The sequence below is a fragment of the Astatotilapia calliptera genome, chromosome 1 (genome assembly GCF_964374335.1).
Source record: "Astatotilapia calliptera chromosome 1, fAstCal68.1, whole genome shotgun sequence".
Taxonomy (NCBI): domain Eukaryota; kingdom Metazoa; phylum Chordata; class Actinopteri; order Cichliformes; family Cichlidae; genus Astatotilapia; species Astatotilapia calliptera.
In genome coordinates, this window is record NC_137422.1 from 37018079 (window position 1) to 37139974 (window position 121896).

The 121896-nt window shown below is 39.2% G+C and overlaps 7 protein-coding genes and 2 long non-coding RNA genes across 13 annotated transcripts; 3 read left to right on the forward strand and 6 right to left on the reverse strand.

Moving 5' to 3' along the window:
• Nucleotides 1-21183: 21183 nt before the first annotated feature.
• On the reverse strand, nt 21184-23700 carry phospho2 (phosphatase, orphan 2). Its single transcript, XM_026175580.2, has 4 exons — nt 23575-23700; nt 22987-23064; nt 22693-22787; nt 21184-22613 (listed from the first exon to the last, which is right to left on the reverse strand). The coding sequence occupies exons 2-4, from the start codon at nt 23055-23057 to the stop codon at nt 22048-22050; spliced, it is 732 nt and encodes a 243-aa protein (XP_026031365.1). The 5' UTR covers nt 23058-23064; nt 23575-23700; the 3' UTR covers nt 21184-22047.
• Nucleotides 23701-23934: 234 nt separating this feature from the next.
• syap1 (synapse associated protein 1) lies at nt 23935-29590 on the forward strand. The gene is made up of 9 exons (XM_026175567.2): nt 23935-24252; nt 24500-24618; nt 25735-25801; nt 26390-26463; nt 26600-26739; nt 26885-27036; nt 28561-28610; nt 28720-28873; nt 28977-29590. The coding sequence occupies exons 1-9, from the start codon at nt 24051-24053 to the stop codon at nt 29105-29107; spliced, it is 1089 nt and encodes a 362-aa protein (XP_026031352.1). The 5' UTR covers nt 23935-24050; the 3' UTR covers nt 29108-29590.
• An 8183-nt stretch (nt 29591-37773) lies between these two features.
• LOC145428341 (uncharacterized) lies at nt 37774-45404 on the reverse strand. Its single transcript, XR_013908635.1, has 2 exons — nt 44977-45404; nt 37774-44847 (listed from the first exon to the last, which is right to left on the reverse strand). It is a non-coding gene; the product is annotated as an uncharacterized LOC145428341 (long non-coding RNA).
• Nucleotides 45405-49640: 4236 nt separating this feature from the next.
• On the forward strand, nt 49641-71116 carry adgrg1 (adhesion G protein-coupled receptor G1). Of its 2 annotated transcripts, none has more exons than XM_026175606.2 (15): nt 49641-50019; nt 60295-60369; nt 61373-61644; nt 61968-62154; nt 62385-62427; nt 62631-62709; nt 63654-63776; nt 63969-64085; nt 64543-64585; nt 64696-64802; nt 64973-65088; nt 65170-65432; nt 65511-65610; nt 65839-66116; nt 69596-71116. In XM_026175606.2, the coding sequence occupies exons 2-15, from the start codon at nt 60324-60326 to the stop codon at nt 69721-69723; spliced, it is 1902 nt and encodes a 633-aa protein (XP_026031391.2). In that variant the 5' UTR covers nt 49641-50019; nt 60295-60323; the 3' UTR covers nt 69724-71116. The 2 variants fall into 2 exon arrangements, with proteins under 2 accessions (XP_026031391.2, XP_026031401.2); XM_026175616.2 differs by having other exon boundaries at nt 49885-50019; nt 60300-60369.
• A 1352-nt stretch (nt 71117-72468) lies between these two features.
• On the forward strand, nt 72469-80874 carry slc7a6 (solute carrier family 7 member 6). Of its 2 annotated transcripts, none has more exons than XM_026175639.2 (10): nt 72469-72603; nt 76220-76802; nt 76893-77018; nt 78169-78313; nt 78428-78551; nt 78645-78748; nt 78879-78975; nt 79249-79398; nt 79765-79948; nt 80044-80874. In XM_026175639.2, exons 2-10 carry the CDS (start codon nt 76313-76315, stop codon nt 80109-80111), a joined length of 1488 nt encoding a protein of 495 aa, XP_026031424.1. In that variant the 5' UTR covers nt 72469-72603; nt 76220-76312; the 3' UTR covers nt 80112-80874. The 2 variants fall into 2 exon arrangements, with proteins under 2 accessions (XP_026031424.1, XP_026031414.1); XM_026175629.2 differs by having other exon boundaries at nt 72520-72775.
• Nucleotides 80875-82659: 1785 nt separating this feature from the next.
• Nucleotides 82660-95450, reverse strand: LOC145428366 (adhesion G-protein coupled receptor G1-like). 2 transcript variants are annotated; one of them, XM_080300479.1, is made up of 12 exons: nt 94352-95450; nt 94162-94230; nt 93143-93414; nt 92635-92821; nt 92362-92404; nt 92080-92158; nt 90903-91025; nt 90594-90710; nt 90051-90093; nt 87440-87546; nt 84123-84239; nt 82660-83149 (listed from the first exon to the last, which is right to left on the reverse strand). In XM_080300479.1, the coding sequence occupies exons 2-12, from the start codon at nt 94199-94201 to the stop codon at nt 83141-83143; spliced, it is 1137 nt and encodes a 378-aa protein (XP_080156605.1). In that variant the 5' UTR covers nt 94202-94230; nt 94352-95450; the 3' UTR covers nt 82660-83140. The 2 variants fall into 2 exon arrangements, with proteins under 2 accessions (XP_080156605.1, XP_080156603.1); XM_080300477.1 differs by having other exon boundaries at nt 82660-84239.
• Nucleotides 95451-98260: 2810 nt separating this feature from the next.
• slc7a6os (solute carrier family 7 member 6 opposite strand) lies at nt 98261-106713 on the reverse strand. The gene is made up of 5 exons (XM_026175652.2): nt 106265-106713; nt 104606-104935; nt 102720-102926; nt 100349-100481; nt 98261-99119 (listed from the first exon to the last, which is right to left on the reverse strand). The coding sequence occupies exons 1-5, from the start codon at nt 106451-106453 to the stop codon at nt 98980-98982; spliced, it is 999 nt and encodes a 332-aa protein (XP_026031437.2). The 5' UTR covers nt 106454-106713; the 3' UTR covers nt 98261-98979.
• A 272-nt stretch (nt 106714-106985) lies between these two features.
• Nucleotides 106986-121626, reverse strand: LOC113026643 (adhesion G-protein coupled receptor G1-like). Of its 2 annotated transcripts, none has more exons than XM_026175673.2 (12): nt 120953-121626; nt 120589-120643; nt 119815-119902; nt 119546-119674; nt 118566-118715; nt 118421-118475; nt 118234-118325; nt 116149-116267; nt 110041-110315; nt 109349-109451; nt 108852-109180; nt 106986-108766 (listed from the first exon to the last, which is right to left on the reverse strand). In XM_026175673.2, the coding sequence occupies exons 1-12, from the start codon at nt 121008-121010 to the stop codon at nt 108654-108656; spliced, it is 1566 nt and encodes a 521-aa protein (XP_026031458.2). In that variant the 5' UTR covers nt 121011-121626; the 3' UTR covers nt 106986-108653. The 2 variants fall into 2 exon arrangements, with proteins under 2 accessions (XP_026031458.2, XP_026031450.2); XM_026175665.2 differs by having other exon boundaries at nt 120589-120646.
• Nucleotides 110992-114136, reverse strand: LOC145428379 (uncharacterized). The gene is made up of 4 exons (XR_013908668.1): nt 113920-114136; nt 112972-113043; nt 112295-112396; nt 110992-112121 (listed from the first exon to the last, which is right to left on the reverse strand). It is a non-coding gene; the product is annotated as an uncharacterized LOC145428379 (long non-coding RNA).
• Nucleotides 121627-121896: the final 270 nt, after the last annotated feature.

Below are 121896 nucleotides of genomic sequence, written 5' to 3' on the forward strand. Positions count from 1 at the left end.
GTATCCTCGTCCGCGCGCTTCACTTGGGGTTGACGCAACTCCGTGTTGATTGAACTAATTGTTATCAGCCTTTCTGAAACCGAATATTCCGAGTTGGACAGTTCGGGGTTACTCAACCCTGAGTATCGTTTTTCACTCTGAGTTTTCTAAACCGGCTTCCTGAAACAGGGCCCAGGTTACAAAATGAAATCAGTTTTAAGGGTCAGGACTGTCAGAAAGGCTAATCTCATAGTAAAAGGTAAATAGAGTGTTTCTGGGTAAAACCAGCAAAGATGGCCTTCTGCTATTACAACTCAAGCTCTCGCCTTATTCAACAAATACTATAGGGCAACAAGTTAGAAAGGTAGTCACTGGCTGAATAACTATTTTTTTATTAGTCCTTTATTTATCCAGGTAAAAAAGCTCATTGAGATAAAAATAAAAAAAATCTCATTTCCAAGAGAGACTCGGCATCATGGCAACAAAAGTCAAAATACACGTACCACATAAGTATACAACATTTAAAACAAATACAATATCCCGTACAAACATGTGAAAGATATACAATAACAGATCAAGATAAGAGTACATTAAAAACAATCACACTGAGTAGAAGAGTTATTCTCTCGTTCCTTTAAGACAGACTTAAACTCTCCCAAGGTAATCAATTCTGATAATTTCAGTTCCATCTGCAGATTATTCCAGGAAGCAGGGGCAGCGTATTTAAAAGCCTTTTTCCCCAATTCTGTTCTGATTTTTGGGACAATCAACTGTATGATATTGTAAGAACGAAGGCTGTATTGGTTGTGGTTTTTACACATATAAACACATAAATAAGATGGAACCAGCCCAAGGAGAGATTTATAGATAAAGAAAGTAGTAGTAATAACTAAAACCTTGCACTGAATTGTAAATTCTTCTCACAGCCAACAGAGAAAGGCTGACATTGGACAATTTGCTTCTGTGCTTTGTCCTTACTGGATGAAGGGCTTCAGCATTATGAACTATGTGCAGACAGACTAAAGCACCACAGCTGAACCAGCAGCAGAATGCTGAGTATCAAAGTGACAAAGCTTGAGTTTAACAGCATTTTTTAATTAGAACTATGACTGATCCTTGAAAATTTTTCACTGCTGAAATATATGTTCAAGGTTTTTGCTGTGAACTGGTCTTTTTCTTCTCTACTTTCTTTCACGGATGTAGCCATCATGCAGTCTATTGTGTAGCTAATGCACTCCAAAATGTACAAAGATGTGAGTCGTTGTTTTTTTCTGCATTAAAAGCATGAAAAAAAAAAACCAGACAGAAATTATTAAAAAATGGAAAAGAGGAAATGGAATTATTTTCTTTTTTCTTTCTTTTTTCACTGGAACTGAATCTCGACGCTTTAAAACTGGTTTGCCAATCTGTAGGTATACGAATTCAGCAAGCCACAAATGTACTCACAAACTTCACTTTGTAGAGCTCAATAATTCATAACTAGAACTTTGTTTTGAATTCTGTATTTCACCAGAATCTGATTGCAAGAAGCTTAAGCTGTTTCTTTGTTCCTGTTAGAAAATATGCTGCAGCCCTTTGATCCACCTGCTTACTGATCATCGACTGAAACAGAGGCATGTTGAGTTATAGAGTACAGATGTCACAAAAGTCTCAATTTGAAAGCATTTTTTAACATAAATCATGGCTGATCCTTGAACTGTTGCACAAGGTGCATACACTTCATACAGTAGAGTTACATATAATCCTTAAGTTTATTATAAGCACACAGTGACACAATAAAAGTATTTGAAAAATACTTGCAAAGAGGCGGGAATACTTTGACCGTTATGCCACACAGACTTTATTCCATAAGCTGACGTTTCAGCACAGGAGTGCCTTCTTCAAAGCTTATCCACATAATGCCCTGCTGCCTGTGTCACCATGATAAATCCAAATCTTTTAACAAACCTAAGACAAAATCTACCAGCAAGTCTAATTGTGTTCCTCTAACCTCTCAACCTTCACAGTTTACAGTTTTTTGCAGCCTGTTTTCAGACCTAAAAACATACTATATAGACTTACCATATAATAAGAAGCATATAGCATCACATAGGGTTGTAAGTTGTCTCAGTGCAAATACCTCTCCATGCACTATTTGTCAGTGTAGGTCAGTGTTAATAATTTAAATACATTATACACTTGTTTTCAGAATAAAGGCTTAGAAGGAAGAGGGGGACATTTTTTAAAAGCATTTGGTTAGCAGCAAACTAAAGAAAGAAAAGATTGTGTGCTCCAGAGAAGGACACCAGTTTTACCAGAGCATGTGCTTGGATGCAGAGGGTATAAAAAAAAGGTTGTGGGTTGTGGCTTCCTCTGATTCATTGCAGGGGGGCTTTTTGAGATCCATAGATGCCCTCTCCTGCCCTTCACCCCAGGGTAACTTACTTTTATTGGTAGTGGTGAGACAAAAGGTCAAAGAATTTGAAAAAAAAATGTATATATAGATCAGTGCCAGCCCACCAGGGCTTAAAACATCCATAACTGTCAGCTGGTTTTATGTGCCACCCCGCAGTTGCCTCCATTTTGTCCTGTTGTCTAGAATCACTCCCACTGGGCATCTGCTTTCATCATCTGAAGGTGTTCTCCACGTGAATGGATGCTCTTGGCTTTAGAGTGAAGCTGACACCAGACAACTTTGTCTATGATGTCTGAACAACCCAGGCCTCTCCTGAGGCATGTCTGTTGGGAGGATGACCTATAACTGTGGCGAGTCAGATGCCCGCCCTGTTCAAGTCTTTCTCATCCACAGCCTAAACACATTTTAGAGAGAAATACATCAGTTCTGTTTGTTTGCCATCAACTTTCTGGCAGAATGTGGTCTGGCTTTAAAATTTGATTTTTATGAAACAGCTTTTACTCAGTGGGAACTTTTCGCTGAATTTAAACAGTTTTCACCATGCAGACAATTTAACTGTTATCATTTAGTCCAAATAACTGCCAAGTTTGACAATTAAGTGTAAAAAATGTTTAAAGTATGGAGTCAGGATGTAAAAGAAATTTAAAATATTGCTATGGCTTTGCTTTCTGTTAAGATCTTGTAGAATTATGGATACCATATTTTTTTATATTCACGTATTTGTTATTAAGACAAGCAGGTCCTCTTAACTAACACATTCCCCTGTTCATTTTTCTAACAATAGTACTACTCCACAATTATTGGAGGTTAAAGGATAACTAACAGGGAAGAAACAATCTGGTCTTGTGGCCGTTCATCCTGTAGTAATAACATTTAATCGAATGATTGGTGGTGTTAGACACAAATTTTCATTGTTGTGTGTGTGTGTGTGTGTGTGTGTATGTGTGTGTTTCTCAATGTGAATTTCCCAAAAATATTTATTGTTCCTCATATGGAGGTCAGAGGGATGTTTGAGCCCTATATCATCTTGATTTTCACATCAGAGCTCCAGGTTTGGCTCATGTTAATAAAATGTGTCACCTCACCTCTGTCAGTGCGCCCCAGGGTGGCTGTGGCTACAATGTAGCTTGCCATCACCAGCGTGTGAATGTGTGTGTGAATGGGTGGATGACTGGATGTGTAAAGCGCTTTGGGGTCCTTAGGGACTAGAAAAGCGCTATACAAATACAAGCCATTTACTTAGTTGGGTTTATCTGTTACAAGTTCTTGTTTAAGAAGTCGGCAAGCAAAAAGATGGATGGATCGATAAATCGGTCGATAAGATCAGGCATTTAAAATTACTGGGTAACACGAGGACAAATATCATTGATTGGGTTATAACACAATGGCAGCCTTGTCTTTCAAATCTTTATCTTTCTGGTTGCCATGGTGATACCTCCCTTCTTTCTATGCAAAAATAAATGTGCAATTCAGACACTCAATATATTTCCTATAGAAATGAATTTCTTACACGTCTGCATTCACTAACACACATACAAAAAATGTCATACTTTGTGTTTATGAACACAAAAATGTAGATTCATAATTTTGTGACTCTTCCGTGAACTGCCACGAGACCAGGCCGGGGCAAACTACATGAAAGTGAGGTAAAGCAAGTTAGAGAGTGTATTGTATCAATACGTTATTAAACTGAAATAATAATTCAGACACAGTGGCATTCGTTTGGTATGAATAACAATACAATGTCTGCTGTTGATCATATTGTTCTATTAAGTATGACTGAATCACTATATTATGATGCATACATACATTTACTAGGGAATCATGGGGAAAATATTGTGACGCACTTGACTAAACATGAATTATGCAAATGTTAATTCTACACTTCTTAACATAGATGAAACCAAAGAGAAACATCCCCATAAAGATATGAATGTATGTCAAGTATGTCCAACTCAGTCTAAACTCAGTGAAATGAAACCCATGATATTCATGTGTGCCAGTAATCAGCATGTGCTGCAGCGACTTCTTTTTTTAACCAAGTCATTTACACATTACTAAAGTCTTCCCTGCCTGTGGCACTTATTAAACCTGCAATATCTGATTTTTTGCCACTCTTTACAGGCTATCATCCTAACAGTGATGTGACCTTTTCAGCTGATAATGGCGTGCTTACAAAGATTTCCTTATTTACACACCCAGGGTAACATTGCCTTTGTTTAGAGTGTCTGGACAAAGGTGAATTTCTTTGAGCTTTGTTTTTGGTTTCTAACAGTGCTGAGGGTTAGCATTTGCCTCTTTCTGAGCAGGTAGATTAAACCTGTCTCACAAATATTATTTGTTATACCTGCTGTACAACAAAAAGTTTGAAACGCGGTAAAAAAATCTTGAAGTAGTGAAATGAAAAGATGATTTTACAAATAGCTGGTAGAACACAATCCAGACTGGCCATGTCAGGGTTGGGTTTATCTATATTTTTTGCCGATTTTAAAGACAAAAAGATGCTAGATTGCATCCCCTGAAACACTGGCACCTTACTCCTTCTAACACTGAAGTGATCTTAAGATTCTTCCCCTTTTGAACTTAAGCCTTTCTCATTTCCGATACAACGTCTTCCCCTGGAAGGCAAACACATGGGCACATTTTGCAACACCCACAGGTCATCACACAGGATCTATGCCTTTTGCTTGACTTTCTAATACCTCCTGGCTTTATCAAAGTGCACAGATGGTGAGTCTTAGCATCTTTTGTGTGACCTTCTACATTCTAGCCTGATGTGTATTCCTGCCTACTGTGACAAAAAATGGAGATGGATGACTTTTTACTTGTTTGCTGCCTTCTCTGTCTTGTATTAGTTTGACTTGGATCTGAAATAGAACACAAGAGCTGCCAGTGCATTTGAGCTTGGTCTCACGAAAGAAGGTCATGGTTTCTTGTCCTGCTTCAAGGTAGGCCTCAAGCAGCTCTACATGCAGTTCCTTGACCCATACACTGACCTCTGCATGCAGCATGCAACAGAATTGTTCAAGAATGAGAATCTCCTCACTTTGTGTCTTCTGTGGTTCTGCTTGGCCACTTCTACTTGTGGTAGAGTTCCCCTTATGCCACAGATCTCCCAGGGGGCCTCGTCTGGTGTGATGTCAAGTTTTTGTGGGTTTCAATCTGAAGTATTTTATGCTTTCCAAACAGGACTGTGTGATATATCTCTTTTTTCACCACATAAAGGTATTTTGATTTTGCAATTACACTAATTTGATATCTTTGGATAATAAATAAACCAAATAATAATAAATAAATGAACTCAGTATTTCAGTATTGTAACAGTATACTGTTCAACCTTTAATTGAAACATTAATATGTAACTTTTTAAAGTCGCAGCAGTCTTCAGCAGTGAAGCAGTTCAGATTCAGGGTTTTGAGCTCATTGGCACGACAGCTGAGAAAGAGTTACCAACCTTGGTTTTATCAAAGCTTCTAAACCAAATGTTCACTCATATGGGATATGAAGGGAAATATATGTAAATGAAAATCCCTAATATATACACTCTTTTTTTTAACAAAAAAAGTTCTGCAAGAAAACTTTTGTAGCAACTAGAATGTTAACTAGAAATGGATCTTCAGATATGTTTCCCAGACTTGAGGTAGTATTTCAGACAAATGGTTATGGGGGTTATGTTCACACTTTGCTATCTTTTATGTAATTTATGTTGCAATTAATGGCAGCTTTCTGTGCCAATGCAATAAAAAAATGAAGTATATATAATGACAAAGAGTTGTTTATAGTGACGATCCCACAGAGACTTAACGCCTTGTTTTGCATCAACAAAAAATTTTGGACTTTAAGCTCATTCTTTGTATTTTCTGTTCCCCAATAGCTCTGAACACTACCCAGCCAGCAACAAACAGAAGAAAGGTAAATATATGGGTGCTTCAAGCTGCTTTAGAATTTCCCATCAAGGTTTTGTGAAATAGTCTTTGCTACCACTCAAACAGACCTTTTTTTAATTGTCAAACCCCAAACCACTGATGATAGAAGGTTATTTTCCATGACCAGTTATTACCTCACATTCAGTTTAAATCATTGGCAATGAATATGTTTGAAGAGGAATACTTTAGTTCTGATTCATCAGAGTATTTATTTTTCATATTATCAAACCTATTATTAAGCTGTATATTTTAGCCTTAGGGTTGATAACTTATGGTAACAATGTTGACACCAGTTTCTAGGATCAACACTTTTTAAAATAACACTCTATTTAAACTAATGCTTTTGTATTGCAAATATGGCAAGCGCACACAATAAAATACAAGTATTTATGTGTCAAGGTGAAGATGTGTTGAGTGACAGTGATTATGAGTTCAGAGATGAGAGAAGAGTAAATGACAGCCTGCAGAGAAGGAAATGAAGGGGGAAGGAGATTGCCAGTACCTTAAATTACTCAATAGTATCTGATAGGAGACAAGAAATGAGCAGTGGTTAATTCTAACCACAAAATAACAACAATGTGGTGTTTTATTGCACAACTGGCCCACATATCTCCAGTCTCTGCTCAGCTGCATAAAAAAACTAAGGCATCAGAAATATAATAGTTTCAGTTTTCACACATAGTTCCACAAACACATCCTTTAGAAGCAAATTGTTTTACTCACTGACAGGCAGTTCATCACACTGATGTCAGCGGATGAACAGCGGGGGTCAGGATGGGCAAAAAAACCTACCCTTACCACAGGCTGAATGCATCTCTGTGTTCATCTAGTACAGATGTTGTGAAGATGCATGAGACTAATGGCAGTGCTGGAGAGATAAAGCTGTTCTCTTCCCATCAGCTCTCTGCCACATCACCATTGTCTGGTTCCTCAGATGAGACTGGTGAGATGAGGTCCAATTATGATTTGTGATCTTTCAGCACCGCATATAAAAGTCACCTCTGACTGAGGATCCCAGCTTCATAAAGGAATTCATTTTAAGTAAAAGAGCCAGGTCATAAAGTGTGTTATGTCTCTACAGCTCTGGATTTTTTTTTTTAAGTACACAGTCTTCTCAGAGATTAGAAATGGGAGTTTTATAAAAGAGCAGTGCCTTGACTAGCAAGCTTTCTTTGCATGTACTACTTTTTTACTAGTATTTTCTCTTAACATCGTTTTGAAAGTCCTGAAGTCCATTGACAACACGTGAACCTGCCTCTGTGTTTAATCTTCTATTTCATTTGTTGAGTCCCTTTCAAAATTGGCCACTGTTCTGTTAACATTTTTTTCTGCTCAGTTTTTAAAACCTTATGGTGTACAGATTTGATCAGATTTGATTGGGGTTGTGACATTTTGGTAGCAAATATTTCGAATCATAGAGCAAGATGTTAATTACAAACTTCATTGTGGATAGAGCCATCTGAATCTCTTTGTCGGCTCCAGTTTTGTCCTAATTGATGAGCTTGGTCTGCCCTTCATTTACTCACAGGTGTGTAGGTGTTCCCCAATGACTGACCCGCAAAGACTGTCTTGTATCTATTTAACCACCCCTCACCCAAAGCTTCTCAAATATGTTGTCTTCATTACTTTAATGATACTTCTGCAGCTAGCCATGCAGTGGCAAATATGTCGACTAACTCTTCCTAGTATTTAGTTGTTTCTTTGTTTTAATATTTCATTTTTAGACTTCAGCTAGCTCGCTAGCTGGCTTAGTGCTAACTAATAACGTTACTCTTTGTTGTAACATCTGCATGACCAGCTGATCACTTTATTTGTGCTGGAAACATTTTCTAATTCTCAGTGGGGCCTCTGTAGTTGTTTGCATTTGAGAATCAAAGTTTAATTTGGAAATGGCGCAAATATGACACTGGCAAGCGATTACGGTAAAGTTACAATCTCGGAATAGGAATTTTGACAAACTCAAGAACGTGTGCCATTTTGCTGTGAGACCACTTGTGTACACATCAGATAAATTAAACCAATATCTCTCTTTTTCAGGATTTTTCTTCACTTTTTTGCACACACGTCTCATCCACCAATATTGTCTGCTGCAATATGTATAAAACCAAATTTGCTTTAAACAAAAAAAGACAAAAGAAAAAGAAATAATAGCATATAATGTTCTATTTTCTGACACCAGTTACCTACAGCAAGTGAAAATTTCATTATCAATTTACTACTTCATGGTTAAAAAAGGCTCATTTTTGCCTCAATCAGAAAGTGGTCAAAATATTCTGTGAAGCAACGACACCTCTCACAGAAACACTATGAAATAACACTTACTGTAATTCCCAATCAAAGACTTACAAGTAAAGCTTATATCTGTGAATACTAGACACCTCATTAGGCAAGCAATGTACAAGAGTCAAGTTCAGCTGCATCAGGTCCCACGCAATGGACCTAATAGTGGTTTAGCATCATTTCCATTTTGACTAATCAACTGAGTAAGGCATCTGCTCTTGCCAGTTTGAAAATGTGTGTGATGAACAGAGTGGACTGAATTACGCCCAGCTTGTAAGTTACAATTAATCTTGCAACATAATGCAGGCAACATCATGGAATATTCAGTCACACACTAACACACTAGCAGATTTAATGCTGTAGCCCTCAGGAAGAGAAACTGTTGTAAACAAAGACATTTTAGAAGAATGGAACCAAAATTTATCTGTAACATCTAATAAGGATTTATGGAACGTTGCAGCGTGATCGGGATCAAATAAATTAGCCAATGAATATAATGTAGAATCTGTAAAACAATTTTTTTATTAATTCAGGCTATATAGGTTATATATTCCCTGCTATGCATTGTGCGCAACTGTAATAGTGGTATATTAAAGTTGGATACTATTATTAACATGCGAGATATTCATGCAAATATAAGATTAATATTATAATGTTAACTTAGGAGAAGGAAAATATCATAAGGTGCCCGGGGAAAAAGCGATCCAACTTCTCAACAGCTGTAATATTCTTAGTTCAGAGTAAAATATCACATGAAGATTAAAGTGGTCTTATAAAAAAACATGATTTGCTAGTATATTGTCATCCCAGATTTATCAGGCCAGCCAACATGACAACAGCCCACCAGCAGCCTTTTCGCTGGCCAAGATGAGACATGATCGCTTCTGAAGTGTGAGAACATTTCAGCATCGGCTAATTAATTGTAATAAGGCTGGCTGGCACATACGTTGGCAATGACAACCCTTGGGTGAGAGGCGAGGCGAGGATTCCCTACTAAAGCCGGTGTGGAGTTTGAACTGTCAGGCCGCTGTGCACCAGAGACTTGGTCTGGCACTCACCTAGATACACATCTGCTCTGATAAATCGCCTGCATCACCCAGTGCATACATTTCATTATCGGCTTTAAGTGGGCGAAAACAACAAGAATCGGGGCTTTGAGCAGAACTTGGGTGAGAGGGTGGATGAAAGGGAGGAACAGGAGCAGAATATGCTGGGTGTTTAAAGAAATGCCCTCCTCATTTTCCTGTTAGTCACATTGACCTCTATCAACCTCTATTGACAGCTATGTGCAACTACAGAATCACACAGTTTAATTGTCTTCCATTGTTATGGGCTGATATTAGTGCTAAATTATTTGAAACTGTTACATTAATATGAAAGCATAAAATAACACGGGTTCCATCCCCATTGCAGTGTGCTATATTAACTACTGCTGAGGATTAACAGCCTTCCTCAAGGGTAACTTGACAAAATGTTCTGAGGGTTTGATAAATTCTGCATGGTTTCTGGCTTTCACAGGGTGGGAAAACTGTATTCTGCAAGTAACACAGTTTAAATGAGAAGGCTTTATCCTGCACCACACACCTGATAAGGGATGATCACTCACTCTGGCTACATCCAAAGGCAATTCACCACGACTTTCTTGTCCATCAGCTCTTTCATTGATTTTATGATTGTTCATGTCCTTGCTTGTCAAGAGCAAAGCTCCTCTGAGTTTGGTCTCAAAATGTAAGAAAATCTCAAAAGCGTGTGTAAGAGCCATTTTTATTCACAAACTCTACTGCTTTTCAAGTCTACTCAATATAGAACAACACTGCCATCACTTGGCAGCTTCTGCTCATTACTCTGACTTGAACCCACGCCGACAATGCTGCAGAGGGCACCAAACTTGCAAGAAAGAGCAGAGTTATGCAGTCCTGCATGGAAGTTGAAATTAAATGGGTCAAGGAGATTTAGATCTAGGCCATTATTGTCAAAGAGAACAATGGGCATGGATGTAGGAGTAATTGGTAGAAAAGGGTAAGCATTTGTCATGTTAGTTCAGACTGAGTTCTGCACATACTTAATAGGGTTTCACATGATTTACAAAGGCATATTTGCTTTATTACAGCCAATGCCAGACTTGCTGTCACTGAGTATAATTAATGTGTCACACTTTAGTTGCTTCCTCTTTCTATAGTTTAAAACACCGCAAACTTTAATAGTAAAAGATTTATTTATATAAATATCCAGCACTAGCAATTTCACATGCACTAATTCCATTTCAAAACAGATTATCAATTAATCAGACAATCTGGAACTCAATCTTTTTACAATTGCCATAACTATGAGTAATTCTGAATTAAAAAATTTTAGAAAAAATGAATAAATTGCAGTTTTTATTTCTTTCAAAAAGAAGAATGTGACAAAGTTAGAGGGTGTTGCACTTCTAGCTTAAAGCTCATATTAGCATGCTAACATACTAACTCTGCTAACATGCTATCACTGATATTGCCAAACTAAACAGATTGTTTACTGTGTTCACAATATTTATTTGGCACTATATTGATATATTATTTGTTTGTCTCCTTTTTTTTCTGTTGTTGTTGCTATACTATTTTAACAAGTTCAAAATAAAGATACATTCTAACTATTACCCAGTAAAAACTGACTGAAAGTCACAGGTGTGTAACCACAACTGGAGCTGTCCCCTCAGAAGTGATCCTGAGAGTAAATGACCCACCATGTAATCATGTAAGACGTTTGCAGTCACATGAGTCAAGTTGTGAGTCAAGGTGTGAGTTGTTAATGTCGCACGGGCCAAGGTGTGAATCCACTGTGAGACATTACCCTACCCCACCCCCATCATGTAAGTTACTATGAGCAGAGGATTGGAGAGTGGATTAACCACTCTCAACACCACCTCCCAGGGGACAAGCCCACTAAGGGTTAAACACTTTTAGTGCATCAGAACTGAAAAGCCTCTTGGATGAGAGGTGACATGCCTTCATAAACCAAAAAGAGGTCCAGTTCATTTCAAGTGCTTGAGTTTTCCAGGTCAGAAAACAAAGAAAGCAGCTTAAGAACAGACAATGAAATGCCTCAATGGAAGGAATCATGAGAGGTCATCATCGGGTAAACGAAGCACAATCCATCCAGTTTTTGGGACACTAAAAAAAACTGTACACTTCAAGCATGCTTCAAATCCTGATGCTCATCCATCACCTTAGAGCCTGAAGTCATTAATATAGTGTCATCAGCCCACAAAACCTTTTCTTAGCAGTGTTGTAGAGGCACAAAGCGCAGTGCTGCTTGTGTTTTTGGAGTTCATACTTAATCTCAGGTGTCCTTTCATGAAAACCTCCCCAGTTTAATGATGTCCCTTTACATTTTTTAACTTAAACCAGGTTCTACAGAGCAGGGTGTACCTTAGCGAGCCCCACCCAGCCACACACACAAAGAGAAAGAGAGACAGAGAACAAATAAAACTACAGATTGATTGGGATTCTCTGACTTATGCAGCGTTTCACAAATAATTAAATGTTCAATCATAATGAATTATTAAATATTAAATATGAGCCATATTCATTTAAGCAAATTAAATTACATAAAAAAGAAATACGTTTTCACTGGTGGTCTCAATCATTTTACTTTGCTGTAACCATGACCAATGTCCAACAGACACATGGTGCTTCCTAGATCTGTTCTTTTCCATCACTGATCATACAAAATAAATCCAGTGAAAAATAGGTTTACTCATCTATTAATATTTGTCATTTTTAAATTGAAATGTAAGTGCATGATTGATTAAACTTACATTTTTTTTGCAATTCAGTATGGTCTGATCCATCCACATAATGTACCATCATGAACTCAGATACAGCCATGCAAATTTACACTCCAGGCACATCTCTAACAATTTCTCATATTCTGTATCTGTGTATGAGGGTTATAGTTCTTTATGCGCTGCAGGTAGGTCCCTTTAGTGGAGGAAGAAACCCCTGTGACTTGCACACAGCCCAGCATGGTCACCGCCCTGCACTCTACCCCTCTCTCCTTCATGCTGACAAGTGGGATCCATTCTTCTGTGTCTGGGTTGAAGCACTCAGTGAGGGTGGTCTGGCCCCCTACCATGCGCAGCCTGCTGTTCAAAGACACCAGGCACATCCCATACTCTGCAGGGAGCAACAGCGTGACAATCATAGATTTATTTTAATAAAAAGGTTAAATTAAAAATAATGTGTCTTTTTGCACATACAGTCAAGAGCAGGCACTTAATACTAAACAAATCTCAGATAAGTTTGTCTTTTCTATTTGTTTTTTGTGACTAGATTTGCTAACACAGCTACGTGGATGTGGGTAATATTATGGTGGTTGAAATCCACTGTGAAACTTTACACCTTTTCTTAGATATAGTTGCCCTTGAAACCAAAAGATCCATCTGCTACATAATTTCAACACCTGACAAAATGTTAAAGAGAGAAAAGCAGAATAGAGATTTGATCTCTGACCTGCCTGCTAGCAGCCTGTGGGCTTCTTTCATCAGCAGGAGGGCGCGCATAGAGCTGAGAGAATGCTAGCATGTTGAAGCACTTGTCCACAACCAGGAGGGCCTCTCAGGCCCCTTTCACTGCTCAAAACTGCAGTAGGTCAGCAGCCCTTAGCAAGCTTTTCACGTTCAGCAAGGTTATGTTGACTCTGGAGGAGTAGACACGAGTCACCCAAGGCCAACACAAGCGCCGCGTCTGCCCCCAGCAGCTTGGATGAGAGAAGTAAATAACATCTTTACTTTCAAACTAAAATGTTTGTACACATTTGAGAACTTCTTATGAAAGTTAACCTCTAAATGCCAATCTCATGATTACATTTTTGTGAAGAGGACCTGCCCTTTACTTCCACACATTTATATTATTTGTGGGTTTCTTTTTTGTTGTTATTGTTGTTTTTACTGCATGATAGTTACTTTAACAGCTCCACTGTGTAGCAGTTTGCACATTCCTCTAACAACCAAACGATCCCTGCTTTGATCCTGGAAGGAGAGACTAATTTCTTTGTTGTTTTGTCAGGAGAGGAATCCTGAAAGGTGTAAAAGGTCTCCCAACTCTAAAACATGCAAGACGACCTACTTTGGTTGTATTGCTGTGAAAGAAAAATGGGAAAGCAGGTCCATTTGCATCCAGTTTCCTTTACTATGCATACCAAATGAGTTACAGATGCAAAAATCATATGTTGGAATGAAACTGACTGCTTCCGAACAATCTTTTGCCAAACTTTCCAAGGAAAATAGTCAAAATTCAGAAAACTTGTACCCAAGTTTGACAGCTTCAGTATTCAAGATGGCTGTTTCTAAGCATCTTCGTTTAATACAAAAATCCTCATCTAAACCCTCTTGCTACTGAAGAGTGAATTCAGAGAGTAAACAAAGCCTGCTTGTCTTGGACTGTAATACCAGGTTAGATCTTAGACAAGTGCAATTGAGTTGTTGGCCCTGATTCATACTCTAAATCTATGTTCCAACCGTGATGCATTTGTGCCAACCTACTGATGTGTGGGGGGCTTTCAGTCTTAGGAAGGAATATCTTTGCATCTCCACAGGATGTAACTGCCTCTCTGGATAGAAATGATAAATCAGTCCTTCATTTGCCACTGATTGAAGTCTGGGTGACAACAGCCCATTTGCATTTATTCATTTGGCAGACACTATAATCCGTACTGATGTACCGCTGAGGCACAATCCAAAGCACAGCAGATCAAGAACTGAGAAAAAAAAACCCTTCCAGGTGTGATGTAATACACAAGTGTGTTGTAATTTTCTTTTTTTCTTTCTTCTTCTTCCTTTTTTTTTTTTTTTTTTTTTTGGAGAAACAAGTGAAAAATCAAGCAAGAGAAATAGACAGAGGCAGTGCAAACTAGTCCAGTAACTCAGAGGCTGGGCTCCAAGCGAAATTTGACAACAGCAGCCTAAATTAAATTTGGTAAATCATTCCACCAAACCAATACAGCTCTACCATGAAGTTCTAAATACCCAAGCAGCAACCTCCAGGGCTGAAAAATGAAGCCAGTGAGCCAGTACCAAACACATTTCCTTTAATTGTAACCTGAGGTTGGCTCCAGAAGTGACTCAGTCCCCATAGAGGCCCATGTTAAGGTGTCCACCTCCAGCAATGAAATGATCATGTTTTTAAAATTACCAAGGCTTATGGCTTTGGCAGTGATGGGAATAATGGCGTTACAAGTAAAGGCGTCACTAACCTTGACCACAAACACAATACCGAGAGTGTCCGAGCCGGGGCTCGAACCGGCAACCTTCTGATCACAAGACAAACTCTCAACTCTTGAGCCACGATTGTCCTAAATAGCGATGATAATAATACTTATGTGATACTTGTGTTCTTTGGTGTATTAAGAGTTTTTTCATGTGCTATGTGCAGAGGTGTTTTTTTCTGTTCTCAAACTGATCTCCCTGTTGGAGCTCAGTCTGGTGGGAGTTATTTTTTTCTCTTTATCTTTCCTCATGTGGTGCATTTTCCATTGTTATACCTCTCTGACCTGTCTTCCCCATGTGATGTTTTGTGTAATGTATGTATGGTCGGAGGGTAAGATGGCGACGCCATTGCGTGCAATGGGTCGGCAGCCTTATGAAATTTCCCCTTGTGGGACTAATAAAGGTATATCAAATCAAATCAAATCCATAGCATTACATTTGAATTCAACAGTTCAATCTTTCAAATAACGGACAGATATTTGTGAAATCATGATACATTTGTGAATGTATTTTAACAATCTAAATATGCATATGTACAGACAGATACAGTTAATAATCATGAAAATTATGTTTTATTACATTACAGTGATTTAACATTAATTTACATTTGAAATGTGAAATCACAGTCTATCTACGTAACTTTAAAGATATTCTAGAAGAACAGAACAAAACTGTACAATGCACAGTAAAATACTTTTATATTAGGATTTTTTCCTACAGTACAGCCATACCCACGACCTTGTGGTTGTTAGTTCACATTCATTGGCCGATGCTTAGCGTCATGTTATTATGTGTCCCAACATCCAATGGCATGTCACATTGTTTTCATGGCCACACCCTCACCCCAGGTGCAGAGGCCTATTTCTGTTCAGGAATGTTGTGAATACTTTGAGATTTTTATTAATTGCAATTCCTACCTCTACATTTATTTTTTAAAATATATAATTAGCACAGCGTGGCCGTGCAGTGTTTTATATGTTTGGTTTTTTTGTTTTTATTCCTATTAATTATATTTTCACTTGTTATCTCTGAATCATTGAATCAGACCAAGATGACATGAAATTTTCAGCAAAATTATAATTGAAATACTCCTTTAATTATTGATTATTTTCATTCATTTTCGATCATTTTATATATTTTCCATAGTATTACATTTGAATTTAACAGATCATTCTCTCACATAACAGACAAATATTTGTGAAATTATGATACATTTCTGAATGTATTTTTACAATCTAAATATGCATATGTACAAAAAATATATATTTAAAAAACAAGTAAATTGTGTTTTACTATATTTACAGTGATGTTATGTTATTTTACCTTTGACATGTAAAATCACAGTCTACTTATGTAAATTTAATGATATTCTAGAAAGACAGTACAAAACTGTAAGATATACAGTAAGATACTTTGACATTACTATTTTTTGGAACAGTGTAGTAGCAGCCTTCTCATTTCTTTGTGTTTTGTGCTGTGTTTTACAGGCCCACAGAGGAGGACAGCTCCGAGGCAGATGAGGGACAGGTCCCAGGACGGTCCATCGGCAGTGGAGCTGGCCATCCTGGTGTCCCTGAAGATGCCACGCCAGTCTTCAACGGAGCATTTCCTCCTCAGTCTTGTTCCTGCTCTGGAGAGCAGCTGGGTCCTTTTTATTCCTGTCTCTCTGTAAATTCTTATATTTTATATATTTATGTTTAATGTTTTTCTGTTTGTAAATTTTAATATTATTTCAAATAAATTTTTATAATGACTAATGTCTCAGTTCTACTACACAGCAAATGTTGGCACACGACTTGACACATGTAGAATTTATTTCATATAATACTAACGACAAAATATACTAACACAGTGGGATGCAAAGGTTTGGGCAACCTTGTTAATAGCCATTATTTTCCCGTATAAATCGTTGGTTGTTACAATAAAAAAATGTCAGTTAAATATGTCATACAGGAGACACACACAGTGATATCTGAGAAGTGAAAAGAAGTTTACTGGATTTACAGAAAGTGTGCAATAATTGTTTAAACAAAATCAAGTAGGTGCATAAATTTGGGCACCACAAAAGCTAGGGGGCAAAACAATCACATGAGTGCTGCTTTTTGACAGAGGAAGAATAAAGTAGTCATGATAAGCCAATCACATGACCACTTCAAGATGACAAAGCAACAAGGTGATATATACCAGTTTTTAAATTATGTTGATAGTCATGATAAACAATATATACGTGGCGTTTTTTCCTCAATAGTTTTGTCACGTTTACTGTCTAAGGACAGCGCTAGTAAGCACTCTCTGCTTATGAGCAAAAAACAAAACAAAACAAAAAACAGCCCGTCTGTGTTGGTGGAAAAATGCACCATGTCGACCAATCAAAAATAATATGGCAACATGACATTTGGTTGCTTAGGAACACGGAGAAGTTTTAGGAGTGAAGTCCAGAGAGAGAGAAAGGAAGACAGCAATAGAGAGTGAGTTTCGTGAGATTTTTTGAGATTGTGAGATTTGTGACATTTAGCATGTTTGGAGTGTGTGTGGCATCTTATTGAATGCAGTGCGTGCCACAGGTAAATCGATTGCAGTGTCGCTAAACGGGGTGTAACGGTTTGCAGTGTTGTGTTATTTTTCGCACCATTTGTGTGGTAAGTCTCATGTGCATCAGCCGGATGTTTTGTAAGTCCTGTCTGGAAATAACTGGGAATTTGTATGTCTAATTAATGTAATAAATAAATTATCTATTTATTTCTTTGCCCCGTTTACTCATCCCTTGTCCTCGGTTACACAAACAAGGCAAAGTAAATAGTTTTTAAAGGTGAAATGTAGAGGAAACCTCAAAAATAGTGAAAAATGGTCAATTATACCCTGGACCCCAGAGGATTAAATATTTTGGGCTAGTGTTGGGCAAGAAAAAGGACCAAATGTTGTAGTCCTTGATAATGCATTGCTTTAAAAGGCGAGAATCTTGAGAGATGGCTGTTATGAGGAAGGGCAGCCCAGAAACTTTACTTTACCAGCAACACACATCATTGTGTGCCTCAACTTTCCGTCTTTTACCCAAGCTAATCTGCCATTTTGGGGGGGGGGGGATTAGAGAGCTGATTTAGATTATCATATTAAGATTTAGGGACACATCATCAGTAGTGTGTGTATACACGTGTGTATATACACACACGTGTGTGTGTGTGTGTGTGTGTGTGTGTGTGTGTGTGTGTGTGTGTGTGTGTGTGTGTGTGTGTACATGTATATACGTATACATACATATGTGTGTATATATGTATGTATATATTAGGGGTGCAACGATACACAAAATTCACGGTTCGGTTCGGTTCGATACTTTGGTGTCACGGTTCGATATTTTTTCGATACAAAAAAAATGTTCATGCCTTTTTAATTTGTCATTTATTAAAATTATAAATATATATTTTAACTCAAAAGTACAGTTTTTAAATTTAACCCTAACCCTTGTGCGTGTTTTTTATTTTGACAGCGAATGCGCACCTGCGGACCACTTATGTGCAGCCCTGGTTATTTAGCTCGTCATATTGCAGCCACAGAAATTCTTTTGTCCATGAAACCATAAAGCTGCACTTTCTTTTTGCCTTATAGTCTGATTTGTCATAACTTCTCCGTTTTGTGGTAAGCTTTTCTTTGGCTGTCACTTCTTCACCCTGACCTGTCTTATTTGGCTCAGCAGAACTGAAATGCTTTTACACACGCACTCACATAAGCTCAGCGATTCTCTGCGCGATCAACCTCTCACATGTTTAAGCTGCGGGAGATTTCACTTGTCATGTTTGCATAGTAAGCTAACGATTAATAAGACGATGTCAGAGGAATTGGTGCACAAATTATCATCACTCACAGATCAGTGCTGTCGCTCTCTATACACAGTTCGCGCGATTGCAAAGTGAAAGCAAAAAAACAAGCGCAAATTCAAACGCGATTTCAATATGTCACATATTGACAGTGGCTCACCGATGCCAATGACATAATTACCCAGCTACATTTCCGAAAGAATGCAAAAGCATTGACATATATTTTTCCTTCCTACAAAAGCCCGACGGGCAGGGCAGAGATAGATTTTGGTACCCCGACTGAAAAGATCGCTAGCCCCGGGACGTCGGGCTAGCGATATTGCGAGCCCTGTATCTGATTGAGGAATCACTCATCTTTGGAAAAGAGAGTTTATTACAGAGAAATGTCTCTTTCCAAAATAAAGCTATACTATCCGCTTCTTCTGGGCTATATTCTCAGCAGCATATTAAACAGCTGTCTAAATGACTCGGCTAAAGTTAGTAGCATGCTTGCTTGTTTTTTTTCTGCTTCCACTTGTCTTTGCACTAGGATGATGTCGGCGTAAATGTGCAGTCATATTCGTTGTGTTCCCACTAGTGCTTTCAGGTTAATCTCGTTGAAATGACCTTAACGCCACAACACGGCAAATCTCCGTTAACGAGCTACCGCCGATCGCCCGTGCATGGGGCTAGACGGCCAACACGTTAACGAGCTAACTGCGCTAATGCACTAGTTCCCACCCATGTAATTGAGCATTGCATGGCACATCCAACATACTGTTTTACTTTAGTCCATGACTCGCTTACCTTCAGGGTCATACGTCACATGAAAACCAAAATAATTCCAAACGCCAGATCTGATTGAGGGTGGGGGAGGTCCATGTTGTAAGGAGAGCTTAACGTCTGTCTCGCTAGCTTGCCCTGCACTCTTCCTTCTGACGATGCTGTCTGTGTTGAGCGCTCAGTGAATCTGCGTTCGACTACTCCGCCTAGGCTGCACTGTCGACCCTAGGCGGAGCAGTCGAACGCAGATTCACTGAGCGCTCAACACAGACAGCATCATCAGAAGTAAAGTTGATCAAATAAATTACAAATTTTGTATTGTTCGATACATATGCGTACCGAACCGAAAGCACTGTATCGAACGGTTCAATATCGATACGAATATCGTTGCACCCCTAGTATATATGTATATGTGTCGTTAAATTCAATTCATTTTATCCTTTCATCTAGAGAGTCTAGAAGCTAGCTTTTATATTTGTCACTGAGTCGTAAAATTACTTTAGATTTTAGGACAACAATTAATCTTAATTAGTCTCATAATTGCCTCATTCTCAATTCTCATTTAATATTTCTAACGAGAAGCTTGTTTTCATCCATTTATGAGTCTGTATAGTCAGTACCCCTCAAAAATCTATTGGACTACATTTAGTATTTTTAGTATAATTGTTCATTGTGAAACACGATTTAAAGCAATACCTCACAATATAATGAAATCTCACCTCACCATCACAGTATTACAAAACCATCTTAATTACTGCAGTGGAAAATATTTGCACTACATTAATTTGGAAATATATTGGAGATAATACTTTAAAGATATGGCCCCAATATTTTATCACTGCTGGTGAGATGTAAGACTTGCCTCTAGAAGGATTTGAGTAAAACCTGAGAAAAAATAATCAAAGAGGTAATTAATTTGATTTAATCACTGGAATTACACAATAACAACACAAAATATTATTTTATCAAACTGGCTTTTGACAGTGGCAACAGAAAGTCAATCAATGCATATATACATATATATGTCTCCATGAGCACGGCTGTTGAAATTGTACATAAAAACTGAATAGTCTATTCAGATAATGCATACTGGCCACAAGAAACCTGAGCAAAATCCTAAATGAGGCAGATATCAGCTGAGGTAAGTTCATGTAAAAATGTTACATTCAAAATGTTGACAAAACCACCTTATTTAAAGTATGTATTAGTTACATTATAATGTGCCTTTTACAGACGTATTTTTAGTCAGTTTACACTAAGACAGACAACTTCATGCCATTTGGCAGTTTCAAGTTCCTGGTATGGTGCATGCTGTAACACTGTCTGGAGCATTTAAATATAACACACCATAATGCCATCAGTAACATCAGTGCTTTTCTTTTCAGAAATCAAAATGTCTTACACAGAATATAGCAGGGAAGAACTGGTATAGTGTTTTTCTCAGATTCATAAAGAAAAATTACTCAAGTTAGTAGGAGTGCTTTAAGCTTTCGGTCATAATGTGAAGAGACAACTAACATTTGTAAACTACAAACCAAATTTAATTAAATGCGATATCCAGAACCCATTGTTTGTTCATTGGTTTGGAAATATTAACATATATCCAGTCAGCCAGTTTCCCAAACACAGTCTGGTGCTCACAAAATGAATAAAATTTTAAAAAGAAAGAAAAGAACATCAGTGAAGGTCTTCACTGAGTAAAGAGTTTAATCACCAGGCTTAATTCAAGGTTGGGAAATTGAGCAAGTGTGTGTTGAGACCCACAAAACAAAGAACGAATTAAAGTTTTTATCTTTTGGCCTATTATTAGAACATGTTTATTAGCAGCCTGTCACAAAAACACAATGATGTCCCCACTTCTGTAGTAAAAAACACCAAAGATGACACAGTTTGACAGGCATGAATTTGCATTATAGTACCAGTGAGCTGATTTCCAAAGTGTTTTAGAAGAAATCCACATCAGTCAGTGTGTAAAACAGGAGGCTCTTTCGTGGTTTGGGGAAAATAAAAAATAAAATAAATTAATACCTTAAAAATTTTGAAAAGTAAAGGTCGTATCAAATATTAATAAAATGCCTTTAACATGAACCTTTCTAGAAACCCTAGTCCAGAAACATTTCAATGGAGACATCTTTTAATTTTTCTTGTAGTCTGGGACTAAAATTAATCCATGTCTCAAATCTGCTCAGAAATTTCCCTGACTTCTACTTTATCAGATCAAGTTAACTTGCTGGTTCATCTCTGCTTCTTGGATCAGCCCCAACAACAGATCTTGAATACTATACTAAATATAATCTTAACTGAATTCTTACGTAGTATTTAACATACACTGCACATGTAAAAGCTGCCGTTGTGACACACTGCCTATGTATTGTTAGTGGTTTCAGGCGCCTCTATTTTCGATCACCACGGAAAATTAGAAAAATTGTAAAGATCATGATGATAAAAGATAAAGGTAAATTTCCCTGCAGACAAATTACCCTTTTTAAAAGACTGGTTTACATGTGCAAATGCTGTCGTTTTAAATAAGTTAAAAATTTCATAAACTATTCTAAAATTTTGAATTATAATATGAAAAAAAAAGAATACAGGCGGCACAATGGATCCTGCAGTGCAGGCTCAATATTTGTAATATTTCATGTGCCACGGCTACGACTGCATGCTTGCTTTCAGCTCCCGGAGAATGTCAGTGCCACTGCTCCAGGCAATGTTTTTAGCTCTTACAGAAAAGTTGCCCTCCTGACCTTCCAGTTTGGCTAGCAGCTTCTCCAGAGTGTATCCCTTTCTTGGCATCACAACATCACGGCCTCTCAGACAGGAAGTAGGGCAGAGATCATTCCCCCCATCCCCCGCATAAAAGATTTGCTCATACTCCACGCCGGCATCAGATTGCAGAGAAAGGTAAAGCTCCAGGACTTTTTTCTTGCAGAGGTTGACAGGGCATTGACCACAGGCGTGAGAATGATAGCACTGCACCTCAATGTGGCCCAACTCATTGAGCTTAGCTGGGTTGGTAAAAACCTTGTCAACAGCCGCCTGGAGTCCTGCAGCATGGAGAATCCATTCTATAAACAAGGTGTTGGAATCAGAGATGACTATGCAGTCAATGGCACTTTTATTCTCTGCTATAAATGTCAGCAACTCAGTCATTCCAGCTGTGAAGGGGATGGTCTCCATCACACTGCGAACCCTGTCTGGGCTCACCTTCTGCTCACCTGCGGGCATAGATTAGAAAATGTTGAAGGCAGATTTCAGGAAGTAGTAAAACAAAAACAAACAGCATGACAGACTCACCTATGTAGTTCAGCACCCTGCCCATGTACTCAGTCCAGTAGCCTTTTCTGTACGAATTCTCCACAGAGCCAGGAAGTGTCTTATCAGGAAGGCACCTGACACAAGGAATATATAAATAAGAGAAATCAGGATAACTCAGCTATAGTGTTTCTCTAATGGTGTATTAAGGTCCTAGTATAAAACAGTAATTACAGAGTAGTAGCAGGAGCAGTGCAACAGAAAATCTTTGTCAAGATAATACATACAGATGACAAGAAACATGGAAAGAGCTGAAGTAAGACTTTCTTGACCTACCTGACCACCCAAGTGTCACTGTTGGCATCGACCACGGTGTGGTCAAAATCAAACACCATCAGAATCTTCATTTGGCACCTTAAAAGCAAAATAGCACACAAAACTAACTAATAAATTAAGCAAGATAATAGTTATTTTTAAGCTCCACCCTTCTATTATTTCGTTTGGTAACGGATACTGCTCTCAACCGGTCTATTTACGTCTTATCAGCTCAAAACACAAGTAACTGAGCCCACACTTCCGCTTCTAAAAAATTACCCTTCCCATTAAAGCCGATCCTTACTTGACATGTCAAATAACATTTATTTAACAATATTTATTATTCCTTTCTCCATCAAAACTACGTTAAAACTAACGAACTTTTAAATGCCTTATTTTTTAAAGGAAGTGTGGTGTAAACTCGTCCCCTTACAAGTAAACAGCCCACGGGTAGAGCTAGTCAGTCAGTCACAGCGGTTCCTAACGTGCTGAAGACACGTGACTGGGATTACATAGCTTTCTGTAATAAACTGTAGTAAACTATACCCAAGATAAATACACATAAAACACATAATAATAATGTAAAATTTTGAGCAACTGCAAAATTACCGGTACGAGTCCTCCGTCAGGAATTCACCGATCTTCCTTATCTTCCTTCTCCTTATCTTGCTTTGCCGCAAAAAGTGGAACAAATCTCAGCTCATTACCGCCACCTGCAGCTTCTTTTGGATGTTGCGTTAAAACGTAGTAGTTCCTCTACTGCCAACAATGAGCACGTACTTTATAAGACATACCATTTTTCTACTTTAGGAAAGGTGTAGATCTTTCAACGTGCAACACTTTTGTGATAGTTTTTACTGATAAATACCGTTTTTTTTATTCATATATTCCACCATAGCACTAACAACAACCCATCAAACCAGACTTCCCATATTTGGCCTCCGGGTGGCAGTATCGCACAAGTGCACACACGAGAACGCAGAAGAAGAAAACGTCAGTTTATTTCCTGGTTGTATAGTCAGGAGAGTCCGTGCAGATTGTTTTTCCGTATCTTTAATTTAATCGATCGGTGTTTTTCCACCAACATGTTAAAAGGTTTAGGGACGTGGTTGGGTCTGGAGGGCCCGACCGTTACGGAGACGTCGGTTGACAAGGAAAAGCTGAATGTGGGGCAGGAAGAGAAGGTGGTAGAAGCACAAACCGAGGTAAACAAACAGCAGCCAGCTGACCAGGATGGAACACCAGAGGCGGAGCAGGAAAACTCGGAACAGTCCACAGGACTCGGCGGTGAGGAACAGCTCATATCTGGATGATTAACTCTTAATTAACTCTAAGCTACGTGCTCAAAGTTACTCAGCGTGACGTTAGTCTTTCTCTCTGTGTTGAACCCTGAAGGCTTTCCTGTTCATCTTTTTTGTATGTTCTTCACTCCCAGCAAGAGCAAATATGACTGCAGGAGAATCTGTTCTCTCATATATGTATCTTTTATTGCAGTGGCAATGGTTTTATTAACAGACTCTTTCTCCATTTGAAGGTTACATCTTCAGTTTTGCTTCCAGTGCCACCAAGAAAATCTCTGATTCAATGGTGGAGACTGCCCAGACCATCAAGAAGACAGTGGAAGAAGGAAAAATTGATGGCATCATAGACAAGGCATGTTGCTCTCAGATTCTTTTTGACTGGTTTTTCAGATTTTAAAAACGGCGTGGGGTTCATCTGTGCATTTGTGGGTTTGTAGGTCAGTTTTCTGTATTTGCTTTCCCCGAACTGGCACACAAAGCTGGTTATCAGTTCGCTAATTTAACCCAGGGTTTCTCCTAGAACTCTGAAACCTAAGATTACTGTCTGGCAGTCTAATAAGAAGATGAGCATAACCTTCTCCCAGCAGTTTTATTTTTGATATTCTCAGCTGCAAACTTTAAAGGTTTGAGAGTAAAGGTTTGTTTGTTTTTTTTATTCAAATATTGGCTTAGTCTACATAAGTTTCATATGAGTTCAGCAAGTACACTGTCGGTGTCCTATTTTAGGATCAGATATTAATACTTATAGTTTGTTTATTAAAACCAAAAGAATAAAGTTGTGTCTAGAAATCTATAGTATTTATTTCTGATTCTTATTAGGAAAACAAAGACAGTAGACGCTATAGAAGAAAACTTTAGACTCCTGTTTATGCACAGAAGTTTGAGGGATCTTCCAGGAATAGTGATGCTATTTTCTGGAGAATTGATTAATTAGTAGGCAGTGAGTTCATATCTGCTGATCTCTATTCTGGATCTTAACTTGCTCCAGATAGCGATTTACCCCGAGTAAGAAGTGAACCACCTTCAAAGTACAGAAAACCCAGGGGTTAAGCCTGAGCTTACCTGGATAAGCAGTATTGTATTATTATTAAGTAGCATTGGCCTCTGGACTTAAAGGTTTGATTATACACATAAGCGCACTGTGCTGTATATAGTCTACACACCCTCTTCTTATTTTTGGCAGTTTGATCAATAAAAAATATCAGGGGCAAATAAAGCTTCCATAGATTAAACATTACTTAAAAAAAATTTCAAAGTATTTTTAAGTCTAAAAGTGTTAAAGTTTAAAATTTGTATCAAAGTTTCCAGATTTTTTCATATGCAAGTAAAATCCTGGATTTTATCATAACTTTTTCAGGACTTCCTGCTTTGTTAACACTTTCCATTTATGCATCAGCTTTTCCAATCTATTTATTTGTGTGTGTGTGTGTGTGTGTGTGTGTGTGTGTGTGTGTGTGTGTGTGTGTAGACATTTTTAGGGGACTTCCAAAAAGAGCAAGAGAAATTTGTCCAGGAGAAGAAGGCCAAGAAATCAGGTAAACCAGACTTTAAAGCATGAACGTTATTTACTGATGACCTCAAATGATTCGTACAGTCACCACATACGCTGATTACACACCTTTGGGATTACAGTGACAAATCTGCAGCAGCTGTGTGGTGCTATCATGTCAATATGGATCAAAATCGCTGCATGATATTTCCAGAATTTTATTGAATCTGAGCAATGAAGAATTAAACTGGTGCTACAAGGTGAATGAAGTGTAGTCATAATGTTTTCCAAAGTCAATTATTGAACCACTATGAAAATAAATATATCAATCAAAAGTTCAAATATTAATTTCTGAAAGCAAGACTTACACTTTGAAATTGACACACTTTGTTTAAAATTGGAGTCTTGTGAGACCTGACTGGGATAAACTGTGTAATCTTTATTTTTACATTGCGCCTGAGGGGCAGCAGAAATGATATTATCACGATTTTATCAGCATACGTCACTTACTGGCCAAGCAGCTTCTATTTACAGAGAGCCAGGTTTGTACATGTGTGCATCTCAGAGATAAGGATTGGAACTGATGGTACATGACTGAATGTGTGTGTGCACACATGCTCTGATGTTTGTGTAGAAGCAGCAGTGCCACCCTGGGTCGGCTACAATGAAGAGGAGACAATCCAGCAACAGATTCTCGCTCTGTCCGCTGTAAGCAAAGACATCATGCACAGTATATAGTACAAATGTATGAATGGGTAGCTATTTTTGTGGCTACTGTTTTACTTATTTAAATTTATAAATTATGCTTTGAGTAGAAACTGAGCTGTTTGGTTGCTGATTCTAGGACAAGAGGAACTTCCTCCGCGACCCTCCCGCTGGTGTTCAGTTCCACTTTGACATGGAGCAGATGTATCCTTTAGCTGCAGTCATGCTGGAAGAAGATGAGCTCCTCAATCGCATGCGCTTTGACCTGGTTCCTAAACAGTCAGTGCTCCTCAAACATTTGTGTGTGTGTGTGTGTGTGTGTGTGTGCGCGCGCACAAATGTACCTGTTTTTGCCTCCATTTATAGCAGAGTCAACCTAAAACTGATATTTAAAAATGGATGGTGACATGTTTGTGTTTGACAGTGTGAAGGAGGAGATGTTTTGGCGGAACTATTTCTACCGGGTGTCTCTGATCAAGCAGTCGGCTCAGCTCACAGCCCTGGCAGCCCAGCAGCAGCGGAACGATAGTGTGGACAAAGGGGCCAGTGTTTCACCTGAAGACATCGTCCTAACAGGTCTGAATTTTTAGCTCTGCTAGAGAGGTAGAGATCACCAAGAAAACTTTGTGGTATCACAGCTGCAGGAAGGCAGGCGGATTTACAACCCCAATTCCACAGTGGAAAAATTAAAATGTAGTGATTTGAAAATCTCTTTTCAAAATCTTTGATCATGGCTTTATAAAGGTGGTTTATACAGTCAAAGACCTTCACAGTCCTGCAACTTGGGCTGTGTTATTTTACAGTTTTCAGGCATCTAAACACCATGTAAGAAAGAAAGGGGCACAGCTCTCTCTTAAAGTTGGAAAGATATCAGTTTAAAATGTAAAAGCAGATACTGTGAAAGGAGCTAAAAGCTATATTTATTTTGTTCTCTAGGAAAAGTTGGCAGATGGTCTGAGAATTCAAGAGTACTTGTACAATAAAGATTACTCAGTCAGATCTTTTGTGGTCTAGAGCCACAGAGAGCTTTATATCCAAACAGCAGTACTTTAAATTGTTCTCTGACACACTGGAATCGATGGCAGAAATTGCTGCCATGTGTTCTTTTCTTGGGCTTTATTGATACTCTGGCAACAGCATTCAGAATAAAAGGAAGGTGTCTATTTGATGTGAAATAATAATGAAGGAAATGGAAAAACCCAATCATCTTAATGCATCGCTGAAATCTCTTTTCCTCCCTTATTTAAATGGGCACATACAGTGTTTGTTAAGACTGATGTGGAATTTATTGTCCTTGTCTGTTTGAGTAGCTCATTGGCTATAGAGAGAGAGAAATTGTAATCCAGCAAACACAAAGGCTTTCAGTAGCGCTGAGAGCAGTTGTCCAAAAAGCCAAGAACAAGTTACCCAACAGTGATGGTTTATGTAGATAGAATGCTGATTGGTTGATAAGCTAAAGGAACCAGGAAAAGGATGATCACCAGGAAGAGGCATGTTATGTAATGAAGGCTTCCTCTCTAAGCTAAAGGATCAAAACCGGTGGAAACATAAAGAGCAGCCCACATTACCAGTTGTTCCATATATTTTTAACACTACCCCCAAGTCACAGTACTTTGCTACAATGTATAAAATGGAGCTAAATACTGTTTTAGTACGGTTTGGGAAGCACCTGTGGACTGTTTGGGAAGCACTTGTGGACTGTTTGGGAAGCTCTGTGGACTGTTTGGGAAGCACCTGTGGACTGTTTGGGAAGCACTTGTGGACTTCCAACACAATATCTGAATGTCTGATTCAATTGTTTAATTAGGGAAAGAAATCTGTCTTTTTTAATTATTCAATATAAACATGTAAAACGTCATTTCTTTTTTATTTTCTGCTTGGTTGAACTGGTAAACAAATTAGATATTTTATTTAAGGACTGAAAGGTAAAGAAGTCATATCATATAGTATTATAGAGTTACCTAAATGGATCATGCGGCATCCATGGTAAAAGCTAATAAGGTTTGTGCTCATATTTTGATAAATGACCTCAGACACCATCCAAAGGTCAGAGGTTAAAGAGTAAGTCCATTGTAATATCAATGTGTTATTTCTTTGTAGACAATGTCAGACCAAAAACGCCGCCAGTTTCCATCAGTGACATACAGAAGGTAAAAGCACTGCACACGTTGAACTTTTCCAACCACCTTTTGAGAAGTTAAGAAAAAAAAAAAAACAAGAGTCGCTCTCCTCTTTCTCTGCTGCCTGTTTTCCTCATAGCCAACACATGAAGAAGATGAGGAGATTTCAACAAGTCCCGGAGTGTCCGAGTTTGTTAGTGATGCTTTTGACTCAACGGCCATAAACCAGGAGGACCTAAGGAAAGAGATGGAGCAGCTGGTGCTGGACAAGAAGGACAGTCCTTCTCCTGATGGTTGGCTTTGGAAGAGTTCCTATCCTTTTTTTTAAGCTCAAAGTATTTCTTGTTCTGTAAGAGAATGGCTTTGCTCATAATATTTCCTCCCTTTCATATCCAGACGAATCAGCAGATTGGGAAAAGGAGCTGCAGCAAGAACTTCAGGAGTATGAGGTGGTGACTGAATCGGGCAACAAAGACGACCAGTGGGATCAAGAGATCGAGAAGATGCTCCAGTCTGATGACAGCTAGTGTGTTTGATGCGTTTATAGTCACTTGTCTGGGCTGAAATTAATGAATCGTGACCATTGATGCACAAGGGGAGGAACTTTACACGACTCTCATTTCTATCTCGTATCTGATGAAGTGTCGTAGATCCAATTATAGCAAGAATGTGTCACCTCTGCTGGAGGCAGCAGTCATTTTCTGGCATATTAGTGAGTTCATTGTTCCCTCCTAAATGAGTTTCCTCTATTTGGTTCTCCTAATCAGCTGTGTTTTTGATGAGAAATATCACTAGATGATACTCCAGTACAAGTACTATGAATTTTATAATGGAGAAAAATGGTCTTTATTATGTTTTGTTTGTTTGTTTTTTAATCTTAGTTTTTCACTGCTGGTTCCTGGTGGCTTGGACAGTCGTATATACGTCTTGCTATAATCTTAGTACAGAGTACTAGTCAAAGTCAAATGTAAAGTAACATGTATGTAAATAAAGAAGACTGTAACACTAAACTGCCAGGTGCATTTCTCTCTAATTATATCTGTCTGTGTGTTTTGCTGCTACTGCTGTGTCATTCTGTTTTATATGTCAGCCTTTAATAAAAATGCATCTGTTATGGAAAATTATGCCTCATGTTCAAGGTGGACACAAAGTCAAGGAAAACTGATAACCGCAGCTGATAACCTGAAAACCTTCCTTTGGAAACTTCTAAACTATGTTACAAATCTTTTAAATCAGCTCTGACCTACTACATATAACGTTATTCTACCTTAAAATATTTATGTGTAATGACTTGACTATGTTTTTTTACTTTTATGTTTTGTGACTGTCTGCACAGTCGCAGGTATGTTTGGTGACTTTCAGTGAGGATTTAGTGCCCCCTCACCCAGATCGAACACTGGTGACACTTTTCAGTGACAGGTAATGGATTCATTTGTATATACATTCCTACTGCTTTTCACACAAGTGGTCACGCTTTATAATCCAGTTCCAAAATCACTGGTACAGTCTTTAGAATATAAATGAAAGAAAACAGCAATTTGCAAATCACTATAAATATTTAATCCTGTGTTGAAAAAACAAAGCAGTCCTGCATATTAAACAGTTTTGAAATACCATATACTCAGCACTTTCTGTCTACACCCAGCTGAAGAGTATCCAGAGCAGATAACACAGTTCAGCCTCAGGGTGGAGCCAGAGCTACAACAATGGTGTTAGCAACCACATATCAGTTTATCTCATGCTCATTAACTGAAAGTAAAGTCTAGATATTCTATTGAGACTAATCTCAGGTTGCTGGATTACGAAAAAGGAAAGAAAATAATCAATACATCAAAGTCTAAGGCTTTATCAGTTAACTGCATGATTATTAGAGTCATTCCTGCCTCAACAGTAATTTATATTCAGTGCTTAAAAAAATACAGTTTTCTTTAAATGTTTGTTTAAAGAAAGTTATGAAACATTAAAAATAATTTTGTTAAACTGGGGGGAGGAACACGAGTATTTCAGCAGAAAAAAACAGGCATTCATAATAGCCATCAGTCTAAAACAGCAAGAGATGTATAAAAAACAAACACACAGACAAATGAAGACAAAGACCGCAGACAGGAAAGATGTGCAACCGACACAGTCATGTAACCTTTGTTGTAAACATCAAACTCACATGATCGGTGTGCTTTACACGTCCTATTATCATTTTCAGCTTTCAGCCTAACTTTTGAAATGTTTCGAAATATTTCATACAGTCATGCCACTTAGAAGTCTATAACATAGAGGTTTTGGGGGAGTTTTTAAATGATGAGGAATAAAATCCACTAAATCCATTCTGACAAAAATGTGAAAAGTTTTATTTTCCACTGTCAGTGACGGTAGAAGTCAGTGATCTTTTTTTTGTTTTGTTTTGTTTTGTTTTGTTTGCAGTACAGTCTTAAAAACTCAAGAGAACCCTCCAGTAAACTAAATGAACATTCAAGTACATCATTAGTATTGGAGGCCAGCCTCTGCTTTCATACAGTGTCTGACTTTTTAATCCTATAGTACACTTGATGCTGTATTTGTTGTCACTGATGCCTGTTCTTTTCTATGCTATATTTGTGTAGAATGCAGAGAGTTTCCAAAACAGAAACATGCCACCAAATATTAATTATTGCAGATGAATAGATTTTTTTTCAGTCTCTTGTGAGATCCTAACGAATAATAATTTCATTTGTGTACTAAATGTCGTGTGAGAAACATGGCAATCCAATTCAAATTTCTCATCTAACTTTTCAGTACCAGGTCAAGTGCTTTTCAAATGTTCTTTTCTTCCACTTCAATATAATTTCAGAGGTCCACAGTGTTGACCTTGCAATTATGCCACATTCTTACATTCTTCCCACGAGAATAAAATGGAAGTTCTGAAGCCCTTTGAATTCCCAGAAATGCCCATACCTGTACCCCCTCAAAACTGAGTTAAAGTACTTGCAATATAATGTGTTGTTTCTATGTACAAACAATGCTTGTCCTAGCCAAATGTGAAGTGGAATTCGGAGTAAGGTGAGAAAAGAAAGTCCTTCAAAAGAGTGATTCAGTCAGCGTGGAATGATGTCCTGGATGTTTGGTAGTAGAAAGTCTGTAATCATGAAATGAAACAAACACATATCTCTGCTTGTGCCAACCAGACAGCAAACCTGCCCCAGCACGCTCCTTACAGTCTATATGAGACTGGAAGGAACAGATGCCACACTGTCTGTAGTGTTAATGCTACTCCTACCACTTTAAGGATGCTGAAATGAATTGCAAAATGAATGCTCATTGGGACTAGCAATCAATACAAGAATCAATAAACCCTGTATGTGAGCTGTGCCTTGTGTTTGAGGTGCTTCCAGGCAGTTTTATGGGTAGGCTCATTCTCAGTGCTGCTGTGTGATGTCTTCTCTCTTTGTTCTGTCTCTCATTCTAATTCACATACATGTCACTCACATCACATCATCACAGCTAGACTCCACCAGCTGGCCTCAAGTCAGCTGCACAACCATCACCATGGTGATAAAGCCCAGCAGATGAGGACCCATGTGTGTGGTTTACTGCTTGTGTGCGACGCTGCTTTAATAGTGTTTTAATAATGCATAGGGGCAGACTTGTCTGTGCGTATGTGTGTTGTTGTGTGTCTAGCCCCCATAGCCTGCAGATCTTCTGTCTGACTTCAAGATAAAGAGGATGAAGAAGAAACAGAAATGAAGAAAAACCCCATTGAACTCTCTGAACTGCACTTCACACTTCATGTGCAGCACACAATATGCTGTTATTACATTTTACTGCTGGTGTTCAGACATCCTAGGTGAGGACTGCAGAAGAAAGAAACATACAGAGGAGGTACTGTACTCCCAATCGTCTGCTAAAGGGTGGAGGCTGCTATCAAACAAAGACAACAAAGAAAGTTTGTTTGTTTTTTGTTTGTTTGTTTGTTTGTTTTGAAAGTATACCACCACTGAATTCATGTTAGCATAGAAATATTTCCTAAGCATATTTTTCTTTAAAAAACCTCACAAATGAATTCCTCAGTTTGAATGTTCCAAGTGAATAAGTTAATTTTTATTTTTCATTTATTTAAGTGGTAAGGTGATTGTTTTGCTATACATAATACACACTCTACTACACAATACTAATTATCGTGGTGCATGTTGTCTATTGTGTCTCTTCTCACACTTCCTTAATCCGTCAACCTCCCCCACCTTGTCTCTAAGCATAATGCATTTCAGCATTGACTTCACCTTCACAGAATAAAATAAGATGCTTTCATTTATTGATTTGTTTGGTGGTGTTACAAAGACAGTGACCATATTTATTTTGTAATAGGCTGGGGGAGATTAAATCAGTAATCAAACATGACTGTTTTAGTTGATAAGGTTGAACTCCTGTTGTTATATGTGGGTCCACATGCAGTTCTGTCTTATCTAGAAGAATCAGTAAGAGGGAGATGGATAACTTTATAAGAAGCATCTTTATTGTTCACATTTCATCTCTACCACCATGTAAATTTCCTCCCTCTGAGCCCTTGTCCATGAACTAATCAATCAGGAGCTAGAGGCTTTTAGAATGAGGTAAAGGTGAGAAAACCAGGGACAGACACTTAACACAAATGTCAACCTTTATACATATATGGTCTGAATATCCTTTACCATTATCTGCTTTCATAATTGGACTTGAAGCATCTTGTGCAGCTTCTAATCTAAAATCCCTAACACCCAATTTTCATGTGCTAAATGTGCACATATGTCAAAGATAAGTCTTCACTCAGAGACATGGGGCCCCAGCAAGGAACGTGGTAAACTGTAAGTTATCTTTCTAGACACAAGGTTTCCTTTCAGTCATCAGACACACTTGTCTGGTGGTTGGACTGCAGCTGTGGCTGGTTTCACATATGGTGCTACTTATTACAGTTTTTATTTTGCGCAATTCTGAAATTAGAGTTGAAGTTGTTAGAACGATGAGCAAACATTTTCACATTTTGTTGATTGTGCAAACAATTTGTGACTTGTCACTTTGTGACAAGTTATTATGCGCTAAGTAGCTTTATTCTCCAAGAGTTATCATCACAGTATTCAATCGGATATGCAGAGAACATTTTTAAGATATGATTTTTGTTAAACATACTTCCATACCTTGCAAGACAAACATCTAGATCGAGCATGGAAAAGCGTGCAAACAACAGATGTGACAAACAGCATATTTTCACTTCTTGCATTGTAAGAGGAAGGATTGATGAGAATCTGTTGATCTGGCGCTATGTGTGGTGATTGTCAGCAATATTTTGCTATTGTCAAGAAAAATGTGTAAAATAAGACTTTTAGGAGCTAAAAAATGGTGAACACATGCTTACTGACAAATCTAAAGATTTTGACTTTTCTGATTTCCGTAATGTCACCTGAAGTAGATGTTTTATTACATGTGACTTGTTCCGATTGCCCCCTGAGTGAGTTAGTGTGTCTTGCAGGTTAACAATAGAGTTTTGTATGAGCTCCTTTGAGTTTCCAGAAATGTGCCCAATGGAGTGAAGTTATACTGTAATATTTCTATTTTATTTTTATTTTTTTTCTCAATATGCTGTGCACACTGGCTTCCTAAGGAAGTTATGCTTACATTATTGTGCACTAGTTGAGAACCATTGGTCCAGCATACAGTTGAGGATAATACTTTTAGTATTGTTGAAACTGCTATCAATGCAAATGATTGCTTGGAAAAACCTTAGGTTGCTATTACATGATTTCACCTGATGTCGCATCAATTGGGGAAGGACCTGCTGCTGCTTCATTCTCTCTGGTTGTTTCTAAAAGGAAGTAAGTGGTTTAAAGTTGTGCTCAGTCATTTTGATAGATATAGTTTCATATCTGACAAGTTTGTTATTGTTTGTTTTATTCCAGGCTAGCATTCCAGCCAGCGGTACCCTGTGTAGTCTGTTCCACTTTTCCTACAACCAGAAAGCCTGTATGCAGTGCTGATTTCCATTTCCCCCAGAAGTTGGATGTCTGATCTGGGAGTCATTTGCAAGTTGTCCACTTTCCACTCAGTGACTCGATTCTAGCAGTGAAGTGAGAAAAGCAAGAAAAAATAGAATTTGTTTTGTGCTTTAGCAAGGTAGCGCATCATTAGAAAGACAGCACAGTGCTTGATTTTGTGGTCAAAACCCCCCTGTAGCACATTCATGGATCATGTCTATAACTTATTTAGCAAGTCACAATAACACGAAATACACAAAGGTTGCAGTAGAGATTACAAGTTTTAAAGTTCTACTGCTGTTTATGGATCTGCTGCATTTGATCTCTGAATTTCTGAGTCCCAGTTTCCCTCAAGTTGGACTTTCAGCTCCACAAACCCCAACTTCACAGTCCAAAATGGTAGTCGTGCACATGAACATTACCAAAACTGTAAAAACTTGTACAATGCACTACCACTGTTGCACAGTTGTGACCAGGCGTCTTTTCTGAACTTGCGAGTGACATCACTCCCACCGCCAACATCTGCCTTCAGAGTCAATTGGGACAAAGCAGAGAATTCAAGTGCCTTAGCCCCATCCAATTAGCTAATTATGTGTCAGGAACTAACAACTTTAAGTTAAACTATCTTTGTTGTATACCCATTTGAATAATTGTTTTAAAATGGTGTGAAATGTACCGAGGTCAGATGAACTTGTGGCAAGTAGAGCTGATTCAGGACCCTGTTGTTTCTGCTGCAAAAGCTAGCTTCTCTTTTATGACAGAGCTATGAAGTAATTATTGAGAACCCCAGAAAGCTTTGACCATTGTTTCTTAATTTAACAAGAAAGGGGCCCCCGTGAGAAACACCTACCAAGAGATCACAAGCTAACATAGTCTGAGCAAGACTGAAAGTGAGAATTACATTTCAGAACACTTCAGATTTAGGTCAAGATGGTCGAACCAGTGAAACGTCACACAAGATGTGAAACAAGAAAAAACTTGTCAAGGCCTCACATATAGCTAAATGTGTTACAGTTGTTAGAGCCTTACATTTCTGTGTGCACAGTGCAACAGAATGCCTTAGCAAGTGTCTCATTCCAAAGTGGTGTATGTGTTTCCCCTACCACTACTGAGTATTTGCACAGTTACTTTTTATTGTGTTGGCAACATGTTTGTTCCAAAATAATACTTGAGCTTGAAGAGGATTTTCTTTTGGATCTCATTCTTTGGTAGCTGCTGGTGGGAAACCATAATTGCAGTACGATTGACTGAAACACAGTTTTTTGCTTGTCTGTTTTTCCTGTGAAGCTGACATTTGCACAACGTGACATCACCGCGTGCATTGTAAAAGTAATTGTCTTGCAGTTCAGCCTAGATTCTGACTGCATTTGGAGCGTTCCACAGGGGATACTATTCAGTGTATATCCAATACACTCAGGAGGCAGAATACGCAGGACATTATTTGATGTTGGCAAACATGATCAAATATTTTCTCTTCTGCTGCACCTTAGCCGTTTAGCACAAAGCCTTTAATAGGTCATGTATTAAGGAAGGACTTCAGCCACTCGAGTAGTCTGTTATGGTTTTGCATGGTGATGGAAGATAAGATAGCTAAGTTGCGCAGATGCGTAATGGTCTTACACTGCTGCCTTTCATCAGCATTTTCTTCCTCTTCTCAATTGTCTGTCTGGCACCCATTCACCACTCTCACCTCTACTTTCAAAACTGCACTGCACTTCTTCTAGATGACAAAGGTCTCTCACTTTTAGTTCTGTTCCTGTTTGTCCTTTGTGTTTGTCTTTGGGTGTGTGCATGATTCCAAGCACACCTGCCACCGCACACACAGTGAGCCCTTTATTACCTTAACCCACGCAATGCAGCTGACAAACTCAGCTCCAGACAAGAACACACACATGCACGTATTACCAACCAATCATGTAGACAGTTAAACTGAAAATAGGAGCCAGGTGCTCGACCAAGCCATTTCCTTCTCTCTTTCTCTCTTCTTATTCTTCTATATTTGTCTTTTCAGAGGAATACAAAAGCTTAAATTTGATATTTTAAGAGGTTTGCAGTGGAAAATAGGTTTTAAATTGTTGTGTGAGTACAAGAAATGGTATCAGATATCAGTGCTGGGGGTTTAAACATTAACCTGCAGCTCAAGATATTTCCTGGATTTCTCAGTTTTGTGCAATGCAAATCAGAGTCAAGTTCATTCAAACCTAATTTTATTAACAAGGAAACAGCATTGAGAAGGAAATGCTGCTTTAACCACAACTTCTTTTTTTGTTTTGGATATTACAGTAACTTGCAAAAATATTCGCCCCACTTGAACTTTTCCACATTTTGTCACATTACAGCCACAAACATGAATCAATTTTATTGGAATTCCACGTGAAAGACCAACACAAAAGTGGTGTACACGTGAGAAGTGGAACGAAAATCATACATGATTCCAAACATTTTTTACAAATAAATAACTGAAAAGTGGGGTGTGAGTAATTATTCAGCCCCCTGAGTCAATACTTTGTAGTGATGGGATTTCCGGCTCTTTCGGCTCCAAACCGGCTCTTCAGGTTGTTTTGTTGCTTTAATTAATTTATTATTAACAATAATATAAAATTATGCACAAAAGGAATTACTAATGTAAAAAAAAAAGTGGTTTTATTTATATATGTTTATATATAAATATATGCAGTGGCCCCTAGAGACAAAACACGTACAAACTCCAAAACACATTTCTAGCATGAACTGAACTTCCAAAACAGAGCTACCTAGATCACTTAAATTAGACAATTGAAAGCATGAAAGCATATGTGTATTGTTTGTGTATTTATACACAAGCATTCATATATAGTCAAATAATAAAAAAACAGTTTTTACCAGAAACCAAATCCGGTCGTTGGTACTGGCTGGCTTGTGTAGCCACTAGGTAACAAAAGTTCAACACTGCCCCTAGCATCCTGGAGCACTTCTGTTGCCTTTTGTACGTGTTTTGAGTTTTTATGTGCTTCGGAGTTTATACGTATTTTGGAGTTTATACGTGTTTTGGAGTTTGTACGTGTTTTTTTATGTGTTTTGGAGTTTGTACTGAAGGATACAAAAAAAACAACAACAGCAATAGAATAATATTAAACACAAAGTGAACCCGTCTTCCTTCATTAAATAGGTTCTTTTAGATGTTAAGGAGGAATTGACTTAACCAGGCTGGCGGAGAATGAAGACAACCGGACACCTGCTGCAGATGGGGAATCAGTGAACTTTTATTGAGACAGAGACAAACTCTCAACGCAGCTCACATCAAGAGATTCCAAATATTTGCTGTGAGGATGGGTATATATTCTCTAAAACTTACAGGAGGGGGTTGTGAGGAAAGTGCTGCATTAGCAGAAAAACAACTCCATAAAAGGAAATCGGCCTTGGGTGTTCTAGTCTCTTCGCTTGCAGATATCTTTCACCTGCAGGATGAGGCGATCGCTTCTTATCGCTCTCAAGGCCAAAGTCGTGAGCACATTTTTATTACACAGTTGCACAGTAACTTTAAAGCTGAACAATATTTAAAGCTGAATAATGTTTAAAGCTGAACAATATTTAAAGCTGAATAATGTTTAAAGCTGAACAATATTTTCTTCAAATCCCCCTTTTGACCCATCTTAAATGGGTCAACACACAAAAATAAGTAACAATCAAAGGAACACAGAGACGTGTCGAAGCCTGGCTCGAAAAACTCCTCGGGTCTTTTCATTTGTCTTTATCTGTCATTGCAGATGAGGAGAAAAGAGTCCAGGCACCACCCTGCCCACGGGTCGGCTGCAAGCAGTCTCGGTTCCCGATGAAAGCAGTAACAGCTGTCCTGCACACACGGATACAACGAGTTAGTGCAACCAGGGTAGAGACACAAAATTAACAGTCCCTGTAACTCAGCAACCAAAAAGCATAAGTAATGATAAAAATGTGGAGAGTACAGAGTATACTATAATAATGAGAGATATAAACGTGAAAATGTGAAAGAATAAATCAACCGTAAAATAAACTCAGAACGGTAACTGCTAAGGACATTCAAAAGTGAATATGGTAAAACTGGAGAGGAAGTGGTGGGCAAGACCCTAGGGGCTACATTTGTCAGATTGGGACTGTCAGAAGGGGGCGAAGCTTTTGAACTTGAAGGTGTCATAAGTGTCGGGGGCCCTTCACAGATCAGGATTATGCCAATGGGAATGAGACCCAGGGCCAGGAAGCAAACAAATACGCAACATCTTTGCCTGCCTGTCATTTCAGGGGGAAAGGGCCAAGACATGTTTACTTAGCTTGGATGTCGTCTAATAGAGGATGATGGGGCACAGAAAGGTGGTCCAGTTCCCCCCACCTCGCCAAGGGCGTGTTCTAGGAGTTAAAGAGCAACAACCTGCAATCTGTACCAAAAAATCTTCATAGTCCCACCGGAAAATCATAAGAGTAATAAACGATTCAGCTCAACAGACAAGTATCATGTTCAGGTTTCTCCAATCATTAAATCACTATTATTGCCACAATTTGCTTTATTCACCCTTTGGGCAATGAGAGAGAGAGCCCCTAATGGCCAGTTAGTGGGCTCTAGGTCAAACTGTCCCCAAATTTGTTATCTGTTATTATTACTTGTTGTCATGTCACTTGTCTGTTTTCTACTGCACCCCTCTCACCAAAGCAAAGCAAACATTAGCAGCACATTGACCGTAGTCAGACATCCTCATTCCATAGGTGCTATAAAACATTTCCTGTAAAAGAATCACAGTTTTCAAGACAGGGTGTGTCTCCCCCAACACTCTCACCAGAATACAGTGTAATAGCATCCCCAACTCCTAACCCATAAACACCGTTTCTTCACACATCCGCCCAGAAATCCTGTAATAGAAAAACATTAAAACTGTAACCCTGTATGGAAGAAAATGTAAATGGTAACGCTGCGCAGTTACCTCTGTAAGCAACACAAGACACAAAAATGGCATTTACAGGTTCACTCATCCTCGAATATTTTGTCATCCTTCTACTCCTGTAAAAGAAACCCACATAAATTCATCCACCCTTTTATCCTATCTAGGTGGAGGTGGTTAACCTTGAGTCATGGTCAAGTCTTGTCATCTCTTACCAGTCAGTCCGTCTGTTTTTATTCCCAGTCTTTCATCCATTCATCCGTTCTTTGCTGATAGTGAAACCTGTCGTCGCATCTAGTTTCCACACTCAGCAAAATGACGTCATCTCAAAAAGAAACAAGAACTTGAGTTTGGATTACCTCGCCGAATCCTTTTTTAAACAGGGACTCTCGTTTCTAATTGTCCCCACAAGTGTTTCCTCCAGAACCCATTTCAATGCGGAGAAACTCACTTACAACAATTTTCTCGCCGACGTGTAATGCTTGTAATTTCCGATGTGCAGATCTGCTTAAAGAAAAGATTCACCAACAAAAATCAGTAAATATAAAACAAAATAAAATGAAAAATAACAAAAACAAAATGCAGACGCCCGGGTCTTAGGACTTGTCACTGAATATTCTTCCCATCAATAAAAATACCAACCTAAACCTACACAGAGTCAAATCAACACCACCTCAACCTTTTCATATTCATAAACCTATATGTTTTGCGTTCGTGAAACAAAATTGAACCATTAAGTAAGTTGAGCTCTTGAAATGTTTTAATTCTCTTAATTCTGCCAGTTTATTTCAACACTTATTCAATGACTTTTATTCAACTGCTACTTGGTCACTCGACTTTTACCTGTTCAAATTGCCTAGGGTTCAACAAAGTCTAGATCCCCGTTTTCATGAAACTTGAACGGTGTACGATGATTTACTTACAGTAATTTAGAATCATCACTCAACCTAGCTCTACTACTGGCACTGCGTGACTTTTCTCACACTGGAAACCAGAATTTAGTACAGAACTTTAATGCCTCAGGCAATCGCGTTCAAGAGCTGCCCCCCCTTCTCTTCTTCTTTGTCCGTGTGTTCCTCCTTTATTAAATCTCCATCACAATGACGTGGCGCTCTGAAATAAAACTCACACTGTTAATTCCTCGTTTTCACTCTGCACCACTGCTCAGAGTGTTTTCTTTTCTTTTTAGTGTAGAGTAAACAATTAAGTCGAGGCCTTAAGCCCCAGATATCTCGCACGGGCATCATTTTCATAACCAAACCGCTCCGGACACTGCTCCCCAGACCACACAAATGCCCTCCGGGCTTATTATTATAGCAAATTCTGTATTTGACTTTGTTGTGTGCAGCATTGAGCCTTTGTCAGTAAAGCATTCTTCATTGCAGCAGCTGGAGCATTGTGTGTCACTTCTTAGTAAATTAAATCAACATTTTGATTTTAGTGCATGGGTATGTATCAGTTTTTACTCCCTCAACAAGTGCATAAGTGTTCATGTGTGTGTTTCCCTTCATTCTAAGTAGGCGCATGCAGAAGTGTGTGTTCGTGTGTTGGTATATGTTTGTGTTCATCACCTTTCTGTTCTGTAGTTTAGGTAAACCAGCGGCCTGACGCATGGCCTAGGGTCCTCCCCTCCTCTTTGGGTCTGTTTATGTTGTCCTTACTTTGCTCCACGGCCTTCTGCAGCTCTGCTGTTCGGCTCTTCTCAGAGGTCAGCATCCTTCTGCTCACCGTCCCTTTTCCTCCGGGCTTAATGCGCGTCTCGTCACAGCTCTGTCAGCTGACGCAGCCTGGGAATTTCCCCCGTGTAGTGAAACGGGCTTTAGGTTTAGTGCTCTCCGTCTCTGCTGCATGAGATCACTCTTTTGCAGCACTGTTGACATCCTCAAGTTGTTGTTGTGAGTCCAGCTGCTGTGGCCTTCAGGGGTCAAAGGGTCAAAGATGGTCGCGGAGAGGGCAACGATGGTAGAGGGGAGGGTAGGAGTCCAGGTCAGCTTCGGCTCTCAGAAAAAACAAAAACAAAACAAAACAGGCGAACAGGAAAATGATGTTGTGTTGGCTGTGCTGTGTTGGCTGTGTTATCCCGAGAGGGGAGAAACAACGAGATCTCGTCTCCCCCCTTTTTTGTTTTTGTTTTTTTTTTTTTTTTTTTTTTCACCATATAATCAACTCCTAACCCCTCAAGTTGACAGGACAACACAGGTACGTGTTAAAATTCTTAAGATCCTGTTTAGAAACCTAAAAAGGAATTTCCTATCATTCAGTAGTCATTTGTCTTAAACAATCAACAAAAACATGTCCCAAGTCGACCCTTTTAACCACTAAATTTGTCGTGTCCTCACTTAATCCTCAGACCAGTGTCTTTGTCTTTTAACGTTACGTTGTTGTCCTGCAACCCAAAGCGTTTAATTGTCAGTAATGTATAAACTATATCATTTAAAAACAGGTGTATGTTAAGTGTCGCTACTTTAACCTTGCATGTACGTGCACATGTATGTAAGCTGTTTCTTCATTGCATGTATGGGTGCGTCTGTATATGGGTTACTTTAACTTTTTCTCAAACGAGGCATGTCTCTAACACGCACATGTGTCTGTTCCTCACCCTTCTCATATCTTTCTCTGGTTGTGTGTGGTTTTATTTGTTTCAGTGATTTACCAGGAACATCTTTTCCTTTTCTCCATGTCTTCCGCCAGAGGTTAACACCGGTGAGATTCAGGGACACAGCACCCAGAGCAGTTCAGCAAGAAAAACCCGCCTCAAACTACATTCTCTCTTTTTTGTTTTACCGGGAGGGGTGAGGACAACTCTGGTGTCCAGCCGTGAATTTTAGCCAAAGCTTGGCCTGTCTTCTGCTGCCGTACTCAGGCTTCCAGGCTAAGAAAAAACACCTGTATGAAGACACTAAACATACATTTAGTATTTGTATAAACATAACTGCCTAAATCATTGAACTCTTGAGGAGGGTGTATTTCAGAATCAGAATCAAAATCAAAAACTTTATTGTCATTGTCATGAGACCGACGACATTAAGAATGGTCCCTGATCATTGCATCATCCCTAGTAATATCAAATATAAAAAAACAATAAAATTCAATCAATAAAATAGATAGAATACTTAAAATACTAAGTATTCCCACCGTCATGCTTCAGACCGTGCATAGATTAACACAAGAGTGGCATGGTGGACATTTTTGTAGTATTCAGATGTGTTATTGCAGTTGGATAACAGCTGTGTTTGAGTCTATTAGTCCTTGCTCTGATTGCCCTGTACCGTCTGCCTTAGGGCAACAGTTCGAACAGGGAGTGGCCAGGATGTGAGGTGTCTTTTATGATGTTTTGGGCCTTTTTTAAAACAGTGGGCGTTGTTTGACTCTTTACTAACTTTAAAACCCCACCATAACAATTTCTCACTGACAAACTTCTATGCATCCATTTAAACATGCGAAGCCAGCACAAAATCACACACATACCCCTACAGCAAAGCTTTAACATAACCACAATGCAACTCCTCCCTTAAACGGGAGAAATCACCCTGAATCAACCAACTCTATATAAACCGTCAAACAAAGATAAACCACAAACATTTCTACACTTCTGTGTCTTCCACGCAGCACAATAGGCAGAAAAACACCGATTACTCACAGTCTACAACAAAAGAAAAACCTGCTCTTTTCACAACTTTCACAGCTAAAGTCAAAACTCTTACCCAGTGCCTCTGAAATAATAAAAAAAAATCACCAAATACTCGATTACTCTTTTCACTCGCTCCCTCTCACTCCCTTCTTCCTCATACAGCATACACGCTCGCTCCCGCGGACCCGCTCGGCCCCGCGGGCTCACTCGGCCCCCACCTTTTTTCTCTCACAGAGACAGAGAGAGACCCTTTTCCTTTTTTTTTTTTTTTTTTTTACTTCGGTCTATCTGCACAGAGTTTACCTCATCTCTTTCCTTCTATGGGCATGCACACTTCCTGTCTCACACACACAGCCCCTCTCTCAGAGAGAGCAGAAAAGAGTTTTTCCTTTTTTCAACACTCAGGAGAAATTCAACAGACAGTTTATACCACTATTTTACACTTTATTTACACACACCGGTAATTTATGTTCTATTTACACACGGGCCCGCATAGACATATGCCAGAAGAGGTTACCCCTAACTTTTTGACTAATTTAAAAGCATCTTTCAGCTGTTTTCCTCAATGACTCTTTCTGCTTTTTTGCTTCTTTAGGCTGGTGTGTGGAGTTGATGACTGTCTCAACACATGTTAATTGTTCTCCCAATGTGCTAAGAATAACACCGGGACCCCAACCATCATCATTAGTTTCTCGATCTAATTCTCCATCCATTTTACTGTCAATGGAGGAGTGTTCTTTTATTGATTTTAAAGGAGAATTTGGGCCAGCTGGGTTTCTGCCTCTGTTAGGCACTAATCAGCTGGGGCGCTGCTTTAAAGGTGAGTCAGCACTGAAATATCCCTTCAGGTGTTACCAAGCTTCTACCAAACCGGAGTCTGGCGGGTAACCTTGCCTAGAGCTTCCTGATAGGGGTGCTAGTTGGTTGTCACCTTGTTCACACGTCTCATTCACACTTCATACATTACCTGCAGTCACTCATTACCCTCCTTATGTATGTAATAAATGTGTAAAAAAAAAAAATTCTATGTGTGGTGTATTATTTTAACCAAAAGAGGAACCTAGTTCCTTTAATTGTGTAATCTGTGAACAACGGAGAACCAAACTGTCCTGCCCAGTGTTCCACAGCAAGCATTCAGCGTGTATTTATGTGTGTCCAATATCAAACAGAACATCAAAACATTTAAAACACTAAAATCATCGGGGTTTTAAGAAGAGATCCGTTTTCTCCTATTGATCAAAGGGACCCCTCCTATGGACTCCAACCAGTACTTCTCTTTTTTAAGTTTTAGAGGATCTTTTCTAATAAAGTCCTCTGGGCCTTCCTAACCCTTCTGTAGTTTAGAGAATATTACTAAAAAATATTCTCAAGGCCTTTAACCTTTTAATTTGTTTAGAAAGGCGTTACTAATAAACCCTTTCAAGGTCCCAGACCTGCTGAGGTATGTATCCGACACCGGAGAGCAAACCCGTCGGCTGCAACCGTGGTCAGACCTCAGTTCACTCTTATCTTTATTCACTTATTCACTTATTTCTTATTCACTTATCTCTTATTCACTTGTCTGATTCTCAACAAGCCTTAAGTAAGCCAGACAATTTTGGTTATGAATTACTAGGAGTTTGGACACTAAGTATTTTATAATGTTCAATATAGCAGAAATAAAAGGTCTGCTTACCTTGTTTTTTGTGTGTACACAGCTTTTGTCCAAACTCCGTTCACTCAGACCACGGCCGATTTCCTCCCACCCGTTCCAGTTTGGCCTGGAGCGGATCCTGTTCGTGACGCCAATTGAAGGATACAAAAAAAACAACAACAGCAATAGAATAATATTAAACACAAAGTGAACCCGTCTTCCTTCATTAAATAGGTTCTTTTAGATGTTAAGGAGGAATTGACTTAACCAGGCTGGCGGAGAATGAAGACAACCGGACACCTGCTGCAGATGGGGAATCAGTGAACTTTTATTGAGACAGAGACAAACTCTCAACGCAGCTCACATCAAGAGATTCCAAATATTTGCTGTGAGGATGGGTATATATTCTCTAAAACTTACAGGAGGGGGTTGTGAGGAAAGTGCTGCATTAGCAGAAAAACAACTCCATAAAAGGAAATCGGCCTTGGGTGTTCTAGTCTCTTCGCTTGCAGATATCTTTCACCTGCAGGATGAGGCGATCGCTTCTTATCGCTCTCAAGGCCAAAGTCGTGAGCACATTTTTATTACACAGTTGCACAGTAACTTTAAAGCTGAACAATATTTAAAGCTGAATAATGTTTAAAGCTGAACAATATTTAAAGCTGAATAATGTTTAAAGCTGAACAATATTTTCTTCAGTACGTGTTTTTTTATGTGTTTTGGAGTTTGTACGTGCTTCAGGGTTTGTACGTGATTTGAAGTTTGTATGTGCTTTGTCTGTAGGGGCCACCGTAAATATACTTTTATTTATTCACTCCACATAAAATGTAATAAATAAATCATATAATACAAAAGTCAACTATTCACATTTCAATTTTTAACTATTTAAATTTTCAGCTTTTTCCTTTTACAAATTTAAAGTGAAACAACACAAAACACTGCAAACCACAACACAATTAAATATAAATTATAATATGAAAACAAAAAGAACATGCATATTGTCTGTCATATGGACCTGCGTGAATAAACTTTCTCAATCCTTTATCATCTGCAACTGAAAATAGTTGTGGATGATTACTATACCTTTCTAATGTGACGTTGTTATCCCTGGCTCTTTCTCTGTCTCTCCCTCCTGCTCTGTTCCTGTGCTACTGAGTGTAACTACCGCCCCTCCCCCCTCTGCCCAGCGTAAAGCACAAGGCTCGCGTGCTGAATGAAGCGGAAAAAAAACAAACAAACAAAAAAACCAGCTCGTGATAAGGAGCCGGCTCGCGTCGTTCACGTCGAAGAGCCGGCTCTAGAGCCATTTCGTTCGCGACCGACCCATCACTAATACTTTGTAGAACCACCTTTTGCTGCAATTCCAGCTGCCAGTCTTTTAGGGTCTGTCTCCACCAGCTTTGCACATCTAGAGACTGAAATCTTTGCCCATTCTTCTTTGCAAAACAGCTCCAGCTCAGTCAGATTAGATGGACAGTGTCTGTGAACAGCAGTTTTCAGATCTTGTCACAGATTCTCGATTGGATTTAGATCTGGACTTTGACTGGGCAATTCTAACACATGGATATGTTTTGTTTGAAACCATCCCATTGTTGCCCTGGCTTTATGTTTAGGGTCGTTGTCCTGCTGGAAGGTGAACCTCCGCCCCAGTCTCAAGTCTTTTGCAGACTCCAAGAGGTTTTCTTCCAAGATTGCCCTGTATTTGGCTCCATCCATCTTCCCATCAACTCTGACCAGCTTCCTGTCCCTGCTGAAGAGAAGCACCCCCAGAGCATGATGCTGCCACCACCATATTTGACAGTGTGGATGGTGCGTTCAGAGTGATGTGCAGTGTTAGTTTTCCACCACACAGTGTTTTGCATTTTGGCCAAAAAGTTCCATTTTGGTCTCATCTGACCAGAGCACCTTCTTCCACATGTTTGCTGTGTCCCCCACATGGCTTGTGGGGGACACAACACCCTGTATGTGAGGAGCAGGATTTTGAATTCAATTCTGGATTTAACAGGAAGCCAATGAAGGGAAGCCAATACAGGAGAAATATGCTCTCTCTTTCTAGTCCCTGTCAGGACTCTTGCTGCAGCATTTTGGATTAGCTGAAGGCTTTTCAGGGAGTTTTTTGCACATCCTGATAATAACGAATTGCAGTAGTCCAGCCTGGAAGTAATAAAAGCATGAACTAGTTTTTCAGCGTCACTCTTAGACAGGATATTTGTAACTTCAGAGATGTTGCGCAAATGGAAGAAAGCAGTCTTACATATTTGTTTAATGTGCGTTGAAGGACATGTCCTGGTCAAAAATGACTCCAAGGTTCCTCGCAGCATTACTGGAGGCCAAGGTAATGCCATCCAGAGTAAAAATCTGGTTAGATACCATATTTCTAAGCTTTTCAGGGCCGAGTACAATAACCTCAGTTTTATCTGAATTAAGCAGAAAGTTGGCGGCCATCCAGGTCTTTATGTCTTTAAGACATTCCTGCAGTTTAACTAATTGGTGTGTTATCTGGCTTCATGGACAGATAGAGCTGGGTGTCATCTGCATAGCAGTGAAAATGTATGCTATGTCTTCTAATAATATTGCCTAGGGCAAGCATGTATAATGTAAACAGAATTGGTCCTAGCACTGAACCCTGTGGAACACCATAATTGACCTTAGTATGTGAAGAGGACTCTCCATTTACATGCACAAATTGGAGTCTATTAGATAGATATGATACAAACCACTGCAGTGCAGTACCTGTAATACCTACAGCATGTTCTAATCGCTCTAATAGGATATTATGGTCAACAGTATCGAACGATGCACTGAGGTCTAGTATAGTTGTCCTATGGACAGATTCCCCCACCTGAGCTGTAGATCTCTGCAGCTCGTCCAGAGTCACCATGGGCCTCTTGGCTGCATTTCTGATCAGCGCTCTCCTTGTTCGGCCTGTGAGTTTAGGTGGACGGCCTTGTCTTGGTAGGTTTACAGTTGTGCCATACTCCTTCCATTTCTGAATGATGGCTTGAACAGTACTCCATGGGATGTTCAAGGCTTGGGAAATCTTTTTGTAGCCTAAGCCTGCTTTAAATTTCTCGATAACTTTATCCCTGACCTGTCTGGTGTGTTCTTTGGACTTCATGGTGTTGTTGCTCCCAATATTCTCTTAGACAACCTCTGAGGCCGTCACAGAGCAGCTGTATTTGTACTGACATTAGATTACACACAGGAGCGCTGTATGTAGTCATTAGCACTCATCAGGCAATGTCTATGGGCAACTGACTGCACTCAGACCAAAGGGGGCTGAATAATTACTCACACCCAACTTTGCAGTTATTTATTTGTAAAAAATGTTTGGAATCATGTATGATTTTCATTCCACTTCTCACGTGTACACCACTTTGTGTTGGTCTTTCGCGTGGAATTCCAATAAAATTGATTCATGTTTGTGGCTGTAATGTGACAAAATGTGGGAAAGTTCAAAGGGGCCGAATACTTTTGCAAGCCACTGCATATAATACTTCCACACAAGACAGTGCACGAAAAAAGATTTTGAACATATACAAGCATACACTTTGTGCATGTGTGCACCTTGAAAAAAGGTTATGTCTATATTTTGTGCAGCTTTGGGGTTTCTTGAAAGTTGCCAGTAGTAAGACACTCAAGCCTTTGTTGCTTGATATCTTGCAACATAAAATTTGTCGCGATTAGGAAGAATTGCCTGCTGAGTCATAAACTCAGCTCAAATATGTAGAGTAATACTTCTCCTAGTCTCATACAGCTGAAGATTATTTTATAAACTAGTTGATAGAATGTAATCTATCTTGGACACCACAAGGAAGGAACAGTGTTACAGCTGTTCGTAATGTTACACTTTTGTTTTTTGTAATTAAGGACACCGAGGGCCTTGGTTGTCTGTTGTTCATGCTAAATATCACATTATAACAAAATTTTAGTCTTTTGCACTTCACCTGTGGGGTTTTCTCATTGATTTCTTTGCATCTCTGTTCAAAGCATCTCCAAGGTGAAGCTGTGGTTTGTGGTGATATTTGAAGTCTAAAAGCATGCCAGCTGCTTGTGGCATTGACGTTGTACAGTCATAACTGCCTTCCTGATATCAGTATCACAAAAAATAAGTCACTTTTATGGCATGTTGATCTATTGATAAGGTGGAGACAGGCCTGCCTTTTCAAGTGTTCAGGCACTTAAGAAGTAGCCTACTTAAGTGGCATTTAAGCACGCATAGAATAACTGATTTGCGCTCAGAACAAACCTTCCCACAGTGAACAAAATAAATCGATATGAATAAAATTATAAATTTTAGGAGGTTTATAAGATGTGATAACAAAGCATAATGTAATAAATGTCTATATGCCAATAACAATCGCATTAAGTGGGTAGTTATTCAATAAAGCTATGCAGTGCTGAGGTTTGTCCCCTTGAGAATGTTCTTAGAAGTAGAATGAGTAATTGGATTCTCGCCTGTCCTCTTCAGTTCAGCCCTCTCTTTCTCTCTCGCTCTCTTCTGCTCCCCCCCTCCCCCCAAGATCCAGGGATAGTCACTCTGTCTGGCTTTCCGTTGAACACCTTGCTGCTGTGACAGCAGTCAAGTGAAACTCGGAATTTTAAAGAGAGGGAGAGAGAGATACGGACAAAATTGCGTGGCTTCAAAATAAAAGCACCAATGACCAAAGTGTGAAATTGAAACTTAGTCAAGTTCAGTTTCCTAAAAAATATAGGTAACTAAATTACTCTATGGCTAAATTTAGTTCTTGTTTTTTTTAAAGATGCATATGCTTTTAACAAACACATAGAATCTGTCTGAGATTACAAGATGAGTTTTTTGCATTATTTAATTATTATTTATTTATTTATTTTGCTTAGGTTTTATTTTGAAAGTCTAAAGGAAAAGTTCCCTTATTATAGTAAACTCGACAGCTGCCGGCGCGGACACCTAGTTATCTGTGGACAGGCTTCGCGGTGGTCGGCTTCAATTATCGTTTTACTGGGACACTTTTTTTAATCGCTCACTTTCCTTTAAAAAACAAAACAAAAAACGTTTTCACGGTTTCGAACTGCTGCTGCCGCAATTACCGGGAAAAAAAATAGCAGCAACGGTCCAGGATGAACTTTTCCTTATCCCGGTTAACATTTTCGCTTCTTTGATTGGAGAATCCCGGGCGTGTGGAACTACACTTTTCCATTTTTAGTGGGTTCACTGCGAGTGGAACAGTGGGCGAAAGTGTTAGGTGAAGACTTTGAACATCATAAAGCGTGGTGGTGATTTTCACGAGGAGACCTGAAACCTCGAATACTGACGGGGGAAATATTCAAGGTAAGCCTACGCGCTCACGGAAGAATAATGCTGCATATGTTGGTTGGCTTTAGAAACCTAGGCTAAAGTTAAACACACACACATATGTATATATCACATTATCTCTCGCTCTCTCTATATATATATGTGTATGTGTGCGTGTGTATAGAGAGACAGAGAGATATGTATATATCACATTATAGATAGCTAGATAGACGTGTGTGTATCTATTTATGTATGCGTTTGAGTATCTCTGATATACATTTGCACCTCAATTAATTTATGAAAACATTTTGTGAATAAAATATAAACTAAAATAATCTTACTAAATAATCTTTGTGCTATAAAGTGATAATTAATTTACAAAAACATTAAAAAGGAGAGAGATACTAAGGCTCATTTGTTACATGCCCTGTAAGATAATAATGGTGGTTCAGTGTTAGTATTTATTATAAATGGCTTGGTTAACAGTGGTCGACCCATTTTTAATGTGTTATTTTGCCTTGTTTATTTCACATTAATTTCTTTTTTCATTGCTTATGTGCGTGCTTGAGCTAGGAATACATCAGTGCGCTGTTTACAGTAAAAAGGTTGTGACATTGGTTACCATTTTCTTCACCTCTCTCAGCCTGTATCTGTACAAAGAGGTGATGTCTGGGTTCATGCTGCTGCCTGAAGGCAGCCATCAAAGGTAGTGATAACAGCTCGAACTTGCTCTCCTTACAGCTGTAGCGTGCGGTTTCCTGTCAGTGATGAGATGCACAATCAAAAGACTTCACTCATGTAGAAAAAAAAAACTCCTGAACAACAGAAGATGGGCAATGGCCCAAATTAAATTAGATAAAGCAGCACATGCAGATATGAGAACTACTGGAAACTGAAAGTGATAAAGTAACAAATGAGAAGGGTATTTTTTTTTAACCATTCATCTTGAGAAATGCAAATGCTGCTGTGGTTGTGTGACTCATTGCAGAAAGCGCTTCTCCTTTGTGCTGACTTCTTTTTTTTTAATAATGAGGAAAAGAAAGCCGTTGATGGCGAACCAAAGCCCTTGGCGATCACCTAAGGCCACACTGGGGGTGATTTAGACTTAATAATATGCAGTCTTTTGTCCGTGCCAGAGTTCGTATGTGTGTTGTTTTATTGATTTATTCATATCCCCGAAGGAAATGTGTGCAGCATTCCACCTGCTCCTCCAATTTCCTCGCAGAGTATGTCGAGATACAGATAAAGGAGCCATGTAATCACATGCACAGACATGCACCCTGCATCACTGTGGTGCTATGGGAAGGTATGCAAGGTCCAATGCAAATGTACCCTCAGGAACATTCCCCACGACCCATATTCCACCTAACCTTGAAAAATATCTCCGCATTCCTGCTTTGACTCAGCTTTCCTGGGGTTTAGTTGAGTGTCTGCTGCATGTGGTGAGATGAGAAAAAACAAACAACTTATTACAAATAGAATCTCACTTTGAGACTCATTCAGTAGCCGCTCAGCGTTAGTGCTGTAAATCAACATGACAGCAGCAGCACTGCTGGGCCCGTTGCTTCATGTAATGTGCTTCAGAAAAACAAAAACGTCTTATCTTTTAGGAAACGGTTGCACAAAAGTGTAGCCCAGTGAAGTCTCCTCCTAGCAGCACCATTTAAGCCAGTGTTAGAAAAGGCTTGAAATGCTTATTAAGGACCCCTTTTTTGTCCCTTAATTGATCCTGTCATTTTTCTTGATGAAAAATCATATAGAGCCATAAAATAAGTAAATCCAAACACATACGTACGTTTCAATGCAATCAGCGAATATTCTAATTTAAAAGTAAGTGACAGCTTTGTAAGTGTAAGCTGTCAGTATGGGTGTGCACAGTTCTTTTAACCACTGGCTGAACCAGCCTCTGAATCAGCCAGTGGTCTTTGACCCTTATTCATGCTCGCTGTCACTTCAGCTCTAAAGCCTGACAACAAAGAGCAGCTTTTGTTCCCTGGCTTACTCTTCTTCCATGCACATTCTTTGCTGCTTCACTCTGCTGCTTGTAGACGAGTGGGGTGAATTTAGATTGAAAACTGCCACAGGAAACAAACTCAGGCTACTTTAAAGGCACATTCATAATAAATATGTTAATATGTCTATAATTTAAAATGCTCCAGCTTGTTCCAAGACTGAGGGTAAAAGAAATGGTGAAACTGGATGGGTCGTTTTTTTTTTCCACATATTCAACTCAGGTGACTAGTCAGCAGAATAGAAGGACAGACATGAAAAGCAGTGACAGAAAATGTTACCCTGAGGTACTTTAAATCTTTGAGAATGACAGGAAATGGTATTTTCAAGGTACTTTTACTGAAACCAGGTCACGTATATCAAAGGGTTTAATAGGAGGTGCTTATCATTTGTAGAAAACATTCTCATTAACTCATGAAAGATTAAACTAAGAATAGACTAAAAATGTAAATGTTGCCCCTTTTCACAAGTGAATTGTATAAGGTGATACCTAAGTCTTGTGAGATGTGTATATGAAATAAACATTTACTTTTGAAGAGAAATGCTAATGTGAGCATCCTAGCATGCCCTCAGTGGCAACGCTGAAATGCTGATCCTAGCAGTTTCATCTACTGTCGTCAGAGCTTCATCTTTTCGTGTTTGGTTGAAAATCAACCCAACTGACAAGTAAATTATAATTCACTAGAAGATAAGTCTGTCACACGCATTTACATTAAGATACTTTTGGTATACTTCGTTGCTCAGTTATGGCTATATCTAGCAAATGTGTGTGCTGCATAGATGCTAGAAGTCGTGGCGTGGGCTGTGTCCCAAAATAACACAACACACTTAACATCTAGCCCACATTGCACAGGTCTTTGTCTGAGGCGATGCAACGCGTTTCAGTTCATCTGCTAGAGGTGTGAATTACCAAAGACCCAAAGGGGCAATATTATCATAATACCCAACTCAATGATACAATTTATTGTGATTCTGATACTTTTGCTAAATATTGCAATAAGTTATTGTGATATATTGTGTTTTATCATATATTTTCTGTTGCAAATGATGTCTTCAGTCATTTTTTTCTACAGCAAAGTGTGATTGTTAACCAGCCAGACTGACCAACACAGTTTATTCAAACTTGTAATTAAAGTTGCATGCACCTGACAAACTGAACTTTTTCTATTGCAATCTAGTCCAGTTTACTGACTAACTAAAATACTTTCTATTTACTTACCAATTCAATGCAAACATGTAGACTATTGTACCATTAAATAAGTCTTGAACCTAGAGAGTGATCACCATTTCTGAGATGTGAGGTGTATGAATCCACTACCTGTGATGTCCACATGTGTCAGGTTAATGCAACCCTTTCTGCTGTACCTTTCCTCAACTTTGCACTTCCCTTCTCTGTAGAACCTAGGTGTGGCTGTATACATGAAAAAGCATTGAGATGGTGTCAAATATCTGGATCCCATTGTCTTCATCAAGACCAGGTGATCGATATGTTATCTTCTTAGCTCACTCTGAATTGGGAGGTAGCTCTAGTGTTTACTTTGGCATCCATGGCTGATTATTTTCAGACTTTTTACTATCATACAGTACTCTTTACAAATCCATCTACTTTGTCTTGCCCTTGTAAGAAAAAAATAAGTCCATGTGTCTGATTTAGATGTAGATGGCACTTTTTTGGTTTTCGTTCTTTTGCTTTATATCACCCACACCAAAAAGTACCAGTAGTCAGTACTTCGTTTTCACATATGCCAGAACCAAAACAAGATTATGCCTGCCTAGAAAGGTAACTACACATTGCTGTCAACGCAGCCCATACAGTTGGAAGCGCTGGCCACAATGTTGATCACTACCTTAGACTACCTTATATTGTAGTACAAGCGTAAACCAGGTTGGTTATGTAGGTCAAAGTACAACCGCAGCAGATTTATTGGTACTCTAGCACAGTGTATTTGTGGTAGTAAACTGCTACCAAACATACACCGCAACTGTAAGTATAACAACTATAACCCTGCTTGATAACCAAGCGGTAGTCTCTATTGTAAAGGCATACATAAAACAAATTTAAACTACTGGATTTTTGAAACAGATTTGTCTCTTTATTATTATTACAATTACCTATCCTCAAGCTAGGGCTGCTCAATTAATCAAGCTAGGGCTGCTCAATTAATCGAATTTTAATCACGATTACGATCTGGGCTTTCAACGATCATTAAAAATGACTGAGCCGATTATTAGCCCCTCCCTCGTGCTTTACTCTCACGCTGCTCCGTGTGGCAAATCAAGCGCACCTCTCTGCATTTCCAACATGTGTCACAACAATTAAGAAGACCCAAGGGAAGCTCGGAAAGCTATGCAGAAGTTATTTGGGGAGGAGAGTGACTGCCGTTGGTTGAAAAGAGAGGTAAAAGAAAAAAAACTTCAGTGGTGTGGAAACATTATGGGTTCTACTTGCTAGCGCAATAATTTGTTTTGCATATGAAACCAGAGGAGTTGTACTTACATCTTATGCCATCAGCTTGTCCTCGGTCACGGTTCCCTTCCACATAAAGCTTTGCAAAAATTGCATAAAAAGCGCTTGCAGGAACAAAAAAATAATATTCCAGAAACACGCTTTTCCGATCCGATCAGCTGTTCGTAACACTTCCCACATTGAACAAGACGTCAACGCGAACTATCGCATGTCCGCCATTTCCTGTCCGAAACCGACTTCATTTTCACGGAAAATGTAGTTTTTTACTTGTAGGCCTTAAAAGCCTATACTGGTGTTTTTATAAGTCATGTTTGACTTTTCTGAATAGTTTCTGTGATGCTTAGAACTCGAATTGCACTGCTGGAAATAGTTTATTTTGATGCACATGCTGCTTTCTTTGCAAATTTGCATCATAGGATTGTTTTTTGTTTTTCCTGCAGTATATAAAAATTGATGTATCTCCAAAATAAAACTATGAAGACACTCAAAATAAATTTACTGTGGTGGGAAACTATGTTTTGCAACTTTTTTGTATTTAAAGTTTTGAGGGATAAGCCTCTTAAATTTCCCCAAGTAGAAATATATGTAAAAAAAAAAAAAAAAAAAAGGTTTTCAATTGTTTTGTAGTTTATTGCACTTTTTTGTAATTAATGTAATTACTATGGACTTAATGCATACATATTATTAAAATATGGGCTATAACAGTTGTATAGCAACTTGAAATGCTCCCAAAAATGGCACTACAGCATGTAAAAAAAAATAATATAAGCTCTGGTGGACTTGGTTCTATGGCAGGTCTTAAAGGGTTAAATAAATATCGTCAAATAATCGAGATCTCAATTTCAGTGAAAATAATCGTGATTATCATTTTTGCCATAATCGAGCAGCCCTACCTCAAGCTTCACAGCCACTTCATTACTAACACCTTGGTAGTTCAAGGTTGGGCCCTCGGGCCTTCAGATTGCCTAAAATTTGCGTGTTAAAGATTCAAAAACATTAGAGAAACAATCTTCAGAGATTTTTGTCCATATTGACACAATAGCATAACGCATTTGTTGCAGACTTCTCATGTCCACTTCTCAGTGTAGTTTATGTTTGATGAATGAGAATGAAGAACGGCAAAGACAGTCGGCCTTGATGAGCAGAAACGTTTCAAACTTTTGTGGCAAAATATATTAGGTTTGGATAATTCACTAGCAAATATAAAAGTGTTACATATCCATGTACCTTGGAACACAGATTGCGTACTCCGTCTGGTATCATTTTCTGCCATCTGTGTCACACATTGTTTTGACTTTTGTGCCATAGTGTGAGAACTTGTAAAGATGATTCATATAGGCAGGTGAGTCAGACCCACATATGTCATTACTGGAAAACAGAATCAAGCAGACGGGGGAATCACAAGTGTTGTCTCGTTAACACAGTTGTGGGTAGTTTGAATGGATGCATGTGTTCACATAAATGCTGAGGCAAAGGCTCTTATCATATCATCTTATAAATGTGTAGGAGTGACAAATGGAGTGAATTTAGTTTCTGGATGTGTGGAGTCTTTGTGCTGAAAGGTGAGAAATTCTAAGACTGCTACGGTATGCGAGCACTGCGTCTCACTAACACACTTCCACGTATGCCAGGCTTTGGTCATTGCATCTCTTTCACACCCACATTCACACAAGCATAGGAAGTGAAAGAAAAGGGGAAATTCTTGTGCTGAATTGATCCCTGGCCAGTGTACATGAACAATAGAGAGTGAGTGCAGAATTAGAGATAGTTTACACGACAAGCTGAAATATTGTGTAAGAGAGAGTGGATATATTTGTTTAAATTATTTGTGTCACTGCAAACTTTGCAAAGACTCGAACCCAATTATATAATTGCACATAAAAGATTTGATAATAGGCATCATTGTCACCTTAACTAAGCTTACAGTGTGTGTTCACTCTTGTAGCTCTGGGTGTGGTGACAGTGGCCATTTATTTTTAACCTCTGATCTCTTCGTAGATATGATGAGAAAACTGTAATGAGCAGTTCGTGGGTGATGCTGCTACAAATCATACACTAATGCTGTGTGTGAATTCATCACCACTGCGATGCACCTGATATTTCACCCCAACTCTAAATTTAAAGTTTGGGGATTGTGTTAAGTACGTATTGGGACCATGGACTCTATTATGAAGATGCAAACAATAAGACATAACAAATTAAGACAAACATTTTAAAGCCTCAAGATTGGCCTTCTTACCTATTTATTTATTTATTTATATAAATAGGAACTCTCTTTGATGATATGGGTAGTTTCTAAAATGTACTTTCATGAGAAACGGAACAGCTGACAAAGTAACCACACCCATGTTTATTCACAACTTCATTATTTCAGCTTATATGTATATATGTAGGAGGAGATCAGCTGACATTTTGAGCCAAACTAAATTAGGGTTTTGTGGAAGGATCATTTTGGGAATTTTAGCTCGAAAAAGTCCAAATTGGTGTGTAGGTGTAAAGGTCATATGTAGGACTTTGATGACACTATTGTCGTGTTTTTATAACCTTAGAATGATCCTTTTGTATCTACAGAGGGAGGGACTCCTGTTCCTCCGAGTCCACCAGGAGAGACAGAGGTGTGTGTTTAGGTTAAGGTACCACAACAGCTCATTTCTGTCCTAGCATGGTACCATGGTACAAGGGCCACCAAACAAGCTCATCACTTACTGCTTTTGAAGATTCATCCAAGCTTTGGTCTCTTGAGCTTTCGTTTCCGTTGTAATAACATACATGAAACAGACCGATGGAATTGATGTTTTTCCTTAACAGATGTCTCTCTCATGAGACACACTGATAACAGCAATTATCCCATGCTCAAGCTTACTTCTTCTTAAGCCACTTCATTAAGCACACCTTGGTGTTACAAGGTTGGATCCTTTTTGCCTTCAGAACTGTTGTAACATATTCAACAAAAAAACATTCCTCAGATGTGTTGGAGCATATTGACATGATGATATTACACAGTTGTTGCAGACTTATCAGTTGCAAATGCGTGATGTGAATCTCCCATTTTGCATGTGCTCTGTTGGATTAAGATCTAGTGAATGAAGAGGCCATTTGAATTTGTGAAACGGTGCATCATCATCCTGAAATCAGTCATTAGATGATGGCTGTTCTGTGATTGTAAAGGGATGGACAACCATAGCAACAATACTCAGGGAGTCAGTGGCATTTTGGAAGTTATGTACAAAGACTCCACTCTGACCTGCTGACCTGTTGATACAGGACAGAATGCTTTTATTAACACCAAATTCTCACCCATCAAACTATTGCAACAGTTTATCGTCTACCTTTGGTGAACATATGTGGATTGTTATTTGAGTAATTGTTGCCTTCTTATCAGTTCAAAGCAAGCTCCTCCTCTGAACAACAAGATATTTTTACACAGAGAACTGCCGCTCAGTGGATATTTTCTCTTTTTCTGACCATTCAAGGTTAACCGTAGAGATAGTTGGGTGGAAAAAATACAGTAAATTGACACCACCAATCACATCGTTTTCAATATCTCATAAATCACTTTTTTCCTGACATAGAGGCTGAAATTATGATACAGAGCTCCACAATGAATCATGTTATTATATCATATTGTATCATGCTATTCTAGTAAAAGTTGTAATTCAGATAAATAAGTTTTCTAAAGATCCTAAAGCCTTGATAAATGAAAAGACAGTAACATATTTTAAACTACAATATCTGTTTAACTGAGGCAGAGAAATATTACTGCACTCCTTCCTGGCAGGTCACTATATTACACATTAGTTTCTCAAGCATGCACCGCTTGAAGTTACACCTTAGCAACTTTTTTGCTTTTGTCACTTTTAAATTATCAGAGAACGAAATGCCAAAACCACACTTTGACACGGAAAATACAAAGGTTTCATTTTCACACGTCTTTGTGTTAGATAACTGAACTGAAAAGTAAACTGTGGGATATTTTGATATTGTCTTCTTGGCTTCATTTCAAGAAGATATCTTATGTCAAACCACAGTTCTGCATCACAAGAAGTGTCGCAGCTGAGAGAACTGGCTGGTGTGACGTGGCATCTTCACAGGAAAGCTAATGTTCAGCTGTCGCTCTCAAACTAAATGCTTGAGTAACAAGTGGTGAGGCTTGTGTGTTGACTGGGATGACCATAGTGAAGACATGTGACACAGATAACGATAGAACAGACTAACGCTCTAAAATTTAGAGCATTCTCATGTCGGTATATATAAGAAAATGCAGTTAATTCAATATGACTTTATTTACATGACAGATTATTATCTCAAGGCAATTTGTACTGTAAGCTAAAAACCCTACTGTTTTTATAGAGAGAATCCTAACAACAGACATCCTCTATGAGTAAGTATATGGCAATGGTGGGGGTGAAGAACTCTCTTTTGACACGAGGAGACCTCAAGCAGAACCAGGCCTTGGGAGGGGCAGCCAATTGCATTGACCAATTTGGGTGTCAAGAGAAGGAAAAGGGAGGAAAGAGGAAGATATAGAGGCAAAAAAACAACAAAGAACTGAGCATGTTAACATCACCGACTTATCAAACTCTAAAACTGAAGCCAGGCCAATAGAGCATCAGTGAAAGTGCCGCATAATGCAAAAAAGTAAGGTAGCATTTTGTGTGTTCATCAAATAAACCTCCTGTTTGTGTGTGTTTGTTTGCTTATTTGTATGTCTCTGTGCATTAATGGGTGGGTTGTGCAAGGCTTATATCTTTCTCAAGTATCGAGTGTGGGTGTTATAAATAGCAAGCTGTCCTCTCAGGATATGCAGTGTGATATTTCCCTGTCTTTCTATTGTTCTTTTTTCTGTCTGTCTGCCTGCTTTGTCTGTGGTTCAACAGGTTCCTGTCTGCTTTTTTGATTATTTTCCAGACATTCTCACTGTCACGCATACCATGCAGTAAACCCACGCGACGTGGTCACAGATCTAGTATTTGTTAGGTTTTAACTTCCACGCTATGAGCTTGTCTGGATGTGGTGATGTAAAGCAATGACACCAGACTAGGATGAGTTTCCGTCTTTGGTTGAAATTGAAAATGACAAAAATGCATTTGTGGTTATTTGAGACATGTCCGTCTGTTGACAGTCATGTGATTCTCTAATATGATGCAAAGTGGATTTTTTTCAAAGAAAATTCCCAGTTGTATATTTTTCTGCTTTAGACACTAACTGGTGGTGGACATGGAAACTGTCAGTATAAGCTTGCTTGACTATTCAGCACTTGACCTTGGAGGAAAAGCAGCTCACTGTAGGGTTATGGAAAGACTGAATTGCTGATGCATGTGTATGTGTTCTCATTCCCGTTACAAGGGGAAGACTGTTTCCATTGATAAGAGCTTAGAAAGGTCGCTGTGTTTATTTTGAGGCTGAACTCATTTGTGTTCACTGATATATAAGGACAGATAACAAACCAGGCGTCCAAATGAGAATGGTATCACTAAGAAAATGTCATTACATTAAACTGGGAACTTTTTGTTTCGTTTTTTTATGACTTCATGTAAAAAGAATGTAATTGATATGCTTTTTTTATTTGTTCTAACATTTTCTATATGTGGTTAAAATTGGCTGCAAATTAACACTGTGCTCTTTCATTTAACCATGCACACACTCACACACACACACACACACACACACACACACACACACACACACACACACACACACACACACACACACACACACACACAGTTTTAGCCACTGATTTTAATGGTGCTAAATTGCTGTTCTCCTTGCATAAGAATTTACGCAGTTATAAATTTGTTCCCCTTTTAAAACTTTCACTTTTTGTATTTCTGCAGAACAGGTTTTAGCAACCGAGCTGCAGCCGATGGATAATCTGAAGTTTGCGCTCTTCTTAATCATCCTCACCACTGGTAAGATCTTAGAGATACTTTATCTTGTTCATCATAAAGCAAACTGCATTCATGTTGTGCCACTTCCTACATTATACGTTATGTTGCCCTTTTTATAGATATTCTAGAAGAGACATTAAATGAACATGACAGAATTCTCAAAAATATATTAGATTATCAGTTTTTCATAGCATTTCCTTTATAGTATTTTTCTCTGTGTGACCTCTGTTTGTGAGCATTAGACAACTAGAGTGCCTCAGATAGTAAGGAAATACTTTGCTGACACAGGAGAGTTAAAGCTTCCACTACCATAAGAACTCTTCGGTCAGTATCATAAAGCAAGGCAGGACACATGGGCTCCAATAGGAATCAATGCAACGCCGAGCTCATGAACTGATCATAAGTTTAAAATTTGTAAATTGTAACTGTGACCTATTACCCAAGTGCTGGCAGACACACATTCATTTACATGTCAGTTTTCTGCCCTGAACCTAAAGTCTAGCCAAAGTAGTGACATTTTAGCAAACAATGCAGGTAGATGGCAGGATTGTGTTACTGAATGCGGAGGTGTAGTATTCATTGCTTTCAGTCATGTAACCAAAGCAAAGCCCTGGAGGAGGAAAATAATATAGCGACAACATGCTAGGAAACACTCAGTACTATAGAACTGCAATACAACCCACTAAGTTTCCCAGTAGCTTCAAACCACAAATATTTAAATCACCTCAGTGAAGAGAAGTGAAAAATATTATTTGAGCACTTGTAGTCCACATTGCAAAGTCCCTGCAAGAGGTCTACTTTAGAAATGCTTAACTTCTCTCTCTTGAATAATCCCTGCCCTTAAACTACCACCAGGATGAAAGCACATACAGTAGAGTGCAGCAAGAGGGTTGTTTTTATCATCTGGACTGGTCACTAATACCATTGTGAAGTAGACGAAATTTTTCATTTTCAAAACAAGTGGGAGAACCAATTAGCTAAATGTGTTAATTATGTTTTAATACTGTGTGCTGTATTTTAACAGTTTCCAGTAACAATGACAATGACCTGGACTGGAACTTTTGCGGCACATGGCACCATGGCAACAACCCCCTGAGCCTGAACCTCAACATCTCTACTGGCTGTAAAGGAATCTCCATTTCAGCCAGTGAGAGCTTTCTGTCCATCAACGGGCAGATCACAGCCCAGTGTAGGAGATCTGAAGTGATTACCTTCAAGCACCTTGGACTTGAGTCAGGGGAGGACATCAAGTTCTGTCTGGACTGGGAGCCACTGCTGGACCAGTTAATGCTGACAGTAAGTGATAACAATTTTTAAATTTAAGTGTGGGTTCTAAATGCTATTTTTTTTTTTGTTTCATCATTTGACACCCATTATTTTACTCAATAACATTAAAGTTCAGGAGAACTCAACTAAAAATGAGCGTGAGGTAGTTAAATGAAAGATGTGGAAAAAGCACATGTGTATAATAATATACCACCACCACATTCTAAAAGCCATATAACAAAATGTAAAATTTATATGATGTTCTGTACACTGCATACACTACACTAGCTAAATTCAAGATTATTATGATAATTTCTGTTTTTTGTTTTTGTTTTTCCTGTTGTGATGTTCAGGTAGGAGAGAAGAAGCTTATTCTGTGCTCACCTGCAAGCCTGCAGGATTCCTGCTGCACTGACCTGAGTGATGGCCCAAACACACAAGGAGCAGACTACGGCATCCTCAATACCGAGATTAATCATGATTTCATCACCGACAAAACACGGATGGCGTACAACTTTCAAGCACATTCCACCAACTACAGTAAGGAAGATTACACATATTGTGTCAGCATATTCTTGATAGAAAATCTGTGAATGAAATATATTTAGCAAAAAATAAAATTGATGTTCTGTACTGTTTTATTTGTTCCAATAACTCAGTTTGTCTGTAATGTTGTTCATATTTAGCTTTGCTGAACCAGCATTTCAGATTTCTGTTATCAAGTGCAGCATGTTAGAATCAGAACTTTCTCTTCTTTTCTGTTTTTGCAGCAGAATTATGTGAACAGGCGAAACGGGAATCCGGCCCCAACAAGTAATTTCCTCTCTTTTCCTCAAATGCACCAGTTTATTGCAGGGATATCATGGCAGGATGTTGTAGACTTGATCCTTCCTGAAGTACACAAACTTTGATTACAAACGAGGAGTGAAGACATTAGCTGTCTGATGTAATATTGCTCCATTCAAATGAAACATGACAAACTTATAATCATGGCTGTGCCTGATGTTTGTGTCCAGGTGTGCTGAGCCTCCATACGCTCACAAATCTGATGTGGAGATGAAGGAAGATTTCAAAGGCCACAGCGTCACATCACCTGTAAGACAAACACACAAAAGTTAAAGAGACTTGTCTTCAGATTAACCTTTTTTCTTTTTCAAACCAACCAGTGTGAGAAGGCTTTGATGATTTATTTTTAGAGAGTGGATGCTCTTTGTGATAGTGTGTCAGCTGTTGTATTGCAGTGTTACTGTTCTGAACTACCTCATCTTACAATCTCATTTAATTATAGCTACATTATAAAAAAGATAAAATGATCAAAATGTTATTTGTAATAAACTATACTGAAACAAAATGAAATTGAAAAATAATTGAAATTTAATAAAAACTAATGATAGCTCAAGAAGATGATCATTGTGTCAGGGATGAACTAAAAACAACATTTGCAGTTCATTGTAATTAATTTATGTCGCCCACTGTGGCACACGGATATGTTTTTATAGGTAAAAAACAACACTTGAACAACACACAAAAATGTCCCGCTCTGCAGAGTAATATCACCTCTTAAATCCAATTATTAGGTTTCTGTAGGTTTCACCTGAATCACACATCTGCAGAAGTGAGGTTTCACTTTCAGTCATACGACTGGGATGAAGATTCATATTTTTAGAGTTTGCACTGCTGACATTAGCAAAAAACCTTCTTTGCATCTGAGACTGTGTGCTTCCATTTTTAATCCAGACTTACTTTATAGCACATTTTTGAATAACCTAGAGTATTCATGCAAGTAGAGGGGAGAAGTGATGTAGTACAGAAAATAGGGTGGGAGGTTAGTCACATAAAAGTGACTGATGGCAGCATTCTACTGACGATTACAGGATGGTGTTGAAAGCTGACTTTTTTTTCCCTCTAAACGACCCTAAAATAGAGTCATTTAGTAACCCAACAATCTCAAAGCAGAGCCACAAGCAGAGCTGCAGAGTGAAGCAGGTTTTGCTTACATTGTAAAAACTCACAGTTCTTATATGTGCTGTCTTTTCCAGGCCATTGCTGGTAGACCTGTCAAGTCCAATATCACTGTCCACCTCCCTGCTGCCTTAAAACAAGCTGTGAAAAATGTTAGCAATGTAGCCTGCACTTTCTTCAAGAACATCTCCCTGTTACAGGTAAGGCTGTTTGCCTTCAGTCGATACAGGCACATATGACAGGATTTCAGGTGACCTTATTTAGCTGTCAGCCTGCAATTTTTTCCAGTGTTCACATTTGCGATTCTATCTGGAATACTTTTGTTGCTTTGTGTGCAAATATTTATGCTGCATTGTGTAAGATGAAGGTCAAGTTGTGTGTGTTTGTTTCAGGAGGCTCACAAAACTGCCAAGCCTATCAATGATGTGGTGGAAATCATGGTGGAGAACGAGATCATCAGAAATCTGCCTGAACCCATTAGGATAGATTTTTACCATGAAGCCGTATCTGTAAGTTTGTGTGTTTCTGTGGCGTTTAGCCTGTATCAGTACGCTCCCCACCCACTTTATATTACTTAAAGCTACTTCCTTAAACTGACACTTACTGTACCAAATAGTAACTGCTGAAATTGACTGCAATGTGCTGCAGTACAGATGTCAATACACACACAGGCTGTCAAATGTGGCTCAGGTGTGGATGCTGTTAAAAGACAAACAAGATGGTTTTTACTTCCGTGACGTCTGCATATCTACCTCCACGGTGCAGCAAACACACAGAAACCACTTATAGGTCTCTTTTCTAACCTTATGTCTGGCAGAAACAGACTGTTGTTTATGCAATTTATGAGGCTGTCTATTGCATCTGTGCAATGCACACAACAACACATAAAAGCACCTGTGACGTGGATATTCTTTGACATTGTGGTGACATTGCAGCTCATGTCTCTCCCCTCCTTCTTTATTTCAGAAAAGAAAAACAAGGGCATGTGTTTCATGGGACACCAGAAAAGGTTGGAACCATTTAGAGATGAATATTATGTGCTACTTTACATATTTATCTGTATTTTCGTTTATCATAATTTTCAGCAATGCGGATTGATTTGATATTTCCCTGTTGCAGATTCTCTGCAGGTGAACTGGTCGAAGGATGGATGTAAGACAGAACAGAGTGGGGAAAACCACACTGTGTGTCAGTGTAACCATCTGACGTACTTCACTGTGCTGGTGGTGAGACATGCGGATACACTGCTTTTCATACAACAAATAAACAACAGACAGAAACCAATAGTGATGAGATTAGTAATGATTTTTAAAAGATACACAGAAATCAACAGTCTTCATTGTACCAGTGTGTCTTGTGAAGGCCATGTTGCTCACTGCACTGTTTCCTATGGCAGGACCTGAATCGTCAACCAGTGCCCCACCTGCTGGAGCTTACTGTCATTACATATCTGGGATGTGCCGTATCTCTGATCAGCTGTGTTGCTCTTATAATATATCTCTGCAGGAAAAGGTACAGATGTTATTAATGTAATATACAATATAGATATTTTTTTTATTATTTTATTATTTTAACTTTCCACTGACTTTCAAGGAGGCGATCAAAGGAGCAGTCCTTGCCCATCCATGTGGGCTTAGCTGTGTCCCTCGCCTTCCTCAGCCTGATTTTTTTCTTCAATGGAGTCCTGGCTAACGTGGGAGGGGAAAGTGTGTGCACTTGGGTAGGAGCAGTACTTCACTACGCCCTCCTCTGCTCCTTCGCCTGGATGGGCATCGAAGTGTTGCACACTTTCTGGTTGGTCTACATGGTCTTCACCCCCCGTCTGAAGCCCTACATTTGGAACCTAGTTGGTTTTGGTGAGTTTCATTTCTGAAATGTATCTCATGACACATAAAGGTAAAGCACATGTAAGACTCTTGATTATTCTTTTCCAGCTCTTCCTGCTGTTCCCGTTGTCATCCTGGCTCCAATAGGTGATATTTATGGGCTCATAGAGGTGCCACCAAGCGAAGACCCTGAGAATCCATATAAGATGTAAGCCTTTCCTTATCTGATCTAAAATTATTTGGAAAGTGAATAAATACAAGCACATGCTTGTATTTAAAATCATGCTTTCAAGGCAACAGCAAAACATTTCAAGGGATTATGGGAATCTTTAATAAAATGCTGAGCATATTTTGAACATCATTTGGCCTTTATATTTGCATTTTTATTCTGGATTTTTTTTTTTTTCTTTGTCTTCTGACTGTTTGATTTTTCCAGGTGTTGGATGGATATAAATGAGAATAAAGGCTGGCTAGCTTTCTGTTTGACCAACATGATGACTCTGGCCCTCCTGGTGTCATCTGGCCTTGTGATGCTGTTCCTGGTCTACAGGCAGATCCGCACCAGGGATGAATGGAAACAGAACCGAGTGGCGTTTCTCAGCATCTGGGGCCTCAGCTGCTTATATGGGACCACTTGGGGTCTGGCCTTCCTTAAGTTTGAGCCCATTTCTACCTTTATTCTCTTCATCACCTGTATCCTCAACTCATTTCAAGGTCAGTGCTTTTGCTGTACAGTGATTCCAGATTACACTTCAGGTTTAAAATGAGATGTTATACTTAAGGACAAGTACCATAAGGATATTTTGCAGACCATCACGTGATAGATGAGCAGTTCGACAGTCATGATGACTGAGAGATGCTCTCACTCTCATACATTCTCCTACAGCTGTGCGAACACTGAACTGCTCCTGATAATACAGCTCACATGGACTCTTTGCTTTTCAGACAAAAACCAACATGGCCACTCACTTGTAAATATCCAGCAAAAGAAAAAAGGAAAAAAAAATTAAACTGAGGCATGAAATGCCATGCATCTTCATCTTTCAAAATCCTTCGGGAGTTTCCAGAGGCATTATATTATGCTGGATACCCCTAATTTGCATATAGAACCCTACACCTCAACTTTATGCAAATAAGGAATGTGTACCTCAACACCACATAGCCTGTAACACAATGCAACTTTACCTCAGTGTGTTATGTAGATGTTTTTGTAGCACAGTAGATGGAAACAATGGAAATGACAGACTCCTTGGACACATGCCATTGGCTTTGCAAACATGATGAGCTCATGTTTATGAACTACTTTGCATTTGTTCTTATTTATGAATACATTCCAGAAAGCTGTCAAAAGAGGATGATGATGCTTCTCAACATTAAATTACATCATTGTCATCTAATAAATACACAGATCCAAAGAAAAAGTGACTTGGAATAACCTCCACGTGCTTTTATAGCTTTTAACTATTTATAGTCGGTTGTTAGATGGGAGTATATTCATTGTTGGCTCATACACTGTGACTGTACATGTGGAGCCAGTGGCCTATTGTATCAGTGTGGGAATGAGACAATGGCCATGATTAATCAAGGCCTTCAGTTGCTGTTGCCTATCAGAGACAAAGCTGTTTCCTCTCACATGCAGCATGCTTGTTTTTGATTCAGCACCAAATATGTGATTTATTAACCCCATTATTGCTGCATAGTGGTATCAGAATGTGTTCTATGCCAGCCATATAACATGCAGTGGCTAAATGCTACGTCTGTAAATGACCCTACCTACAGGTGTATTATTTTCTTAAACATAGAAACAATTTAGAGCCCAATCTAGCTGTTTGCTGACATGACATTATCTGCATTTATAATGGCTGTACGTTTGTATAGAATAGGATTCTCTGCAACTTCCTTGTTGCTAGCACACAAGCTTGGAATGGTACGAACACAAAGACCATCTGATCCAAGCAAAGGCAGGCAGCATAGAAATGACTAAACTATGTCTCGTAACAGTAAAACAAGATTAAAGATTATTTTTAAACTGAATCGTTATGATATCATTGTAAGAACTACCACATAAATGATACCACAGATTATTTATTGTATTATATTTTTGTCAGCAGAAGTTGTTGTAAATAATATGGTTTATTTTTTACAAAACAGAATATAATTTTTCATTTTCTGTTCATCATTTTTAGAGTCATTGTTCAGCTACATCCAGGCAGCTGATAAAAACACAAGTGTATTGGTTCACCTCTGTACACTGTAAAATAATTTATTTTCAAAAATCCTTTAAATAAAAAAATATTAAAATTATGCAATATCTTTGAGTTAAAAAAATATTTTAAGGCTTTTGAATGATTTTAGAAACACGTGAAGTGAGCTGTTCTGCTGAGGAATGATAAGATAAGATAAGATAAGATAAGATAAGATAAGATAAGATAACCTTTATTAGTCCCACACGTGGGAAATTTGTTTTGTCACAGCAGGAAGTGGACAGTGCAAAAGTTATGACGCAAAAATTAGAATACAATAAGAATAAATACAGTACACAGCTGTACAGAATAGAATAAAATAATATACTATATACAGTAGAATAAAATAGAATAAAAATATACAATAAGATAAAAATAGAATACGAATGCTATATACAACTGAGTAAAAATACAACGATGCCAGAAAAGATTATTGCACTTAGTATTATTGCACATGTGTGGATGTGTGTGTTTGTTCAGTTAAAGTCTTTGTTGTGGAGTCTGACAGCAGTGGGGAGGAAAGACCTGCGAAATCTCTCCGTCCCACACCGTGGGTGCCGCAGTCTCCCACTGAAGGAGCTGCTCAGTGCTCTCAGAGTCTCCTGCATGGGGTGGGAGACGTTGTCCAACAGGGATGACAGCTTAGCCGCCATTCTCCTGTCACTCACCACCTCCACTGGGTCCAGAGGGCATCCTAGAACAGAGCTGGCCCTTCGGATCACCCTGTTCAGTCTCTTCCTGTCCCCAGCAGAGATGCTGCCGCCCCAGCAGACCACACCATAAAAGATAGCAGAAGCCACCACAGAGTCATAGAAGGTCTTCAGGAGTGGGCCCTCCACCCCAAACGACCTGAGTCTCCGCAGCAGGTACAGCCTGCTCTGCCCTTTCCTGTAGAGGGCGTCTGAGTTATGAGTCCAGTCCAGTCTGTTGTTCAGATGAACACCAAGGTACCTGTAGCTGTCCACAGCCTCAATGTCCATACCCTGGATGTTCAGTGGTTGCAGTGGAGAATGCTTGTGCCTGCGGAAGTCTACCACCAGCTCCTTGGTTTTACTGGCGTTGATCTGGAGGTAGTTCAGCTGGCACCAGTCCACAAAGTCTTGAGTCAGTCCTCTGTACTCCTTGTCGTCCCCATCAGTGATGAGGCCGACTATTGCAGAGTCATCAGAGAACTTCTGCAGGAAGCACTGGGTGGAATTGTGGGAGAAGTCTGCAGTGTAGATGGTGAAGAGGAACGGAGCCAGAACCGTTCCCTGTGGGGCCCCCGTACTGCAGACGACCCTGTCCGACACACAGCCCTGAGTCCTCACATACTGTGGTCGGTCGGTGAGGTAGTCCAGGATCCAGGTAGTGAGGTGATGGTCCACTCCAGAGTTCTCCAGCTTGTCCTTCAGAACCGAGGGAAGAATAGTGTTGAAGGCACTGGAGAAATCAAAGAACATGATTCTCACAGTGCTTCCAGCGGTCTCCAGGTGAGCGAGGGAACGATGTAGGAGGTGAATGACGGCATCATCCGCTCCAATGCCAGGCTGGTAGGCAAACTGAAGTGGGTCCAGTGATGAGCTTGTTAGGCGCCGAAGCTGAGCCAGGACCAACCGCTCCAGGGTCTTCATCAGGTGGGATGTCAGAGCCACCGGCCTGTAGCTGTTGAGGTCCTTGGGGCGTGAAGTCTTTGGCACTGGTACAACACAGGAGGTTTTCCAGAGCTGTGGTGGCATTTACTGCAAATAACAGATATTAAAGGCTCATTTTTTATGTAGTATATCTGAGAACGTTTTGCCACTGACTTATTCTTACTGCAAATCATGCTCGTTTCCTGCTAGCATATTTACTGCAAATTTTCTGTCCCTATCACACTCACGTCAAAGATTTTTTAAAACAATCAGATACTGTGGCAACTGAGTAAAAACAATCCATTTTGAATCTTGGTTTCTCGTCTGTCGCTCACAGGTTTCTTCCTGATGCTGCGATTCTGCATGCTGGACTGGATGCAGAAGCAGGCTGGTGGCTCTGGTCTTGGCAGCAGCAGCACCGGATCTACCAGGCAGCACATGCTCCAGGCCCAGGAGAAGAGTTAAATGAACAAAGATGCAGAAGCCGGACTTTGAATGTAAAAATAATGCCAGTATACCACCAGTGATGGAGGAGCTGGAGGTTGACCAGGACGTTTCTCCTGGAGGAGTGTTCTGATGAAATGTGTCTGTCAGGGGTGGTAACTGCAGGAGAATATGAGCTACAGCTAAAAAAAAAAGGTACAGCAGGTTCTCCATATATCCTACGTTTCTTAACTCTGTAACTCGGTAGTAACGAGCACAAGTTAGCTGTACGGGCAAACACAAATATGACCTGCTGTGTAACTGTAAAAGTGAAGATGGGTCAGTATTCCTTCCCAAACATAATCCAGCTGCTGTAACTTCTCAAACTTTGAGTGTACAAACCTTTTTTATTCACTCTAAATTATTTATTCTTGAGCTTGTGTTCTATTTAGTAATCATTACAACAGGAGAAAAAAGAAACATTTTACAAAATATATTTGCTGTTTATTTATAGCTCTATATGTCACACATTCTGAGTTATAATTAATTTTGGTGGCGATTAGCTAAATATTATATATCAATAATTCACTCAAGTTGCATTACAAAAAGGCATTTAATCACTTGATTCTTTTAATTTAGGCCCGTGGCAAAGAAATGACAGTATCACTCAGGAACTCCTTAATCAGGCCTAAAGCCTGCGTTTGCAGAAAAGCTAGACTGGCTCTAGTTGTACAGGAGGGGGATGTCAAAGTTCAAACTAACGTATGTGAAATTAGAAATTGTAAGTTGGAAATAATTATGAATTATTCCCAACACGGAAATTGCGAGCAGGAATAGATGCAGGTTACTGTTCTATTGTATATAAAAAAAAGAAAGCTATATAATACTATTGACGATGTTTTGAACTTTAGATAAGCTTTTTATTTTATATTTTGTATCATGTATGCTTTTTTATAGCTGCTTCCTAAGTTGTTTAAAGTAGCACTTTAGATTTTCGGTCATTTAAACATGTACTTGTTGAGCCTCAGTGAGTTTTCTTTTGAACTGTTTTAATGTGCAGATGGTAAATTCCATATTGCATTTGTCCACACTGTAAATTAATAAGTGAATATTTTATAAATGAATCCAGACTGACTGTTTTTCTTTTTTTCAAACCTGATTATCAGACCTTTGTCTTTAAAATGGGCCAAAATGCATTTATTTGGTTGGATGCGTTCCAGTATTAAATAGAAATGTAAAATTGTCATGTATTTCATTGGCGTTATGTTTCAGTCATGTCCAGCAGAACTCACATATGTAAGCTTTTAGATACTGTGATGTTTGCACTTTTTTCTAAATTTTAAAACTAAAATATATGTCACTCAATTTAATGTGTATATTTTGGTTTTCTGGATATATATTGACTTTTAATTAAAAAAAATCTTTTGGTTAAAAATGTCGAACTGCTGTGTGTTTGTGTAGATGCATGCCACACTGCACAACAAGAACATTTGCAGCTTGCTGTTTTCCTGTTCCCTCCCTCTTATCTGCTTCCTCCCCTGGGTTTTGTTTTTTCTTAATTGTTGCTTTCTTGCTGCTTGTTTTCCATCTCTATTGTGATACAGTGCGTACGTATTTGGTGGAAGAAGCCAGCCTGATACTTCGAAGAAAAAATTCATGGCTTTTCTTAATGCCTCAAAAGACTTTCATTAATAAATTTCATGATAGTGTTTTACATTTTTTTGCACCATAGCAATAAAATACATCCTTGCTCCTAGCATATGGATGTCACATTATTCTGTCTTTTCAGACATGGTGTCTTTCAGAGGACAGGTCTTTGTTCCAAAGATTCAATGGAAACATTATTTCATCATCCTTAACATGTAATATATTCATAATAAACTAAATAAAACAGAACACTTCACACTGACTTTCCCTATTGAAAGGAATAATAATACATTATATTAAATATGCAGGCCCTAGCCTGGCGACCCCTATTGGATACAGACACCCTGGTCAGGAGGGAAGTAGTGTTACCACTATGCCATCCAGCTGCTATATATACACATTGTGCCAAAATCAAGTCTTAAAATCATTGTTCAAATTCATAATTGGTCAATTTTAGTGTTTAAAGGATAAAACGATTATTGAAATTGCATGTATAATTCCTTGAAGCTTAAAAGATCACATTTTGAGTTTAATCAAAGAATTTGAAACTAGCACATGGTGAAAATATGCAAACTCCCCAGGACCCTCGTGATGTGAGGCATCAGAGCTCAAAAGGTTACCGGTACTGTTGCATTAATAAATAACTTATGACTGGTTGTTTTTGGATGCCAGCAGTTACTTGCTCTGTGGTGAGCCTTTCATGGTTTTTGCTGTTTAGGAAACAAGACCCATCACTTAAAGTTATTTTGTAATACACTACTTTGTTTTTTATGCATTGCACAAAAGGTCTACAGCTATGAATGTGTCCTGGATTTTTGCGGGTGTGCTGACATGGATACATTTGTTTCATCACCTGACATCTCACTAACAGAATATTGGCACATTCTGTTCAAGTACCCCTCTGCTTCTAACAGGAATGCTCTAATTACACATGTGCTTTTTACACACTCACATCAAGTGCCAAGGGGCCAATATAACTGAGAGAAGTGATTAGGAACATGACAGCAACAACTTGATGATACTATTATTTGTAGCATCCTGTGATGACTTTTTGTCATCTTTTTTGCCTCAGTGTAAACACAATTAGTCCCTCTTTGGTATCGGAACAATGATATGTCGATCATGGGTATGCGCAGTTGTATACGAAGAGCCAAAAATACTGCAAGATCACGTGACGACGTCTCCTCCTGAGCAGCAGCCGGTTGTTTACTGGGTGATGAGGACGCACTGCTGGCCAGCTGTCAAAATCATTAGACAGGAGGAAAACCAGCACAGGTACCACTGGGAAGCACGGCTCTGAACCCGTCGTCACTTAGCGGGCATAGTTTATGTTAAATGTGTTCGTGTTCGGAAGTTTTAGCACTATCTGAATTTAGACAGAGAAACGGGAGAAAGGGGGAGTCCGTTTGCTACAAGCTAGCCGCAAAGAGGCGAGACGGTACAGGAGGTAAGAAGCTCCGCATTCAAAATGAAAGCCAAAATTACAATTAGCCAATTAAATTCGTGAGAAATTAAAGCTGTGTCGCTTGATAAAAGATGGGGAATTTCTGCTGTTAGGGAAAAACAAAACAAAGAAAAAAGCAACTTCATGGTTTTTCTCAAAGAAACTATATATCATTATTCACCGCGCACGCATTTTCGTTTTTGAATTGAGGTAAATGCTTAGTAACGAAAAACCTGATGAACGTGGATTTGACTGATAAAATTGACAACAAAATGTAGCAAGGTTGCCTTGAAAAATAAAGAGAGAATGTGCGAGAAAATAGAGAAAGCCCTTTTCTACCAGAGATGCACTAGATGGTTGTAACTTTATTTTGAAAGTCTTAAGCGGAAGTAAGGTTATTGTTTTAGGAAGAAAACACCGGCTGCTGCTGTTTTGCGTTGACAGATGTTTTATTTTGACTTTGAGGTAGGCAGGGGACTGGCAAGAGAGCTATTAGATCATATCTGTATATAGGTTAATTCTCTAGCCTTAAAAACAACATTTTACAGATTTAATTTAAGAAGAAAAAAAATTCACATCATTATTTATTAGATTTCCAACAAATGTATTTCACAAAGGAGGGAATAACGTGTCATTGAACGTGCTGCTTTTGCTCAGCACAACAGTACCGCGTTTTAGAAACCAAAAAACCAAAATTAAAGATTGTTACGGTGGTCCACTCTAATAATTATATAAAACAATAGACATATTGTGACTACAGCAAACAAAAAAACAAACAAACCCTAAAAGCCCTGCTTGCTTTTGTTACTAGGGACTGTCTGTTATCGTGTTTACCTGCCTGTAGCTCCTCCTGCACTGCTGAACACACATCTTGAATGGAATGCAAGGACAGATAAAACCTTTTTTTGTTGTAATTGCAGAACATGCTGGCATGCTTACATACTTGTTGAGACCAGTAGAATACATGATGTGTACAGATAGATTTCAGTATGATTCATTTCACCTACTAATTCCTGATCATTTTTCTTCTATAAAAACTACCCTCCTTGCCATCACGTCTTTGTTGCGCAATGTACAACTGTAAGGCAAAATATAAGAAAGCTTGGAAGCAATTTTGAAATAGTTCTCATGGGAATATTTCTTGATTCTTTTACAAAACAGATCTTCAAAAGCAGGATTCGGCTAACTATTGGTTATGGTTTTTTGGGTCTGTTAATCAAAAGAATATGAAGTGAATGAGGATGCAACTACTTGGTTCATGAACACAATTTTCCTCTGAAATGCAGCGATTTTCCTGAACAATAAACATTTTTGTTACCAACCTTATTTTTTAGCCACCGTTTCCAATGTGGAAAACAAAACAATATGTTTATTTTGTTTTTATGTTATACATTGTCTTTGCCTTACATAATTCATCTGTATTTGTTTTTTTTGTTTTTTTATTGTTTTCTCATGTTTTTAACTAATTGTGAAGCCCTTTGGTCAACTCTGTTGCTTTTAAATGTGCTATAGAAATAAATTAGATGTGATTTGATTTGAATGCTACCGATTTTAAACCAGCTTTGGGGTTGCAGTTACTGAAGCTTGATGTACAGTACTGATTATCTAATGGATAAAAATAACATGGATATGGATTCAGTTCAGTCAAACAATCTAACAGTTGGATATATTGTGCTTGGAAAAATCTTCTGTATATACAGTAGTCAAGTGTTTCTTAACATTGGACAGTTGACCTACTACGCAGTGTACTTTGTTGTTATTTTTATATTTTAGCCTTCTTTTGAAACCACAGGGAGAAAGTCAGTTGAAATCCAGAATATCACCATTGCATGAAAAGATCTCCAAGGGATGCCTGTTTAGTTTTAACTCTCTTTGAATGCTGAATCCTTCTTGTGTTGTGTAATCTTCAGGATCGTTAGCAGAGTTGCATGATACCTGTTGCATTTCGCACATATGGAGATTCACACCACCGTCACCCTTTGCTTTAATGAGGCACAGGCAGCTTAACGCAGCCATGAAGGCAGCTCTATCTCCTCTGTTGTTGAGTGATGAGTCAACAGCTGTGACCTTGTTTGACTCATTGATTGTTAAATTATCATGAGGTAAACAGGTGGTGTGCTGGCCAGGTTGTGCGTGAGGAACAGATGCCTAATGATTGAAGTGAAGCATGTACCTCGCATGCACACAGGCACAAGCAGCTGCCCATTAATGATGATTAATGCAGAATATAATAAGAGTTAATAAGCAGCTCATCATATCAAGTTGTGGTCATGTAATTGAGCTGTAAATTGCACATTCCACACTGACAATACAGAAAGCCACTGATATTCTAAACTGCTTCTCCCATATTCAGACTACTTTTGCAGCCTTATAATTTCTAATTTGGTTTTTATTTTTAAATAATTATTTCCCTTTTAACAGAAGTTAAAGGCTGAACAACCTACAGCATCCTCCATGCACAATGAAAAAGGTCCATGTCATAGCCTTATAAATTATGTTTCTCCACTTGACTATCTCTGGCAATAAGTGATACCCTGAAAATCAATCACTGGACATTTCTCTGACTGCTGAGAATTTATTTTGGGTATGGACATTGAGGCTGTGGACAGCTACAGGTACCTTGGTGTTCATCTGAACAACAGACTGGACTGGACTCATAACTCAGACGCCCTCTACAGGAAAGGGCAGAGCAGGCTGTACCTGCTGCGGAGACTCAGGTCGTTTGGAGTGGAGGGCCCACTCCTGAAGAAATTCTATGACTCTGTTGTGGCTTCTGCTATCTTTTATGGTGTGGTCTGCTGGGGCGGCAGCATCTCTGCTGGGGACAGGAAGAGACTGAACAGGGTGATCCGAAGGGCCAGCTCTGTTCTAGGATGCCCTCTGGACCCAGTGGAGGTGGTGAGTGACAGGAGAATGGCGGCTAAGCTGTCATCCCTGTTGGACAACGTCTCCCACCCCATGCAGCAGACTGTGACAGCACTGAGCAGCTCCTTCAGTGGGAGACTGCGGCACCCACGGTGTGGGACGGAGAGATTTCGCAGGTCTTTCCTCCCCACTGCTGTCAGACTCCATAATAAAGACTTTAACTGATCAAGCACACACATCCATACATATGCAATAATACTAAGTGCAATAATCTTTTCTGGCATCGTTGTATTTTTACTCAGTTGTATATAGCATTCGTATTCTATTTTTATCTTATTGTATATTTTTATTCTATTTTATTCTACTGTATATAGTATATTATTTTATTCTATTCTGTACAGCTGTGTACTGTATTTATTCTTATTGTATTCTAATTTTTGCGTCATAACTTTTGCACTGTCCACTTCCTGCTGTGACAAAACAAATTTCCCACGTGTGGGACTAATAAAGGTTATCTTATCTTATCTTATTTACTCTCTACTTTACCAATAAGAATTTTCTTCTTCTGGTTCTGTTGGACAGGTTGTTTCAGAGGTTCTCAGAAATTGACAAGGGACTGTAGCACACACAGCCGGTCTTCAGTTCTTGCTGGTTTTGCCCTGTTGCAGCGGCACCATGGCCAACCGTGAAGAGTCCAAGAAGATGAATGGCAATTCTGGTGACTCTTCTACCTTTTTGGAAACACCCAAAGTGAGCATGCAGCTTAAAAAAGAGATCTCATTGCTTAATGGAGTCAGTCTGATCGTAGGAAACATGATAGGCTCTGGGATCTTCGTGTCCCCGAAGGGTGTCCTCATTTACAGTGCCTCTTACGGACTCTCACTAGTCATCTGGGCGATTGGAGGTCTGTTCTCAGTAATTGGGGCCCTTTGTTATGCTGAGCTGGGCACCACAATCACCAAATCAGGAGCCTCTTATGCATACATACTGGAGTCATTTGGTGGTTTTATTGCATTTATTCGTTTGTGGACATCTCTGCTGATTATTGAGCCCACGAGCCAGGCAGTCATAGCCATCACATTTGCAAACTACCTGGTGCAGCCGCTCTTTCCAACATGTGAGCCACCGTATGCGGCATCCAGGCTCATTGCTGCAGCATGTGTTTGTAAGTACTTTAGTTCTGTTTATATCCAACTTCTGTCTGCTCATATCTATCTAGCCTTTTCTGCAGTAGTAAGTGTTCCTCTCTTTCCAGGCCTGCTGACATTCATCAACTCTGCGTATGTAAAGTGGGGCACCCGTGTTCAGGACTTTTTCACCTACGCTAAGGTGGCAGCCCTGATCGTCATTATAGTCACTGGCATCGTCAAGCTATGCCAAGGTGAGTGGTGATGACAGTACTCACCTTTTCATGTAGTTTGGAAATTATGATTAAATAACATCCACAGACAGATGATCCCTTGGCTTTAGTGCTTGTTGGAGGTTTTCTAGGTGTCAGGAAAATTAATTTTGTTTTGGACGCATAATTCATGGAATGTCTATTTGTCAGTTAGGAACTTTTAAATCAGGACTTCAGTCCTGAATTATCAGTGCAGCTGAAGAAAGTTAACAGTGTAGCTGTAAACCCATTCTTGAAATAGTACAGAACTTTCATAAAAATGAATGTATCCTCCAGGTTTTAAAGCAAACCCAATGCAAAAGCAGTCTTGGAACTCATTGGATAGTTCTCTAGTTTACCTGGTCAGGCCAACAACTATTTATGGAGTCTTCAAGTAAAGTCAAGATGTCTTCCTCTTCTCTGTGGTGGTCATCGCCTGCAAATGCACACTATTAAAAAAACAAGTTAAAAAAAAAATCTAAATCATCAGATGGCAGCCACCAGTCTCAAGTCCTTCTTTTGATCAGTACAAAGACTGATTAACTTCATCCACACAAAGTCTACTGTAATGTGTTTGGTGAACAAACCCAAACTATAAACAGAAACGAGAATCCTTCCAGTTCCAAAGAAAAAGTCAATTAATGATAAGGTCTGTATAATCATATTGATATGCATTAATCCTGATTAATGGATTGCTTTAGATTGTTATTATTTCTGAAGGTCAGCAGTGCCTTCAGAAATAATAACACTTCTGCTTAGGAGTAAAGCAGAGATCTTTGCATGAAAGTTTATGACAAATTGACTCTGGATATTGCTTCAGTAAACATTTTCCTAAGGACTTTATGGTCTTAATCGCAAGTTCAATGTCGTAATGAATATGGTATAAAATTTTGAAAATTACAGGTTCATTTAGAATAAAGTGAGTGATAAAGCAGGGGCTACCTCAAGTCAGCTACTAATTATCATACGAATGTGTCCTCAGAATCCTTTTATAACTGCTTGGTGCTACAAACCAAACTGAAATCTCGGGAACCATCAACATACTTCTCGCCAGAACACCTAATGCTGTGTATCTGTGGCATCTTATCACTGTTAATTTGAATGCAATGAGATTTCACAGACTGTTGCTTTGATTGTCATGTTTCCATTTTAGGCTACACAGGCAACTTCGAATCATCCTTTCAGGGATCATCTACCGACCCCGGTGACATTGCATTGGCGCTGTACTCTGCCCTGTTCTCTTACTCTGGCTGGGACACTCTCAACTTTGTAACTGAGGAGATCAAAAGTCCTGAAAAGTACATTTTCTTTTCAGTGTTTTTTTTTTTTTTTTAATAATATTATTATTATTTTCCTCAGTAGAAAAGATGTGACAAAAATACTCAGCCTGATCAAATACCCCGTTTTTCCAGGAACCTGCCCATGGCGATTGCCATCTCTATGCCGATTGTCACCATTATTTACATCCTCACTAATGTTGCCTATTATGCTGTTCTGGATGTCAGTGCTATACTGGCCAGTGATGCAGTTGCAGTGGTGAGTAAACAAACTGAAAAGTAGCTAATGAAATGGAAAACTATGCTTGTGTTTGAGTTTAAGTTGTTGAACCAGTTTCTGTTTACTGCTTAGACGTTTGCTGATCACACGCTTGGTGTAATGAGCTGGACCATTCCCATTGCTGTGGCTTTGTCCTGCTATGGAGGCCTCAATGCATCTATTATAGCTGCATCCAGGTAGAACAAACAAATATGCAATGATTTAAGAAGTGCAATAAATATACTGTGGTGATTTCTTTTTTTTAACCATTTATTTTTACGGGTAGATTTATCTTTAAATGGCAGAAATGGTATCCTTTGTGTCCAGGTTGTTCTTTGTGGGATCTCGTGAGGGTCACCTTCCAGATGCTCTGTCCATGATCCATATACAGAGATTCACTCCGATTCCTGCTCTGATCTTCAATGTATGTAAATAGAAATGCAGATTATAGTGGTGGAAGAAACTCCTACTTAATAACAGCTCACTGGGAATCCTGTGATTACTACTCCTTGATTGCATTATTGAAACTCAAGGGTGTCAGTTTCATTTCTTGTGTTGGGAAATAAAAGGATATAATACAAACTGCTATCATAGGCCGTAAACCATAAGGGGCCCTTGGCACACTTGTTCTATTGTACTTGCTCAAACTATGACACAAACTCAGATTCTGGTGTCATTTTCCCCGTCTGCTGTCCAGTGTGTCATGTCACTGATCTACCTGACAGTGGAAGACGTCTTCCAGCTTATCAATTACTACAGCTTTAGCTACTGGTTCTTCATGGGGCTGTCCATCGCTGGCCAGATCTACCTCCGCATGAAGGAGCCAGACAGACCCAGACCTCTTAAGGTATCTCAGGTTTTCCATGTTCAGTTTGAATATAATGCATGTAATGTTAGAATGTGGGTGACTCATTTTAATTATATGTAATTATAGTATTAAAAGTAATGAAACAGATTTAATTTGGTTTTATTTAATGCTTTAGAAAAAAAAAACAGCTTCTACACACACTTTTCTGCTTTGCCAACATTAGGCTGACTGTTTCACTAATAAGTAAAGTTACAGTAACTGGATGGATGTTATGCTGAGGTATGAAGAATGTCACAGTGTAGGTTTACTCATATAAAATCCAAAATAATAATGATGAAGCAAATATTTTCATACTATGTTTTTATTTAGGAGGATCTGTTTTTGAACTCGTGACTCTCTCTGCAGCTCTCATTATTATACCCGGTGGTGTTCTGCCTCTGTACCATTTTCCTGGTGGCAGTTCCTCTCTACAGCGACACCATCAACTCCCTGATCGGCATTGCCATTGCCCTGTCTGGTGTTCCAGTCTACTTCCTGGGTGTCTACCTGCCAGAGTCCAAACGACCACCTGTCATCACTAAGCTGCTGCGTGAGTGCACTACATGGGAAGCAAGAAGGATTTGTCATTTTCACTTAACTTCACCTGAGTCAACTAACCAACATGGTGTTGTCTGTTTTCTGCAGGTTCTCTGACTGACTTCACCCAGTACACCTGCTTCTGTGTGCTGACTGAGATGGACAAAAGTCAATAGACTGTTACACTTTAAAACCCAGGAGTTTGTGCATCCTCACAGCCAACAGATGTGGCCTTCAGCTGTATAAAACAAACAAAGATTTTTGTTCTGGGAAAACATTTCAAGGTGCAGTAGAGAGGTGGTTATGCAGTTTATTTATTATTAATCCTTATTAAGTTTAGCAGGTAATTTTATATACTATATGCCTTTTAAACAGTATATGCCTTTGAGACTTCACTGGTGCTATGAACATGACTGCAGGGACCAGAGCATAATGCAGGTTAATATTCTCTCCTGGGTTCTAACTAAAAGGTGTGAGTGTGTTTAACATTGATCTAAACTATTGGTCTTATTTATTTTCTAATGAAGAAGGGGAGAAAATACTACTGCTGCTATTTGAGGACAGTGACTCATCCCTGTAATGTCATTGCCTTTATTTACTCTTGGCCTCATTGCTTGCAGTTTCTTGCTGTTTTTTTTTTTTCAACCAACATAACATGTTTTCCATGTGTTGAATTCAGTGACTCTTGAGTGTTTCAAGCTGACCAGCTGAGGTGGGTTTAGTGTAATTCACCCTGTTTCACAGTATGAGATGCTGTAAGCCTTTTTTTTTTTTTTTTTTTAAACCCACTGTTGTTATTTTTGAAACACATAACTAATATGCACTATTTCTTTTTGTTCTTAATCATGTCCACACAGACACTTTGTTCATTCCACATCTTTAGTCCAGTTGTGGAACTTCTGCACATCCTGTCTCCTAAAGTAAACTATGCTCCAGACATCTTGTATCTCAGAATCTTCATTTCATCTCAAAAGAGAACCTTTTAGTTTCAGATTTGTGCCTTGGTCAGATTTGGAGCTTTAGTTTTAGTCCAGTCTGCTAGCTGTTGTTGTATGCACGTAGCTGCTTTATGGCTTTTGAAAATTGTCTGTAAAATTCCATAATTATTATTTTAAATGATCTGTCCTGTCAAAACCTGACTGCAAATGAGAAAAGTTGCAGAAAAAACAGCTAGTCTAGCTGGCTTACAGATATAAACCTGGGACATTCTGAGTAAACATCACAGAGCGATCACTGTTATTGATTTGCTGCACAGCAATGGCCATCATCTTAAGCAAGATGTAGCGAATTGTGGAATTATATGTAGAAATATGTGTGACTTGGCAAGGTAGATGTTTTATAATAGAGGTTGCTTTGTTTTTTTTTACAGGGCGATATGGATAAAAGAAGCTCAATTGATCAGTCTAATTCTGAGTACATCAAATACTGCTGTTTAGTCAAAGCGGTTCCTGTCTCAGAGCTATGATCCTGAGACTGGTTTTATCCCAGGAATATAAAGGGTGTGTCTGTGTATGTGACATCTTTTGCCTGGCTTGAAAAACACCGGGAACATTTCATAAGCAAAGCATTCAGTCTGTTCAGGGTCTTCCATTTTGAAATTAGACTAAATGTTCAGCAGACGTCCTGCTGTTTCATCTGCTCTGTGCAGCTTGAAGTTAGTTTCATTAAGATTGATTAGCATTTTTAGTTAAATTTTCAGTGGGCCTGATCAGCTCCAGCAGCTGCACAGGAGTCCAATCCTGTTGTGCCCTGTTTAGTCTCATAGCTATTTTTGACTCACTGCATTTTAACATTAAACCACATGTTTTCGACTAGCAAATGTAACTAACTAAAAGCAAAAATGAGAAATTGAGTGAAGCAGGACAAAAATTACAGGATGAGCATTAGATATACATTCTTTAGTATTTTAAACCATCTGTTTTTACTTGATTTCTAATCCAGATGTTTATAATTGCACTACAGTATAGTGGCTGTTCATTTGGAGACTTTTCTAAGCAATCAAAATGACTGTCAGGAATTTTCGAACAAGTTATCATAATATATAGTTATTAATCATTATTTTGAATCAACAACATTATATTTATGGCGCAGAACAAAAGCACAAATGGTCATGTTTATTTTCAAAGCTTCCAGGTGTTATCAGGATACTTTTACATGAATTTATGAACTGTCATAAAATGTTATGCATGCTACATGTAGTCTGCTACACGTAGCATTCATAAGATGGGATTTCTTTCTTGGCTTATATTCCGTCTAGTCTCAGCTACACAACATACAGAGTAAAAGGTTATTTTTGGAAAGGGAAGTAGAAAGCTTTCTTAGCAACTGGGGTAATTGATCTAAATTATATTTGTCTCCACTGTCATTGTCATCATCATCATTGATGTCATGTTCACCATGGTAGTCGAGCTATTGGAACATTTGCCTCAGGTGGTGCTGCATGAGCTGTACAATTCTGATCTAATGAACTATGGGTATTGTATTGATTCTGTTCTACTACTGAGCTCATCTTACTGCTGCTTTCCTCCCTTTGGTGAGAACTACAGTGATGTTGTATTGGTGGGTATATTGTTGGCAAACAACTACGTGGTCCAAACCAGCTTCGCTCATGGCCTTGTTTCATACACTTTGCTGCTTACATTTTTATTCAAGTTTATTTATTTTTTAATACATGTTTCTGTGACACAGTGAAAAGCAGTCATGAGCAATTCATTCATTTATTCATTCAAGACTTTTAATGGCAAATAAATACATTTTTTGGCATTAGTGACACTTAAACCAAAACCTTTGACCACAGCTGTTTCACCTGTGTGCAACAAAACCTACCTCAGCTGTTCCAGCTTGTATAAAATTGCAGATCACTTAGATTTGGTATGCTGAAAACGCTGAAGTGACAAGCTGGATTGTGAGACTTTATAAAGATGACACAGTGTACAAGAACATCTACTGGATATGAGATCCAAACTGAAACACAGGTGCAACAGTTGGTATGAGATAAAGAAAGAGTCATACTGCTGTACATATAAATAAACTGTTTGCCTCTAAAATGCTGCATAATACACAGTTAACCATGAAGTTTTCTTCATAGTTAACTGTGGGAGTAGTTGGATTATGATTTGAAGCTGAAGTCTTTCCTGTGGCCAGGTACCTGTTCCTCAGGTAGGGTGAAGGGTGCTGCATGATGTCAACAAACAGCACTTCTTGCTTACCAAACCTGAAAGATTTTAACAAAAAACAGCCAAAATGACAAATGGCAGCATAATCTATGATGAGATGAAACAAAAAAAAACAAAACAAAAAAAGCACTTTTCTTTCACTTTTTGCAGATTGCAGCTGTACTTGAGATCAAATACATTTTATTTATATAGCAGTAAAACACAACAACGGTCATCTCAAAGCACTTTATAGTGTGAGGTTAAGACACCTCGACAATCAGTTGTGCAAACATAGCCAGACCATGCAAAGGTATTTTAATCTGAAAATAAATTTGGTTCACATGTCCAGAAATTGTTAAAAAAAAAAACATAACAAAACAAAGAAACATTTCCAGTTTTTAAATGACAAGAATGTGGTGAGAAAACAGTAATACGATTCTGTTATTAACATCAAGGGTGATACGGCTCACATATTTTGGTACATGAGCTGCATCTCTATTTTCAGCAAGTTAACCACAAGATCACAGTAATGCCACCAAGTTTTTGTATGAACTTGTTCTATTGTTGCTTGCACTTACAATAATTCAGTAATCCTATATTAATATTAATATGTATACTATACTTAAATACCCCAAATGTTCTTCAAATAAGATAAGACAAAAACACTATTTATTCCAAAACTTAAGAAAATACCTTGTTACAGCAGCCAGTTTAAGAGAAAGTACAAAAAACTGAAATCCTCAAATCTATGTATTGTATGTACTGTGTATTTAATTGGATGACAGTGTTGAAATATAACATCTAGAAGCAGAACTATATAATGCAAGAAATGCAGTTATAGTATAAGAATACAAAATACAATGCAAACTCCTTGTGTTTGAAGATACTGGCATGTGTCTAATGGAATAGTCATTGCTAGATATTTGCATGGGAGTACTGAAAAGATAAACAGATTACCTAAGTGTAAATTAAAAAAAATAAAAATAAAAAAAAAATCTAAAAACTGTTTCCATAGACTGTATGCACACATACCTTTTTTCTGCCAAGATAAATTATAAGAGCAAAACTGCTGATCATAGATACAGCACAGCCTACATATCGAATAGCAGTGAGTTCCAGGGGCTGGCACACTGATCGAGGCTTCAGGTCCTACAAGTGGACAGTGCAATGAGCAGAAAAAGGTCTTCATACACAAAAAAAAAAAAAAAAAAAGCAACACAACCCCCCCCCCCCCGTAAGGCTACGGTGTAACCTTGGTTCTCTTAGTCAGAGACTCTCTCCACACCGTTACATATTCCATATGTACAGGGTAACTCTGTAAGACACCCCGCGAGGAGACAGTGCAACTGAACCGCTGAGAGTGAAAGTGCTGGGAGTCAGTGACCACGCACCAACAGGCACACCACCCTGGTCAGGGCTTCGCAGACGCATAGCCTGAGCCAAGGGGTGGAGGCAGCAGTCTGCAGACCCCAGACTGGCCTGAATCAGTCATGCAGGACCGCAAGTGATTGGCCGATTAAGGTCAGCCCGGGAACCGCAAAGCAGACCGCCAGGGAGCGCAGCACACCGAGCTGCCAAGTAGCTGCCCCAGCACTGTCACTACAGCTTCAAGAGTGAACTCGCAAACGAGACACTCGAGGTCAGACACAAAGTCCCAGCTCACTGGGTGTCCCCGTGCTGGCCATGTAAGCCCGTGACACACAGGCAAAGCACCAGACAGGGAACCAGCATAGCAGGCTAGGGAGCTCTCACTCACTGGCTGAAGTTACACTAGGCTGGAGAACTGTCACTCGCCCCAGCGAGGTCAGACTGGCATGAAAGCCAGCAAACACGGGCAATACGCCTGGGGAACACAACCTACCAAGCCACTCGTGCACAGCAGCTGGCTATCGCCGTGACCGAAATCCGCGATGACGCTCCAGTCGGGAAGTCGTAGCCACCGGCTGGAGTTGCCAAGTCACAACAGATCCCCGCCTGGCACTAGGCAGTGACACAGTGCCAGGGGAAAAGAGCCTTTCGCAGCATCTCAGCCACTCAGTGGATGGCCGAGGTAGGACGAGGCCCAGGGCCTGTCCCAGGAGCTGAGCAGCCAACCTGCATCATCCACGACAGGGGAGGGGCTGGTGGCTCAGGCCATTGAGGGCCCAAGTGAGGAGCGACCCAAGGTTCGCCACCAGGGCATAGCAGCCACTCTGAGCCATCCGTAGACAGGGGGCCAGCAAGAGTGGGCCTGACGAGACACTGGTGGACAGTCAAGGGTCAAGTGTCAGCTCACTCAGGGGAACACAGCCCGCAGCAGCAGTACAGCTGCAAAGATGAAGGGCCAAGGCAGGGATGCGACCTGAAGGGTCCATCCACACAGCCACGGCGCCGCCCAGCTGTCCACAGACGGAGGTGCGGTCTAGCCCACTGAAGGCCAAGCGGGGACTTAACCCAAAGGTCTGCCCCAGGGCTGAGCGGTCGCTAGCACTGTGTGCAGACAGGGGAGCAGCAAGAGTGAACTTCAAACAAGACACTCGTGCACAGCGCTGCAGGCTGGAGAACACTCACTTGCCGGCTGAAGAATCAAACACAGCAAGGTCCAGCTCGCGTGTAAACCGGCAAATGCAGGGAATACTCCAGGGGAACACAGCCAGGAGTTGCAGCAGCTGACATGCCAGAGAAAATCCGTCTAAAATAGGCTGGAGAATGCTCACTCGCTGCAGCGAGGTCCAACTGGCGCGTAAGTCGGCAACTGCGGGCAACACGCCAGGGGAAGACAGCCTGGAGCTACAGTGAAGCCAGGGAAGTGACTCACCATGGGTGTCAGCTCACTGAGTGGGCCCTGCTGGCCACGTAGACTCGCAACAGTTGGGCAATCTCCCAGACAGAGAGCCAGCGCCGCAGGCCGGAGAACTGTCAACTGGTGGCCGAGCCAACTGGCGCATAAACTGGTGAAGCGCGGGCAATATGCCAGGGGAACACAGCCTTCAGCAGTCCTGGCCACGAGGCCCAACTCAAAAGATGTCAGGAGGGAGGAGGGTGGCTGGAGTACAGCTGAGCCTAAGCTCCGAGGTCCTACCCGCCTCAACTGAACACGGCTGTCTCCACACGCCTGTATAGGCCCCTCAGCACAGCGAGGTGGCTGCAGGGTAGACAGGCAGTCCCATGAGGCAACTCTGGTCGTCTGACTGGAGCCAAGCGTCATAAGCATCAACCTCCTGACAATCAACCTCCACCAGCCCAGGCCTCACAGAGGCGGGGCCATGGGAGGGAACACTGTGGGAGGGCCCCGGAATCAGGCAACCCAGACATGGGTTCACCCGTCCGGGACACACTCCAGTGGCAGCCAGATGGGAAGGAAGCTTCTTCAACATCCACCTCACGATAATCAACCTCCACCGGCTCAGGCCTCACAGAGGCGGAGCCATGGGAGGGAACACTGCAGCCATCATCCCCATTTTAGCCTGCTCTCCTTAGAGGCACAGATGGGGGAGGCTCGCCATGTCCCCACCCTGCCTGCAGCTGTTGTGTCAAGCTCCATCCCTATAAAGCGAGCGACAAAATGGCCACCAGCAGGGCAGCAGTTACCCTCACGCCCTTGTAGGGCATGCTGCCCTGCACATGAGGGCCCGAAGGGGTATCCAGAGGGACCAGGGGCAGGGCTAAAGGCTACTACTCCCACCATGGCAGCAACCAACTGCGGGAAGGGGACCATAAATGCTGGGGGGCAGGGCACTCAACTGCCTGCAACCAGACCAATCAGGCAGCAGCAGCACCTGAGATAGGAGGCGCTATGGCTGCGTGATAGCATCAACTTTGAGGTCCGCTCTATTAGACGGGACCCCAGGAAGGGCAAGTTGCCACAACTGGCATGCTCCAATCAAGAGCTGAAGGGACCCATCTCGCCCAACACTGTGCCTAGGGACCAGCAGGGAGCAGACCAGGGAGAGGTGGGCAACACCGAAGGAGAGGATGGAAACCTCTTCAACATCTGCCGCTTGATAGTCAACCTCCACTGCTTGATAGTCAACCTCCACTGCTTGATAGTCAACCTCCACTGGCCCAGGCCTCAGAGGTGGAGCCATGGGAGGGATGCTGTGGGAGGGGCCAGCAGTGAATCAGCAGCAGGTGTTGGAGGGGACCCAGCTCATGGTCACACCGGGCGTGCCGGAGTGTCTTAAAGAAATATCCACACGCCATGACCAAGGGGGGGGGTCGTACCCCGTACATATGGAATATGTAACGGTGTGGAGAGATAGTCTCGATATGCTAGAGAACATCTATTTTATACATCTTTAAAACGACTTAGTACTTATAAGCAACATCTCATTACTGTTTTTATTGTTGTATGAAAAACTGTGTCTTACCACCAGGACAGTGAAGTAAGCTGTATGGTTACACAGACACACAGTGTGGTTTTCCCCTTTCTGTTGTGTCTCACATCCATCATTTGACCAGTTCACCTGCAGAGAATCTGCAGCAGGAAAATATAAATCAGTTAAAGCTCATTGGTGGGAATTATGGGAAAGAAAATGGGAAATACAGATAGATAATAATTAATAATGTCAAATACAGTGGCTTGCAAAAGTATTGGCCCCCCTTGAACTTTTGTAATGTGACAACATTTTGTCACATTATAGCCACAAACATGAATCAATTGCATTGGAATTCCACATGAAAGACCAACAGAAAGTGGTGTACACGTGAGAAGTGGAATGAAAATCATACATGATTCCAAACATTTTTTACAAATAAATAACTGAAAAGTGGGGTGTGTGTGTGTAATAATTCAGCCTTCTGAGTCAACACTTTATAGAACCACCTTTTGCTGCAAAGACTGATTTATTTAGTCTTTTAGGGTCTGTCTCTACCAGCTTTGCACATCTAGAGACTGAAATCTTTGCCCATTCTTCTTTGCAAAACAGCTCCAGCTCAGTCAGATTAGATGGACAGCGTTTGTGAACAGCAGTTTCCAGATCTTGCCACAGATTCTTGATTGGATTTAGATCTGGACTTTGACTGGGCAATTCTAACACATGGATGTGTTTTGTTTTAAACCATTCCATTGTTGCCCTGGCTTTATGTTTAGGGTTGTTGTCCTGCTGGAAGGTGAACCTCCGCCCCAGTCTCAAGTCTTTTGCAGACTCCAAGAGGTTTTCTTCCAAGATTGCCCTGTATTTGGCTCCATCCATCTTCCCATCAACTCTGACCAGCTTCCTGTCCCTGCTGAAGAGAAGCACCCCCAGAGCATGATGCTGCCACCACCATATTTGACAGTGTGGATGGTGCGTTCAGAGTGATGTGCAGTGTTAGTTTTCCGCCACACAGTGTTTTGCATTTTGGCCAAAAAGTTCCATTTTGGTCTCATCTGACCAGAGCACCTTCTTCCACATGTTTGCTGTGTCCCCCACATGGCTTGTGGGGGACACAACACCTTGTATGTGAGGAGCAGGATTTTGAATTCAATTCTGGATTTAACAGGAAGCCAATGAAGGGAAGCCAATACAGGAGAAATATGCTCTCTCTTTCTAGTCCCTGTCAGGACTCTTGCTGCAGCATTTTGGATTAGCTGAAGGCTTTTCAGGGAGTTTTTTGCACATCCTGATAATAACGAATTGCAGTAGTCCAGCCTGGAAGTAATAAAAGCATGAACTAGTTTTTCAGCGTCACTCTTAGACAGGATATTTGTAACTTCAGAGATGTTGCGCAAATGGAAGAAAGCAGTCTTACATATTTGTTTAATGTGCGTTGAAGGACATGTCCTGGTCAAAAATGACTCCAAGGTTCCTCGCAGCATTACTGGAGGCCAAGGTAATGCCATCCAGAGTAAGAATCTGGTTAGATACCATATTTCTAAGCTTTTCAGGGCCGAGTACAATAACCTCAGTTTTATCTGAATTAAGCAGAAAGTTGGCGGCCATCCAGGTCTTTATGTCTTTAAGACATTCCTGCAGTTTAACTAATTGGTGTGTGTTATCTGGCTTCATGGACAGATAGAGCTGGGTGTCATCTGCATAGCAGTGAAAATGTATGCTATGTCTTCTAATAATATTGCCTAGGGCAAGCATGTATAATGTAAACAGAATTGGTCCTAGCACTGAACCCTGTGGAACACCATAATTGACCTTAGTATGTGAAGAGGACTCTCCATTTACATGTACAAATTGGAGTCTATTAGATAGATATGATACAAACCACTGCAGTGCAGTACCTGTAATACCTACAGCATGTTCTAATCGCTCTAATAGGATATTATGGTCAACAGTATCGAACGATGCACTGAGGTCTAGTATAGTTGTCCTATGGACAGATTCCCCCACCTGAGCTGTAGATCTCTGCAGCTCGTCCAGAGTCACCATGGGCCTCTTGGCTGCATTTCTGATCAGCTCTCCTTGTTCGGCCTGTGAGTTTAGGTGGACGGCCTTGTCTTGGTAGGTTTACAGTTGTGCCATACTCCTTCCATTTCTGAATGATGGCTTGAACAGAGCTCCGTGGGATGTTCAAGGCTTGGGAAATCTTTTTGTAGCCTAAGCCTGCTTTAAATTTCTCAATAACTTTATCCCTGACCTGTCTGGTGTTCTTTGGACTTCATGGTGTTGTTGCTCCCAATATTCTCTGAGGCCGTCACAGAGCAGCTGTATTTGTACTGACATTAGATTACACACAGGTGCACTGTATGTAGTCATTAGCACTCATCAGGCAATGTCTATGGGCAACTGACTGCACTCAGACCAAAGGGGGCTGAATAATTACGCACACCCCACCCTGCAGTTATTTATTTGTAAAAAAAATGTTTGGAATCATGTATGATTTTCGTTCCACTTCTCATGTGTACACCACTTTGGAATTCCACGTGAAAGACCAATACAATGCAACTGATTCATGTTTGTGGCTGTAATGTGACAAAATGTGAAAAAGTTCAAGGGGGCCGAATACTTTTGCAAACCTCTGTATGCATGGCCACTAAAGGATTCCAACCTTTTCTAGTGTCCCAAGAAACACATGTCCTTAAATAGCTTTCCTGAAATAAAGAGGGAACAAAGATGTGAGCTGCAGACATCTCCCAATAAGAAGTTGCATATATCGCATTTGTTGGACATATTTACATTTTAGTTCCTTTAAAGTTGTTTCCTATTTGCTGCATACATAATCTGGCTTACTGTGTATCGCCATAATGCTAAAGAATGTTTAGATCACAGTTAACATAAAAACAGGGAGTTTCATGTGTCACCATGACTACTTCACAGAAACTATGCGCATTAAGACCGCAGTCTATTTTTGCTACACATGGTTTCTGTGCTTGTTGCACCTTTGAGGTCAACAGGCTGGTGTTTTCTGCACCTAAGCCATATTTGTCACCCTGAGTGTTTACTGATATTTGCACTGCAGCACATTGCAGTCAATTCAGCAGTTACTATTTGGTACAGTAAGTGTCAGTTTAAGGAAGTAGCTTTAAGTAATATAAAGTGGGTGGGGAGCGTACTGATACAGGCTAAACGCCACAGAAACACACAAACTTACAGATACGGCTTCATGGTAAAAATCTATCCTAATGGGTTCAGGCAGATTTCTGATGATCTCGTTCTCCACCGTGATTTCCACCACATCATTGATAGGCTTGGCAGTTTTGTGAGCCTCCTGAAACAAACACACACAACTTGACCTTCATCTTACACAATGCAGCATAAATATTTGCACACAAAGCAACAAAAGTATTCCAGATAGAATCGCAAATGTGAACACTGGAAAAAATTGCAGGCTGACAGCTAAATAAGGTCACCTGAAATCCTGTCATATGTGCCTGTATCGACTGAAGGCAAACAGCCTTACCTGTAACAGGGAGATGTTCTTGAAGAAAGTGCAGGCTACATTGTTAACATTTTTCACAGCTTGTTTTAAGGCAGCAGGGAGGTGGACAGTGATATTGGACTTGACAGGTCTACCAGCAATGGCCTGGAAAAGACAGCACATATAAGAACTGTGAGTTTTTACAATGTAAGCAAAACCTGCTTCACTCTGCAGCTCTGCTTGTGGCTCTGCTTTGAGATTGTTGGGTTACTAAATGACTCTATTTTAGGGTCGTTTAGAGGAAAAAAAAAGTCAGCTTTCAACACCATCCTGTAATCGTCAGTAGAATGCTGCCATCAGTCACTTTTATGTGACTAACCTCCCACCCTATTTTCTGTACTACATCACTTCTCCCCTCTACTTGCATGAATACTCTAGGTTATTCAAAAATGTGCTGTAAAGTAAGTCTGGATTAAAAATGGAAGCACACAGTCTCAGATGCAAAGAAGGTTTTTTGCTAATGTCAGCAGTGCAAACTCTAAAAATATGAATCTTCATCCCAGTTGTATGACTGAAAGTGAAACCTCACTTCTGCAGATGTGTGATTCAGGTGAAACCTACAGAAACCTAATAATTGGATTTAAGAGGTGATATTACTCTGCAGAGCGGGACATTTTTGTGTGTCTAAGGAGGAAAGGTTGCATTTCATCACAGCCTGAGCACTAAAGAAAGCAAAGGTAAGGCTAACTTCATTCTTCACTCCTCCAGTTTTTAAACTCATTACTACACCAAATAATAACTGACACTACTGAGTGTACACAAATCCAAAACCTGACATGTTTTCTGCCCTCTGTGTTCCTCTTAACCTATAAAAATATATCTGTGTGCCACAGTGGGCGACATAAATGAATTACAATGAACTGCAAATGTTTTTTTGAAAAATAATTGAAATTTAATAAATTTCATTTTGTTTCAGTATAGTTTATTACAAATAAAATTTTGTTCAATTTTATCGTTTTTATAATGTAGCTATAATTAAATGAGATTGTAAGATGAGGTAGTTCAGAACAGTAACACTGCAATACAACAGCTGACACACTATCACAAAGAGCATCCACTCTCTAAAAATAAATCAAAGCCTTCTCACACTGGTTGGTTTGAAAAAGAAAAAAGGTTAATCTGAAGACAAGTCTCTTTAACTTTTGTGTGTTTGTCTTACAGGTGATGTGACGCTGTGGCCTTTGAAATCTTCCTTCATCTCCACATCAGATTTGTGAGCGTATGGAGGCTCAGCACACCTGGACACAAACATCAGGCACAGCCATGATTATAAGTTTGTCATGTTTCATTTGAATGGAGCAATATTACATCAGACAGCTAATGTCTTCACTCCTCGTTTGTAATCAAAGTTTGTGTACTTCAGGAAGGATCAAGTCTACAACATCCTGCCATGATATCCCTGCAATAAACTGGTGCATTTGAGGAAAAGAGAGGAAATTACTTGTTGGGGCCGGATTCCCGTTTCGCCTGTTCACATAATTCTGCTGCAAAAACAGAAAAGAAGAGAAAGTTCTGATTCTGACATGCTGCACTTGATAACAGAAATCTGAAATGCTGGTTCAGCAAAGCTAAATATGAACAACATTACAGACAAACTGAGTTATTGGAACAAATAAAACAGTACAGAACATCAATTTTATTTTTTGCTAAATATATTTCATTCACAGATTTTCTATCAAGAATATGCTGACACAATATGTGTAATCTTCCTTACTGTAGTTGGTGGAATGTGCTTGAAAGTTGTACGCCATCCGTGTTTTGTCGGTGATGAAATCATGATAAATCTCGGTATTGAGGATGCCGTAGTCTGCTTCTTGTGTGTTTTGGACATCACTCAGGTCAGTGCAGCAGGAATCCTGCAGGCTTGCAGGTGAGCACAGAATAAGCTTCTTCTCTCCTACCTGAACATCACAACAGGAAAAACAAAAACAAAAAACAGAAATTATCATAATAATCTTGAATTTAGCTAGTGTAGTGTATGCAGTGTACAGAACATCATATAAATTTTACATTTTGTTATATGGCTTTTAGAATGTGGTGGTGGTATATTATTATACACATGTGCTTTTTCCACATCTTTCATTTAACTACCTCACGCTCATTTTTAGTTGAGTTCTCCTGAACTTTAATGTTATTGAGTAAAATAATGGGTGTCAAATGATGAAACAAAAAAAAATAGCATTTAGAACCCACACTTAAATTTAAAAATTGTTATCACTTACTGTCAGCATTAACTGGTCCAGCAGTGGCTCCCAGTCCAGACAGAACTTGATGTCCTCCCCTGACTCAAGTCCAAGGTGCTTGAAGGTAATCACTTCAGATCTCCTACACTGGGCTGTGATCTGCCCGTTGATGGACAGAAAGCTCTCATTGGCTGAAATGGAGATTCCTTTACAGCCAGTAGAGATGTTGAGGTTCAGGCTCAGGGGGTTGTTGCCATGGTGCCATGTGCCGCAAAAGTTCCAGTCCAGGTCATTGTCATTGTTACTGGAAACTGTTAAAATACAGCACACAGTATTAAAAAAAAAAATTCAACTTATGTGGCAGTGGTGTGATCTCTGGCTCTGCTGCAGTGGAGGGGCAGTGCCATGGAGGCTTTGGGCCAGGTGGAAGGAATCACACTGCTGAACTCTGCTGAACTGTTTGTTCTTTAATGATGCTGGGGACCTGCAGTGGAGCGTGGATCCAACTGGAAAGCTGGCCATGGAGAAATCAAAGGTGCTGAGCTGGAAGCATTGTGTGTGCCATAACATTAAAGAGACAAACAAACAGCTACAGTACACTGTGTGGGTCCGAGTCTGAATTGGATAAGCAGAAGATGAATAGATGGATGGACTTTTAACATGGCACTGCAGGAGTTTACATTACAGTCTTTCAGATCAGAGTTTACAAGCACAGATGTGATTCATCAGTAAATAAGTTCACTGAAGCCGGTGTGTACTGTGCTTTAAGCTAATAATTAATAGCTCTTATATAAGTGAAAGAGTATAGGTGAAAGTGGAAACTCTAATTCTCACACCTCAAACTAAATTATTTATTTAGTTTGAGATGCTCACAAACTAAATAGCGGTTACACAGAGGAAAAGTTAGTAAATGCTCCTATTTTTTTATGTTTCTAAGTGAATATTCCTACACACAGCAGCATACAACAACGTATAATGTATGACACAGCACAGCATGAATACAGCACACATGTATGAACAAACTATCACAAAGTGTGGTTCCTGTGTGGTGATCTTACCAGTGGAGAGGATGATTAAGAAGCGCACTATGTTCTCCATCAGCCAGGGTTCTGTTGCTCACACCTGTTCTGTAGAAATGAAAAAAAGTTTTTACACAAACCTATAATTCACTATTTAGTATGGAAGAAAACATTAATTCAATATACTCCACCATTAAAAATCTGCCACTAAAGTGTACTGTAAGCTTACACTCATAAGCGCAAAACACATAACCAAACAGAAATAGCTTGAACATATTCATCTAAGCTCCCACTGCGGGACTAACAAATACTGCATCTGTGGCCATGCAGAGTTGGGTTGTGTATGCGTAACAGTGTGAATGTGTTGTAAGAAATGGAAGACAGGAAGACAGAAACCTGTTGAACCACAGACAAAACAAACAGATGACTAAAAAGACCTTTGGGGGTCTGAATGTTTAAATAATACAGAGCAATGAGCACAAGTTCATTTACTGAGCTACCTTACATTTCTGACAATTTAGCACTCTAGATGATGAGCCTTAATTTGTCACCGCAATGTTACACGTACATGTTACATCCAGTGAAGTTGGACCCCTTCTGACCATACATACATTGCACAAACATCACATTGAGAAGACAATTCAGAAGAGGCAGCACGAGAAGAACAATGAAATACACAATACATGAGGGGAGAGAGTTGGAGAAAAAAAGAACTCCTCCCAGACTGATCTCTTAGAGAAGAGCAGTTTGAGAACAGAAGAAAACCTTCAGCACAAAAGCACATGAATCTTCATACCTCATAAAAAGATATGGCATACAATGTGGCGTATTGGCTAGCAGGTGGTTTAACACTATCTTCATGTCTGCTTCTATTTATAATTCATGGTCTCCATACTCATCTTGTGGTGGACGTTTGTATGACATGTATATGTCATACAGTGGAAATTTATGTTTTTATGTTTTATCAATCTGTGTATTGGTACATAGTGTTGATTTTATTTGCATGATTTTATTGTGATATTTATATTGCATGTTTGTTTATTGATATTTATATTGCATGGTTTTATCCTCATTTATATTATGTGTGTTAAGGTTGTACCATATTCCTTTAATCCACTGTGGACTAAACAGACAATTGTAGGCACCTGTGAGGTGGGGGCGTTCCCCAAGGTGGCCTATCAGCCGCCAGGTTGACCTGTTAAAGGGGATAGTGAGCGCAGAGACAAGAGAGCAACGCACGAAAGGTGAGCAGGAAAAAAAAGGAACGCGTGCAAGCCCGCACGTGTGTTGAAGGAACTGCTGCCTGCCTGACTGTGGGGTGCCGCGAGTCGTTCGGCGATCCAGTCCCAACGCAGGAACAGCAACAGTGGGTGGCGATGGCCGCAATTCACAACAGGGCATCTGACGGTGAGACGAGGGAGGCCGTGTTCAGGTGTGGAGTCCTGGCAGGGTTTTTAGCGGGTTGCAAACACTATTTTTATTGTATATGGGGAATTTTAACTTGTATTTGTGATTCTGGCTGTTTTTTTTTTATGGAAATAAATGGTGTGTTTGAAGCCAGCTTAGTTTCTGTGCCCTGAGCGCTGATCCGCTCGCTCCCCTTTTCGCTTGCATGTATACAGACGTGGTGGTGAAGATTTAGGTTCACCAGTCTTAGCGGCTACATATAACTATACACACTATATATCTATGCACTGAACATATATATTTTAACTTTCACGTAAAGTCTTAAGCACATGGTTTATTAAGGTGGTACAGTAACAGGGCAGTTGATATAAGGGGAGAGTTCTCCTGAATAACTCTCCCTCCAGCTCCAGTAACTAACCTCCCCCAATGCACACTCAACGCCTTTCACGCAGCACAACCAAAACAGTAACATTGTAACAGAGATCCTGAACACATCACAATAAAATATCATGTGATATAATCTGTCTCTCTCTCTCACTCACACACACACACACACACACCATGAACCTACACTGAATGTTTTTATATATGAGAATCACCATGTTAAGTATGTAACCAATGTTGTTATAAGGTATATTATAAGATTGTGCCACTTGCTGTGTAAGATTTAATAATTACGGTAAGATTAATGTGTGATGACCGATTGTAAAATGGTAAATGGCCTGTATTACTAGTCCCTAAGGACCCCAAAGCGCTCTACACATTCAGTCATCCACCCATTCACACACTGCTGATGGCAAGCTACATTGTAGCCACAGCTGCCCTGGGGCGCACTGACAGAGGCGAGGCTGCCGGACACTGGAGCCACTGGGCCCTCTGACCACCACCAGTAGACTGTCTGAGCCGGGGCTCGAACCGGCAACCTTCCGATTACAAGACGAACGCCCAACTCTTGAGCCACGATTGCCCAACAATTGTGATGAGTCAAAGCCAAAGGGTTTGACTTGTCGCTGGCCTCTGGCCAGGACCTTGGCTGCTACCTGACCCTGCAGCTGTGTTTGGCTGGAGGACGGGTGGGAAAGTTACCTAGCAGCAGGGGGCGGGGATACTGGTCCCTGTACACCTCAGCTGGACCAGCTGACAGGTTTACTGTACAACAAAAAGTAAACTGTATCACAATCTATGATATCAATTTCCTATGTATATGCAATTGATATATTTACATAACAATAACTGTTACAATTGGAACTGTACCACGCTGGTGATGCTCACCATTATTTTTCTTATGTGAGAAATGAAAAGTATCCTGATGAAATTCAAGCGTCTGTAATTGCTGTATATAAAAACAACCCCTCAAATTTACATTTTCTTCCTGTATTCCGTGGGTCTCCAACTCCAGGCCTCGAGGGCTGGTGTCCTGCAGGCTTTAGATCGCACCCTGGGTCTACACACCTGAATCAAATTAGTTCATTACAGGCCTCTGGAGAACTGCAAGACATGTTGAGGAGGTAATTTAGCCATTTAAATCAGCTGTGTTGGATCAAGGACACATCTAAAAACTGTAGGACACCGGCCCTCGAGGCCTGGAGTTGGAGACCGCTGCTCTAAAGTCTAGATGGGTAACAGAGTATTAATTGATGTGCTTGTGTGGTGGAGTTTACCACCCTAAGGCTCACAGACATCTGTGCTCATATTTTTGATTAAAACAATACATCATCTGGTGTATTTTGACACCATACTGAAAAGGACTACCAACAGAAGGAGTTTACCCACATCAGCAGAATGATCTGTTGATCTCTACTCTGGAAACTAACCAGCTCTGGACAAAGAGCTCTGTGGGGGGAGTAGCAGAGTGTTCAATTTTTCTGCTGTTTCTAATGTCTTTTCCTTTCCATAATGAGTGTTAGTAATAAATAAAGATTATTAGACACATTCATTCCTTGATTTTTTCCCCTGTTGGCAGGAAACAATTATTGTTCCATAGCATTAAAATCTGATCTTAAAATAGGACATCTACGGAAGATACTTGGTGACCACACATTAAGTATGTAAACTAAGCTTATATATTGGAATTCTGAGCTGTAATGGGCCGTCACCTTAGAAATAAACAGCAGCACTGACAGGGACGCAGCCAATTAAATTAAAATGTTTATTTTATGTGCTAAATCACCAGATTAACCAGTTTCTGCACTATTAATTGTGTGTTGCATTTCACAGGCACATTGTGTTTCTGAAGTAGGTGGCACTTTTGGGGATCAGTTTCTGTGGAAGAGTCATGATCCTGCAACTTATAAATTGCTTAAATTCTGTTAACAGCGCTCCTTTCATGTGAACATCCAGGGGAAACCCTGGAATAACTTTAAGTGTTGATAACCACTTTAAGTGGTCTGTGTGTCCCAATTGCCAATATTAGCAAGTGATAGTGGAATGATACCCTGGATAGTCAGAACCCCCTTTATTGTACGGGGCCCTGGATTAGCCCAAATCCTGCTTCACAGTACAGGTCTCTGCTCTTAACTGGCTATAGGTTGAGCAGAAGTTACCATGGTCACTTAACCAGGTTGAAAAAATAAAATAAAATAAAGAAAGAACCTGCCATTAATCCATCTAAGCCTTTGAACTCAAACTATGTTTATAAAGTAATAAGATATTTATACATGTTTTACAAACCAATGATATGGCATAGTAATACATTTTAACCTCTTCTTTAGAATGCAGGACAAACTGACACTGAGATGTTTCATGTTTATTTTGAAAGCTTTTCTTTTATACACATCTACATATTTACAAAAACCTTAACAGAACAGGCATCCAAGAGAAACAATTTAAACTCCAGAGGAGATTTTCTGAACCCAACTCGCACACCCACAACAGAATTGATGCACCACGCTTTCACATTATGCAAAAAAAAAAAATCTAACACAGTTATACGTTCACGCACGTACCATGCACAAAATGCAAACACCCTAAACTGCAACCACGCGCGGCCCGAGACGTCTCACTAACAGAAGGATAAGAGCACAAAGCATACGAGGCATACCACACTAATGTGCAACATTTTCTAACACACATCCACTTTGAACAAACATCCACACATGAATTCACTCCACCACAGTTTAAAAAAACCAAAAAGGACACACGGGACCCTTCTGCAAATAACTCACCTACTCCATCACCATCTGTGTAGGAAAATGATCTGATCAGTTAGTGGCCACTGAACTTCATAACTGTGACAAAATACTTTTGGCACGTTTTTAACCAAGGTATTGTTTCCCGGTGTTTTCCAGAAAGGTTGCCCATTTGTTGAGTGCTACACATAAACTGCTACACTGTGAAAAGTGATTTCTTTATAACCTTTTCAGTCTCTGCTACACAGATGTTGCACAGAGTAAAGGGTTACTTGTGGAAAGGTAACTGGAAAGATCCACTACAAGTGGGGTGAAGAGCAGATCAATCGGAATCATATTTGTCTCCATCGTCATCATCGCCGTTGTCGTCGTCGTCACCACGGCAGCCCAGCTCATGCATCACTTCCCTCTGGTAGCGCTGCCAGCTCCTCCTGCTGTAGGAGTGTTCCTCCTCCCAGTATCCTGCACAGAAGGCAAATGCAATGGTTAGCAAATAAACACCATTCAACACTTGTTTGCACTAAGTGACACTGAGGCTGAAAAATGAAGCAAACACACAGGGAGCAAGAAACAACAGCTTAGTGAACTGAACTTCACTGAATTGCCATTTGAAGTTGGTAAATATTGCAAAATCTGTACTCTAGTTTTAGTAAGTGTTTCATCAGTCCGTTGCTTAGCAACAACTAGCACGTATCTATGTCTGTCTTGCGAGTTTATCGATGCAATCTACAAACCTCAGCACTGAACCTTCTCACCCATATATGTTAACTTCCTGGTCTGAAAGACCACAAAAACCATTGAGTGACGTGGTGGCTCCATCCATGTCCTACATACAGTCTTAAGCAGAACACTTTTCTTAAAAGTAATGCAGTAGTTTCCTTAATCAGAATCAGAATACTTAAAAAAAAAAAAAACCAAAAAAAAAAAAACCCTAGGGATCAATAAATTTCATTTAATCGAATTACACTCAGGAGAAAGTAACACGATACACTACTTGTTACATTACTTTGGCATTTCTCCTTAAAATGAACTGAAATGCACTCTCATAAATATCAATGTAACAATACAAACATACAGGCTACAGTCCCACACACCAACACAAATCTGTATTTTAATGAGGATACTCATATGAGCTTTCTCTTGGTATTTCGGTATGAATGCAAAACTGACAACAAAAAGCAAAAGATGAAAACCAGCACACAGACATTCAAATGGATCGCCACAGTGATTCTACTTTAGAAACATGAACAGGTAGAAACGGACACTGCAGCCTCTTTTACAATAAGAATCAAAGTACTGTCTATATCCACTCTGTAGACTGCGCCACCATTTTCCTCCTCTGGCACAACAACTGAAATCAGCTAAATGTAGTGCAAGTGCAATTGATTGGCAAGCAAAGGAAGGAAGGAAATGAACGACTTTGAATGAGTTCTTGTAGAGAACCAATTCTCAAGTTATGCACACTAAGTTTCGTAATGCAGAGGTCTAGACAATCAAAAGTATAACTAAGACCTTAGGATACTGTCTATGAGTGAAAATGACTAGAATATCACACTAACCTGGTTTGACCAAATAACTTTTGGCATCTTGCTATCATAGTAAAAGATGAAATGGGAGACATTTGTTTAAATTAACAGGAGTTCAAGTAGAGACTGCAGCACTGAATAACTGACATGTTTCTAAATACATACCACCATAGCGCTCCTCTCTGTCACTGTCTGTATTGCTCTCCTCATCAGGGTAGTCATTCCTCCAGTTGCCTTCCTCGTTCTCATCATCCTCATCTTCATACACTTCCTCTTCATGAACCACAAGGTCAGGAACCTGAGATTAAAAACACCACATTTATCAGAAAAGCTTTTTTTTTAATTTTTTTTTTTTATAAATGATTAAGTCAATGTTGTGGTTTGATATTAAAAATTACCAGTGAGATTTTGAGTCATCACTGATAAGAAGAAACCCTAACGGTATGCTTTGGCAAATTACTTCTCCACACATCCAGGGCAACAAAACTAAACAATCTTCTTGCTTAAATTTTTACTTTCAATGCTTTAAAATAAACACCATTTAAAAATCATCAGTTAAGTTACAAAAAACCCCAACATTTTTCTCATCTTAACCCCTCTTCTACCCTTTTGAGATTATTTTAAACTAGTGCCAAACTGTAATGAACTACCACCACCAGAAGGTGGCAGTAATGCAACAAAATGTTTCTACATTCCCCAGGCACCATTACAAAGTAGTGATGCTTGTTTACAAACAAGCGATCATTTTATAGCAATGACAGGATACTCCCCTGTAAATATCAAATAATATTTCTGCTTTAAAGGCCACCTGTTTACCACCTGACCATCATTTATTTTTCCAAATATACAGTGGGGCAAAAAAGTATTTAGTCAGCCACCGATTGTGCAAGTTCCCCCACTTAAAATGATGACAGAGGTCAGTAATTTGCACCAGAGGTACACTTCAACTGTGAGAGACAGAATGTGAAAAAAAAAATCCATGAATTCACATGGTAGGATTTGTAAAGAATTTATTTGTAAATTAGGGTGGAAAATAAGTATTTGGTCACCTCAAACAAGGAAAATCTCTGGCTCTCACAGACCTGTAACGTCTTCTGTAAGAAGCTTTTCTGTCCCCCACTCGTTACCTGTATGAATGGCACCTGTTTGAACTCATCATCTGTATAAAAGACACCTGTTCACAGCCTCAAACAGTCAGACTCCAAACTCCGCCATGGCCAAGACCAAAGAGCTTTCGAAGGACACCAGGAAAAGTATTGTAGACCTGCACCAGACTGGGAAGAGTGAATCTACAATAGGCAAGCAGCTTGGTGTGAAAAAAATCAACTGTGGGAGCAATCATCAGAAAATGGAAGACATACAAGACCACTGATAATCTCCCTCGATCTGGGGCTCCACGCAAGATCTCATCCCGTGGGGTCAAAATGATCATGAGAACGGTGAGCAAAGATCCCAGAACCACACGGGGGGACCTGGTGAATGACCTGCAGAGAGCTGGGACCAAAGTAACAAAGGTCACCATCAGTAACACACTACAACGGCAGGGAATCAAATCCCGCAGTGCCAGACGTGTTCCGCTGCTGAAGCCAGTGCATGTCCAGGCCCGTCTGAAGTTTGCCAGAGAGCACATGGATGATACAGCAGAGGATTGGGAGAATGTCATGTGGTCAGATGAAACCAAAGTAGAACTTTTTGGTATAAACTCAACTCGTCGTGTTTGGAGGAAGAAGAATACTGAGTTGCAGCCCAAGAACACCATACCTACTGTGAAGCATGGGGGTGGAAACATCATGCTATGGGGCTGTTTTTCTGCCAAGGGGACAGGACGACTGATCCGTGTTAAGGACAGAATGAATGGGGCCATGTATCGTGAGATTTTGAGCCAAAACCTCCTTCCATCAGTGAGAACTTTGAAGATGAAACGAGGCTGGGTCTTCCAACATGACAATGATCCAAAACACACCGCCCGGGCAACAAAGGAGTGGCTCTGTAAGAAGCATTTGAAAGTCCTGGAGTGGCCTAGCCAGTCTCCAGACCTCAACCCCATAGAAAATCTGTGGCGGGAGTTGAAAGTCCGTGTTGCTCGGCGACAGCCCCAAAACATCACTGCTCTCGAGAAGATCTGCATGGAGGAATGGGCCAAAATACCAGCTACTGTGTGTGCAAACCTGGTAAAGACCTATAGTAAACGTTTGACCTCTGTTATTGCCAACAAAGGTTATGTTACAAAGTATTGAGTTGTATTTTTGTTATTGACCAAATACTTATTTTCCACCCTGATTTACGAATAAATTCTTTACAAATCCTACCATGTGGATTCATGGATTTTTTTTTTCCACATTCTGTCTCTCACAGTTGAAGTGTACCTCTGGTGCAAATTACTGACCTCTGTCATCATTTTAAGTGGGGGAACTTGCACAATCGGTGGCTGACTAAATACTTTTTTTGCCCCACTGTAAAATTTGGACCACTCCACCCATTCACTCACTCCAATTTCAGCACTCATTCATCTGTCCGTCCATCCATCCACACACACCAGTTCTCCCTCATCAGCATAGGCTCTGACAGACAGGATGTCCTGGATCCACCCTGGGGTGACCGTTTCCTGGTAGTAAAGATCATAGACGTAGCCATCGTCCTGCTCTCGGTGCTCTTCCCCCAGTCTATCTCCAGATATGCTCAGACGCTCCCGCAGCATCTTGGTGTTGTTACAGAGAATCTCATCTGGTTCTGAGGACAGTATCTTTAGAAAAATAAAGCAAGTGATTAGAAATGGAACAAATTAATGAGCTGATAGTCAGTCTAGTTGGGCCTAATGGCAAATTAAATGACATTTACATCAATACTGAAAAAAAATTAAAAATCTCACAGCTGTTTACCAGTAGCTATCAAAACACATGCTGTTAGGAAGAGGCAAGTTGTGAGCTTCATGTGTTTGCTGGTAGGCAGTGTAATACCAGTGGCTGCAGTAACTCCAGACATTCTCACTAAAGTAAGTGATCTTTCCTACAGCTGAAGCACACGACTGAAATTGTGACTGAAACGGTCGAGCCTGAACGCTTCTTAAAAAGCCAAATGAACGTGACTCTTCGATCAGACACCTTAACACAGCTGACCTGGCTGGTTGGTATAGTTAAGCTAATTATACACGTGCAACACTATTTAACTGTTCTGAGATGTTATGTCACAGTCTAGAACATAGGTGTCAAACTCTGGCCCGCGGGCCAAATTTGGCCCGCAGACTAATTACATTTGGCCCGCGAAGCCATACCAAATTACTATTAGAGCTGGCCTACTGGTATTATACAGCTAATATATATATTGTTTAGTATTAAGTTTTGCTTGTTCCATATTCAGTTTTTCAGCAAAACGTGTTTGAGTCCATAAGAAAAGATTCATTCTTATATCTGGAGGAATAAATATGTTTCAATAAATATTAACCTTAGCCCGCGACTTTGTTCCAGTTTTGAATTTTGGCCCACTGTGTATTTGAGTTTGACACCCCTGGTCTAGAACTAGCTAGGCCTGCAGTGTGTGTGTGTGTGTGTGTGTGTGTGTGTGTGTGTCTCTCTCTCTCCCTCCCTGTCTATTTGTCAGCAGTGAAAGCTCAACTGGAGTAATGCAGTGTTGTTCGTGCATGGTTTTTAAACTCCAAGGAAAGATTGCTGCTGCTCCTGCTAGCCCTGCTAACACTAGCCACACTTCCAATCCAACATTGCAAGACCAGAGATCAATGTGATTCGATTGGGGAAGAATGCACTTCCAAAAGGTTTTTAAATAAACATGCACTATTTGTTTAACAATTCTGCCTGTTTGCTGAACAATTTCTTACTTTTGACCAGTTAATGTTTTTTTTTTCTCTAATTTCTAATGACTATAGTAAATGAATTACCAGGACAATCCTTACTTAACAGAATAGGAAATGTGCTGACACGATGAGAAATCAGAAGATTGGATCTGTGAGACCGACCAATGATAATAGCGTCAGTAACAGTTGATGACTGTGCTAGCCATGTGGTTGAGCTAAGACTGGATGACTCTCAGCAACTGAATTATATTGATATTTGTAGCATCTGCCTTCTGAAAAGCACTTGTTAAACTGCACAATTGTGTTCAGTAAAAGCTTAATGCCTGGTAAATTCTGGTAAAATGATAATCTGTGTTAAACAATCCCAAATACAATCAAGCAGCCCTATGAGGACAACCACTTATGGTTTTTAACAGTCTGACGGCAGCATGGTATTTATTTTTTTAACTGACTGTTTCTGTAATTTAGCCTCCACTAAGTGAAAAAGGTGCAACATATCAGGACCCTAAATTGAGTATAATAACTGATGATTGGGCTGTTCATGAGTACGCTTGCCAAACAGCACTAGGACAACTGCTGCAAACAAAACCCAGAATCTACAACTATCAACTTACCTTGCCTGAAGGTTTATCCTGGTCCTCTCCATCCTCATGGATCAGATCCACCACCTGGATTTCACCCAGCCCCCAGCATTTGTCCGTCTCTTTCCCCGTTTCCTCTACACACTCAGAAGCACCCATCTGTGGTGTCTGTTGCTCTGCTGGGGCTGACAGACCAGCACGGTGGCTTGAGAGTATTCTGTAGCGTTCCTCTCTCCGAGTACTCCACTTTGTGCTGCGTAAATCACCAAGTATCCGCTGTGAGCTGGCAGCAGAGGGACGCAGTGCATGCGCCGTGCGAGGCCGAGCCAAAGCCTGTCGAACCTGCGTCTGAACGGGAGCTTCCTGGTGATGGAATGACAAAGATAACAACTCACGAGGCTTTAACATAAATATGGATTTCCCTTTTAATTCCCAACTCATAGAAGCTGCCGGAACTGCACACTCATCTTACTCGCGGTTCCACTAATTTAATGCAAATATTATCGAAATCCAACAATTAAAAACCCCACATCCAATTTTCTACAACGGGGAAACAACCAATTTGTAACAATAGACAATAGTAGCAATAGGACATGTGCAAAGATGCAAGATTCACATGTTGAAAACACAATGACCAGAATTTTCTCTGCGCATAGAAATGTTTGGTGCCCTCAAAAGACAATTTGGTCTAGCACAAAAATGACAATCAACATTCATCAAATGGCAAGAAATAAAAGGAAAATCCAGAGAAATATGTAAGGTAACAAAGAGTCTTTGCCTTAACTGTATGTGACTCAATTATGGTTATTTGCTTGGTCACCTCCCAAAGCATAGTTATCACCAGGAAAAGCCTACTGTTAAAAAAATAAAAAGACATTACACGCACCTAAAAATGCAGAAAAGACAGAAAAGCCTGTTAAGGAGAGACTCCTTATCCGCCTCCCAAATAGTTAACTTTTTCATCAGAGCCTAGGAGTGGTGTATTCCTCATTTTGGCTGTGGTTTTATTCATACCCATTTCACTTCCTAATGACATTAAAAACTTTAAGACAGCTTACTTCTGACACAAGACTGAGTACAAAAAACCCAATATAAAAGCTCACCAGAATCAATATTGTGATATCAATTTTTCAGTCATTGCGCCCATCATTCACTAAAGGAAGCATTCTCAAAATGTACTGAAGTGGAAAAAGATGCATTAGCCATCTGTCCGTTTTACCGAATCCCACAAAGAAAACCATAGTGGTCGGTGTACACATTACACAAACAAATGCAACTGTATATAGCAGTGTTTACAGCTAATCTAATTAGCTTACGTAATGGGTCTTATTTCGTCTATTGAATTGCGCATGTAAATATTTAATTTACTTCAAACGTTAGTCATACCACAGCCTGGATTTTAATTGTCACTTCGTTTTCAAGGCCCAAATTACGTAAAAAAAACAAAACAAGCTAACAACAGTTTGTGGGGTAGCTAGGGCTAGCATGATTGCTAACAACAATAAGCACAAAGGCGCGTTGTTCCGGACAGTAAGTGACGCTCTCAGCAGCTTTATTCAGCTTGCTATCACCCACTCAGCTCTTCTGAGTGGTTTCAACTATCGTGATAAATACCACCCCCCACCACCACTATTTTTCAAAAGCTACCCCTTCCACTGACCGCTGCTCTGGCGATAGCATTGGGCCCCTCACCTGTGTTGCTACGGTCGCCACGAGTTTGAAGACAGAGTTTTCCACTTCGGCTTCGTTGGGCTCAGGTACCGTTTCGCCTGAGCTCTGGGACGTTTCGGGACGGATACGTTTGCATGCCAGCAGCAAAGCATCTGCGGGGTCGGTTCCCCTTTTTCTTTTCACTCGGAGAATCGTAGTATTTGGATCCATGTTGTCTCCGTCTCTCTTTAGTGTGTCTGGCAGTTGGAAAGAAAGGAAACACGAGAGAGCGCAATCCTTTTTTATTTCCGGTGACTACGAATGTGAAGAAACTCGTAAAACTATAATAATTTCTTTGATGTAGTTTACTTGATACGTTTCCTCGTATTATTATATAGTTAAATTAACTAAACTGCTGTCACGAGTTTCCAATGTATCACTGTAATCCACAATCTCAATAAAACATTAAACATTTTACTTCTTAAAACTTCAAAGTAAAAGCACTTCCTGTTAACGTTGTCCAATTAAAAGCTGACTTTGTGGACTTCTGCTATTTTTTTTAGACATTACGTCATTGTGATTGCTGTGTTTTGTTTTTTCAAATACATAAATGTTTTTTTGTTTTGTTTTTTTGTTTTTGTGATGATGGAGCTGCAAAGTTCTACAGTGTTTTGTCTCCGGACAAAAGAGTCGCAAGTGGTTCTCAAACGTTTTGCCAAACTTAAAAATGCTTTCAAACATAGTTATCAAAAATAGTCCAACATCCCAATCTATGGTTTAATCAGTTAATAAAATAATAATAAAACATGATCAGTGTTGATATATATTTTTAAATTTTTTAAACTGTACTTATTTTATTACAAAAATTGTATTATACATAATATTATACATAATATAACATTTGATCATAAAATCAACCTAAAAATAAATCTGTTATCACACAAAGATGGTGCTGCACTAACCTGAAAATTGTTTCGGGTGGAATAACTGTTTTACAAAGACCTTTTACTAGTGAAATTTCATAATCCTGTTTATATAGCCTAACAGTGCAACAATCTTGTCCACAAAATAGACTTCAGCTGCCCAAAGTAAAACAATGGTTATGCAAAATAATATAGATTATATAGATTTTCGCATTCCCTACATTGATGACAGTCATGTAGACCTTTGTCAACATATTGCAGGCGTTTACTGTCACCAGGGGGCAGTGTCAAAAACAACCTATCCGTTATTTACTCCTGCAGTTATTGTCTGTCTCTCTATTACAATTTGAATCACCCCTACAGTGAGTCAGCTAACATAACAAGCATTTTAGTGAGTGTATACTTGATGAAACAATGCAGAAATATTAAAATACCACAGAGTACATAACTGAACTGATTAGTCTGCAGTGAAGTCACCTGCTTTATGAAGATCAATATCTACCATGTCTAGCCAATAACAGTAACAATAATTAATAACATTCTGTAGTATATAGGTTAAGTTTGTAGGACAGATACATTACCTGACCTATACCTATAATACAGTTTAAAGAATATAGATGATCTTCACAGTAACTGCTTTTTTAATTAAATGATTCACAAGTTAATTGTTGAATATACTAACAAAAATCATATTTGTATTTGATTCCAAAATAAGAAAGAAGAGAAAAAAAACATCAACAAATAAAATGAGTCTTCATTACCATATATGAATGTCATTGGGAAAATGTAAGAAAATGCTGTGTAAAATGCAACTAAAAAGTGAATGCAACGGTTTCCAATTCTCATAAAGCCATATTTTATTCACAGTGGAACGTAGATAATATAAAAATATTTAAAAGTTGTTTAAATATAAAAATATAGTAGATGGAGAGGACTGCCAGCTGCTCTCAAAGCTAATTTAGAATGGACAGAGGCACGTTTTACAACAGCATAATAGGAATAGGAGAGTGGAGGTGTGGAACTGCCCAGTCTCCAGTCCGAACCTTTCACAAATTAAAAACATTTGGCACAGCCAATCCAGCAGCTGGTCTCTGCGTCCTAAAATTCAGTTAAATTCAATTTTATTCATATAGTGCCAAATCACAAGAACAGTCACCTCAAGACACTTTATACTGTAAATTATTGCATATTTATACCTTGTATATTGCAGTGATAGAGTCTGCAGCTTCCTCTCTAATAAAAGAAAAGAGGATCCTACACACTGGCAAATATGGCCCTGTCCAAACTTTTTTCAGATGTTCTCCTGGCGTCTAATTCAAGCTGGGAGTTTTCTTAGAATGGTACATTTTTATCAGATTTAAAAACTAGATATATTTTCCATGTTCTGCTGTGAATAAAATATGAGGTTTTAATTGTTTCATTTGTTTGCATTCTGATTTCAGTTACCTTTTACACACCATGTCAACATTTTTGGAATTGGGTTTGTAAGTCAGGATAATTCACTTGTCTTAGCTGTTATTTAAACTGGTGGTCAGCTTTTTCTGACAGGTGTCTGTTGATGAGTTATTGTTCGATTGAGGCTTCCTGGTCAAAGCCAAAGACCACAGGAACATGAAGATACCTGATAAGAGAGAAAAAATGCAACTTTTCTCACAAATGATCAAAATCCAGTGCATACTTTATACGAGAATTAGTCACATACTAACCTTGACAGGAGTTGAATATTGTGAATACATAGATACCAGGGAGTGAAACATATGTGATGCTGGTTAACCCCCAAGGTAACCCCAGCACAAGGCTGAGGCCCAACACTTTAACAGAGTCCTTCCATAAATTCCAGCCTTTGTTTTTGTTTGTCTTTTTCCAGCCAGTGTTGCTTCCAAAGCCTCCACTACCCCTTCTTATCCCCCAGAGCTTAAACACAACTAGTCCCATAACACAGGCATTAAACAGCACCACCAAGGAAGGAAAGGCCACTGTAGTGATGAAACTGGTTATAAGGTGCTTCTTCGGGAACTCGCTGTTCATCCAGCATCTGCTCATTGTTGAAAAACAAATATGTATTAAATAAATATAAAACATTTTGGAGGCAGGATATAAATGTCACCAATGTTAACACCAAAGTATGATTTTTTTTGTCTTAAGAAATCAAATCTCATGGGTCACTGCATGCATAAAAATCCTACTGATGATATTTTCTTACATGTGTGCTGTTGTATTGGAGAGTTTGGCGTCCCGCATGTGCAGGGTGTATTTACCATAAACACCTGAAATCGCACAAATCACTGCGACTAGTGTCGGGAAGCCTAAAGAAGTAGAAATAGAATGATTTTGAAGTGAAGTATTAAATGCATTTACAAAGATAAAATTAAAAAAAATTGTATGTGCTACAGCTTGAAGTGCAAATGTTAGCAAACATGACTTCTCTGCAGTCTTTCTATTGAAAAAGAAGTTGCTCTACATGAAAAATAATTAAAAACAAAAGTTGAGTGTGGATCTAGACCACTCACCAGCCTTTCAAGATTATCCATCCTTGAGGCTTTATTACGACACTGATTGCTGGACTTTCTTTTTTTTTTCCATGCTCATTGTAATCACTCGACATTTGTGCACATGCTACAATTTCATATAGTATTATTCGACACTCTCAGCAAATCACTGAAGTATTTGTAGTAAAAAAAAGTTGTAGAAAATGGAAAAAATACTGTATACATACCATATGGACAAACCAATCTCATTTAGCCATTTACCTGGATTTTAATCACCAAATTTATGATGTTTTCTCAACTTTGTAGTATCAAACGACAACAACAACAACAAACCTACACTATCCATTTCCATTTGGCCTGTTTGACAGCATCTGACGAAATTGTGTTTTAACCTTACTTTACTCACCCCATCCAACTAAGCTGAGTTTGAGAAGATATTTCCTGAAAGTGATGTTAAAAACCCGACTTAGTAGAAGGTAGAGATGGAACCCCTCCAGAGCAGTCCAGCTGAAGGTGGCCAGCAGAGACCAGTGTAAAATCAGACCCAGAACCAGACAAACTGGGCTGTCCTCATTCAGCAGCCATGCCGAGAAACAGGACAGCAGGAAGCTGAGGTGGAGGCAGAGCATTGCTCCTGTTAGCTGCATGTGCAGATTAGTTGTCTTCTCAGGACGCCGACGACTAAAGAGAGAAACAGAATTACAATTTTTTTAACAATGGAAGAAATTTGGCCTTTTTTTAAACCTTTCGCTTTGAACCCTCAATTTTGATAACACTAACAATAGTAACTCCACACAGATGAAACTGAGAAGCTTGTGATTTCCCATAATTATTGTCAGACTAAATATGCCAGATAATGTATCCTGTTCTACACTGTAAAAACTGTGACTAGAGGTTACTTAAAAAAGTTATGGCAACAAAGTGACACTTGAAATAATTAAGTAGATTTTAATTTCAAAAGATTTATGTAAAATGTAGAGAAAATGTTAATTAAATTCAAATAGAAAACAAAAGTAGATATTAATAGAATTAAACTGTAAATATGTGTTGGATTTAGGGTCAAAATCTCAAACTGAAGGTTGAAATTGCCCAACTTTACCAAAAAAAATAATTGATATGAAATAAGTCTCTGAGAAAAATTACTTTGAATTTACTAACTATCTGGCAAAGGTTTAGTAAAAACTTCCTAAAATATCCATTACAAAGAAATGAAATCTTCTTGTTTTTTCAGTAAAACTCAAATTGGATTCAATAATTTTCCAAATAAACCTTAAAAATAATGACTGAATAATAAGAGAAAATGAAATGAATTTTACTTATTTTCTGAGTAAAATGAATCAATTTCACAAAGAAAACATCAAAACAGTAATTTGTTTTATTGTGGAAAATAAAACACAGTAATTTATAATATAACATTTTTCTGCTCGTATACACTGAATTCTCATCAACAATCTCCTGATCTCCTAAATACATTCCTCTGCTGTAAATTTGTTTTAGTGTCATAAACAGTTTATCACACAGCTTTGTGTACAGAGCAACAGCAACATAAACTGCATGAATGTAAACCAGTTTTGTAAAAAAGAAATTAATCTTTAGACTGTAATATCAACATGAACCTGAAATTTGAATATCCTTTACCGTTTCCTTTATCTCTGTTACTTATTTATGATTGACAAACAAAAACTTTAGTTTGTCAATCTTTTGTTAAATTGAATCACTCAATATAACTGTAGAACAAAGGTTTTTCACTCATGTACATGGAATATCAATAATGTAAATCAACCTTTTATCCCAATTTGGATGTTTAACCTGAGAAAATCTAAGACACATGTAAGAGGAAGTAACATTTCTACAGCTACAGGACTGCACTTCTGTTAAATTTTAAAGTTGTTTTAAACCAATGTTTTATAGTAACATACACTATAAACAAAGAAAAGCTTCACTAGTGATTCCTCCAATTTGCTGCCTTTCAAACAGAATATTCCTAAGAAACTTGTAGGTAATAAAAAACAAAATTAAAATGAAGAGCACAAATACAGCCTGACACATTGCAGGTCATTTGGGTAAGATATGAATAAGATGAAATTAACTTAAAAACTGAAAAGATAGCTGCATCTAACAAAGACAAACCAAAGGTTTTCAGTGAGCTTACTTCCCTTTCATTCTTTCAGAGTCCTCGTTTAAGCCAATAACTTGTTCTTGAGGTTGTTCACTTTTGGTGAGAGCTTAGCACAATCCAGTTCAAGGAAAAGTTTCTGGAATACTTCCAAGGTGTATTTTAGCTCTTTGGGATAGGCAAGATCGACTGCATATGTCAATCCAACCAGCATTGCGCATGCTCTTGGAAAATTGCCCAGAGCAGGCATAACTCTCACACCCTCCAGCACAATGCCAATGTCATCCTCCTCAGATCCAACAGCCTTGATTTTGTAGATTTTCATCCTCTGTTCAGAAAAGATCTTGTGACACACCATCCTCATCAGCATCCTGAAACAACAAACACATGGGTTTTCTGACTGTAGTTGCACACATGAAATATTTCCTGGACACATCCTGTAGCTGAATGACAAATAAAACATGATAATGCCTCAAATTATTTGAAACTTGACAAACACATATGAATAACAAAAACAGAATAATGTTTCTACTTCAACACTTACACTGTACTCTTTGATCAGTTGATCAATGGACTCCCCAAGGTACACCATCAAGCACTGAATAACCAGATTTCTGGTTATGTTATTGCTAGGATTGCTTGGTGACTGAAAATGAGCAAGAATTCCAAAAATTACCATCAGATAAGTGACCATTTATTAAGACAAAACTGTGAGAATTGGCAGTATTAAAAAAAACTGTTAAATATCAAATTATCATCACATGGAGCATTATGTGCGATAATTAGCTGATGTTAATGCACATGCCTGGGTGCTGACAGTCAACACAAAGGTATTGTCAACATGCTTGACAGGTTCAATCTTTAAATGTGTCGTTTTAGTAAATTACATTAATTTAGTCATTTAGTTTTTTTATCTAATTTAGTTTATGTTCGTCAGAAAGGCTTTTTCCTTCTTGGGACAAAACAAAAACCCAGCAATACCTGTACTTGTGTTTTTTTGTTTGTTTTTTGTTTGTTTTTTTTACTAAGAATAGACATGTATTTAAAATACAAAACATGAAACCCATAATTGTGTTGTTAATTATATCAGTGACGTCCTGGCGTCCTCTTGCACTGACAAAAACATGCAAACAAATTAGTGGAGCTGTGCACCATGCAAATGAAATTTGACAAAAAAATTCTTTAAATAAAATTCCAAGCTGAAATGTCTGTGGAAAATACCTTGGCTATGATAGCCTGCAACTTCAATCCCATGCTGATCAGGTGAATTTAAGTTGAGGGATCTTCCATTACCTGAAAGGAAAGCAACATTATCATTTTTGACGTTTAGTCAGCTGTGTAAAAACCAAGGAGGAACCCACCTGGGGGATTAATAAAGTTTTATTTTATCTAATCTAATCTAATAACTTTAATCTCAGCCAAACCGATTTACTCACGAACAAATAAAACACTGAAAAAAACCAAACAATAACATTTTTAGGTTGTCTAAGTGACTTATACATTACGTTTAAACTGAGTAGCGAAACCCCGCGGTGATCTGAAAATGATGTGCGGGGAGTTGTGCCGTTCTCAGCGGCTTCAGTGACACTCGAGCTCCCGGCTTGCTATCGAGCTGGTGGGTAGCAGATGCTCCGAAAACGTCGAAGCACTTTTGCAAACATGCGATATCTTGATAAACCGAGCAGATATTTGATGTTTACACAGCTACTTTCGCGCCTGAAAATATGTTAAAAGTTTATTTTGTGACCCAGAAAGATTACTAAGAGTAATTTTAAAACTTAGTAGCGGCCGCCATTATTGGAAACTGGAGTTCGAAAAACTGACTGTGGCTGACAAAATCACTCACAACTGACCGCAAAACCTTTTCATGAACTTTTAAACGTGGATGAAAGACGTTAAAACTCATCGGAATATACCGTTGATATTTTTTAATACGGTAAAACATGTGGTTAGTTAAAGCTGTTCAGTAACACAGTCGTGAAGGCTTGGAAAGTGACCTTGTGCTAGCAGTCCACTAACTGCCATTTGTGTAAAAATACGATACTATCATTACAGTGATGATTATTAATAAAATTTCGACGTATCATACTGTTTAAAACCTTTACTCAAAACCGATATACGTTATTGTTTAAACCGTGTCTTATATTTGAACAAATTAAGAAGTCTTACCTCTGACAAAATGGAGACGTCCACTCATGAAGCGCGTGTGTCCTGCACGTGGCACAAAGGATTATGGGCGGAAGTGTACAATGATTAAAATGAAAATGCTTTCATCAGTTAAATCTATTAGATTTCTTAAATTTTTTTAGTACTCAAACATTTTTTTTAAATCTACTCAACAAACCATTGCTGAATTTACCCCAAACAAAACTGTGTAAATTTAAATAACTGAACATCTCAAAATTGTTGAATTTTGCTTGGATTTGATTAAAACTACTCATACACGTTTTTACTGAGTAATAATTACTATTACTCTCCTATTAGATTCTAATTAACCCCAATCACAGTTTTTACAGTGTATATGTAACCAAGAGTACGGGAACCAAGACTGCCAAAAATGGGAAGAAGATGATGAAGCTGGAGGAAGAAAGAACTAAACCCTTTCAAAGTAATATTAGAGATAAATGAAGTAAATTTAAATAAATAAATGTAGCAATTTAGAGTATGACCCATATGTTGATATTTCTTCATAATTTGCTACTATATTTATTTATTTGAAGACTATAACCCCTTTTTAATAATGTATAGGTTTTATGTAAAATAATGATTATCTTTGCATCCTAACTGCCTTTAATCCAAGGAGATAAGTGTCAGAGGATCCAGTGCTCCTTTTTCTGTTTCTTCTTCCAGCTACTTCCTTTATGGCAGTGGTTCCCAAAGTGGAGGGTGCAAAGCCATTGGCGGAGGGGGGTGGGGTATGAATAATAAAAGAAGCCTTGGACACTGCTATGGACAGGTTTTTTGACGGAGCTCCCACACAAACACAAAGCAGAAGATGAAGCATCGCCAAATATGCTTCCGAACCAACTTCCAAGCCAAAGACTAGAAAATGTGATGAAGCATATCTTGCCATTGGCTTCACCTGTACAACAGTGGTGCCAAGTAGGGGTGGGTTTCAAAACTCGATTTTCCGATCATTTATTTAATCCTGAATCGATTATTAAATATAAATGTATTTTGCCAGAAATGCCAGGATCTCGGGTTAAAACTCACAAAACTATATCAACAACCACCAAACAGCTAAAATAGTAAATGATGGCAGGAAAAAGGATTCCACACAAAGATGTGAACACAAAGCGCAGACCCGACGCATCAGGATCTGTGAGATGTCGGCTTTCTCACCCGACGGCACATACACGGGCACGCTGTCGGTGCTGAAAGCTGACACCTCACAGCTTCTGATGCTGCAGGTTTTATCACTCTCTGACCTAAATTCACTGAAACGGCAGCAAAAGATCAAAATTACACTTCACATTTGATAAATATCATCATTACTTCCCTCTTACTTTCACCGTTTTGTGTCCACTACGATAAAATCACGCTTCCTGCACAGCTCTCTCTCTCAGTGTATTTTTTAAAACAGTTTCCCATCTGTATTTTATCCTCAGTTACTTTGACACAAAGGTGTCTGCAGTGATGCTCACACCTCTGATGAAGTCTCACAAGTGTCAGTACTGATAAATGATCAGAATTATAATATTTCTGATTGTCTGGGGCAAAATTTAATCAAATCGAATCTGAATCCAATTGATTAGAAATCATTGATGATACCCAGCCCTTGTGCCAAGGTAGGTTTCCCCTGCGTCGGGAGCACGCACTGGGCTCACTGTCCAAATAACGGACAAACATTATCTCACATGAACACTTCTTATAATTACTGAAATTTTGGAGATGTTAGCTCATTATACAGTGAAGTTACAGTGGGAATCTTATAAAACAAAGGGGGCCTAGCAAAAAAAGTTTGGGAACCAGTGCTTTAGGGGAAATTGTTTTAATGTAACTGCATAGACTTCAGCTTCAGAAAAAAAAAAATCCAATTTTGTCTGCAAACATGCAGAGGGCTTCAGGACTGTTCACACTTGACTGAGGATCAGTCAAGTGTGAACAGTTTTTGACCGACGACTGTGGGGTGCCACACTTTAGGAAAGATTATGTGCAAGTGTTTGTTTCCCACCAGATGTGACACAGTACATTTAAACTGGTCTGACTGATGCAATAAACCAGTCTTTCACAACATAACTTCTGTCAGTGGTTGACCTTTAGAATTTTTTCTATGAACTAAGCCAACAATAATATATTTCTTTATCAACACATCACCTCTTTAAAATGTAATACTAGAGAAAATATCAAAACATGGCAGAAGTTAAAAGGACATTCAAGTAAAACATATGTACTCACTGTAGACAAATATAGATGATCAAGCTGATGAATGTGAAGACAACGGAGAGTGCTGATCCAATGTAAGTGATGTAGCTGAGTGTCTCCGAATGAGATTTACTCACTGATAATTGTGGGTTCTGGAACATAAAAAGACACTGTTGAAATGAAGTCTATGTTAAGATGTTTAATGGAGGCCTATCCACAGGCCTCGGTCAAATAGTTTCGGTATTATAATTTAAAATCACTCCACCTCTTCTTATAACAACTTTTCCACTTTTTTCACTCTAGTTTTGACCCATAGAAGACTGCTGCACTCCTGCTTCAAGTTCTCATATGGCATGGTGAACCGTTTTTATAGACAAAGATTTCTGGATGTGTTCCTCAGCCCATTCAGTGACTTCCATGACAGAATCATGTAAGTTCCACCGGAAATCATGAGTATCCACTATTGATTTTCTGCCTTTTTTTGTGGACAGAAATTTATTCAAGGCAAATCTGTTGGGAATATATATAATGAGAGGTAAAATGTTATTCTAGCTGTCTTTTTATTTCTCCAGCCTTTTATAGCCCCTGTCCCAACCTTTTTGAGATTTGTTGTTGCCAACAAATTCAAATTAAGGGTATTTTCCCACATGCATTCATAAGATTTGCAAATCACTGAATTCAGTTGTTTGTTTGTTTTTGTTTTTGTTTTTTTTAAATTGAAGTGCTAAATTAAAACTCCTTCAATCAAATGTTATTTAAAAATTGAATGCATGGGTTAGCTAAGATCTGAAAAGCATCTCTTACTTTGTTAGACATATGGTATCTAACCAGATTCTTACTCTGGATGGCATTACCTTGGCCTCCAGTAACACTGTGAGGAACCTTGGAGTCATTTTTGACCAGGACATGTCCTTCAATGCACATATTAAACAAATATGTAAGACTGCTTTCTTCCATTTGCGCAACATCTCTAAAATTAGTCTCTAAAAAAGTCTCAGAGTGACGCTGAAAAACTAGTTCATGCATTTATTACTTCCAGGCTGGACTACTGTAATTCATTATTATCAGGATGTCCTAAAAACTCCCTGAAAAGCCTTCAGCTAATCCAAAATGCTGCAGTAAGAGTCCTGACAGGGACTAGAAAGAGAGAGCAGATTTCTCCTGTTTTGGCTTCCCTTCATTGGCTTCCTGTTAAATCCATAATTGAATTCAAAATCCTGCTCCTCACATACAAGGTCTTAAATAATCAGGCCCCATCTTATCTTAATGACCTTGTAGTACCATATCACCCTATTAGAGCACTTTGCTCTCGCTCTGCAGGCCTACTTGTTGTTCCTAGAGTATTTAAAAGTAGAATGGGAGGCAGAGCCTTCAGTTTTCAGGCCCCTCTTCTGTGGAACCAGCTTCCAGTTTGGATTCGGGAGACAGACACTATCTCTACTTTTAAGATTAGGCTTAAAACTTTCCTTTTTGCTAAAGCATATAGTTAGGGCTGGACCAGGTGACCCTGAATCCTCCCTTAGTTATGCTGCAATAGACGTAGGCTGCCGGGGGATTCCCATGATGCATTGAGTTTTTCCTTTCCAGTCACCTTTCTCACTCACTATGTGTTAATAGACCTCTCTGCATTGAATCATACCTGTTATTAATCTCTGTCTCTCTTCCACAGCATGTCTTTATCCTGTCTTCCTTCTCTCACCCCAACCGGTCGCAGCAGATGGCCGCCCCTCCCTGAGCCTGGTTCTGTCGGAGGTTTCTTCCTTTTAAAAGGGAGTTTTTCCTTCCCACTGTCGCCAAAGTGCTTGCTCATAAGGGGTCATATGATTGTTGGGTTTTACTCTATAATATAAGGCGCCTTGAGGCGACTGTTGTTGTGATTTGGTGCTATATAAATAAAATTGAATTGAATTTGTTAGAATTTGTTATTATATGTGGGAACTTCCAAGAGAAAATGGCTCTTTTGTTGCTTGCATTTAAGTTGAAGATATCACCCTTCAAACTCTTTAAAGACTCAATTCATATGCTGTTCCTAATTAAAGTTGCTATACACTGATTAGACAAGCGCAGATTTTATCACAGGGCTTTATTACATTCTGTAGAAAGAGGTTATCATTTTACCACAAGCACAGCGAAGAAGCTCAGATGGTTGCAGCTGCAAATAAATTCATTTCCTGTGTTACTGGTTTCACAGCCTTCAGTGCTCCAATAACCTAATAAAATAAATACGTACAAATACATTAAGTAGTTGTAAATCTTCTTTAGATTTAGAAATGACTATACTGGAGGCTGACATCTGTAATAATACCTGTTCCATTTCCCATTGCTGATTCCGCCCAAAATACACAAGTCCCATTTTCCACCTGTGAAAAAAATGAATAGAAATACCATGAAAACAGATTATTAGATTTTCAAAGTAAGATGCTGTTGCAACCATTTTGATGTCTTCTTACCTCTTTGTCATGTCTGAAGATTAACTTGATGGGTTGCTGGAGGTTATTCACTGAAAGAGTTCCTGCCTTCACCGATAGGACTGAGCCCCTAAACACAGTGCCTTCTCTGCGGTGAAACTGTATTTGCCTGCCTTTTGAACGAGGACTTAGCTGCAATGTGTGAGACACGTGAACAAAGTGCTGGGATGAGATTGACTGCAAAAAACTCTCCTCTTAACATGAAGACCCACAGGCCAAATCTAGCCCTTCACTAATTTAAATTCAGCCCACATACTAACACATTTGTTAGTATGTGGTTTACACAACTACACACACCCACGCAGTAAACAGCCTAAACAGACTCAACACTCAAAACCACCTGAAAGCTTACAAGCTAGAAAAAGCAGAATAGAACAAACAGGAAAGCAGATGCAAGCAAAGATGGAAGTCTGAGGTTGTTTTTAGCAGAAGACGTTTGTATAACAGAGCGCCATATATCTGTTTTTAAAGAACATAATTTACATTGTGATTGTGATGTTTGAATCCACACACCAGCATGACAAGAGACGTGGAGTTACAGATGGACACCAGCGACTTTAGGAAGTTGCCAAATTTACAAGAGACATACAGCCCAGTATGTTTCTGTTTTCTGTACCTGAGCTGTAAAGGCAAGTTTATGTGCACTAATTCGAGGGAAGAAGGGAGGCTGAAGGCTGAACTACATGCTCAAACATGTTTTTACTCTTGTTTATGAAACTTCCCACACAACTGATTTGTCATTTTCAGGAATGTGAAACAAAACTGGTGAGATTTCTGGGTATATGTACATGGAAATTTAAGATTTGATTAAATATACTACCAGACGTACATATTTGACATGATATAAAGGACAGTATTTCTCATTTCCTACTGTGGCCTTCAGTGAAACTGAACCTGCAACCCCCACAGATCAGCATTTTTTCAGTGAATGACATCAACGTTCTCTTTCTGGAGTCACTGACCTTAAAATGACTGCTGTTTATTACAGAGGCCACCACCAGGACCTCCACCTCAGGCACATTTCCTCTGCTTCTCTGGAGAGCTGATGATGGGATGTGAACCCTATGTTCATGTGTAGGACTCACATCAACCTGAAGCGTATACACAAAAACAAAATTTTAAATATTCTGTTTTTGTTATTTATTGAGTTCATTAATACAAAAATAAAGCAATTCAGATAAAATGTAATTTTTTCACTTCCAAAAAGCACTTCAGCTCCAAATGACCTCACCTCTTGAAGCGAGTCTACTTTGAGTTGTCTGATGCCTGCCATGAAGCGACCTCTTGGCTTGCAGGTCATAATTTTGTCCTCATAACAACTACCAACAGAAATTTAACATAGTTCAGATATACAAATTAGTGATATAACTGAAGACAGAGACAATAAACTAATAGAAATAATTAATAAATAAGAAAAAAACAATTATTTCACAGTCTGCTTTGGTGTGATTTGAATTTATTGATTTCATTTGTTCACAGTTATATATTATATTTACTTGCTTTAAAAAGTATCAGTTATTTTGGGGAGTGCAACCAACACCCTTTCCAGTTAGATACATTATAGCACTGATCTTTGAAAACCCCTGACAGTAATTTAAAAATAATGTCCTACGCTTCCAGAGTGTCAAATGCATCTCAAAATGTGACAAAGTGTCCTTTCATGTCATAAATATTTATTTATACACAGACACTTTGCCAGGAGCCCTCAGTGTCACATTTGATTGAGATTACGGTATAAATTAAAAAGATTATACACTTAGTACGTTTTTATGATGAAACCATGTTAAAACACTGAAAAGCAGCCTATGTAGAGATAAAAACATTTTAACAGGCAGTAACTTCTGTTATATGGAGTGAATGCATAAACAGTGATCATATCTCTCCTTCAGGTTGTATCAATTATGTTAAACTAGTATTTATCAACAGCAAGTTTATTTATTCATGAGAAAGATGATATAACCTTTCAAAAGCAGGAATGTGAGATGTACAGAATAAAACGAATTACCGTGTCCATGCAGTGGGCCTTTTTAGGCACTCCTGGAGAACATTTTCACAGTAGTCTGCTATAGTGATACACACCAGAAGTGAAGGGATCAAAATTAGCATCAGTAATACATTTAAACAAGACTGAAAGGTGATAAAACATCAAAGTGACATTTAACTCCAGAGGCAAGTGAGAAGCAGCTGTTTGATCAACACTAGGAACTTAGCGTTCCTGCTACCTGATAGCTGAGATGCTAGTCAGTGATTTTACTTTTCTCGTGGTTTGAGAAAATCCACAACCTTGAGATAATAACAGTTAGAGTGGTATTTCCCTCACAAGCACACAACTTTAAACATCATAGGAATGATATGGTAAATTTACTCACCCACAGCTTGGGACATAGAAAAACAGAAGATTGTAACTAGAAAAAATGTAATCCACATCGTGGCTCACTCAGCCGCAAACACAGGTATGCTCTATGAGGTCCACAGGGTGTTGCTCTGCTTGGCTGAGGCTTGCTAACTGAGACAAAGTGGGAGTTTCACATCTGTATATATCACATGTTCTTGGCAGAGGCAGAAGTTCAAGTAGCGAGTTGTTGCTCTGAGTTATGATAGAAATATTTACACAGACAGTATATAACCACACTGAACACACAGGCAGTGAATCAGTTTGAGCGTTGTCTGCCGGAGACCCTGCTGCTATGGTTACATGAAGGAAAATTATCAGTTGTTTTATCAAGGCTTTATCATTTGAATTAATGGTATGACCTTAATCCTTTCTATGCTGTGCTTCTTGGTTGACAGACAGAGCCAGAGAAAGATAAACATTCATAAACACAAGATAACTTGATGAGATCATAACTTGGGCAAAGAACTTCAATAAATTAATGTTAAAACAAGTCTGACAGAAATCTTAAAATCCACCCTAAAGAAAAAAAGAGAGTTAGGAAATAAGTTTAAAAAAATAAAAGACATTTCCAAAGTAAAAAAATCCAACACAGAGTACTGTTGCACCCTGTTTCAAACCATGCTGATAGTTACAGCCATCAGTACCATTACAAAAGCCTCAGTTAAATAAAGTTTCATTACTGAGTCATAGAAACCATTTAAAATTAATCTATTATGCTTATTTCCAGCTTATTTCTGCTACTCCTTCACTATATTTTGTATGTAAATATTGTATTTTGTACTTCATGTCTTTATAATATATCTATGGGTTTATTTTGATGCTGCCTTCCTGAGTTCCTGAAGGCTCTGGATGTTGTAGGGCTGTCCTGGTTAACACACCTCTGAAATGTTCAGTGGAGATCTCAGGGGGTGCCTTTGG

Coding starts and splice junctions, on each gene's coding strand:
- phospho2 (XM_026175580.2), bottom strand. CDS start 23,057: ATGAAGATTCTGATGGTGTTTGATTTTGACCACACCGTGGTCGATGCC. Junction 22,788..22,986: donor AGTGACACTTGGGTGGTCAG/GTAGGTCAAGAA, acceptor TCCTTGTGTCAG/GTGCCTTCCTGATAAGACAC. Junction 22,614..22,692: donor CAGGGTGCTGAACTACATAG/GTGAGTCTGTCA, acceptor CTATGCCCGCAG/GTGAGCAGAAGGTGAGCCCA.
- syap1 (XM_026175567.2), top strand. CDS start 24,051: ATGTTAAAAGGTTTAGGGACGTGGTTGGGTCTGGAGGGCCCGACCGTT. Junction 24,619..25,734: donor TTGATGGCATCATAGACAAG/GCATGTTGCTCT, acceptor GTGTGTGTGTAG/ACATTTTTAGGGGACTTCCA. Junction 28,611..28,719: donor CCATCAGTGACATACAGAAG/GTAAAAGCACTG, acceptor TTTTCCTCATAG/CCAACACATGAAGAAGATGA.
- adgrg1 (XM_026175606.2), top strand. CDS start 60,324: ATGGATAATCTGAAGTTTGCGCTCTTCTTAATCATCCTCACCACTG. Junction 64,086..64,542: donor TTTACCATGAAGCCGTATCT/GTAAGTTTGTGT, acceptor TCTTTATTTCAG/AAAAGAAAAACAAGGGCATG. Junction 66,117..69,595: donor TATCCTCAACTCATTTCAAG/GTCAGTGCTTTT, acceptor TGTCGCTCACAG/GTTTCTTCCTGATGCTGCGA.
- slc7a6 (XM_026175639.2), top strand. CDS start 76,313: ATGGCCAACCGTGAAGAGTCCAAGAAGATGAATGGCAATTCTGGTGAC. Junction 78,749..78,878: donor TCTATTATAGCTGCATCCAG/GTAGAACAAACA, acceptor CTTTGTGTCCAG/GTTGTTCTTTGTGGGATCTC. Junction 78,976..79,248: donor TTCCTGCTCTGATCTTCAAT/GTATGTAAATAG, acceptor TCTGCTGTCCAG/TGTGTCATGTCACTGATCTA.
- LOC145428366 (XM_080300477.1), bottom strand. CDS start 94,201: ATGGAGAACATAGTGCGCTTCTTAATCATCCTCTCCACTG. Junction 93,415..94,161: donor CTTAATCATCCTCTCCACTG/GTAAGATCACCA, acceptor GTATTTTAACAG/TTTCCAGTAACAATGACAAT. Junction 92,405..92,634: donor AGCACATTCCACCAACTACA/GTAAGGAAGATT, acceptor CTGTTTTTGCAG/CAGAATTATGTGAACAGGCG.
- slc7a6os (XM_026175652.2), bottom strand. CDS start 106,453: ATGGATCCAAATACTACGATTCTCCGAGTGAAAAGAAAAAGGGGAACC. Junction 102,927..104,605: donor AGGATAAACCTTCAGGCAAG/GTAAGTTGATAG, acceptor ATTTTTCTAAAG/ATACTGTCCTCAGAACCAGA. Junction 99,120..100,348: donor CAGAGAGGAGCGCTATGGTG/GTATGTATTTAG, acceptor CCTTCTGTGCAG/GATACTGGGAGGAGGAACAC.
- LOC113026643 (XM_026175665.2), bottom strand. CDS start 121,010: ATGTGGATTACATTTTTTCTAGTTACAATCTTCTGTTTTTCTATGTCC. Junction 109,452..110,040: donor ACTCAGCTTAGTTGGATGGG/GTGAGTAAAGTA, acceptor CTACTTCTTTAG/GCTTCCCGACACTAGTCGCA. Junction 109,181..109,348: donor TCCAATACAACAGCACACAT/GTAAGAAAATAT, acceptor AACAATGAGCAG/ATGCTGGATGAACAGCGAGT.